Source organism: Lethenteron reissneri, chromosome 30 (assembly GCF_015708825.2).
Source record: "Lethenteron reissneri isolate LAM-NWPU_2019-01 chromosome 30, ASM1570882v1, whole genome shotgun sequence".
Taxonomy (NCBI): domain Eukaryota; kingdom Metazoa; phylum Chordata; class Hyperoartia; order Petromyzontiformes; family Petromyzontidae; genus Lethenteron; species Lethenteron reissneri.
This window is the reverse complement of record NC_083808.1, coordinates 2,349,884-2,463,400: the sequence shown is the minus strand read 5'-3', so window position 1 is coordinate 2,463,400 and position 113,517 is coordinate 2,349,884. Positions and strand designations below refer to the sequence as shown.

At 52.6% G+C, this 113,517-nt stretch overlaps 1 protein-coding gene across 1 annotated transcript; it reads right to left on the bottom strand.

Moving 5' to 3' along the window:
- Positions 1–3,445: 3,445 nt before the first annotated feature.
- On the bottom strand, positions 3,446–97,662 carry CHST11 (carbohydrate sulfotransferase 11). The gene is made up of 3 exons (XM_061562789.1): positions 97,398–97,662; positions 52,033–52,115; positions 3,446–12,800 (listed from the first exon to the last, which is right to left on the bottom strand). The coding sequence occupies exons 1-3, from the start codon at positions 97,480–97,482 to the stop codon at positions 11,886–11,888; spliced, it is 1,083 nt and encodes a 360-aa protein (XP_061418773.1). The 5' UTR covers positions 97,483–97,662; the 3' UTR covers positions 3,446–11,885.
- Between the last annotated feature and the right edge of the window lie 15,855 nt (positions 97,663–113,517).

The window sequence follows — 113,517 nt, the reverse complement described above, 5'->3', positions numbered from 1 at the left end:
CTGGTGGTGGTGGGAGTGGTGGTGGTGGGAGTGGTGATGGTGGTGGTGGGAGTGGTGATGGTGGTGGTGGGAGTGGTGGTGGTGGTGGTGGGAGTGGTGGTAGTGGGAGTGGTGGTGGTGGTGGGAGTGGTGGTGGTGGTGAGAGTGGTGATGTTGTACGCTCGCACTCCTGAGCTTTGACGGGCAGGGTTGGTGTCTCATGCAGAGATGGAGCCATCGAGTATGCGACACTGCCAACCCGAGTGGGCTTTCATGGGTTCCGTGGTTTCCTCCTATGAGCGATGATGGTCAAATATCCCAATTCATGACTCTGCTAAAAGCAGCCCTGAGACTCCGTGAGACATTTTTGGAAATAATCATAACGACTCTTTGTCAATCCACTGCTGGATGAAAAAAAATCCACGCAGCGTGGAGGTTCTGTGGGCATCCTTCACCGCGCTGGTCCCCAGTGCGTGTTGATGAAGGGAGGACTCACAACCAGTTCAGATGTCTCACGCCACTGGCGTCCGCTGCGACCTTGACTCGAACTCGGGTGAGCCGGGTCAACAGCCGCAGTGCGCTAAGCGCTGCGCCACCGTTCCCCCCCCCCCCCCTCCTTTCGGGGAGACATGAAAGAGTGATGTTATTCCCTTCGCTTTTCCCTTGCACATCTTAAAAAATTGCGCTCGCTCCCCGGGTCGCATTACAAAAGCGATTTGCGTGTCAATGCGCGGCCACTTAGCTAAATAAGTGTACAATTGTACACGTGTAATTGATGCATTTAGGTAATGAAAACCCGACGCCAAACACATTCACGTGGGACCGGTCAAACATCCCAAATGCAGGCGAGGAACCTTACAGGAAAATGTAATCCTGAGAAGCCGCGTGACACTTCTGGACAGATGAAGAGCATTGGTGTGATTGCTATGATCCGTGGACACGTGGAAGTTTGTAATATTTATGGCATTGTGTCAGTGGTGGTGCTGGCCCAATGGGGGGGGGGGGGGGGGGGGACTAAACAGAATATAAATGAATGACCCCCCCCCTTTCAGTTTACAGGATCCTAGGGAGATAACAGAAGAGATTTCGATGGGATGCACACATGGTGTGTAGTGAGATAGATACATGGTGTGTAGTGAGATAGACACATGGTGTGTAGTGAGATGGACGCATGGTGTGTAGTGAGATAGACACATGGTGTGGAGTGAGATAGACACGTGGTGTGTAGTGAGATACACACATGGTGTGTAGTGAGATAGACACATGTGTGTAGTGAGATGGACGCATGGTGTGTAGTGAGATAGACACATGGTGTGTAGTGAGATACACACATGGTGTGTAGTGAGATAGACACATGGTGTGTAGTGAGATAGACGCATGGTGTGTAGTGAGATAGACACATGGTGTGTAGTGAGATAGACACATGGTGTGTAGTGAGATAGACACATGGTGTGTAGTGAGATGGACGCATGGTGTGTAGTGAGATAGACACGTGGTGTGTAGTGAGATACACACATGGTGTGTAGTGAGATGGACGCATGGTGTGTAGTGAGATAGACGCATGGTGTGTAGTGAGATAGACACGTGGTGTGTAGTGAGATACACACATGGTGTGTAATGAGATAGGAGACACAAATAAAGTCGCGGTGAGATGAGGGAAAAGAGATGCAGGCAAGATCGAGTTGAGAATTGAATTTGTTGTTGAAATGTTAATCGGCTTGATACGTTTATTAGCGTTTGAATGTTGATCTGACAATTGATCTCAATGTAAAGTTTTTGACTCGGGAACATAGGTATGAGAAGCCGAGGAAGACGGTGCGTAAACGATTTGAACAAGCGGATGCAACCGGGCAGGAGTTTATAATCCAAGGAACATCACGGACAGAGATAAATGGGGGGGGGGGGGGGGGGGAAGGGCCATGCGTGGTTCGCCGACGTCTTTGAGAAAGGCCGTGGCTCGTAACGAGAGCATTGATGCGGGCCTTACTAAACAGTGGCGGACGTCTGGATTGGTGGCGGTGAACGCGGGCCAGACTCGAGTTGCTTGGGTGCCCTGAGCGGCTTCTTCTCGGTGTGCCCACACCTCACGGCGCCACCTGCACCGGTTAAACTAAACAATGTTCTTTTTTATTTTACCAGGTCAGGCCCCACTGAGCTATGCGACCTGCCTAGCACAAGTGATAGCTCAATGAAGTCGCTTATGTGCAAATGTATAGGAGCCAAATATTCTAAATGTAGAGGGGGGGGAACCGGGGGGAAACCGGGAGGACCCGGAGAAAATCCCACGTGACCACCTGGAGAGAGAGAGACACCGCAAACTCCAAATATACAATAGGCGTGAGGGTCGGGATGGAACCCACGAACGACCTCCTGCATACCAGGCGAGGTAGGTAACATCTAGCCACTATGATGATGATCGAGAGACACCGCAAACTCCAAATCTATAGCAGCAGGCGTCAGGGTCGGAATCTAACCCACGACCTCCTGCATACCAGGCGAGGTAGTTAACATCTCCTATCCACCGTGGCGCCCTTTGACATCGTACGTGGCCAACCGCACTGATCGGAGCTGCGGGGGGGGGGGGGGGACAACAAAGGAAACACAAAAAGGTCAGGACACTCCACCTGAAGCGGGATGATGGTGGTCCGGTGGTCGAGCTGACGACAGAGTGGCAGCTAAAGGAGGGAACGCGCCAGAGAGAAAGAGAGAGGACGTACACCGTGGAGACGGAGCGAAGGGATCGGCTTGGTCCAACGACTCCAAGAAGAAACGATTGCTCTCCATTGAATTTGACAAAGAAACTTGACCAGAAAACCGGCACGTGGTCCGGCATCGACCTGACACCAGACCGAGGCTGCAATACAAACGTGCCGACTTAACGTGACCCCCTGGCTGGAGGCAAGGCTGCGTTGGCGGGGTCGGGTAGCCCGCACGCCCAGCCACACAGCATGCCTAAACAGCTTTTGTTCGGCCAGAAAGAGGGGGCTAAACGAGCTAGAGAAGAGATGGAGTGATATGGTGCAGGAGGATGTGGAGCTGAGTGGACTTGCCGATGACTGGTACCAGCAGTGTCAAGATCGGCCCCTGTGGAGGAGGCTCGTGAAGGACGCTACTGGGCGGTTAGAGGCAGTCACCCTCCAGCAACAACGGAGCGACGCTCACAACAACGAGCAGAGCGCCAGGTGTCTAAAATACAGCAAGTTGGCACAGTAGCGGGCACAGGTGATGCATTGGCCAGTCATCCCAGTCGACCCATGACACCTTGGTCTGTCCCGTGACCTACTAGCGGGCGTTCGACACTTCACGTGGCCTTAACGTGCACATGGCCTGGCACAAGCGCCGCAGTGGCGAATGAGGGTTGTTGTTGTATACACAAAATGCACCACCCGTTAGGTGAGAAGCATCGACTTTGTTATTAATCGCTTGACAATTCTCAGGATGATTACGAATCCATAGCCACGCTTGTGTGTAATGCTTTCCCACACTCGAGAGAGAGAGAGAGTAAATTGCCCCAGAAGTAAACACGCCCGGCAATGTGTTTGTCGTTGCTGCTGCTGCTGGCGCTGCCCTGGCATGTAAAGCGGAATGATGCACGTGCTGGAGGCTTCACTAGATTGAAAATCAATGTTTAAAACAACAACATAATAATAGGTGTTTACTCTTTCTGGCAATAAACCAGGAGGTGTTAAGATGTTTAAACACCAAATAGAAACCTTTTATTGCAAGGAATCCAGTACTGTGGTGAACATGCAAACACAACACGCTCTGTGATTATAATCGATGGGCATTATCGATGCACCTGATTGGCCTACACCAGACACAGCAGCAGCCTTCTTCATGGCCTCGTCTCGCCAGTGTCAGACCAGAGAATGCCAAAATGTTCACCACAAGGACTGCGTGCGTAATGCAGTCACTTGATTAATTGCTGAAGGTTTCTATTTGGTGTTTGTACATCTACACACAACTCCTGTTCAATTGCCAGACAGGCTAAAACACTTAGTCTTAATTTTCACACATTCACACTGCCATAAACAAGGTCCCGTGGGATAACTACAAGAAAAGTCACACTCGGTCACACATGACAACTCAAGGCCTTTATTCTTTGACACGACGTGTAACTCACGGAGTTCAAGCGCTCCCGCACAGGCGAGCCCGGACACGCGCACCACTATCCCGTCTTAACGCGACTGTGCATGGCCCACGGCTGGCCGACATCCGCGCCCCCCACCATCAGACCCCCCCCCTCCTTTCCCATGGACATCCCTTGGCACCAAGAGGCCGTGGCGAGAGTTGGGGAGGGGGGGCAATGTCGGTGGTTTTTTTTCCGCGGCCATGTCATTTCGTGTTGCGACGTCCGACGTTTCGCTGCACGCGCCGGTCGACCTCTGTCAGGAACCAAATTCTGAAGGAGCAACCCCGGGGGGGTTACCTGGGGCGAAACGTCGGGCATCGTGCCGAACAAGAACAACAACAACAACAACAGGCGGCGATGACCCGAAACCCCGACACATCGGAGAGTCGACGCAGGGAGATGGTGCAGAGTGGCGGGTCTCTCTGCCTGCCACCTTTCTGTCTCTCTCTGCCAATGGAACAATCACAAATGAATTGAGGTCGGGGTGTGTTTGTGATCGAGTGGGAACTCAAGACAGCCGGATGATTCCCGTCGCAAGCCAGCGGAACCTGGGAGGTCATCACCGCGGTGAGATGGGCGAGAGCAATTCTCGTTTTAATGTGAATAAACTAGATTCTGGGGTTGTTGCTGTTCGGTAATTGCAGGGGCCGCCCGCTCTGCCGTGAATTAATTAAAACGTTTCTGCCGGAAATTTATCGTCGGTGAAAATCGACAAAGCCACGGATTGCGAACACACCCCCCGTGCCCGGCTCGTTAATCACCCAGATGTCGGCGGAATGATTCGCAAAAAAACTCTCTTTCACAATTGACGCGATGAGAAATGGCACGTCATTCATCGTTATTAAGGCAAGCTTGGCTGCTTAATGCAGCCGTATAAATTAAGCGTTTAATATTGACATATATACATCACTTAGGCTGTACAGCAGCAGCGGCGGTGGCGGCGGTAGCAGCAGCAGTGACAAGCCCAGCTCAAGGAGAGTGATGTTAAAAATAAAGGCAGAACGTGTAAACTTAATTTAGATGAATAATGTTAACACTGACTTGAACGCAAAACATTTATCTGAAACCGCGCTCAAAATGCAACACTTTTATATGTTGCGTTAATAAATTACGGGGGGGAGCGGGGGGGGGATTATAACCGCGCAATTTAAAAGGCAGGAGATGGACCATTTATTCATGAAGGAGGCTCATTAACAATCGTCGTTCTCTCGAAAACGGTGTGAGTAATTGAGTATTTGACGGACCGCTCCTCGCCTGCTTAAATTCACCATTTAAGCAAAATTAAACCGAGACAGACGAATTAAAAGCCGCAATAAAAACACGCGACTGCGCTCGGAAAACGATTCGACGATTCGCAATTGACGGCTGCCCCCCCCCGCGCCCGCCGTTTCCTTTTCACACGTGATACCACAATAAAGAAATGGCATCCAAAATAGCAGTTGTCTAATTGAACTCCTAGCAGATCGCAGTAACGCGCGCTGCCGGTAGTAACGCGAATTCAACGGACAACGGTCTCGCCTGGGCATCGCGCCGTGCGTGGGATTGGTGCGGGGCGGGGGGTTCGGGGCTGTACGGCAAGAGCCGGCCAGACCCCAACCACAGCAATAAACAGCACTACACCGTAGGCATAGCCAACCAGACCCTAACCAGGTACTTTACTCCAACTACCCGAGCCTATCAGATCCTAGCCACGGCAATGACCACAACCGCAGTCGCCAACTGCACAGTAACCCGAGCACTAATCTTTGACTTTACTAGCCAAGCGAACCGCAAAACCCGAACCATGCTATCACCATACCCTGGCGCTAACCTTAACCACGCTCCACAGTGAGGCAAACAGTTCATAGCTAGACCTTAATCTTGATCAGCTCAGCATACCAGACCCTGACCCTAACCCCGGCCGGAACGCCAACTCCCCGCTAGCCATCCAGAGTCTCGCCATAGCACCGTCCCTATCTCTAACCCTAAGCCCTGCTTGTGCACAACCCAGCCTTCGTTTGCTTCTCCCTGCTCCCTGGCCAGGTGGAAAGATGGATTTGTTCACTTTCGGGGTTCACAGTAAAACTCGTGACGCACCTGGAATTGAGCACCGCATCACAGAGGCGCACTCACGTTTCCTCGGCCGTACGTCCGTCAACGCCGAACAACTTCAGAGGGAAGAAAAGCAAATCGCCTTCTCGACCCGTTCGAAGGCCTTTCTGTTCATTAAATAATAACAATAACCACAAGAAGAGCAATAACCGTATGGCGCTGGCTCAACAAACATCCGCACCGATAACACTCGGCGGTTTGTGAGTCTCGGCGCATCGTAAACACTTCCAACCTTCCCACGTCGCGCCGATCTTTGGGCTCTGCGGGGTCGACGCGTGACCTGCGCCCGTGACCCCGCGTGGTGTGTAGGAGGGAGTGGGGGGGGGACCTTTGGCCTCCGAACCTCGGCGCGGTTTAACGAAGTGGCCGGGCCAGGCGGGCGCCGTGGCCGGCTCCGGCTGCGGCGTGCCGCGGCGCGGAGTCTAGTTGTACGGAAGCAGCTAGAGTGGGAACGTCCGTCAGCTTTGCTTCTCCGTCAGAGGTAACGAGGCCTGAACATCCCCTCGGTCAACTCGGCCTTAACATGAGTCCTTTGGCGGGGGGGGGGGGGGGTCACCAGATATGGAACGATTCACTCGCGAGGGTCACGATTTTATTCAAGAATCGATTCAAATAATTTCCTCTTGGTTTAGCTTCTTGGTGTTTTAAAAAAAAAACGTTATTTTGTCTTATTTCAAGAAGTGTGTTCAGAATCAGAATGGGAAAATGTATTTTTCCCCGGAGAAATCCGACGAGCCATGAAGCTCTTCATCAACAAATTTCCAGGTGTTTCGCAGACGCCCCTTAATTGATTCTTATTCCCCTCCTCTGCGGTCTCCTCTTCCGCAGCCGGCATCCCATCGTAATCGTGCCGAACGCATTTCAGTGTACGAGGGTGAAGGAGCAGCCCTGCAATTGCTTGCTCACGCTACGGCTGGCGGAAGGGGACTCCACCTAGAGAATCAAGAGGAGGCTAAGGCGCCCTTCAGGATTGAATCTCCCTAGGCCCTTGCGTCTAGTGTAGGCCCTGCTACCAGCAGTGCCACGAGGCATGGGATTTCCACGCTGCGCCTACACCTTGTAGTATTAATCATGAAACTAATCAACGTCGCTGTGCCAGGCTAATAAAATATTACGGCAGTGCTGCGTACAATTTATAAATATTAATTGGGGGGGGGGGGGGGGGAATAAAAATTGGTGGCAGGAACGATTTTAAATGCACGATTTTCTAATCGGCTTACTAAATTTAATTTGCCTCCAGTGCAGCGCAATGCGAGACCAGGGCTGCTTAATGTGGCCAGACAGCCGTATAAATAATTTGTACCCTTAACATTTTATTAATCACAAAAGCTCAGGGCATTACATTTCTGGGAAATTAAACGTAGACTAAAATTCAACTCTTTCACGAAATTACACTTTCTGTCCGTCTACATAATGGTTTTGGCTCCTTCACAATTATACAGACTGAACATGAACAGCGGCTGATTATTCCGTTGATAATTTCCCCGATCTTTAACAGTGATTGCACGCTCCTTTTAACGAGCCAAAGTATCCATTCGGATTTCTCGCACAGCGGCGCCGGCTTTTGTGTTTGAGGTCATCCCGTGGAAGTGGATGTCACAGAGCGACATCTGAGATCCATTCATTCGAGTGACCTCTGGTTCACACAGTAGAGGGCAGCACTTTTCCCCACCTGCTATGCCATCACGTGACAGTCAAACCAGTATTTGCGATTCCCAAAGCTAAATTGTAGACAATTTCAATGGCCATCAATATGTACCTCGGCGGCTTTTCGTTGCGTGCTAACCGGGACAAAACCATCCACTCACTCGTCCCAGGCGGCCAGCTAGATTCAAACGCCAGGATCTCTGCTCAACGAACCCGCTATCTCAATGGTGAGTGACAATCGGAAGAAAAAAACACACGCGAAATCGCCCCCATCCCAGGAGAGAAGAGGAGGGAGTCTATCTACACAACCGCCGCCACCGCACGCCGGCAGGGAGTTGGGCTGGTGGCACATGCTCGCACTGCGCCCCGTTTGCCCCGGGGAGAGCTCTTTCTCACCCAACGGTAGAAATCAGCGCCGACGCAGCAGATTAAACATTTACACAAAACGTGCGCACGCTTGGCCGGCCTCGGAGAAAAAAAAGACGACAACAACTGCGGCGTTGCTTTTCGCGGCCGAGGGCACGTACGGCCAAGTTCCCGAAATGCTCGCTGATGGAAATGTTTTTTTTTTGCAAGAGAGTCGCACTTAATTATTTCAGCGTCCCATTTTTATTAAATTTTTTTCCTTGCAGCGGTGCCCCGTTCCAAAAAAATAGTCTTCTGAAAGAAGTCTTTTATAGAGCGATGTTTTGTAATATAGTTCGCTCTCAAGAGTAATTACGTCTGGGCCGGGGCGTTGATGGATGTGACGGTGACGTTATCGCTGACAGGGTGAACGAGCGCCGAGGGAGTTTCATTTTATGCCACGAAGATTACCACGGCGCCGAGCGCTTATCACGAGGCATGCGATGAGATTCCATGCTCTGGCCGCCCACGTTTGCATCTTTCCAAACGAAAATAAAACCGAAACTGCGTACATTCCCTTTATTGCTCTGTGAAGTCCATCACAATAAAAACGTTTACAACCCTCTTTACACTTATCTGGAGCCGAGGAAAATGTAATGAGAAAACAAGCCCCCTTCATGAGTCACATGATCAGGGCTTCCTTTCTTGTTGGCGCCACGGTGGCTAGGAGATGCTAACGACCTCGCCTGGTATACAGGAGGTCGTGGGTTCGATCCCGACCCTGACGATGCCTGCTGTATACTTAGAGTTTGCATGTCCTCCCCGTGGTCACGTGGATTTTCCTTAGGGTCCTCCGGTTTTTCCCTTCACATTTAGAATCAACATCACGCGTTTGGGAGTATTTGGCTGTTATACATTTCCACGTGATGATAAGCCACTTCGTTGAGCTGTCATTTGTGACCAGGTCGCTTCTGAAAAAGAGCTACAGAGCTCAGTGGGCCGTACCTGGTAAAATAAAATGAAAAAAACCTGTTTAATGGATATATTATCTGGAGCTCAGCTCCAGACAGATCCTCCTACAGCTGAAATGAAGCCCTGGACTCGATGCTGTTTGTGGACCTAACTGAGCAATGAATAACCATCACCGCAGCACATCGTGAACATAAAAAAAAATATTGTAGGCCATCACCACCGAGTTTAAAACAATCATTTAAGAGGAGATAGAACACCATGATTGTTTAACAGCAAAAAAAAAAACATCCCCATAATGTAAAAAAATAAATCATACAAAAATAACAAAAAAATGGCTAATTTGTTATAAAAATATAACACAGTCTCGTGATCTTGTTTTTGTCATGGCCTCACTCCTATTGAAACATCCATTCTCTTCGCCGTTTGGTTCCACTCTACGTTCGCGAACACCAACGACGGAAACTAAAAATATCCGCTACCTCCACCCCCCAATCTCGGTAAGGTCTCCGAATGTTAAAACGCCTCCCACGAAGCTTTCGTCCCAGATAGCTGTCCGACTTGGCAGCGGGGACGTTTTCGCAGAGGCATGGCAGAGCCTGCCCCTGGCCACTGGTGCCCACCAGCGGCGGGCATCGGCGATCGATCCCCACCACCACCACGACACCGGGCGGTGGCGGAATCCGTAAATCGTTGAAATCGTCGCCGATTGAAAACTCACTTCTTGAGAACCGCTTCTTGCTGTTGCGTACCGTTTGTCGTCCTCTCTCCCGCGCCTCCGATTAGCGCGGTTTGCTACGTACGGTTGCGAAAGTAGTTCAACGTACATATGTAACACTGTTGGTAACACGGTGTAAACCTTCCACCGACACGAGCTGCTCGATAGCACGCCCGCGACAAATATAAAATGTTATGCCAACCGCTGCCCCGTTGTGCGACGTCTCCGCTTGGACTCTGAAATGTGCCGCGGGTGGCCGATTTCGGATGGGACATTTTTTATTGTGACGCTGCGCCGGCAGTGGCGTGCGAGCACAAATAACAAAACCCACCTGTCCATTAACCCATAGTCTGAAAGTAAAATATAAAAAGGGTGAAGTGTTGGGCAATGGCCCCGCTCTATCGCTTTAGAGGGCAGCGTGGTTGATATATGCGCTCGAGATTTTTGGTCATTTCTGGCGGACTTGCAATGCGGCAGTCAATTAGCACCATCAAATATTTAGCATCAACTTCAGCCGTGGTCTACCCACTGCTGGATGAAAACACCGGCTAATCTCCTTCCTGCGCATGATCCAATCTCATCGCTCCGTCTCCGCAGCGGCACGCTCTGTGTGTATTTCTCTTGCCCAGCGACCGGATTAGCAGCGTGTGAAATTGTCGCAATGCAATGAGCGGGTGATAGAATGAGATGCATTTTTTTTTCTGGTGGCCAGTTTAAAACGGGACAGTTCTGTCCAGAGTGGCGGGGTAATTAAAGGGAGCGTCAGTCACCATGAGGGCCGTGACAACGGATGGGCTAGTGCAAAGTGAACGTGATGCATGGCGGGTGCGTGCCGGGCGCGCTGTGGTCTGTGAGCGGTTGTACCGCCGCCTCGTTTATATTCCGTATGCGAGGTCAACCGCAATCGCACGGTGAGGAGGAGAAAAAAAAATAACTTGCCAGCCAAAAAAACATTCCGTGGGCTGCGCTGCTTTAGAAGGCCTCTCAAAGGCCGCTTCTGGAGTCTTTCACGAGTGCCCACGGGCCAAAGAGCAAAAGCCATCAGCAATTTAGGAATTCCAACTGCACCCCTCACCTCCTCTCTCTCTCTCTCTCTCTTGCTCCTAATCCACCTCCTCCGCTCCTCGTGCAGCTGCGTACCGGTCTTGAGACATCGCTTATAAGGCTGCGTCCAGGCGAGGTGTAGGAGATGCAGATTTATATCAAAAGGCCAGTTTTGGCTTCCAGCTGTCGTGTTCAAACCAAACTGTCCGCTCTGTAAACGGAGACCACGGCGGGCTGGAATGCCGCGCGGCTCACGGAGAGATAGAGAGAGCCGGGAATGCCTCCAGCAGCTGTCCCAACAACTTGTGCAATCACGGCGGACGGCGATAAACACCACGTGGCTTCTAGCACCAGGGTCCGAACGCCAGGCCGCTTGAGATGGCGGCGGCAGTGGCGGTGGCTAAAAGGTCCCCCTCCCCTGACTCAGAGGTGTAACGCGTTCGGCCCTGACCCGTGAAAAAGCGTCAGTAAGAAAAAATGAAATAACACTCGACTAATTACTCACGCAGACAAATAACTAAATCACTTTTCAACGCGCGGGAGGGAGGGAAAAAAAAGGGGGCTGAACCCGACAAGTCCAAACGTTTCACAACAGTGCAAATACTCCCCCTGTCAGAATTTCAGTTAACACTTTTGGAAAGAAAACAAAAATTAAAAGAGTCCTCTAAGCCGCGCGACCGATGGGCAATTACCGCGCTCGGGTCAGGCCGGGGATGGCGGCGTTGATTGCGCCCCGCTTGGTAAACGAGTGCCCCCAACCAGATGGCGCCGTCAATTACCACTCTGAATCGCACCGAGCTGCTAAACAGTCGGTGTCATGAGACGCCGCTTGCTTTGCTTCCTTTGTATCTTTGCACGGAACAAATAAATAACGGTTGCGCCCGCACCCCCTTCACTCCCCCCCCCTCCTCACCCCCCCGACTTCATCCCCCTTCTCGCGGCTCCGTGCCCGCATCCCGTTCACTGCGTCCTCAGGTAGCCGGGCACGGAGTAGTTGAAGAGGAGGAAGTCGAGGCGGTAGAGCTCGTAGAGCCGCACCTGGTCCTCGGCCGTGATGTTCTCGAAGAACTTGGCCGTCATCTCGTTGGTCGTCCTCGTCTGCTTGGGGAACGCCGGGAACCCCACGAGGCGGTCGGCGCCGGCGCTGCGCAGCACGAACGCCGCGTCCCTCTCCAGCGTCTCGTAGCGCCCGATGACGTCGTAGCGCACGCGGCACGGGCTGCACAGCGAGCTCGCCAGCTCCCAGTGCTCGTTGAACGGCTCGGTGCGCGGGTCGAGCAGGTAGCGCACGAACTCGCCGAAGCTCACGTCGTCGCCGCCCTCCAGCGCCTCGGCCGTGGCGTTGGCGCGGTACCGGCGCACGATGCGCGTGCCGTAGCGCCGGTGGAAGGCCGTGTTGTAGGCCTGCGTGAACTTGTTGCGGTAGGCGCTCACGAGGCGCTCGAAGGGCTCGCGCGAGAACATGAACTTGACGTAGGAGGCGAGGCGCCGGCGCGCCTCCCGCGGCGGGAACTCGGCGAGCGAGCGCAGCGTGCCCTGCACGTGCGCCCGCGCCGCGGGGATGCCCAGCGGGTCGCGCGTGCCGCCGCTCTGGCCCGTCAGCACGAGCAGCACGCGCTTCCAGTTGGTGCACGCCACCTTGGGCACGTAGCAGTAGAGCAGCCGGTGCTCGTCGTCCACGAGGAGGTGGCGCAGGCTCTCAGGGCTCAGCGGCGGCGTCTCCGCCGCGTCGGGGTCGCCGGGGTCGTCGGCGTCGTACGCGGCGACGCCCGGGGAGGAGGCGGAGGAGGAGGAGGAGCCGTCGGTGGCCTCGCAGGCGCGCTGGAGAGCCACGCGCCGTCGCTCGTGGATCGCGAGCATGCTCTCGAACTCCTCCTGAAACACGACGGCAGCGACAGCGTGAGCAACCACACCGCGAGCAACCACATCGTGACGAACCATACCGCGACCAAACACACTGCAACCAACAATAGCAACAGCAGCGGTGGCGGCAGCAAACGAGCGCAGTATGACCCGGAGAGAAAAATCCACGCGACCAAGGGAAAAGAGACACGCAAACTTCAAATTTACAGCAGCAGGCGTCAGGGTCAGGATCGAACCCACGACCTCCTGCATATCAGGCGAGAGAGTTAGCATCTCACCACAGAAACACATTCATTCTGTTGCGATCTATCGCAATCGCACTCCAATATGGCGCTCCCTTACGGCAAGCGGGGTACGTTTAGCAAACATCGGGCTCGTGCAGAACGCAAATCACTTCATTTGCATTGGGAGCGGGGAAGATTGGCGGACGTGGGAATGTGTGCCGCCGTGGGCGGTGAGGGCCGCACACGGCGGGGGGGACTTCGTGGCTCGCTGTGCTAAGTCGATGTGTGCGAGCGGCGGCTTAGAACGAGCAGGAGCCAATAATGAGCTTCAATCGGCAGGATTTCTTTTTTTTTTTCTAGGAGGTTGTGTTGCGTGGGGTTTTGATAATATGCATTCTATCTTTAAAGGGCAAACCTTAATTAAACAACGGTTATGCCAGAGTCCTGACTTTTGGCTCCCGGTTCCAACACATGCTCTGATTGCCCAGTGCCACGGGCGTGCTCTTTTCGCTTGATCGAAATTGCTCCCCAGTCGTTCGCCATACGGGGCCCCATCTCGCCGCTCTGCAAAACGCATTACATCTTAATTAGGCCACTTTTTTCTTCTTTTTCATCTTCGCCTTCTTTGCCGACCCTCGATTAACCTCGTCTTGCCGGTCCCGTCTGCGAGGCCGGCTAACGGCTGCCCCGAGACTTCCGAAGCAATGATCACATTGAAAACTAATTTTCTTCGCAACTTATTTTTTGTGTTTAGTTCGCTGCCCTCCCACCGCACCTCCGATTAGCGCGGTTGGCTACATACGGTGTGCGAAAGAAGTTCAGCGTACACTCGTACGCACGTACATATCGAGCGTGCGGGTGGTTGGATGCAATGCCCACTGGGAGCCGTGGTTTCCGGAGGCACTCAGACGCCGGCGCTGCGAAGAGGAGGGCAAAAAATGGGACAGGGATAGCTGGTCCCATTTCCATCCTCACGCCCGCGGGTCCTTGCCAACGATGCCACACTACCGGTCTCCCGCGCAGAGCTCCGAGCGCGCTTGCCGCTTATAGACCGCATTGCCGGCTTCCGACATTAAAATTGACGTTTGTTGATCTAAGCTTGGTCGCTGCGGGGGTTATCGTCGGCGCAAGACACCTGGACGATTCCGCCCCACTTAAGACTCATGGGAAGGGACGGTGGAGCAACCTCGCAACGATTCCCATGGCAAAAAAAAAATCACATTATTCTCCCCCCCGAGGAGATGACAAAGCCTCGTGGCGCGTGACCCCGCCGTGCTGAAGCGAGATGAAAAGCGAGTCACGTGACCCGTGTGGCCACGGGATCATCCGCCCGGGCGGAGTTTCCCGCCCGTGCCTTTGTCAATGAGTCGCGTGGCCACTGACGGATATCATGTGGGAGCAAGCGATGCTCAGAAGCCCAATTTCAAGCCGGTCCCTCCATGCAGAAACTAATATTTCGTGGACGAATAAAATAAAGAAGAGAAAATCCCAGCAGGGACCATTGTTCTGGCAGGCCGAAACCACCGCAGCGCCTACACCATCATTCTCGTGCCGCTAGAAAGTGGGCAGGCTTGGGAAAGTGCTCGGTTGTGTGGGGGTGGCACAGAGTGGCACATGGCTGCACGACATTGGTTGAGAGGTTCACATTCATAAGATGGCTTGGGATGGCACAGAGAGGCACCGGATGCCGTGGGATGGCACGGGATGGCATAGGATCAGGTGACATGGAGTGGCATAAGATGGCAAGAGGGTGGCATAGGTTAACACAGGACAGGACGGACATTCAAGTCATCGACGGTGTGAGCCTCGCGCACGGAGCTCGGGCATTGGAGCGAGTGGACGGCAGCGGCGGTCTCGCACAATCCAGCGTGGCCGACGGTTGTCGGCCCCAGGCGCAGACGCGCGCACGGAACTCTCAGAAATAAACGACGCTCTCTCAAATCGGTGTAAATTGCCGTGATTGCGCCAAAAGCCCTCGAGCAAAAACGCACTGGCCGGCAGCCACCCTGCGACGTGGTCGTGGAAGCACTCTCCCTGTGATTTAGGAAGTGGTCTCATTGTCGCCGGGGAGCTCAGGGGGCGTTTGCCGAGCTTCAGTGTCGGAGAACCGGGGGTTCCGTGTCCGTGGCTCGGCTGTTCGGAGCCCGGCAAAGTCGGCAAGGAGTGGATATAAACCCCGCTCCAAATCACCTCTCGGTACATTGCACGCATGTGTAGGAGGTGAAGTATGGTCAAACTACCCCCACGACCGACACGGTGTGGGGGAGGACTTCATCCAGGAGCGGATTGAAAGAGCGGCTGTAAATGATCATTAACTAATCTGGGGACGATAATTGGTTTTTTACCCTTTTTTCTGGCAACAAAACTGACACCTTTTTTTACAAGGAGTCATGTTTGCATAGACCACAATACCTGCAGTCATAATGCAAACAAAAAACATAACTCTGATAATGTATGCACTGTCCTTGAAGTTGATTGGTCCACTCCCGAGACAGCTTTCCTTAGAGCCTAGTCTCACATGGGTTGGACCAGATGACGCCAAAAGGCTCCAATGGTGTAATCTGGGGACACCAACACACTTTACCCGCACCGGCACTTCGGCCAAAAGGACGGTAACGCATCCGAGAGGGGCCACGTCCACAGTGGAGATGGAGCGGTGAAATCAGTTCCACGTCCAAGAGCGAGCGCTGGACCGTCAGCGCTGACCACGGCAAGTTTGGAGGCCCTCATCCAGCAGTGGGTAGACAATGGCTGACGATGAAGACGACGAAAACGACGATGATGATGACGATGCAGCGATTCGCATCCACTGAATGTTTACTGGGATTGGCGAGATGTCTTTTTTCCATTTGTGTTTCTTTTTCACTCGTTCAGAAGTTAAATTGTTGCCGGTTTAAGCCAGGCGAGTGCGCAAGCAGCGCCGGTGCAAATGGAAGTCGATTTGTCTCCATACTTCACCCCCATCCATTACGTGAGTCCCCCCCCCCCCACCCCGGTTTTTTCCGTCGCCGTGTATATAAATATATATATTTATATATCATCACTCCGCGAGCAGAAATACACGACAAAATATCAAGAGGGGGGGAATTCCGCCGCGATATATAACCAGGTGCCATTGAGACGACGATGAAACTGACAGAGCGCCGCCATAAACATCCGCATCACGCCGCGAGATTACAAACCGGCGTGCGTCCTTCACGTTTCACTCGCAATTAAAGTGACGGCTGGAGGGGGGGGGGGGGTGGGGGAGGGAGGGAGGCTCCGGCGCGTTTTGGCCGCAAACGTCGTTGGCGAATGGTCAGACGGTTGGTGCGTTGCCGCGACACCTCGGGCGTGAGTCGACGCTCGTGTGCCTGTTGGCACGCTTCGTCAACCGGTGATTTCCGACCACGATTGTGGGGACAGCGGGGGGGGGGACTCGCCCGAATACCGGTACACAATTTACACGGCCATAACCGTGCCTTGTTGGTCTGACGAACGAGGCCGTGCGGCGTCATACACCGCAGCATGGCGACGTCACGTGGCACGGTCCTTTGGATCACAATCGCAACCCCTGCTGTCTCGAGATCACGGTCCGTGTGGAACTCTGGGGGGCAGACGGCGGGGGAGTCGACCTTCAACGGCGCTCTGCGCGCGAATCAACGGCCGACGTCCCGGCCAACGCCGACATCTGAGACGCACTCCCGGTGTCTGAAGCCAACGCGCAGCGGTCGGGTTGATGGATGATGCGGCAGGCGACGGCTCCCTGTAGCCACTCGCTCCCCCTCACCGCTCGCTCTTCCCCCGCACCTCCGAGTAGCGTGGTTGGCTGCGTATGGCGTGAAGGAAGTTCAGCATACATACATTACGTGGCCTCGCTCAATTCAAGCAAATTCAAGAAACTGTTTATTTAACGTAGTTTTGACGTCTTCAACCGCGATGCTTTTTGCGTGTCACAAATCGCTTGCCATCTTCGGGCCTTTGGGGCCTGTGCCGTGATGATTTTAAAATGAAAAATATTTCATCAAGACTTGGAATTTCTTTCACCCCTCGCTACATGCGTTTGTCGCCGCGCATACGGAGCTTCTAGGCCATACAAGTCAAAAACCCTTGTCGCTTAAAATTCAGCCTGAATTGTCGCCCGCCCGTATTAGCTTCCAGCTCATAAGCGCCGAGCCATTACGCGAGGGTTTCGTTGTAATAAAACATAATGCAGGAGGGCTTTTAGTCGTAAGGAATTGCTGTCGCCTCCCCGGCCGCCCGGCGGCGTGCCGAATACATTACGGCAGATTGCGCGCACGTTGAATATGCGTGTGTGGGTATGTGTGTGTGTGTTTACAAGGAGGTGTGAATGAACGCGTGTGCTCAATATGTATGGATATCAGGCGGCGGAAGATTTGATTATTTCGGCCGATGGCGGTCATTCGGTTCAGCGAAGGCGTTAATGTTTGTGCTGCGCGTTAACTAGAGATTTAATTCCGTGTGCCCTGCAGGGCGGGGGGGGGAGGGGGCGGGGAGGAGGGGGGAAAAGGGGGAGGAGGCTGGAGAGGGGGAGAGGGGGATAAGCTCCCCACCCCAACCCACCCAACCCCAACCCACGCCCCCCTGTTAAACGTTCAGCCCCCCACTTCTACGTTTCACAAAATGTCAAAAAAAGTTGGGAACATATTGAACACCAATATTGAACACCAATATTGGACGCAGAACAATTTGCCGACTCGCCCATACTGGACTTCTGTCAAAAAGAGCTTCATAGCTAATCAAATACCTCCTGCAGCCCAGAGGTCGCAATCGGGTACCCGATACCCGTACCCTAACCGATACCCGGCTGATTCTGACTCGGCAGAGCGAGCGAGCGGCTCGCAATCGGAGAAGTGGCGAGTTCAAATCCTGGTTGGTAGTTGACGTAGCCCCATTATCCCTCCAGAGTCGATACAATCAGTAACACTTTGTGATGAAGTCAACAGCAGTTGCCCGATGGGTAGCTTTCTCCCACTGCCATAGGAATGTGGAATTTCCACTTCTGGCTCAGAGTAGTAAATGGGCGATGAGTACCGCCTTGCCTCAATATCTATTTGTCACATCACGATCTCTCTGCAGTGAGTTGGCGGAGTGGGCTGAGTGTACAAGGCAAATATAAAAATAATTAACTTACGTATCCAGTAAAGCCACACTGAGGGTTTTTCATTTTAAGATGTTGGAGGAAACCAGAGCACCCGAAACAACCGATGCATGCAAGGGGGTAACGCTTTATCCCCGTAACAGAGAGCGATTGGTCCGCTCGCTGTACTGCCTCTTCAACTAGGTGGCAGCCTCGAGGAAGCCCCCCACATCCCCCCCCCCACATCCCCCCTCCACCCCTGTGCTCGGTGCTCCTGTGGACGTCTCCAGTTCTCCTCTCCCCGGCCGAGTCTCCGCTCCCCGTGGAAGCGGATCCATAATTCACGAGCGTAATGAATAAACAAGCGGCCGCATAAATGTTGGAATGCGTGGGGTGAATGAATGAATCGAGGGGGCGCGGGGAAGTCCGTCGCGAGCCACGGGCGAGCGATGGGCGAGCGAGCGAGCGCCCGCGGCGCGTTCCCGGCACGGCCTCGTTGATCTAATTAACCCGTTCCCAGGTAGAGACGACTGCAGGTTGCAGGGGAGGGGGGGAGGGGGGAGGGGGGGTCCCATCCGACCGCTGAATCCCGGAACGCGCGAGCGGCTCAGCGTCGCTGTTTGTAAAGACGTTGTACTCACCGCAGAGAACCGTAGCGACACGACCGCACTCTGCGATAGCCGGTGCCAAACTGTGCCACGCTCCCCTCTCGCACGGCCTCTTACTTCCGGTTCCATTCTAATGACGTACGTGTACACACATGTATACACGTGTGTACACGTATACGCGTGTACACACGTGTACGTATGCGTGCATGCACGTACGTAATCGGAATGGGAAAGGGTTAACCTGCACGGGCCGTCAGCGACTCCGCCGTTAGCGTCTCTGCGGAGACTGCACGAAAAAAAGTGACTTGTTAAACATTTGGTGAAAACTTTCTGTGCTTTGGGAATCATCTTCCCCCGCACCTCCGATTAGCACGGTTGGCTACGTAGGGTGCGGAAGAAGTTCAACATACGTACGTACATCGAGTCATGGTCAATCCACCGCTGGATGATGGCTATCTCAAACAACAAACCACCTCTCACGAGCCTGCGATGTTTAATCATCCACCCAGCACCTGCACTCGAACGCGGATTCCATCGCTCACATCTCTTCGGTTGACGTCCTCTCTCAAGGGCGCGTCACCACTCCTCGGTTGGTCATAATAACCTGGCATAATTAACGAGTAATTGACTTGATAATTACAGGTGGTTATTGTGTCTTACAACAATCGTTGCTTCCCCCTGGAAGTCTCCGGCATGAAGCCGCGATGACGGAGACAGGTCGATGAACGATAGCAGGGGAAAGTTGACAAACGACCGTGAATTCAATTTAGCGGCTTTCAGCAAACTCTCGCCGCGTCCGCCGTTAACCGCTTCATCGCAATGGGAAGCCTGCATCCGCTGCAGGACCGACGTTTCGGGCACGGCCCTTGTTTGCGTACGAAAAAAAACCGTATCCATCTGAAAGGGCGATGCATTTTGACGTTTGTTTCAATAACTGAAGGAAGAATTGACCGCGGGCCAAAATCAGGAGCGCCTCGTGTGTACGTATATATATACACTATACGTCGTTATATTTGTAGAGGGAAGCTGCCGTGATATAAAGCTTAGCACGCAAGACTTGCAATCCACAGGTCGCCGGTTTGATCTCTCGGCGCGGCGGTCGAATTGATCCGAGCTTCTTCAATCCTCCCCCGCAGCTCGGCCCGCCCAGCGGCGTTTCAAAAGGGGAACACCGCAGCGAGCGAGATCGGCAGGTCGCGTGCGGTGGGGTAAAGTGTGGGTACTACCACCTCCTCTTCCAACACGGCTGGGCCGGCGTGGAAGAAGAGTGGACCAAACAAAAACCTTCTACAGGGGCTCTCCTATCGAGCTCCCTCCGGGCGGAGGTTCTGTCAGCTGTGCGGCGCGAGCGAGCGGTTTCAGGGCCGCGCCTTTAGCCCTTCTTGTACGTATTCTCGTAGAATAAATGAGGCGGCGGTGGCGGCGTGGTCTGAATTTAATAGAGAAGAAGGTCAAGGGTTATTTTGAGTCAGCGGGTTCCCTTGGCGCCACACACGATGACTCGCTTATATATGAATTTCCTTTACGTGCGATTCTGCACACAAACACAAAAGCGGGGGAAGAGTCGGCGTTAAATCAAAAAAGCGCGCCCATTTAATTAGGAGGCAGAATATAAATGGCTTATTGCCAGCCGGAGGTGTGGGTCCATAACTCACGGGAGTAACACCTGCGCCGGGGTTGTCTCGCCGGTGATTCACCGCTCGCGGATTACATTAGCGGCACCGTGTCCAAACCAGAGGCCCCCCCCCAACCTCTCCTCACTTCTCTTATCACCATCATCACCATCGTCATCATCACCATCGTCATCATCACTATCGTCATCATCACCATCGTCATCAGCACCATCGTCATCGTCATGACCAATGATCGTCAGTCGTGATCGATCCACCGCTGGATGAAGGGGTTGGGGGGATTGGAGGGCCCCAGAAAACATTCCGTGAGAGATGAAGCCCTGGGTGTACGTGTGCGGTCCCACAACAACTGACAACAGCAGAAACCCGGGACCTTTACAGGAGACGAAACAGACTTCTCCCGTCACAGCAGCAGCAGCAGCAGCTGCCGTCAAAACAAGAGGAATGATCCTGGGAAAACCAGGACAGGTGGCAACCCCCATAGCGCGACGACACCGCGTTTCGCGAGCAGAGGAGGCGTTTAGCGATGTTTGTACGGCGATGCATAATGGATGAATTCACGGTTTTAGACTTCTGAGCGTTCACGACGCACCTGACGACGAGACGAGGGGGGGTGGGCCTCGGTGGGAACGTCGCCGGGAAAATCCGCCGAATCGTTTCTCAAACCGCCCGCGCCGACGCAACTGGCAGGGCGATGCCCATCGCGCCGCCAGCTATCTGTGAACCGCGCTCTCTTTCTCGATCTCGCACCGTCGCCCCTCCGCCGCGCTGAGGAGCGGTGGCCGCTGGGGTCTAAAACGCTGCTCCGACTCTCAGGCAGGGAGCATTGCCGTGGCGTGTGTCACAACCCTCCCCCCCCCCCCCCCCACAAGCAGTTGGGGGGAAGTTTATTTTAGTTGCGTTTTTTCTTTTACTTTTCACGATAAACCCAGGTCCTGAGGCCCGTCAATTTCAAAGTGGCCGGAAAGTCAAACAAAAGTCCTTTCCGCCAGAGGCGACAACTGCTTCGGCGTAATTGGCGATGCCTCAAAGCCGCGCCCGCCTGCAGATCTATCCGGGGTCTAATTTCTCACTCGAGATGTTGTGGCCGGACTGGAGGAGGCGGCACACCACGAGCAGTGGCGGCAGCAGCCGCCGCAGCGAGAGGGTGAGTAACCTGCACGTGGCATGCCGGGCGCGGAAAGAGTTTTTGTCTGGCTCGTTGGAGATGAAGCTCTGGCAACAGCCCCCCACCCGCCCCCCCCGCCCCCCCCGCCCCCCCAGCCTTCGCAAACTGCGGCGGCAGTGTCAGAGTCGCTCATCCATCGTCAGCCGTCCGGAGACGCGCCGAACAAGAGAGGGCGAGAAGGAGACGCCTAAAAATAGAACCCGCGGGCATTTCCCCTTCGAGGCAGGAGAGTGAGGGGGCGCGTCCGCCGCTTGACGACGAGAAGGATGGGGGGGGGGGGGGTCCCATCGTTCCTCGCTCTTCACGCGCATCTCGTGGGGGGAGGGAAGGGGGGGGCAACAACGCTGCCAGGGCCACGGCGGTAGAGGGCGAGGATGCGGTATTTTAATGTTTTAGGGGGCTCCAGCTCTTTGTGCGAGAGTTTACGCTCGGGGTGGGGGGGGGGGGCAGAGGGCGAGAGAGAGTGAGAGGCTGTGACTCTGTCTGCCCTTGAAAACTGCGGCAAAAGACTTCTTAATATTGACGGCGAGCGCCGAAAGGCCCTCTTATCGCCACGACTGTCATTATCGTCAACGTTATTATTGTAATTATTGCAATCATATTTGTCATTTTGAACACAGCTGTCCGGTCACGTGACGTGGCTTCTGTTAGTCTGTGCCTCCTAAACACTGGCCGGCATCAGCCGCGCTCAGACAAACCGCGTCTCGGTCAAAATGTTGCGAAGCCGGTGAACCGAGCTCGACTCCCTGCCAACGGCTACCGCCAGCGGATCCGGCATTGCGCCTCGATCCACTTCACAAACTCGCCGCTGACCAGCGCGGCGAAGTACGGTCGACGCACTGTGGGAAAGCCTACGTCCAACAAATGGATTGATTGACAACGGGGCGGCGCGTTGAATAAAAAGCTCCCGTGTTTGCCGTGGGGTCCGACATTCATTCATTAATTTCTGGGCGTTTAAAAAAAAAAATCTTATTTCTACATTTTCACCGGCAGCTGTCAGTCACGCGCTCGACTCCCCGGCTCTCGCTCGCGAACACAATGCGACATTCTTACCTCGGGAGGGCCTGCCTCCGTGCCTCTAAATAAAGGGAAGAATTGATTTATCGATTGGGGGGAGGGGGGGGGGCTGGGGGTTTGGGATTCTGGAAACGTGCCCAATGCGGCATGGAGTCACCATTGTCTGAAATGTTACGCTAAGCGATGTTGGCTCTCATCCGCAGCGTAGCTCATTGTGCTGATGCGTGTTCGCAGCAGCCATTGGATTTTAATAACACCGAGTCCCCCTCCCCCCCTCCCCCCCTCCCCCCCTTGTAAACTGTCCTCTTCGAGCGTTGTCAAGCTCTTACCGAAATTAATTTGCGTATATTCCGACATTAATTTCGCCAGGCGAGCGATATTTCTCATTGCGGGGGCGTTTGTAATTGTATCAGGCTCGCGGATATTTATGGACATGAAACATACCTTTTTTTCCCCGAACTTCAGAATCAGAATATGTATTTATTCCAGCAGGAGAAATCCGATGAGCTATGAAGCTCGTTCTTCACAGATGTCCAGTAAGGGCACGGGGTAAGATCGTTACAACAAGGAGCAATAAAAACCACAATAGTAGTGCCAAGTACAAGAAATGTAAACAAAGCACGTTCGATCGTAACCCGAGGATTCCGCAGGAATGCAGCCGTCTAAACGTTAAAACGGCGGTGCCGCGATGCGATCGACTTGTCTCTGTGCATCGACTTGTCGTCGATTCTCACACTCCTGCCCGGAGATCTGTGAAGAAGAACTTCACAGCCCTCGTCAGATTTTCTTCAGTCTAAATAAATATTCTGATTGCCGATTCCGACACTCGCATGGAAGGATTGACTGCCTGTCGGTGCACGTCACGCGAAGATTGACGGGTGGCACTGGGGTGCCGTTGGTGTGCGAGCACAACGAACGAAATAACTCCGCGCATTCGCCGATGACTCCGTGGCGTTAAAAGGAATTAAAATGACGCAATGGGTGACGTTTCGGGCAACGTCCCTTCTTCACATTTTACGAGCTCTGCATATAGGGTCCTTGCCTGCAACGCCAGATAGCATTGTTGATGAACGCGTAGAGTTTAACGTTATATTTGCTGTCGGTCCACGTGACCGCAATGTGCAAAAAAAAAGTCAACTCTTGAACCTAATCGCAACTACATTTCGTTAGGAATTCATAGAACCGTGAGGTTGGTGGGTAGGTGGGTGGATGGATGGGTGGGGGGTGGATGCGTGAGAGGGGAGGGGAGGTGGAGGAGCTCATTACGGAGGCAGAAAAATTCATTACAGTTTGGGGTCCAATGGAAAAAAAAAATCACAAGTGTTTAACAATGACCTATTTGCTCGACGTTAATTAACTCCTGCGGCTGAGAGTATTGGAGGTGCGGTGGGAGCCGTACCGCGCGGGAGGTCGCGCCGTATCGCCAACTCACGCCGTGCCGAGATGAATCCACGTGTCGCTCTCGCGCCGCAAGCGACGGTCGGCCAGGGCCGCCGGCGAGCTCCGGCCTACGGGTCCTCGGGTTTCTCGTCGCTCCGACGCGCACGACGTCTGCTGTCGCTTTCGCGGTCGCGTCGGCGACATTTGGCCGTCGAATATCTATGCGGGAGTGATGTGTTCCTGGGCAGGCTGGAATTTATTTGAAAACGACGATCGCGGAAAGTGGTCAGTCGGTTTAGAAATAAAAACTATAAATTAAACAATTTTAATTATTCCCGGTGAGGCCCACTGAGCTTTGTAGCTTTTTTCAGAAGCGACCTGGCTACAAATGAAAGCTCAACAAAGTGGCTTTTCACGTGGAAATTTATAGCAGCCACATACTCTAAATGCTTCATACGTGTTTCTAAATGTGGAGGGAAAACCGGAGAACCCACGACCTCCTGTATATCAGGCAAGGTAGTAAACATCTCGAGGTCAGAGAGTTGATGCCGCTGAGATTCTGCGTGGGAATCTGAGCGGCCGCCCGTAACAACAAGTGGGCCCCTCGCGAGCAGCGAGCTGATGCCCGCAGCTGGGTAACCAACGATTGCACAAAAGAGCCACCCGGTGTTACATTTGGCACTGCGCTTAATTTGGACAAATTACAGTTCCTCGATATGTATAATATCGCCTTCGATCGCGCACGCAACAAACATTTATCTCCGCATTAGTGGCGGTGGGAAACCACCGCCCCCTCGGCCGTGGATGAGAGGCACCTTCAAAAGAAATTCAGAAACGGCTGTCGTGACCGCTCCCCCTCTGCGGATCGTTCACTCACGCCGAGGGAGGCACTTTTGCTCCCCGAGAGATCAGAACGGATCCTCCGTCACCCGACAAGACGGCAAGAAAATTGCGGAAGAGTACAACCATTCCCCTTGTTATTTTATTGCTCACTTTGCGACGATCACCTTCGCGAGGCGCCGGACCGACTCGCGCAGCGGGCGCGCGCGCGCGTGCAGCGCATTCGGAGCGAAACCTCCGCAGAATTGCAAATGCCCCTAATCGGGCGTGAAACAGGCCTCGAGCCGGGCTATTGACCGTGGGCGCGTGAGTGGCGGCGCACCGCCCGGCGCGGCGTGCCGTGACGGATGGGCGGATGCGCGCCGGCGAGGGGGGGGGGGGCGTCCATCCCTGACAGAGCGAGCGAACTTCGGCACTCGCTTCACGGCGCGCCTCTCCCACCCCCCACCTCCGACCGTGGCTTGTTTCGTAAGCGCGTCCCATGAGCGCCCTGTGCATTTCCACCGGCGGGGTGACCATCTGCGTCTGCGGGGTTGCGTCGAGAGTTGGCGCGGAGTCGCCGGGGACTCGGCTACCCCGTGCGCTGCGCAGCTCTCCGAAGAGAGTGCGGCGTCATTCACGCACGCACGCCAGCGCACGGGCGTAGAGAACCCGACACAGGTACATACAGCGACCCCGCTGTGGATAGGGGGATATTTCTGGTTCGCAACTTTGCCAGCTGAATGACAGCCGCTGTTACGCTTAACCAACTCCTTCCCCCCCCCCCCCGGCTTCAAACGCAGATTCCACAGGGCTGACATCCGAGTGGGCGACTCGCGGCTCGCAGATCAATGGGCTTTTTGATGCCCAGGGTAGCCCCGGTTTTCTTTTCCTTTTAAATCCAATCGGCTTCCCTTCGGCCACCGGGCTGAGCGAGCAGGGCAAGCGCGAGTGGCAGAGGAGCCGCGTGACTCCACCGCCCGCCACCAGCCCCACTGCCATCACACGGACAACGGCCCCAGCCTAACGCCACCACTCGCCCCTCCTCCCTCCCTGCAACTCGTTCTCCTTCCCCCGCGCCTCCGATGAGCACGGCTGGCGACGTTGCGGTTCGCAAGGAGTTCAACGTGCGGTACACACGTACACCCTCAACCCAGCCCGCCAGCAGACGCGCGATCGCTCCGATGACACCACCACGCGCTGCGAGAACACGACCCCGCCGCGCGAGCGGCCGCCCCCCACAACTGCGCCCATTGTGCCACGCGACTTGACGCGCACGCGGCCTGTACGGCACACTTCGTCTCGGGGGAAAGGGGGGGGGCAGTGGGGTGTGATCAGAGAGCGGGGGGAAAAATGTAGCGGTGGTGCCACCTTGGTGGTGTCCAAAGCTGCTTAAGGTTATCCCCCCCGCGCCCCCCCCGCCCCCCCCCCCCACGCCCCTCCCCACGCCCCCGCCCCCCCCCCCCCCCTTGAAACAAAAACACTGAAAATTCCATAAAAATAAATGTTTTATTTGGCTTATCCAGTCTGGGTTCCAAAAAGACAATTGTGCAAAGTTGTGCGCCGGGTAAATATAACAGTGGGTACAATCTATGCCTTGACAAAGTCCTTCCCCTTGGCAGCCATGACTGGGAATGGGAAGTGATTGGAGCACCCGGCCAGCATGATAATTACTGTTGTGTACCCAGGCCGCGCTTTTTCTCCCGAGGGACCTGCCTGTCGTTACCGACTGCATGTGCAGGCAGTGGCGTGGCGGGGCTATTGAGTGCACAGGCACTGCAACTGCGTTAGGGCCCCTTGGTGGTTGCTGAAGGGGCCTTGCTGACAGATTCCAAAGAGGGGGAAAATGAATAAGCCCCCCCATCAACCCCAGTTCCCCCCCCCACCCCCCATACGTATACATGGACAAAATGTTGTTAGCGGCACATTAGGGTGTGTGTGGCAGGCACCACGCCACAGCGCCTTTCTCTCCCCAATGGCTGATGTTGACACACCGCACCAGATGCTCGTTTAAGGCTGAGGATCAGTTCAGATATTCGTCACCAGTGTTGGCCGAGAGTAGGAATTGAACTCGGGTCGCTGGGTTCGTAGCGCAATGGGCTAACCACTCAACCTCCTCTCAAATGCTCAATGCAAGTCAAGTACACGTGTACACATAAAGACAAAGATCCCTCAATTAGCCTTAACAAGTGTTGTTAGCGAGCACCTATGACGGTTGGCACGGCACACGAGGAGGTGGGTGGCCAGCACCACGCCCGGCCGCCTTTGTCTCCCGAGTGGCGATGTTTACACACCGCACAAAGTACTCATTTGAGGCTGAGTCGACCTAGGGGAGGCCCAGGACCAGTTCAAATAATCGCCACTGATGCTGGCCGTGAGCGAGATTTTAACTTGGGTCGCCGGATTCGTAGCGCAGCGTGATAAGTGGAACACGACCGCTCCCCAGACGCGGACACACACGCACGCACATACACGGCAGACCCAAACACTCACTCGATTCGATCCGATTGAAATGAAACAAACGGTAATAGAAAACCCTCCTAAACAAACGTGCCGGAAATGTCGGCGCAAACATCAGTTCCGCGCCACGGCTACGGTCGGAAAATTGCCAGAGGAATTTCCGTCATCTCGGCGAAAAGACGGGGAGGGTTTGACCCCCATGACTTCGGAGACTCTGGCCCGGCGTCCGAAAGCGCCGAGCCCTTTGCCCTCTCGTGCGGCACCGACTTGCCACGAGTGCTAAACGGGCTTTATAAAGTGCTCTTGACTAACGGGAAGCAATAACAAGGCAGCCGTGTGTACCCCCAGGGCTACCCGGACTGTTTTTTTTAAATACTGTATGCGCTGCGGCTTGTGTTCCACGCCGAGCAGAAGCAGCTCGTGAAATCCCCGTGGTGCCGCGTGCCACCACCACCACCACCGCCGCCGCCGCCGCCGCCACCCAGCGCGACAGTTTTTGGCGCTGGCGGCAGGACCGCCGATGTTTATTTGCGTCGGTTACCCCGCGAACGGCGGCGGTGCCCTGCCAACGTGGCGCCCGCATGTAAAGATACTACGCGCGGGTGGGGGGAGAAGGTACGCAACCCGTCCACAGAAACAAGTTCATTAAGAGACGATGACACAGCGATGGTAAAAAGACAACGGAGGTAAGTTCGCTGAGATAATTGCAGTGCGTACAATTCCATGGCAGAGTTGCGAAGGGTGGCGATGGCCAGGGTGGCGGTGGCCAGGGAGAAAAGACACACTCGTAGAACACCCAGGTGCCAGATTTACTCCAATGGACTGCCTTTTTCGTCCGCGCTGGGATGGTGGTGTTCCTCGTTCTCATGTACGTTTCAACCCATTTGCCGATTCCATTATACGTATAAAAAATCCCTTAAAACTACATCTACCCCGTACTCAGGATGAGTCGGAATTTTTTCGATGATGGTCACCCAAATTGCGCAGCCGCCCAGGTCCCGACTCACGTGGTTATCGCACGCGTGGCGTGTGATAATTGCACGCGTGGCGTGTGCCAGCGGGCAGGCAACGCGCGAAGCGAGGGCGCTGGAGGGCCTGATGAGGTCCCCCCAATGGGCGCTGGAGGCCCATGGGGGGGGTGGGGGGGGGGGCGGAGCGCGCCAGGAACAGGATCGTCGCACAGCCGGGGGGCTTCCGGGATTTCTAGCCTCCACCCCCGGCTTTATAAAGCAACTACAGTACTATCAATGAAGCAACTACTATAAATAATTTAAAACTATTTAACAGGTAAGACCCACTGAGCTGTATAGCTATTTTTCAGAAGAGACCAGGCCACAAATGACAGCTCAACGAATTAGCTTATCGCGTGGAAATTTGTAGCAGCTTGAAATCCTAAACGCGTGATGTTGATTCTAGATGCAGAAGGGAACAAATCGGAGGACCCGGAGAAATATCCACGCGACCCCGTGGAGAGAGACACGCAAACTCAGAATATACAGCAGCAAGCGTCAGGGTGAGGATCGAAGCCACGACCGCCTGCACACCAGGCGAGGGAGTTTAACATCTCGCCGCCACGTCAGACGCATCACCCAGCCGTTGTTCCTTCTCCCTGAGTTCTCTGCCTCAGAGCAGGGGGCTTCACGTGGCACCAGTTGCCCCCCCCCCCCTCCCCCCGCTGCTACCTTCCCACAGCGGGACTCACCCGCTCACAAATATTGCCAGGCCGGGATCTTTTAGCCATCCGCAAGTGTAACAATGTCGGCTTTTCGTGAGCAAAAACGGTTGTCATTCACAATCGAATTTGCGTGGTGAGTGTGTGTGTGTCTCACGACACCTTGATTTATTTAATCCAAGTATTTATTTTTATTTGGCCGTGTCAGGTGACGGAGGCTGCACGAGACGTATTTGGGATTTTGCGCCACAATTATGTCCATATCTTGAACTTCTTTCGCACCGTACATAGCCAACCCGTGCTAATCGGAGGTGACTTTGTCTCATCCTTCCTTCTAGGGCTGCCTTCAACGAAGCCATCTCCGGAAAAAATTGTGCTCAATCCAGATGTTTTTCCTTCCCCTGAATTGTTCCAATTAAACTTCTCCCCACCTGAACCCGTCAAATCGTCACTGTAAGTTGAATAAAAGCAAGGGTGGGGATTACTCATGGAATGTTACAGCCATTTCCTCACAGAGGTTGTAGTCAAAAACATGTGGGGCATATAATGATCTCATTACTTACCTCGGTTTACGATCGCCAAACTTTTTAACGCGTGTCGCCAGAAGGGAGTGGCAGAAATCGCAATGAACAACACCGAGGGAGCGTCCAGCACGGAGATGGAGCGATGAAATCAGCTCGTGTGGCACGCTGTCGATGGTGTGTCGCAACGCAGCGTCGTGCGTGGTGACAACGACGATGGTGACGATGATCCCGGCAAATGTTGCGGAGAACACCTCAACATCATCTGCCGCTCACTCACACAGCCGCATGTCCGTGTCAAACAGCTTCTAGTGGGCCACGCATTGCTGCAGGTACACGTTGCTACAGGTACACGTTACTGCAGGTACACCTGCTGCAAGTACACGTGCTGCAGGTACACGTTACTGCAGGTACACATTGCTACAGGTACACGTGCTGCAAGTACACGTTGCTGCAAGTACACGTGCTGCAGGTACACATTGCTGCAAGTACACGTTGCTGCAAGTACACGTTGCTGCAGGTACACGTGCTGCAAGTACACGTGCTGCAGGTACACGTGCTGCAGGTACACGTGCTGCAAGTACACGTGCTGCAGGTACACGTGCTGCAAGTACACGTTGCTGCAGGTACACGTGCTGCAAGTACACGTGCTGCAAGTACACGTGCTGCAGGTACACGTGCTGCAGGCAGCGCGGGTCACGCGAGTTGCAGGTAACCATGGGCCAAGTAAACACAATTTGGACGGCACAAAACCAAGACTGCTCACCACGTGACTAGCAAACAGGAGGCGCACCGAGGTGAAAGCTGACCTCCTCCTGTGGGCCTGGGTTGGGGGGGGGGCAGCGAAACAGGAGGCACGCGGTGGGGGTGGTCCCTGGGTGGACGATCGCGCGATGGTTGCGCAGGCATCGGAGTGGAGCGCGTGTGCACGCGGAAGAACAAATGAATTTATCCTCGCGTGCGAGAATTCCCGCTTGGGGGGGGGGGGAGAAGAGACCGGAACGAACTCGCGAGCAGACCCAACGTTCCGTGATGGAGGAGAAGCGAGAGCGACGCTTCCCCCTCCGAGGGTGCCATCTGCTTCTCGTGGAGAATTGCGCGAAATCCAATATGCGGCGCGGGCCCTAGAGCCCCCCCCTCCAACACCCCCCCCCCCATACACCCACCCCCCCATCGCACGCCTCCACCAGCGCGAATGAAATCCCGTCGCCGCTCAATTTGCAAGTGCGCGTCATGGCGAGTCCTCTGCGGTCGCACCGCAAACGCCGGGAATTATTAAAAAAAGAAACGGCGTGGCGGACGTGCTCGGATCGGGGATCGAGCGACTCGCTCGGCCCCCGGCGGCGACCCCGAAGGTTCGAGCGCACTGAGCGGGCAGAGGCTCTATCGCCCAAGTAGCGCAAGGGGGTCCCGGACAAAACAATATAATACTTATTAGAATAATATTAATTGTAATGAGTCTATTGTCACATTATCTCGGGAAAGGAAGACGTGTTCCATTCTCATGCCCGGTGTCAATGAAATCATTGCTCAACGGGTCACACACGCACACAAAGACAAAGATCCCCCGTATAGCCTTAACAGACTGTTGGGGCAAGTGCTGTTAGCGAGCACCTATGAAAGCTGGCAGGACACACGAGGGGGTGGGTGGCCAACACCACGCCCGGCCGCCTTTGTCTCCCTCGTGGCGATGTTTTCCATATCGCACTAGGTACTCACTTGAAGGTGCGTCGACCACGTGCACAACAACAACCGCCATGCACACATACATGCACACATTACATGCACACACACAAACACATCGGTGCAAACGCCCACACGCATCTTGCTCATCCGCACAATTACAAGAATCCCCAATATGAGCCCTTACAGCAGACTGCTGAAGCAAGTACTGCCAACAGACACCTAATAAGGCACACGAGCACAGACACTCGTGTAAACATCCACACGTACGCACGCCCCACCTCGTGCACTGGTAATGATCCAAACTACAGTCTTCGAAAGACTGTTGGGGCAGGGTGCTGTTAGCGAGCACCTTTGAGGGCCGGTACGGCACACGAGGACGTGGGTAGCCAGCATCACATCAGGCCACATTTGTCTTCCAAAATTTTAGGCTGAGTCGACCTATGGGGGGGGGGGGGCAGAACCAGTTCGAATATTCGCCACTGTTGTTGGTCGTCAGCGGGAATCGAACTCGGTTCGCCGGGTTTCATCGCAGAGTGCGCTAACCACTGCGCCACCACTCCCCACCTACCACATAGACACACACACACAAACACGCACATTCGCCGCAGACAGCCAGGGAGTACATGATCAACATTCGGCGTTCGTCAGTGCCACACTCCCTTTGCGCCAACAAACTCACGCAACCCTCTTCTTGGTTCTTTCGGTAAAGTCACGTAGAAGGGAAGTAATAAAATAATAAAAATAAAACATAATAAAATAATTCTCACGACGTTTCGGCCACAACGCAAGCAGCCGTCCTCAGGTGAAAACCAGGTCCGTCGAGGCGACAGAGTCTGAATGATTCAGAGTCTGAATGATTCAGACTCTGTCGCCTCGACGGACTTGGTTTTCACCTGAGGACGGCTGCTTGCGTTGTGGCCGAAACGTCGTGAGAATTATTTTATTATGTTTTATTTTTATTATTTTATGACTTCCCTTCTACGTGACTTTACCGAAAGAACCAAGAAGATGAATCCCTGCAGTCACGAAAGCTTTAAATCGAAATTTAAACTCACGCAAATGAACAATAAAAGACAACAGAGTGACTCGACACAACAACGCCGAACCGTTTCTCTGCGCTCGGCCGCGCGATCCGGAGGATAAAAAAAAAAGTTAGCGCCCACGTGAGTAGACATCTGTGAAAAAAAGCTTCATAGCTCATCGGATTGCTCCGGCGTAAAGAAACATTCCAATTCGGATGTTGTTCACGTCGATCGGTTCAAGTTCATTTGTCTCCCCCCCCGAAACAATTTGCCCAGCGCGCATCGAGTCATTAGGCGCGCCGCGCGTGCGCGTGCAAACGTGAGCGAGCGTGCACACGCGGAGCAATCTGCTGCCACGAGAAGAACGGCCGCGCGGTTTCAACGTCGCCGCCGCTGCAGAGCCCGGGGGCTTCGCGGTCACCCCGGGCCAAACGCCCTGGACGCGGCCAACTGTGCCGCCGCTTCAGATAAAATTGCGTTTTCGTCAAAGGGCGGTCGGTCGCGTGATTGCGGGCCGCGCGTTCGTGGGGTTTCTGGCTTCGCCGCGGCGTGCCGAGACCCCGGGCGAGCGTAGATTCGATTTGTTTCCGCTGACAGAATCCACGCCCTGCGTGTGTTTTGTGCGCGTGGGATTTGATTGTTCTTCAAGCCAAGCAGGCTGGGGTGCCACCGAGCGTTTACCGCACGTTACACGCGTGCTGCCACGCGGCTTTGCCGCCCTCTTCTTGGTTCTTTCGGTAAAGTCACGTAGAAGGGAAATAATAAAATAATAAAAATTAAACATAATAAAATACAATTCTCACGACGTTTCGGCCACAACGCAAGCAGCCGTCCTCAGGTGAAGAACAGGTCTGTTCATTCAAACGCTAAATTTCGATTTAAAGCTTTCGTGACTGCAGGGATTCATCTTCTTGTTTCTTTCGGTAAAGTCACGTAGAAGGGAAGTAATAAAATAATAAAAATAAAACATAATAAAACAATTCTCACGACGTTTCGGCTACAACGCAAGCAGCCGTCTTCAGGTGAAGAATGAGACACTACCAAACTAGGAGCTTATATATAAGCTGCATTGGGGGTTGAAGAGCGCCTTAACAAAAAGAATGTGCATGTGAAGAGGGATTTAGCATATTCATGGAAAATGCGTAGGCGTTGGGCGGGGGGGTGTCAAAGTCATATTATGCCCATGCATTATGCAGGATCAGCAGCAACCAAGGGGGGTGCAGGGATTAGCAGTAACAAAGGAAAGGAATGTTAATGATATGTAGCTGCAGTTACTCAACAACCACGTAGAAAACTAAAGTATAAACTACATAAAAAACTAAAGTATAAACTGCATCGCACCATCAGTATACTTACTATACTCTATAATAAGCTGAGTTACTAACAGCAAGTAATACATTACAATTTTACCTCGTAAAAATTCTATAATATGCTTCCATCTAAACCTTATTCTCTTACATCACACGAGCATATACCGTACTATATACTGCCATAGATAAACCCAACATTAAATTATATACTGTATTGCTGTAAACCAACCTATATCTTATACATTTAATATCACACTATGTATTATTCTACACACCCTAATGTGTATCGAAATGGTTTATTACGTCCTTCCAATGATTGCTGAGCCAGAATCCATCTTCTCGGTTAAAGTTGTCTCTGTGTTTGTATATGTGGATCGCCTCATGAACGAATCTCTCATGATAGCCAGATGGCTTGCAGAGAACCTCTGTCTTGGAGAAGTCAATATCATGTGAGCCCACTGAGTTGTAACAGTGATCTGCCACGGCTGAGGTGTTAGTCCTACCGTGTTTCAGGTCAGCTTTATGTTCACGGATGCGGTCCGAGACATGTCGTTTGGTTTCCCCAATGTAACTGCTACCACAGAGGCAACTTAGTTTGTAGACGCCAGGGTACTGTATGTCTGGAACCACATCTTTTACAGACGGTACCAGATCACGGATTTTATGTACTGTGTTGAATCGGACCTGGATCTTGTGTTTAATCAGGATTTTGGAGATCTTTTTTGTGACCCCAGCAATGTAGGGTAAGGTGATGGTCTTGAAAGGCTCCTCAACAGGATCCTTCTTGATGGTTGGAGTGATGGCTTTGCGGATTGTATAGTCGGAGTAACCATTTGCCTTAAGAGCTTGGCGTACGTGTTTGAGTTCACTGGAAATGTGTTCATGGTCGGAGATGCATTGGGCTCTATGATATAGAGTCTTGATGAGGGAATTCTTCTGAGATGGATGGTGGTGGGAATCCGGTTTTAGATAAGCATCCGTGTGGGTGGCTTTCCTGTAGACAGAGTGGCTCATTGAACCATCAAGTCTCCTTTTGATTAGGACATCCAAAAAGGGTAGCTTGCCATCATTTTCGACTTCCATGGTGAATCTGATGGCTGGGTGTATGGAATTGATGTAGTCGAGAAATTGGTCTAGAGCAGGCCGGCCATGTGGCCAGATGACAAAAGTGTCGTCTACGTACCTCTTCCATAAGGTCGGGCGTAGAGTGGCAGTCTGGATGGCGTCCGTCTCAAATTTCTCCATGAAGATGTTGGCTACAACCGGAGATAGGGGGGAGTCCATTGGGGTGCCCTCAATTTGCTTGTAGAAGGTTCCATTCCAGGTGAAGTATGTATTGGTTAAGCAGTGTCTCACCACAGACCTGTTCTTCACCTGAGGACGGCTGCTTGCGTTGTGGCCGAAACGTCGTCAGAATTGTATTTTATTATGTTTTATTTTTATTATTTTATTATCTCCCTTCTACGTGACTTTACCAAAAGAACCAAGAAGATGAATCCCTGCAGTCACGAAAGAAGCTTTAAATCGAAATTTTGCTGCCCTCGTTCCGCCACCGTGCAGCTCCCCCCGATGGAATTTCGCACTGTGCCGCATAGCCGTTGTTCGGCGCGACGTCCGACGTTTCGCTCCACGTGGCTGGGGGGGGGGCTCCTTCAGGAATTTTTCAAGAAGCTCCAAGCGCGTGGAGCGAAAGGTCGGACCTCGTGCCGGACAAGACTCGTCCTGACCCCGTGCCTCGACTGACGTCTGTGAAAAAGAGCTCAAGAGCTCATCGGATTCCTCCAGTATAAATAAATATTCTAATTTTGATTCACTCATCGGGGAGCTGCTCACCCACACGATTCTGTTCCGCTACGAAGATCGAAGACCTCGGGCGAGCGAGGATTTTGTTTCCAAAATAAAATCCTCGCTTTGTGCGTTTGGGTTAATTAGATTCTTTGGGCCAGCAGACTGCGGGTTTACATAACGCCAGGGCACATTTCATACTGTCTACTGTGTACGTGGGAGATTCAGCGCCATAATGACAAGTGGCTTTTTACTGGGGCACACTCTGTCAACCAATCAGGACTGCGAATCAGATACAAACAAGGGCTGTAAAATGGAGGAGTGTGGGGGGAATAATTCATCGACCTTTCTTGACGAGCGAGAAATGCTCGTGAAATGCCGCGCGGTGTCGGACGCACTCAGACCAACCGGCGATTTGCATCCACGCTGTGACGGTGGCGTTGATGTGCCTTCGTTGACAGTTACTCATTCCATAAGTAAGCCATACGTTCAAAACCTATGATTACCCTCATAATTTAAATCTCACGTGTGTTACAATAATCGGACGGTTCTTTTTGTTTTTGTTTTTAATGTTGATTCGAAGGTTGCCTCATTCACCGAACTGCCCGCAATCAGAAACGTTGGGACACAAATACCGTCAATACCAGGCCTCACTTGTAAAAAGAACCTCGGAAGGGACATTCCACCTCGTTAGCCTCGCACCAGATGCATCTGGCTGGCCGAATATCATGTTTGACAGCATCGACGTTAAAAAGTTTTGTTTTTTATGGAAGAATAAAACTAAAAATCCGGAGCCGGATTTGACTCCAGCCTTGCGGTTCACCGCGCTCGTGCGTCTGGACTCCCCCTCTCTTGGCCAGCTCGCGTCTTCGTCACTCCGAGACAAAAGCACACGGAGTTGCCTTTTGCCCGCCCGCCGCGCGAGCCTTTGGACATAAAACGGCCGCGGCCGATCGAGGGCGTCCAGCAGGGGTGGATGAGGTCACGTTTGTGAGCGCCAGGCGGGGACGTTTCCCAAGCATGAAGCGGCTGTGTTATCCCTCTGTCGATAAATAGGGCGGGGGGGGTGAAGGAGTGGTGGGGGACACTCGACGATTTTGACCGAGCGAAGCGACGTTTCTCACCGCGCCGGATCGCCGCGTGCGACCGCGCGGCTGAGTGCGAGTTCCGGGGAATGCAGCGCGTGGCCGGCGATCAAAACCGCCACCCTTTGCCGTCGATGCACGGCTGCACGTGGGCTTGCGAGCGTCAGCATCCAAATCACGGTCACTCTACGGTGCCTTTCGGGGTCGATGCGGAAGCACGACGTCGCGCGTCACGACGTCGCGCGTCGCGCCGCTTGCGAGCTTTTTGCTGCCGAAGGCGGCGTCACGTTGCGCGCGCACAGGGCGATGTCACTTGTGTGGGCACGGAGGCGCGCTACACTGCGTAGCGTGAACGATGCCAACATCAACCCCAAGTAACTCTGAAGTAGTCTCTAAAAAGTTTGAAAATCCGAGGTGGTTTAGTCCGAAACTCACCCGATGCCGTATCTAAATATATACACGCATTTTGTGAGAGATGGCACAGAGAGTGATGGACGTGGAAGATGATGAGACTGGAACACAGGCAGGGACGAGGGAGTTCCACACCACGAGGACATCAAATGGGAACCGACATCCTGCAGAGTAAACACTGTCCAGGCGCTTCAACGTAACACTTTGGTTACTGCTGCAGTGAGAGAGAAGGAGAGATGAGAGGGGAGAGGTAGGAGAGTGCGTGGAGGGGAATAGAGATGAGAGGGGAGAGGTAGCAGAGCGTGTGTAGAGGTAGAAAAGTCCGTGGATGGGAGCAGAGTGACATGCATGGGGAGAGATGGGAGGGGGATAGTCCATGGAGGATTGAGAATGGACATCTGTAGAAAAAAACCCTTCATAGCTCATCGGATTCCTCCAGTATAAATACAGGCTCTGACCGTAGGTGAGATTGACGTGATTCTTGTACTGGATATGGAACCAGCTTAATGCAAACTTAATCACACGTGTGATGAGAGGTAATGTTTTTTGTTTTAGTCTGAGACAATGAGGAACGGTTGTTTTGTAAAGAAATGTGCCACAGAGACTTGAATAATGAGCACGTTGCTCTGCCGGCAACATAATTTTCACTGGAGCTGTTTGTTCCCATTTCGGAGTGAAGTGCCTCGCATGGAAATGCCACCGAGGGAAATGAATAAACAAATAAATAAATCCGCACATAAATAAAATATACAGCTCCACTCGCTGCGTTGCGGTGACGATGTGTTAAACTGGCGCAAAATGATTCATGAAAACGTTGACTTTTCATGACGGCCTAAAAAAAAATACAACGATACTGTTACGAGCTGAAGGAATGTGATATTTTTTTAATATACACATGAATCTATTTTAAAAGCAATTCAAGAGTCGTAGTGGAATTACAGCGGGGTTTGCTTACTGCGGCGAAATCACCCCCCGGGCAGGAATGGTTCGTTCCAGACCGGGTGGCCGCCAGACAGTTGCCGGCTCCAAAGACAAAGATCCCCCGTATAGCCTTAACAGACTGTTGGGGCAAGTGCTGTTAGCGAGCACCTATGAAGGCCGGCACGGCACACGAGCGGGTGGGTGGCCAGCACCACGCCCGGCAACCTTTGTCTCCCCAGTGGCGATGTTTACACACAGCATCAGGTACTCATTTGAGGCTGAGTCGACCTAGGGGAGGCCCAGGACCGGTTCAGATGATCGTCACTGGTGTTGGCCGTGAGCGGGAATCGAACCCGGGTGGCCAGGTTCGTAGCGCATCGTAGCGTTGACCGCTACACCACCGCTCCTGACACGTACACACACACACGTGTACACACACACGCGCGTGTACACACACACGCGCGTGTACACACACACACGAGCGTACACACACATACACACGCGTACACACGCGGGTTCACACACACACGTACACACACACACGCGTGCACACACACGTACACACACACGCGTGTACACACACACACGTACACACACACGTACACACGTACACACACACACGTACACACACACACACGTGTACACACACGCGCGTACACAACAACAACCGCCATTCGCCACTAAGTGGCGGTGACGTCACCACGATGCTTGTGCCAGGCCAAGTGCACCTTGAGGCCACGTGAAGTGTCGAACGCCCGCTGGCAGGAGGTCACGGGGCAGACCCAGGTGCCACGGGTCGACTGACCGAGATGACCGAGATGACTGGCTGATGCACCACCTGTGCCCCCTACTGTACCAACTTGCTGTGCTTTAGCCACCCGGCGCTCCGCTCGTTGTTGTGAGCGTCGCTCCTCCGCCCTCCGTTGTTGTTGGAGGGCGACTGCTTCCAACTGCCCAGTAGCGTCCTTCACGAGCCTCCTCCACTGAGGCCGATCTTGACACCGCTGGTACCAGTCATCGGCAAGTCCACTCAGCTCCACGTCCTCCTGTACCACATCACTCCATCTCTTCTCCAGCCCGTGCCGCGCCCGTCTAGCCCCCTCGATCCGGCCGAACAAAAGCTGTTTAGGCATGCGGTGGCTGGGCATGCGGGCTACATGACCCAGCCAACGCAGCCTTGCCTGCCGGAGGAGCTCACTGATGGGACTTTGTCCAGATCTTTCAAGGATTTGTGAGCTCCTCACACAATCCAGCCTGGTTAAACCCAGGATGGATCGTAGGCAGGCCAGCCTAAATGTTTCCAACCGGCGAAGATGCTCCACTAGGGGGGTCCACGTTTCGCAAGCATAGAGAAGGGAGGGAATGACCGTGGCCGAGAAGACCTGAAGCTTCGTGCGGAGCGACAGACCAGGTAGCTTCCACACAGCGATACGCAACCGATGAAAAGATATTGCCGCTCGACTGATTCGGAGTGAGACCTCTGCTGATAAACTGGAGCCGGTCATAAGCACACTGCCCAGGTATGGGAAACTCTCCACTCTCTCCACAACTGCCCCATCACTAATTGGGAGTTGTGGGGGTGGAGTGTCCGATGGTACAAAATACCCAGGCAGGTGCTTAGTTTTGGTGGGGCTGATGGTAAGGCCCCACCTCTTAGTGGCACGCTCCAGTCTCAGCAGCAGCGTCTCCAACTCCTCTTCTGAATGAGCAGCTATTACCAAATCATCGGCATACATAACGTGGTTGACCAATAGGGAGCCATCCCTTGATCGCACCCGGGCATCGATCAGCCTCCCATTATATCTGTACCAAATGGAAATTCCCCCGGTACAGCTATTGAAGGCTTCACGAACTACGCGGTCAAAATAGATGTTAAATAATGTGGGAGCCAGAGGACATCCCTGTCGCACCCCAAGGTGTACAGGGAAAGGCTCCGACTCCCGGCCACGTAGTTTTACCCGGGCCCGCTCACCATCATGAAGGTCCTTAATGATCGTGAGCAGAGGGTCAGGGACTCCGAAAGCACGAAGAACAACCCAGAGCCCAGTCCTACTGATGGTATCATAGGCCTTGACCAGGTCAATAAAGCAGAGATGTAGGTCTTTTTGGAATTCCCTACACCTCTGCTGTAGCAGACGGACAGAAAATATGGCATCTGTGCAGGACCGCCCTTTCCTGAAACCGCATTGGGGCTCCGCAAGCCCCTCCTCAGCGTGCCTAGCAAGGCGATGTTGGATAATCCTTGCCAGGACCTTACCCGGCACACTGAGGAGTGAGATGCCCCTGTAGTTGTTACAGTCGGTACGGTCTCCCTTCTTAAAGAGGGGGACCACCAGGGCATCCTTCCAGTCCTGCGGAACCCGTCCAGTGGTCCAGACTGTTGTTATGATGTCATATAGGGCAGTCTGTGCACAAACGCCACCCTCCCTCAGCATTTCGCTTGGGAGATCATCTCTGCCCGGTGCCTTCCCTGGTCTCAGACTCCGGATCGCCCTCAGTACTTCCTCAACAGCTGGCACCTCAGCCAGCCACTCACAGGGGGTGACCTCTTCCAATATTTGAGGCACCGCAGCCTCAGCAGGGTTATCACCACTTTGTGCCATGATGTTTTCCTGGCTGAGAGAATTTCCCTCCCCCAGGACCTCACAGAAATGCTCAGCAAATCTGCAAACCTGTTCCTGGGGGTCGGAGATTGGATCACCGTTTTTTCCTCTAATGATGGTAATAGGTGTGGCGCTGCAGGTTACTTTTTTGATGGAGTTAAATAGTGATTTGTGATCACGGGCCACTGAGGCAGACTCCATCTCCTCAGCAACCCGCGACCACCACCCATCCTTACAGCGCCTTACGGCTCTCCGAACTTCCGAGCGAAGGCTGCGGTAAACCTCCTCATTCTCTGACGTGGGATGCTGTAGGCGATGAGAGTGGGCCTGTCGCTTTTTCTCGATAAACCTGAACACCTCCTCTGTCAGCCAGGGTTTCTGGGGAGGTCTGGACTGCGTACCCAAAGCAGCCATTGCAGCTGCATGAGTCACAGTCTTAAACCTCGCCCATTTACCCTCGACATCAGGTGGAGTGGGGGACGATGCCAACCCCAGCTGCAAGCGATGATGAAATTCTCGCTTGCAACTTTCATCAGCTAACTGAGACCAGGCCACTTTTGGTTGGAATGGGATCCTGGGTGTACACCCACCACCGGAGTGGAAGAAAGGCAGGCGCATCTTACAGATGACTAGTCGATGGTCAGAGGGCAGATCAGCTCCACGGTAGGTCCTGGTGTCAAGGACATGGGCTCGCATTCGCGCGTACACACACACACGTACACACACACGTACACACACACACGCGTAAACACACACGTACACACACACACACACACGTACACACACACGTACACACACACGCGTGTACACAAACACACGTACACACACACGCGCGTACACACACACGCGTGTACACACACACACGTACACACACACACGCGTACACACACACGTACACACACACGCGTGTACACACACACATGTACACACACACGTACACACACACGTACACACACACACGCGTGTACACAAACACACGTACACACACGAGCGTACACACACACGCGCGTACACACAACAACAACAACAACCGCCATTCGCCACTAAGTGGCGGTGACGTCACCACGATGCTTGTGCCAGGCCAAGTGCACCTTGAGGCCACGTGAAGTGTCGAACGCCCGCTGGCAGGAGGTCACGGGGCAGACCCAGGTGCCACGGGTCGACTGACCGAGATGACCGAGATGACTGGCTGATGCACCACCTGTGCCCCCTACTGTACCAACTTGCTGTGCTTTAGCCACCCAGCGCTCCGCTCGTTGTTGTGAGCGTCGCTCCTCCGCCCTCCGTTGTTGTTGGAGGGCGACTGCCTCCAACTGCCCAGTAGCGTCCTTCACGAGCCTCCTCCACTGAGGCCGATCTTGACACCGCTGGTACCAGTCATCGGCAAGTCCACTCAGCTCCACGTCCTCCTGTACCACATCACTCCATCTCTTCTCCAGCCCGTGCCGCGCCCGTCTAGCCCCCTCGATCCGGCCGAACAAAAGCTGTTTAGGCATGCGGTGGCTGGGCATGCGGGCTACATGACCCAGCCAACGCAGCCTTGCCTGCCGGAGGAGCTCACTGATGGGACTTTGCCCAGATCTTACACACACACACGTACACACACACACGTGTACACACACACGTACACACACACGCACACACACACGCGTGTACACACACGTACACACACACGTACACACACACGCGCGCGGTGGCGACACTCCCTGCGGACCGACCCATTATTATCATTCGACGGGGAATAGCGGCGGCTCGAGTAACTCAACGTCGCTGCCGTAAAAAGGAAAAAAGAAACCCACAACGATCGTCGCTGTTAATCATCCAGGTGACAGCCAATTGGGACAACAACAAGTCGCTTTTGCGAATGAGACCAGGCGATGCCGAGTTTCACTGAGAATATCCACACACACACACAAAAAAAACCACAACCGTGGACGAATCCCACAACATGACTCAGCCCGAGCATCGGGCTCAGACGAATTTTTTGTTATTTTTCCAAGCCGTGCCAGAAGCCGGCAGCCTGTCTCGAAGTTCCCGGGGGAGCGGCAGTGAAGTAAGGCGCAGTGTCTGTTCATTAACGACGCTCGCCTGGATCCCGTCCCATCCACCGCCACGTTTCCTCTACCCCCCGCCCCCATCTCTCTCCCACTCCATCGCTTTCTCACCCAAACCATCTCTCTCCCACTCACCATCTCTCTCTCACACCATCTCCATCTCTCTCTCCCACTCACCATCTCTCTCTCCCACTCACCATCTCTCTCTCCCACTCACCATCTCTCTCTCTCACACCATCTCCATCTCTTCCGCTCTCTCCCACCCAATCTCTCCCCATCTCTCCCACAGCATCTCTCCCTCTATCTCCAACTTAATCTGTCCTTGTCTATCCGAACTCCTTCCCTCCCTCCCTCCCTTTCTCTTTCTGCGACCCCTCCTCTCCAGATCTCCTCCCTCTCTCTCTCTACCTCTCTCTCTGATTTTCTTCTCGCCTGCTACCCTCTCGCCATCTCTCTCCCCTCTGCCGCCCTCTCCCACACCATCTCTCCATCGTTCTCCCTCTCTTCCTTAAACGAGTGGCAAGCTGAGAAAGGCTTTCACCTCGGGTTGCCACCTGCCCTCTTCTCTTGTTCCCCCCCAGGATCAGTCTCTTGTGTAGAGGTAGCTGACATCCATCCCGAGACATCTTCTGCAAGTCTCATCGGGACATTAATATTGCCGGGTTTCGTCCGTTGGACAATAGCTCACCACTCAAAACGATGCGTTTGCAGGCAAGTTCTCCCCTCTTGCGGTATCGCGAGGTATTCTTGCTATTACCATATGACTTAAAAACAACGAAATGACATTGGCCTCTGGTATATTGGCAACTCAGAGGTGGCAACTCCCGACAAAAATGACGCCATTGTCCTCCCCCCCCCCCCGCGGTTTGCGCCGCCGGTCGCAGCTGCTCGGCAAAAGAAGAAAAAAAAAATTGGCCGCTCGAAAAATCTCCCCCTTGACTCCTGGAAGAGGAACAAGAGCTGCATTGAGAGCGGGCGGCGCGCAATCGCCGTGTTGGCACGGGGTCACGCTCGCTCGAAAGCCAACTTCGAAATGCGGCCCTGCAGGGTGTTGCCGCTGCTTAAGTGTGCGCCACGAGAAGCCGGGAACGTTTGGTCCAGAAGGCCACGAAGGCTGATGGGCGAAAGCGTTATTGTTTTTGTTTGTATTCCGTGACGAAATGGACCCCCCATCCCCCCTGTCTGGTTTTACATTAATGTCCCTACCCACGGTCCAACACGCAGGAGCGCGCCCTCATTTTGTACGGAATTCCTGTGGCGCACCGAATTCCGCCCTTGCCTCTTCACACCTGGCGAAGCAGCGGCGTTCGTTTAACCGGCCACGTTCTGCTGATGAGACTCGGACAAATCAAAACCACGCTGGCGTTTTCCTGCCCGAATGAACGCTGCGGAAAGAGAGTGGTTTATCAAAAGCCCAACGGGCCGATGAGACTTGAACCTCAATTTATAAAAAATTGCGGCGTCTATCTTTGCCGCATGGTAAGAGCGCGCAATACGGCTTGCAGTGGCGAGGTCGCGAGTTCAAATCCTGCCCAACACACCAAACAACTCAGATCTCCGTTTCTCACAGAGAACCGACGGACAACTCTGTTGGAGCGTTCCTTGGTTCGGCGCGCGAGTAGCGGCGCCGCCGCCACACCCGTCATGGCCGCCGTCGTCCACAGCTCGCGCTGCAGAACGTCGCCTCGGCCGAGCGTGAATCGCGCCCCTGCCGAGGGCGCGCGTGAGCCGTGCCGCTTACAGCTCCCCCGAGCTTGCGCTCGAGTCGGGGACGACCCTGCCCAACAATCCATGAAGGGGCTTCAATGCAGCCACCCATGATGATGGTCGTGACACATCGCCACCGTCGCCACCGTCGTCATCGTCGTCGTCAGCCACTGCTGGATGAAGGCGTCCCCCAAGTTGTCACCACGTCACGCAGACTCGCGATGCAACGGCTAGGGACCGCACACAAGCTGTCAAAGAAATGAGTTTTCAATCGAGATGATTTAAAAGCACATAGCTCCAGTGGCTTCCTAATATCAGAAGAAAGAGCATTCCAGACGGCCTCAGAAGCGCATCTGAAAGCGTGCGATGCAGTGGCCGTATGCCATAGTAGGTGCTGGTATTATTCGATAAATGCTCGATGCAGTCAACACGCAGCAAATCCCCTGGTACGTAAACGAAGTCCTTACTTTCTTTTCGCATCCGTACTTTACGCCCGAGCAGGAATTTAATGATCACTTATTCACATCCGAAGACGCACAAGTCGACGTTATTTTTTTGTTATGTGTTTGTCCGACCAGGCGGTTGTTTAAAATAACGCGGCGGTCGTGTTCATTTCATGTAATATATATATGTGAGAAATAAAAAAAAGATCGAATGCAGCCAGAGAGATATGAAGCCATTTTACGGTCGTAAGATTTACTGTGTTTATAAGAGACCAGTCACCGTGTGACATGGGAGAGAGACACGTTCGGATACAAAAAAAGTCAAAGCGGTTTCCTGCTCAAAAGAGCATTCGAAGGCGGTGGCGCATCTCCCGTTTGCAGCCCCAAGTCATCGGTGGAAATTCCTCGATCCTATGGTGGGGGGAGGTCCATCCATCGGAAAAAAAGTTTCTGTTGACTCCCGCACGAGCGTGATGCATGTAGCATTGGCGCTCGGTGAAAGGGAGTACCGTTTGAGATTCACGGCGTTTAAAAAGAGACCCGTCACGTGCATGTATGTACGTTGAACTTTTTTTCCACCGTACGTAGCCAACCACGCTAATCGGAGGTGCGGGGATGAAGGACAACAGCTTGTGATGAACCGCAGGCGAACGATACTCGTCTGGCCCTTCAAATGCAAACTCAACTCCCTCCCCCCCCCCCCCCCCCCCCCGCAATGACGACCGTCGATTTTTGTTGGCGAGGCGCAACTAGAAAGTGCAAGGCGCTCGCACCCGAGGTTGGGAACGCACCTGAAGCCACCTTCTCGCGCCCTGGAACCAGAGAATGCCCCCGAGGTCAAAAAGGTCACGTGTTAATCAAGGCTGACGGGCCGAACCCACTCCTATCTACACGAACCCTGCGCACAGAGCGAGTGTGTTGGCTTTTCGGAGGGAGCAATAATGATACAAATAATACGTCTCTCTCTCTCTCTCTCCGCTCTCCATCTCTCTCAAGTGATGTATCCGCCTGCTGCGTCAAAGTGTCGAGTTGCGTGAAACTTCTGCTGGCCCAGCTTTCCAGGCCATTATTACACTCCCTCCTCTGTCTGTTTGTTTTTATTCTCTTCTGCCATTCTCGTAAAGAAGATAAGAAGCCCCCTTCACCCTCCCCCTTCTCATTCTCACTGTGCGCCTGAAAGGGATCTGAGTTGGTTATTATTCTGCCATACTCAGCATTTCGGTTTCTCTCCGTGCCCATGCCATTCTCACGATGCTACTTCACGAGCCACGTTTGCTGCTGGGGCCCCCTGCCCCGGAAACGCACGTGGCCTTTTTCAGACCGCTCGTTTTGCGTCTGCCGGGACTCCCCTACTCCGGCCATCCCCGCCGTAGCTTCCCTGCTCCAAGTCCACAATCGAGACCGCGCTTTTGTGGCCCCTTGCGAACGACTCTCTTGCAATATAGTAGCGCTGTCTTCCGTGCGGTCACGGCTGAGTTGCTTCATAAATCCACGTTGTGCTGCATAGACTCGAGAGATACGCAGACTCACTTTGGGCCCCGTAGACTGACAAAGAGACCCACAGACTCGCAGGCAGGGAGACCCAAGCAGTCGCGTAGATTGCAATCTCTGTACATAATAATCGGCTGTCCTATTCAGGCAAAGGACAGCATCTTACTGTGCGACGGGGACACGCGCTTAGCTTAACGCGACAATTTGCCGGGATCCACTTTTTTTTTCTTTCGTTCCTACGTGCCTTAAACGTGCCGCCTTTACTTGACTCCCATCGATCTCCGTGCGCCCGGTAGGCTCGCCGGAGTAATTCAGGCCGATTCGTAGGCGCCGCGAAGCCGCTGGGTGTCTGGGCCAATGCCACGGAAACCACTTTGAAGCGACTACGCGCACGGCCCTGTGCGTGTGTCCACTGCTGAATAAGAGGGCCCCCTCCCCCTCGCCCCCCCTCGCCCCCTCGGCAATGAGGCTCGTGGCGGTTGTGCGAGCCACCACGCTGGTCAGTGCGGGCAACCGTAGAAGTACACAGGACAAGAATGTGCGTCCGTACACCGCGGAGAGAATGGCGAAATTATATCCAACGACAAAAGTCAGAGTGTTCTTTTTTTTTTGCTCAAATGAGCATTGAGGGAATCGGTGTTCATCTCCCATTTACAGCCCTGCCAGAGTCAGCGGTGGAAATTCCACATTGCTATGGCCGGGGGGTGGGAGGCGGGTCCATCCACAGGACGACCGCTGTTGACTCCCCCTGTAAAATTGGTGCTAATTTTATCGACACGTTGTCGTCAGCTAAATCTACGACCGCAAGGAAGATGATGGGCGATGCTGAGTGACTGAGCAGTGCATGGGAAGAGACGGTGGAGGAGTGCAGTGAATGCAACAGTCATTATTATATCGTGATTAGTATTCGTGTTGTCGAGTGAATAAGCAACTCGGCTCTTGTTTCACGTCGAGGGTGATTCATGCCACCAGACCCCGAGTTTAGGTTGGGGAAGGGGGTAAGGGTGGGGTGGAGGGGGGGGCAGTCAGGGGGGGGAGCGGTAGTGTAGTGGTTAGTGCACTGTGCTACGAACCTTGTGACCCAGAGTTCGATTCCCGCTCACGGCCAACACCGGTGACAAATATCCGATCCGGTCCTGGGCTTCTCCTCGGTCTGCTCAGTCTCGAATGAGTATTCTGCGGTCTGCTGTGCGGCGGTTTCATTTAATCGTAAAAAAAAAAAACTTTCGTCACGAAGGCTGGTAGCATAGTTTGATAGATTAAAAAAGAAAGTTAATAAAAAAATTGCGACGAAAATTCCATGTTTGCAAAAAAAAATCACGCACCCGTATGGATCTGTGTGTAACGATCCGCCAGCGTGAGTGTATGCGCGTGTTTAATGAACAGTACAGAATGGGCAGCCGATAGGGCTAAATGCGTATTGACAAAGGGCTCCAGTTTTTGTTCCGGTTTGTGTCCCCACGTTTTTGGGGCAGTGACCCTCCGACCGATGAGTCAGGCTGTCCTCCAGGAGCAGCGCAACCTTTAAGCCAAAGCTTCGTGCACGTTGAATCACCTCTACCGACAGCCATGCTGGCCCCCCATCTCCCCCCGACCCGGATGGCGAGACGGACCGACCCACCGAGGAGACGGAGGGACGCACGGGGCGATGCAAGGGCGCCTTCAACCCGAAGCTGCAAAGCGTCCAGAAGTGGTCGGCGTCGCTTTGGCAAAACGGTGGCAGAAGCGGAGGAGTCCAAGTGGGTGCGCGGTTTATTCGCGTAACGTCTCCAAGCCGATTTTATTGGAAATAAATCCGCAGCAGCAGCAGTAGCACGTCGCGTTCTGACGGAGGCGTGGGCACAGTCAGATTGATTTGTGATGTCTGAAGCCGAGGCCACAGCGAGGAGAGAACGTGGCGATTGCGGGGGGGGGGGGGGTGGCAGAGAGTGATGGGGTGGGCATAGAATATAGAGGGGGGAGAGGGGGGGGCAGAGGAGCGGTGAACGTGTGAGCGAGCGTGCGTGTTGGCAGCAGCTCGCGGCGCCGGGGTCGGTATTACCATGCACGCCAGCATGCCACCACGCCAGCAGGCTACCACGCCACCACACCACCACGCCAGCACGCCACCACGCTACCACACCACCACACCACCACGCCACCACGCCAGCAGGCTACCACGCCAGCACGCCACCACGCCACCACACCACCACGCCACCACGCCACCACGCTACCACACCACCACGGCCACCACACCACCACGCCAGCAGGCTACCACGCCAGCACGCCACCACGCCACCACACCACCACGCCACCACGCCAGCACGCCACCACGCCACCACGCCACCACACCACCACACCACCACGCCACCACGCCAACGTGCCTGTGTCCGTGCCCACAACGGCCCTGAGCGTCTGTCAGTTGTCTTGTTCGGCTGAGCTACGGAGTAAACAAACTGCGCCCAGTGGTCTCTGCACAGGCGATCTCTAATCCACACCAGGGGCTCCCCCCGTGCGTCGCCACATTGCCTGCCGCAGGAACGTTCGTCAAGCTCAGCTGCATGTCATGGGGGGAAGGGAGGAGTTTGGGCAGTCTTCGGTGATCGGGCTGAGACGGTCATCCCGCGCCACCGCAGAACCCGGGTGAATCGCGAGTAGGCTTGAATCTCAGATTTTGAACCAAGGTTCTCCGACGTTGCCGGCTCAGTGTCCCTGACCGCAGGGCCAACCGGTCACCTCGACATCACAACCTCAGGAGATGTCAATCCCAGAGATGGAAATGATGAAATCGGCTCGTGGATTGTTGCCTCGGGGAAAGAAAAAAAAACGTGAGACACGGCGACGGCTCAGGGATGGCAGCTTGCAGCAGTGAACTGATCAAGGCTGATGATGACGACGATGACGGCGTGTCTTTAGCGCACGCGCGGTGCGGAAAGTCGGCCGTCCCACTTCACGGGGTGACGCTTGCCAGGCCAAGATTTAAGGCAGCCGAACGCCACACACTCTCCGAATTCAAATCTGGCGCCGTGTCATGGAAATTTTCGGGTGGTGACGACGCTCGCATCTGGATCTCGTTTGCTGCCGGCCGGAGGACGGCCGTGGCGGACTCAGATACGCGAGGCGGCGGGGCCGGTAGACGGGCCAGGTTTCAACCGGGGCGGCCGAGTTTCTGCCATGCGGCCCTGCGGCTCCTTGCTCAACCGTCGAGAGCTCCCACGGCAGCCCCCACCATCAGCACCACCACATCCCCCCACCCCGACAATGCATTTAGCCGACATTGATTTCCGCGCTCGCGAAGTCTCCATGTTATCTCTTGCACGGCGGGGATGCAAGAGGAGGGGGACACCATTAGAGGGGTCTTCACAGGAAATTGATCGGGAGCACGTGGGGGGTGCGGGGGGGGGGTGTGGGGGGTGAGGGGAGGTTAGCAGCCCCCCCCCCGCTCGCGTCCCCGTGTGGCCGCACACGCCACCGCCACGATAATGCCACAGCCACGGTCACCGGCATGATCTATCCACTGCTGGACAAAGCCCCCCACCCCCCACCCCATGTGATCTCTTGCAATGGCACCGCATTACCGTCATGTATACACACGCCTGTGACCGAATCACCCGGACTGCGCCCACTCTCGTCAGATCCCGGCAGCCGAGCAGACCCGAGGCCGGATCGTGCTCGGCTGGGCGAGCACCACGCACGAAACTGGTTGCTACAGGCTGCCGCGGAGCTTCGCGTTGGGCAGCGCAGGGCAGTTCGTGGAAAAAAAATATCTATCTATATATATATTTCGTCATGCCGAACTCCCATGCTCCGGCACGGTCTACGTTCCCCGCCTTCACCAACGCGTGAAGTTCGCTCGAACGGCCACCGTGACCCGCACGGCGCACGGGAGGCCCTCATCCCGCGGCGGGGGGCCGTGCGTGACGCGCACGGCCACGCGCGGGTCGTCAAATCCTCCGGTGACACCGACCCCCCCCCCACACCCCCATGGCCTGGCCAAGGCTCTCCTCGCCGCTCTCACCGCCGCGCTGAGAGGGGACCGCCCCGTTGTCTCGCCAGCCCCGCCAGGCCGCCGCCGCCGTGATCAACGAGTGGCGGATCTCGGCTCGCGACTGCGTCGGCTGCGGGGCAGCGGGCGTGAAGAGAAGAGCAACCTCTGCGGAGACCTCCCGTTAATTGCGTTGGTTTAAGCTTTTCACCGGCGGTAAGAAAAAAATTACGGAAGCTACGGAGACGGGGGGTGGGGGCGGGGGGGGGGGGTCACCTGCAGAGGTTAATCACATTACGGCGCTCGCGTCGCGATTCGCGCTGCAAGCCGCCCGCATTGTCCCCCGCGGGCGTTTCCGAAAATACATCGCGAAAATTATTGCACAAGACTGTGCTCTAATCATCGTGCCGCACGGGCGTCCGTTAATTCAGCTCCGCTTCCAGGCGCGGAGACTTGCTCGGCTCTCGCTGCGTTTAAAGGGAAAAAAATGATTACTATTTTTTTTAATGTACATATATATGCGTGGCTTAGCAGCACCCTTTCCATGGCCTTCTAGAGCCACACGTCTCTCCGATTTGCACCCAGCCTCGGCCTTTCCGGCTCTGCTGTGGCAATTTGTAAACCACGATGCAGCAAAGGGGCTTGGAGAGCTCCGTAGATTCATGCCACTGTGCTAGGGTGCATGTGTCCGTTTTATTTTATTTTCGAGTCAAAGGTGTCAGCAGTGGTCCGCACACCGCACGGTGCTACGACCTTCCCCGACAAAGCTTCAACTCCTCGCCCATTCACAACGTTGCTCAGATTTGACCTTCGCCTGCAACATCCTCTCGGTCAACCTCGGCCGAAAATTACTCGACGGTAACTTTGGTGGGGGGGGGTCACTAGATGTGCAACGCTTCACCCGCTAAGATCACGATTTAATAAAAAAAAATGTTTACTAAGCTCGTGTGTTTGCGTCTTGTTATTTAATTATGTCTTGTTTCATTGTGTTTGTGTGTGTTCGCCCCATAAGTATGATTCAATCAGACATCACCATACCATGAATGATATATCGAGTAAATCGATTCTCACGTGTCAATTACAACACCCACGTCGCGTTCGTAAGAATCGATTTGAACCTTCGAAGCGATGCGTCGCCAAACGGGCACCACCCAGCGCTGTGAAGACCAAAGGCAGCCGGAGGCGGGCTCGGCAACATTTTTATCATCCCCCACACCCCCCCCCCCCCCAACGTGCCATTAGATTTGCTGGCCTTAATAGGCGCTCGCTAACAGCAGCAACAACAACAACTGTTCCAAAAGTGAAGGAAGTCTGCGGGAGTGCCGTGCGTGTTTCCACTTGTCTCCGCCCGCCGGCGAGCGGTCGGGTTAATCTCGGTGTGCCGCGGATCGCAGCCAGCCCCGGCCAAAAAAAAGAGAATAAAAACGCAGCCCGCAAAAAAAAAAGAAGTGAGGTTAAATTGGAAATTGAGCCAAACACCGTTGACATTTATTTAATGTCCTCTGTGTGGAACTTTCCCACCAGAAAATGTAATAAATCGCCGAGCAGCAATCTCGAGTAGAGTTGCTGCGCTCCTCCTGCAACAGCCGCAGCAAATCTGCTTTCATCCGTTTGAAGCCTGATCGCTCATCGGCTCGCACGCAATGAAATCAGCAATTGAATGGACCGTTGGGTCGCGAGTTTTTCAACTCAAATTCGCTCCTTCATCGGGGGTCCCTTTAACATTCCCATTGCCCCCCCCACCCCCGGCCACGTATAACAATAACAATATAACGACGATGATGATTATGATGATGATGATATCGCGAGCACTGTAACATCTGCGGACCATGCAGCACTTCGTTACGAGCCTCCGCGCGGCGTCTTGAGATGCGGCCACACAATTGGACGCCGCGTTTCACAAACGTGCACTGGGAGTAAGTAAGGGGGTGGGGGGGGAGAACAAAAACCTGGCTGATGGATTCAGGCGGGGGGGGGGGGTGGTATGAGATCCAGGAGAGCGAAGGGGTGAGACTCGCTAGAGGATGAGCACCATGGAGGAAATTGGGATCTTGCCCCATCGTCGCGAACGATGAGGCCGGGTCCCAGAGCGTTGTGAGTTGTCGGCCCCCACAGCCCCCACCGCCTCCCACTCCCCCCCGTTTAAAGTTGAGGCTGGTTGTGCCGTGAAGACCTCACTCACCTGGCTGAAGGAGTTTGCTCCCGAGCCCCGATGATCACCCTTCCGGCTCCAGTATTCCCCGATGCCGGGCCCCTTGTGCACCACTGCAGACGCACGGGGAGACAGGGAGGGAGGAGCTCGCGGTTAGCGCTGTAGACTGCTGGCGAGCACCTACTGGGGGTCAGAGTAGCGTTACGAGAAGACAAACACGGACGCACGCAACGACGCAGATCCATCCGTGCGCAGCCTGCACACGCTGCAAGTGCCGTTTGCGAGCTCCTGCTGCGGACAGCACGGCGCACGAGGGGGTGGGTGGCCAGCACTGACGCCGGGCCGCCTTTGTCTCCCCGACGCTGATGCTTCGTAAACAGCGCACCGGTCAGCGCACCGGACGCACGAGCCAGAGGTCGCCAGTTCGCTCTGACTTCCTGGAGTTGCAGTTGAAACAACGGGGCAAGTGGATTCAATCCCCCCCCCACTCTGCCGCCTCCGCTCGACCAGCAGTGTCAATGGGTTGCACCCAAGTTAGTCTCATGTACGAACGTTGAACTTCTTTCGCACCGTACGCAGCCAACCGTGATAAATCGGATGTGCGGGGGAAGAACAACAATCTAAACACAAAAATCAGTTCTCAAGAAATGAGTTTTCAATCGAGGTCATTATAAAGTGCACAGCTCCAGTTGCTTCCTAAGATCGGGAAGGAAGAGCGTTTCAGACGGCCGCAGAAGCGCACCTGAAAGGGCGCGATGCTGCAACCGTCTTCGTCGCGGCCTGGCTAGCGTAGAAGAGAGTTGGCCAAATACCCTCGAGAGGGGGAGGCTCTCACTGGATTTCGTCTGCCATGAGCAAGCAATTACAGGGCAGCACTTTTTTTTACCTTCTATGTTTTACGCGCAGCGCCATGAAAGGCGGCGTTGCGGGAGGGTTGTACGACTACCACTACTCTTTTTATTTGACCGGGTAAGGCCTACTGAGCGCTACGTAGCTTTTGTTTCAGAAGCGGCCTGGCCACAAATGATAGCTCAACAAAGTGGCTTATCGCGTGGAAATGTATAGCGGCCAAATACTCTAAGCACGTGTTGATTATAAATGTGGAGGGAAAAACTGGGGGACCCGGAGAAAAATCCACGCTACCATGTGGAGAGAGAGACACCGCAAACTACGAATATACAGCAGGTGTCATCAGGTTGGGGATTGAACCCACGACCTCCCGTATACCAGACGAGGGAGTTAACATCTCGGCATCTCGAGAAGGAGTGACGCCTCTTGGCAGCACGGGGATTGTTCTGGAGTGCCCATTCTCTGTTTCCTGTTTATTTTTCTTACGTGGCAGCCTCGCACACACACAGCCGCCCTGTCCGGCCGAGCCAGGCTCCGTCTGCAACGTGGCAGAGCTTCTAACGGTGAAGAGGCACAACTGCTGGCTCACGCCACTGCTGGCGGAACGACCTTCCGCAAGAGCGGCCCCCTAGAGAAAGCCGCTCTATAAAGGGTACGTTGGCCTACTCTTCCACGCTGGTCAGACGTCTTGCCAAGAGGTTGTACGTATGTACGTTGAACTTCTTTCACACCATACATAGCCAACCGTGCTAATCAGAGGTGCGGAGGAAGGACAACAAACTAAACACAAAAAACAGTTCTAAATAAATTAGTTTGTCAATCTAGATGAAAGTGCCCCAGTGGCTTCCGAGTATCGGAAGGAAGAGCATTCCAGACGGCCGCAAACCCCTTTCTAAAAGTTTACGATGCAGTGACCGTCTTTATTCCATGGCTAGCCAAAAGCTGCCGCGAGGATGACCGGAGTTCACGTGATGGTTGGCAGTACCCACACTTCACCCCACCACACACGTTTGTAGACAGTGCTGCTGGGTGGAAAGAGGCGGGGGGGGGAGGGGCAAGAGGGGCAGGGGGAAGGTGGGGAGGGGTGCTCAGAAACGCTCCATTTTTCAAATATTCAACAAAGTTTTCTCTCTTAAAAATCCCACAACTTTATCAACAACGTAAATGGTGCTGTGGTCTACGCGGGAATTGGGTCCGGGTTCGTTTTAAGAAACAGCTCGTTAGCAGCTGGTGGTTAATGTGTCTGTGACTTGGCACACAATGGATAGCTCCCATTGCAAGCGTGTCGGGCTCTGGGCGGGCAGTCCCAACCAGCTTCACATCACTGTCACCAGCCACGACCAATTCACTGCTGGATGAAGGCCTCCCCCAAGCCGTCACCAGCCTCGCGCTCCTGTGATGTAGGAATCCGTCTGGCACCGGCACACGGGCTCCAATCATTGCTTCATCTCCACTCACTCCGACTCTACAGGATAGGGGGGGAGCGTGCAAACTCCAGTCACTCTCAGCCTGAAGAGCAGGAGGAGGACGAATAGGCTCTGTGCAGAAAGGCACACGAGTCAGGAATCGAACCGAGATCCTTCTTGCCACGAAGCTCAAGTGTTACCCCCCTAGCGAACACCCTTCCGCCCTTTACCCAGTACAGTACAGTATTCCCTCGTGATTCACGGATTTTCTTTCCGTGATTGTGGCTATCCGCGAATCGCATCTGTGACTCCACACGCCCGTACCGAGAGAGAGAGAGAAAGTGATGAGATAATTTCAACGTATCTAAATCACTTATTTACGTATTCATTTCAGGTAATTCACGAAAAAAGATAGGTGTTCGCGGGCCAATATCATTAGCCGCGAAATGTACTATTAACGAGCATCTCCAGAATGTTTGCCTCGTCGCGAATAACGAGGGAATGCCGGGGACACGGCCGGCTTGGACGCCACTTGTGAATGACGCTGCCCTCTGTCAGCGCGAGGTGGGGCGGGAGGGCGGGCGGTTTTAACTTCTGACTAATTTCTCGGGACCGTTGTTGGCTCGCATTCAACGCATCTGTTGTGGCAGGCTGGGTCAGATCTTTCTAATTCAACACAATCCGACCTTCTCGAAATAAAATGCACTTCTCATTCATCTGGAAACGCTTAGTAAAAGTGCATTACAATGTATACCGTTTATTTGTGCCGTAAGTAAAGGCCGTTACTAATTTTGTACGAAATTGGATTTTACTTTAATGTGGTCGCAACGATTTTTTTTATTTAGCGTTTACTTTCTTGGCGCGATCCACGATAAACATCTGTTCGTTTTAAAAAGCGTATTACATACAACCTGTGTGCCGGTCATGGGGGTTGCTTGACCATACTTCACCACGCTGGTCAGTGCCGTTTGGTGATAGGGAGGGTGAGTGCTGAGGACCGGCCCTGGTATGGCTGAAAACTAAATTCAGGTCAATGGGTTCAAGGTGCGGTGGGCTTACCACCGCACCACCACTCCAACCCAAATAATAATAAAAATGTAATCTCGATTGGATAACTCATTTCTTTAGAACTGCTTTTTGTGTTTAGGTTGTTGTCCCCCCCCCCCACCCTGCATCTCAGATTAGCACAGTTGTCTTACAAAGAAGACCAACATACGGTACAAGCTTACAAAACGAATGCTAATTAACGACAATGCAATCAAGCACCGCTCGCTCGCTCCCCGCGTCACCACCCACTCTCGTGGTGGGGGGACGGGGGGGGCAGATAATGTCCGGTGAATGCATGACCCCAGCCCCCCTTTCACCGCTCACCCCCCCACCACCTCCCCTGCTCAACACGAGACAACCAATCACCTCTCTTCATCAGCCAGGGCCGGATTAACTCGGTGGAGTGGGGGGGGGGGGGCTTTAGGGGGGGCTGCAGCCCGGCGCCTCGAATGTTGGTGTGTGTGGGGGAGCTCGCCCCTGCATGTTATACAGACCGCTTTGTTAGTGGTTGCCATGCAATAGTTTTAGCGCCGCGATCAATCCTGGAGCGCCGCTGTTGCGTGCATCGCTGGCGGTTTATCGGCCGGCATCGAAGTACGCTCGCGTGTGCTCTTTGTTCGTTTGAACTTTTTTGATTTCGGCGTTACCATTTGCGCTTCACGGGTTAAAAATGGGAAGTGAAATGCAAACCGCGGTGACCATCCATGGCGTGTTCGTCACCATCGGGCACGGGCGGTGGTCGTGAACCAGTACGCGGTACAGGCGCAGTGCCGCAATTGCTCACCCGCGCTACTGCTGGCGGAAAGGGCCTCCCCGCTCGAGGGCAGCTTGGGCTACTCTTCCACGCTGGTGAGACGTCTTGTAAGAGGTGGGGAGAACCCACGCTTTACCCCACCACACGCGGCCTGCCGCTCAACGAACCGTGGTGCGCTCATTTATACACCCCGCGTGGACAAAGGCGTCTGCCGGGATTGCGAATAAAAGCTCCGTGCCCCCCACTCGAACTCAATTCACGCCATTAACGTAGCGTGGTTGGTGGTGGTGGTTTTGGTTGGTGGTGGTGGTGGTGGCATGCTGCGTTCCTATGGCAGCGCTGACACCATGGAGGATTCTCGGGGGATCAATCAACCCGAGTTTGATTTACCCACCCTCCCCCCTCCCGCGCCGTACAACATCTTTGAGTGTTTGACTCGCGGAGTAAACACGACTCGCGTCGTCGAGACATGAAGTATTTGCGAGGAATTGCCCCAGCTTTGCCGCTGCTTGTACAAAAAACGGAACGTATTGGTTGGGGTTGTCTTTTATTATTATTATTTCTAAAACGCTCCGAGCCAAAGTGTAAAAAAAAACCCACGACGCTAATGCTGGGCGAGCGAGCGGGGGCAGTCTGCGGTAACAGTGCGGGCTTCTATTCCCCCACGTGGAATATGCCGACTCTCTCACGGACGCGCGCGTGTGTGTGCGTGTCTCCACACACGCGCACGCGAGACGCGCACAACATGCGCACACAGGAACGCGTTCATGTCGGTATGTTTATTTATCCCCCCCTCCCTACCAACCAACGCTCCCGGTAGAGTAAACCGCTCAGCAATGCCGTGCCGGGCTGGACAGACGTCCGCGCTAATTGTAACCGCGCTGTTTCTAAGCAAGCGGTGACAGCCCTTTTCCTTTGGCTGCAGATTAAAATATGTTGTAAAGGCGCAGCCCTGCAATTGCCCGCCCCGCGCCACTGCCGGCGGTAGGACAACTCCACGGGCTCCAGGCAGCCCCACTAAGAGGGCGACTTTGGCCGACTCTTCCACACGCTGAACCAGGCGTCTTGGAAGGAAGTTTGCGGGAGGACCCACACACGCACAGTAAAATCACAAAAAATAAAAATTTTCTTGCGATTTAATCCGATTGCTGCCTGACGGACGTTACAAGCCGCACAGTTAAGTGTGCAAGTGACCCTTGAGAGTGACCCCTGGTGAGTGACCCCTGGGACGACCACGCCACGTGCTCACTCTCCGCTACGCACAGGCCCGGGCTCGCGAGCTTTCTCATCGTCAACGCCTTGGAAACAACCGCTGAGCCAATCACTCAAGCCAGAGCTCCCCCTTGACTCCCGGTGGCCAAAGCACTAAGGCCAAAGGTCAGATCCTGGCAGCCCCGTGGCATCAGAGAGGTGGTCGGGAATAAGCTCCCCCCCCCCACCGTCCCCCAATCCTGCTCAAGGTTCAGCTGCCTCCCCCCCCCCCCCCTTCTAAATTCCTGTGGCCAAGTCCGAAAAATGCCAGTATAATATTTAACGCGATCTCTCTGCAGAGGTTCGAGGAAGGGGGCTGGGCACGAAGACTAAATGTTGGGTGCAAATGCAAACGACGGCCGTGGCAGCCCCTTCCTCGTCATACGCAGCGTGGGGAGACGAGCCCAGCAGACGAAATTAGACCTCATCGTTCGCCGTCCCGTTCAGCCTTTCACATTTGTTTCGAGTTCCGCATTGGCCGTGTCGTGCCGTGCTCTGTCCCCCAGACGCCCTTTGAAGGAGGTCGTGCTACAGGGCTTGGCTAAAGGTCTGGCTCTAGAGCAGTGCTCTTCACTAGTGTTCAGAGAGAGGGGGGGGGGACACTTTCACCGATAAGACATCGTCAGTGTGTGAGGGCCGACACACTATTTGAAACCATTGGGAGTCTGACAGCAGCACGATGATGATGATGATGGGGGTGTTGTCACGTGTTGTGTATTGTCGGGGGGCCGCGCTAAAGGCCACCAGGAGCCACCAGTGGCCCCCGGGCCTTGCAGTGAAGAGCGCTGCACGAGAGGCAGAGCGGTGGTCATTTTATCGTTTCACTTTCATCTCACAGCGAGTCTCTGTGCAAGGCAACCTGGGATAGCGCCACAACGCCCCTAGCAACAACAATAACAACAACCGCCGTTCGCCACTAAGTGGCGGTGACGTCACCACGGCACTTGTGCCAGGCTAGGTGCACTTCGAGGCCACGTAAAGGTGCGTGGAGGGGCTCGCTGCTGGCAGGAGGTCACGGGACCGACCCAGGAGCCATGGGTCGACTGGCACGTGCATCACCTGTATTCCCTAACGAGCACCTATCCACCGCCCCTGGAGGATAACCTCACGATTTAAATTTACACCCCGCCCCCCTCCCTCGCAAACATTGGACTGTATCGGAGGGCCGCCCACTGATGAGATGGAGCGACGAAACCATCTCGTGTGGGGGCGTCAGATGGAACGTGACATCCCAGGAACTCGTAGGATGGTGCGGGCCTGGGAAGACCTTCGACCTGCTGTTTGTGTGTGCGCGTGCAATTCTCTGGAGCTTATTTCGCACCGTGCACCTCGCCAACCGTGCTAATCGTAGGTGCGACATCCATCAGCGGATAGATCCTGGCTCATGATGCTGCTGCCGATTCGACGGGGGCCCTCGCTCGTGCAGAGCTGCTACGAACCCCTCTCTGCCGACCGCTGGCGCGACACCAACAACAACAAAAAACGACGCAACCACGAAAACCCAACAAGTGCCGCCCACTGGCAATCTGCTATCGGGGCCGATCTCGTACCGGCCGCTCTCTCACGAGCAACTTGCACTTGCAGCAGCGGTCGCGGGAAGTCTGGCATGCGTCCCCGCATTGGATGATGGATCGTGGCCCATGATGATGATGACGACGACGAGGATGGTGATGATGATGTGAACCTGCAGTGGCTGACTCGCGACGTCAGGGGATGTAGCCACCACGCAGGGGTCCGACAAAGCGAACCCCTCCGATTACAAATCGACTGTTTAATATTCAAGACGGACGCGGTCGCCCCCGCACCCGCGCCACCACCGTCACCGCTAAGTGTATGCTAACGAATTCATCGCTGCGTACCAAGGACCCTTATTCCTCGCGTCTTATCAACGCTCGCCACCACTGAGTCTGCCGCTCATGACGGGAAATTAAATGTTCCGTCCGAATTAGCCGGCGGTGACGCCACTCTCCCAGAGTCCGTGGCGGACGCAGCGTCGCGGAATGCGCCACCGTCCTCGAGAATCCGCGCGGTCATTTATTCATTCGTTCATCGCGTCTCCTTGTGCAGAGTAGGATTACAGTGCAAAGGTTTTATTATTCCGGCGGGCTGGTTGTGTACGGAGCGGCTATTTGTAAAGTAAACCGCCTGCCGCGAACTAAAATGTAAACACTCGTACATCAGACGGCGGGGGGGGGGGGGATGTGCCCGTGGAGGGCGACTGGCGCGGAGATGGAGCGGGACGGGGAGGTGGAGCGATGGGGAGATGGAGCGATGGGGAGATGGAGCGATGGGGAGGTGGAGCGATGGGGAGATGGGGAGATGGAGCGGGACGGGGAGATGGAGCAATGGGGAGAAGGAGCAATGGGGAGATGGAGCGATGGGGAGGTGGAGCGATGGGGAGATGGAGCGATGGGGAGGTGGAGCGATGGGGAGATGGAGCGATGGGGAGATGGAGCGATGGGGAGATGGAGCGATGGGATCAACTGCGTGCGGAGGAGCGAGGTGGATCGCGGGAGCTGCAGGGATGGCGACAGCGTGCGCAGGCCTTCATCCAGCAGTGGGTAGATCATGGCTCACTAGGATAACAATCACAACGTTGACGATGATTAATTGCAGTGGTTCAGCTGCTGCATTGGGTGGGGGGGGGTGTACAGGCACCACCGCTGTCATTATTTAACGAGTGACACCTCATAAATAAAATATATATAATAAGCTACGACTTTAAGACGTCTGATCTCTTTATCTGACCGCTCTGGAGAAAACGCTTTCGCCCCGGCACATTATGGGTTATCGCATTCACCTTATCGCGCACGTTCTACGGCATTGCCTGTTGGCAGCGCTTCGGCGATTATGACGATGATGGAGATGCCGAGCGTTTTCCCCCATGCAGAATACAAACGCTCCGATAATTATTTTGACAAATACAACATCACTCGCTGATTGCAGGAAACGCAAGTCCCACATCGACGGTTTTCCAGGGTGTGGGTGCCCCCCGCCCCCCCCCCCCCCTTTCAAATTCCCGGGGATAAACAGAGCGCACTTTTTGTGTATCCTGTAACAAAGGAAGCCCTTCCCCCTCCCGCAGTGGGTTTAAACGTAAGCACCTCCAGTAAACATTTCCGAGTAATTAACTAAACAACGCTGTACCGAGGGATGTGTCTCTCTCTTCTCTCTCTCTCTCCTTTTCCTCTCATCTCCCTCCTCTCTCTTCACGGATATGGAAGCCATTCGTGGCGATATTTATAAAGGAAACGAAATGTCTGAGACCTCCCAACGATCGTTGGATTAACCGAGCCCCCCCCCCCCGCATCCTCCCGTAGGCGGCGGACGGCACAGAAGATCGACCGGACATTGGGGTCACAACAAAGACAAAGATCCCCTATATAGCCCTAACAGATTGTTGGGGCAAGTGCTGTTTGCGAGTAGCACCTATGAAGGCCGACACGGCACACTAGGGGGATGGCTGGCCAGCACCACGCCCGACCGCCTTTGTCTCCACAGTGGGGATGCTTACACACCGCACTCGGCACTTATTTGAGGCCGAGTCGACCTAGGGGGAGGCCCAGGACCGGTTCGGATAATCGTCACCGGCGTTAATGGTCCTGAGCGAGAATGGAACTCGGGTCGCCGGGTTCGTGGCGCGGCGCGGCGCTAACCGCTGCACTACAACGCGCACTTGTCCAACATTCAGGCAGCCGCCGCCGCCACGACTGGGTCAACTGCACTGATGGGATCATTTGCCGCCTTCGCTGCGTTATTTACTTTAACGATCTGTCCATCTGTCTCGAACGCCACTTTTTCCTCTTTTTTTGTCGAAAAGCGCGAGGCTAACTCACGATGATTGAGACTCAGAAGATCAGGCGGGACGGGCCGTGTGCGAGCGAGCGTGCGTGTTTTGTGCCGACGCTGCTCACGTTTAACCTTCGAGATCTGTGTTAGCAGCTGCATAATGCAACCGCCTTTCATCTTCAGACTCTCGGATGTCTTTTCGATGTATGTACCGCTTCGCGGTGGTGAGATGTTAACTACCTCGCCTGGTATGCAGGAGGTCGTCGGTCCGATCCCGACCCTTGACGCCTGCTGCTGCATATTTGGAGTTTGCGTGTCTCTCTCCCACGTGGCCGCGTAGATTTTTCTCCGGGTCCTCCAGTTTTTCCCCTCCACATTTAGAAACACGCGTTTAGAGTATTTGGCTGCTATACATTTCCACACGTGACACGCCACTTCGTTGAGCTATCATTTGTGGGCAGGTCACTTCTGAAAAAAAGAACTACACGGCTCAGTGGGCCTTCTCTGGTAAAATAAAAGTAGTTTAGTTAAAATAGTCGAGAGCCCGCAGCTGCTGCATTGTGCCTCCTCACCACCGCACAATAACAGCACTCATTTTATCAACCCTGACAGGATGATGAGCCAAGTCAACCACCGACCAGGATTTGAACTCAATATTCCAACGGAGAGCCGGGCGCGCTGTCTCCACGCCACTTGGCCTGGATGATGATGATGATGAATTATAGTATGATTATTATTACTGTCATGTCTCCCTCCCTTGCCCCTCTGTGTCCCCGCACACCTCAAATTTCCATTTCTGCCAGCCAACAAAAGTCTGCAGTGCATCATTACCTAATTTACATTTAAATGGAGCCTATTGGAATAGAGGGAAAGGTGGACCAGGGTGGTGGTGGATGGTGGTGGGGGATTGGGTGATTGGAGTGGTGGGGATGGGGAGGGGGTATGAAGGAGAAGCACAAGAATGGAATTCGAGAAGAGCTGTTGATGTGAGAGGCCTGGGGGAAATTTTGGGGGGTTGGAGAGGATGTTTGGGGGGGGGGGGGGCAAATGTCACAAGCCACCTGCTGCGTTTTAATCAGTAATCCCGGAATTATCTGGGGCTGATAGGGCTAATTGGGTAATTTTACTTTTTTTTATTGATTTTCTCCTGCAGTGATTCACGCGCAGATTCCAGACCCGCACCTGCAGTCGGGAATTTTTATGAAAAATGCCACGGCAGATGGCACGAGCAACTGGTACAAGTGCTTTGGCAGATCTCGTGTTTATAATCAAAATAGTAATAATAACGTTGCGATGAACTAGGCCCCGTATTATGTAATGTAAGGGGTTGTAGTGCCAATAACATCTGGCGTTTGTTTAACAAGCCTGCATCTGCTGATGAGGACTGGGCGAGTCAAAACCGGTCCAGAGGTTACTGGCTGAAACAAATGTTGCCCAAATGCAGGGTGTTGCAAAAAATGTAAAACACTTATATGGGACTAGTGTTTTTAATGGAAAAGAACGGATAATACACTGTGACATCTTCTTGGTTCTTTCGGTAAAGTCACGTAGAATGGAAATAATAAAATAATAAAACATTAAACATAATAAAATAATTCTCACGACGTTTCGGCCACAACGCAAGCAGCCGTCCTCAGGTGGAGAGAATTATTTTATTATGTTAAATTTTATTATTATTTTATTATTTCCATTCTACGTGACTTTACCAAAATAACCAAGAAGATGAATCCCTGCAGTCACGAAAGCTTTAAATCGAGACACTGTAACATGATAACAAATGTATCTTAATGGCTTCAAAAAGTCTCCACTTGTTCGCCATCATTGTCAACGCGTGCCTGGAATCTTCTCCCGGTGGTCTCCAGAGCCTGGAGGCGCATTTCTTGTGGTCTTGTTGCAAATTCTCGGAAGTGTTCACATTTTTTTGAAGCACCCTGCATATCGGCTGACGGACTAAAATTATATATTTTTCGATTTAAAGCTTTCGTGATTGCAGGGATTCATCTTCTTGGTTCTTTCGGTAAAGTCACGTAGAAGGGAAGTAATAAAATAATAAATAATAAAATATAATAAAATAATTCTCACGACGTTTCGGCCACAACGCAAGCAGCCGTCCTCAGATGAAGAACAGGTCTGTCGGAAAGACAGCGTTTCAGACGCTGTCTTTCCGCGTTTCAGACGCTGTCTTTCCGACAGACTTGTTCTTCACCGGAGGACGGCTGCTTGCGGTGTGGCCAAAACGTCGTGAGAATTATTTTATTTAGTTTTATTTTTATTATTTTATTACTTCCCTCTTACGTGACTTTACCGAAAGAACCAAAAAGATTATATATTTTACTTATACTCCGTGTGAAGATGCAAAAGGGAGGGGCTTCTATTTACTTTCACTGATGATAATCATTAATAATGATGATGTCCTTTAGCCAGGGCTATGGAAATGCCACGGGTGCAGGGCAGAAGAAAGCAGCAGAGGGAGACGGGAGGGGCTGGTGGGAGGATGTGGTGGCGTCAGATACCAGCACGGTGGATGTGATGCGAGAAGACGAGCCGAAAAAGGAGCTCGCGGAAGGGGAGAGCAAACGCGAGCGGCCCTCCCCCTCCCCACGCAACGACGAGACTTTTCGACGTGAAGAAGACGCGGCAGGGCCCCCCACTAAGCCTCACGACGCATTATTAAAGACCCTACATCGGAGCGTTCCTTCGTGGCACGGTGCATCGCGGAGGATTGTAGAATCACTGGGAGAAACCTCGCCACGCACACCACCATCACCAGGCCACCCCACACCGCAGGCTCGCGAAAGGCTGGCATTCCCAGGCGGACTCCGATCCAGTTACGAACCCCTCTTCGCTCCTGATGTCTGGCAAGATCTTGGGGGGGATGCGGGGGGGGGGAGACTCGGCCCTGGGAGTTTATTTTATTAATGTACGGCCTTCCGCCACACGTGCGCCGCAGGACTACCGGCACAGCCAGACGGATGTTGTGGTCAGAAAGGAACCCTTGTATTGCTTTGAGAGAAAGACAGAGACAGAGAATAATAGAAGGCATTAAAAAGTAAAATAACCATGCCCTCCGCCAAATCCTGCAGCTGCTGCACAGTAGACACGCACGGACCTCCAGGATCTGCTTTGACAGTCCCATCCCACCACCATCTGGCCTTTGATGTTGACCCCTTGGGATCCGGACTCGTGGAGGTCAATCGGGCCTCGTCCATCCGACTCACGTTGGGGGTTGTCTACGAAATACACCACAAGAGGAGGACGCGTGGCTGCCTGGAGATCCCAGGGGACACCAAGGCGGCGCTGGACAGACACTAGGGAATGGACGGATGTGTGTATGTTGGACTTACCTGTATTGTGTGGTAATTGAATTGAAGGTAGAGAGGTTACCAGCCCCTCGCGCCCATCCAGAGTCCCCATTTGGCCGCTGTGGTGGCTATAAGCCCCATGAGGGGAAGGGCCAATTTTGAATTTGGCCTCCCCCCCGTGGCATAGCTCACGTCCACCAGTGTTACCATCAGCGGTTGTTGTTGTCAAACTTATTTCGCACCGCACGCAACCAACCATGCTAATCGGAGGTGCTGGGGAATGACAACAAACTAAACACAAAAATCAGTTCTCAAGAAAGGAGTTTTCAGCGTATGCAGACCAGCAGCTGTGCAAGGCTGACGACGACGATGATGATGGTGGTGATTAATAGCAGTGCCTTTTTCAGAATCGTCGCGACGAGTCTGAGCACCTTTTGATGAGCGTCTTTGATAACGATGTTTGACTAGTTCCTCAATTAAAATCTTAATGCACGAGGAGAGAAGACAAAATACCCGCAAGGGCACCATCTGCGAGTGACGGGTATAAACAACCCCAATATAGTTAAAACATTTATTGCATCAGCTTGAGAGTGTGCTGCTGGTATTGCTGCGACGCTGTCATCGCGGCTGCGAGATGTTTACGTGTAAAAAGAAGAATGAACGAGCCGTTTAGCGACCTCTCACGAACGTCGCTCAAGAACCTGCAGCTTCGTACTTTCCAGGCCACGACGAATCTCGGCAGCCTGGTGCCCAATTCCAACCTTCGCCCCATTTCCATTTTGGTTCTACCGCGGTTCCGATTCTCAGAGCTCAGCGCACCGCGTCGGTGGGGTAGGCCAAACGAGAAACGTTGTCATCACCTCGCTCAACGTGGGAATCCGCACCCCGGGTCACAGACGGGGCCTCACCTCGCTCGCCGCCGCCGCGGCTGACGGCGGCGAGCGTGTTCGTCGCGGTGTCAAGAGTGCAGGACATTGTGAGCAACCGCCGAGCTCATTCCGGAGACGTTATGAAATCAGATTCTTTCGAAATCCCTTCCCTCCCCCCACCCCCCCAATTGAATCCCTCCTACCCTCCCTGCAAATAAAAACTAAATTCGAAATTGTCCTTGAAAATCCAATCCAACAAAACTGTTTTTTTAAATCTTCAAATCACAATTTTTACATCTGAAACTCATCCCTAATACCACATCTCTCATCCGCACACACACACGTCACGTCATTAGCGACTCCGTTTTGCATTCGAGGGAGCATCCAGTTGGTGACGTTGCGACGCCGGGAACGGAGTCGCGATGCTAAATAACAAAATTGTGCCGTGTCGTGCGTTTTAAAGGTCGCCAATGATGCATTTTGGCCGCGGTGAATTACCGTTGCTTAAGATTGATAACGCTTGCAGTCGTTTTCGTCGGAAGATATTATCAATAACGGCGCTCAAAAGCTCCGCGGATTTGTGCCAGTCTGGTGTGCAGATGCCGGGGGTGGATTGTTGCAATCGCAGGGCAGTGAGAGAGACGGTGATGCCCCTAGGAGCCCTTCGTCCAGCAGTGGATTGATCACGGCTGATGGGGACGATGCTAATGTGGTAGTATTGCGCCCACCCCGCTGCAGATCCACCCCGCACACTGGCCACGGAGTGTCTCTATGGGACCCTTTAAAAATGATGATAATGAAGAAAGAAGAATCAGCTTTACCCTTGCCGGCAACAACACAGGAGGTGTTTAAGAGGTTCAAACACCAAATCGACACCCCCATTGTAAGGCACCAAGGATGCCTTCGCCGCGCATGATCCCCCCCTCTCTCCCCTCTCTCTCTACGGAGGCCAGCCATTGTGTGCCAATGCCACAACAGACAACAGGCAAAATCAACCACCGGCTGCACGGACGTGTTTCCGAAAACAACCCAAGGACCCATCCTGCAGCGGCGTGCACGTGACGCATGAAGTAAGAAAATTCAATTCCCGTGTGAAAGCGTACAAATCACGGCTGATGACGATGACGATATAACGATGACGATTACTCGCACTGTGACTGAGTTGGAACGCACGGTCACCCGCAGCCTGCCCCCCCCCGGGCCGCTCGACGGAGAGCCCCCAGACCATCAGCTGACAGCCGGCGCCGACGAACGGCTAAAGAACCCAGACGCCAATTTAGAACGTTTGTTGCTGTTCCAAAATCAGTTGCCCACTTCAGCAACACGATGTGAATGAAGGATGATGAGACTCTGTGTGAGTCTCTGTGTGAGTCTATGGGTCTCTGTGTGAGTCTATGGGTCTCTGTGTGAGTCTCTGTGTGAGTCTGTGGGTCTCTGTGTGAGTCTATAGGTCTCTGTGTGAGTCTATGGGTCTCTGTGTGAGTTTATGGGTCTCTGTGTGAGTCTATGGGTCTCTGTGTGAGTCTATTGGTCTCTGTGTGAGTCTATGGGTCTATGTGTAAGTCTATGGGTCTCTGTGTGAGTCTATTGGTCTCTGTGTGAGTCTGTGGGTCTATGTGTGAGTCTATGGGTCTATGTGTAAGTCTATGGGTCTCTGTGTGAGTCTCTGTGTGAGTCTGTGGGTCTCTGTGTGAGTCTATGGGTCTCTGTGTGAGTCTATGGGTCTCTGTGTGAGTTTATGGGTCTCTGTGTGAGTCTATGGGTCTCTGTGTGAGTCTGTGGGTCTCTGTGTGAGTCTATTGGTCTCTGTGTGAGTCTATGGGTCTCTGTGTGAGTCTATGGGTCTCTGTGTGAGTCTATTGGTCTCTGTGTGAGTCTATGGGTCTCTGTGTGAGTCTGTGGGTCTGTGTGAGTCTATTGGTCTCTGTGTGAGTCTATGGGTCTCTGTGTGAGTCTGTGGGTCTCTGTGTGAGTCTATTGGTCTCTGTGTGAGTCTGTGGGTCTCTGTGTGAGTCTATATTATGCTCAATGGTTGCACCATAGCTCCTCATTGGCTTAAAATCAGATGCCATCAAATGATGGCTCTAGAGATAAATATGAATTCATATAAATGTTGCTACTGTACCAAAACTGACTTGCTTATTCCTGCAACGCGCCGTGCAAGCAAAGAAGAAGAGGAATTGTGTGCAAATAAACACACACAGCCAAGTAACTCAAACCACGTTTCCACATTAAATACTGCACTTGATGGAGCACGGCGAGACGAGGCTGAGTCATCACGCACAACAGGACCAGACATCACAGCGGTGGTGCTTTGGGAGCTGGGAAGAGAAGCACGTCGGGACAGGAGAGCTGTCACGAGCACACGGCCGCACGGCTGATGAACCGTCACCGCAGAGTGACTGGGTGTGTATGTGCATGCGTCAGCGTGCGCGTGCGCGGAGTGTGTGCAGAGCGCGCTGCGAAACGAACCCGGTGACCAGAGTTCGATACCCGCTCACGGTCACCAACACCTTCCCCCTAGGTCGACTCAGCCTCAAATGATAATCTGGTGCGGTGTGTAAACATCGCCAATGGGGAGACAAAGGCGGCCGGGCGTGGTGCTGTCCACATCACGTTACCGTGTGCCGTGGCGGCCTTCACAGGTGCTCGCTAACAACACTTGCCCCAGCAATCTGTTGATGCTATATGGTGAATACTTATCTTGCGACATTGAGAACACAGTCACGGTCGTCGCGGTTATCAGAGAAAGTAGCGCACGCGTCACCCCGCCCCCCCCTCCCGTGAGCGGATATTCGTTGCGGTGGCGTGGCTGGCTGGCATGGGGCCCTGGTGCGAGGGACGAAATGGGCCCCCACCGATCTCAAATCTGCCTCTCTTCCCCCCACCTCTTCGCAGCCCGGATCCTGTGCCCCCCCCCCCCCCCCACCTTGGTGCAGTTGCATGGCCTCTCTCTTTGCGGCGGAGTCTACATCCACGGAATCTTAAAGGAGAACTTAATTTTTTTAAGTCAAGCCCACTTTCCGCACTTAGGTGCTTTCAGCATATTTTGAATGTTCATGCTGGGTCACTGCGTCCTGACCAATTTAACCTTTAACCCCCTAGCCCCTTTACCCAGAGGTACAAATAAGTCAGGGGAGAGGGGCCGGGGGGGGGGGTGGATATTCACTGGTGCAAACCAATATTCATTCCCCAGTAGGAACAAATAAATCGCCGGCTTCGTCTTTTCTGTTCGAATCAATAACCTGGGGAACCGGTGTTCATCCGCGCCGGGGTTTCCGACCTCGCGCGTGGTTTCATTTTGTCTTTACCTTCACCGATGCGCAAGCCACGAGGGGGGTCCTCGTGGTTAATTTCACCGCCGTCACGGCCGTGACGGCTCCACCGATGATGCCAGGCCACAACGTCGGTGCGATGTTCATGCAAAGATCGCTCCCCGAGTATTCAACGGTAGAACTGTGTACGCCGAGCTCATTCGCACCTCCGAATAGCACGGTTGGCTGCGTACGGTGTGAAAGAAGTTCAACACGCACCCGTACGTTCATACTTTGGTGCATGCATTGTCCTTGTGCTGCTCGCCTGTGGGAAGCTTTTGGTCTCCAGCGCTGCTGGTGAGACGGAGCCGTGATAGAGGCGGTCTCTGGTGCAGGCCAATTCGTTTCAAGGACGTTACATACATTATCGAAACATTTCTTTGCATTTTTAATCAAAAGTATATGTGTGGTTGATGCAGACCTGATGCCTTGTCATCGGTGTCAATTTGGTGTTTGAGCACCTAAAGTCCTGTATTCAAGCCAGAATTGATCAATCCTTCTTTTTTTATTCACTATTTTGATCCTGGCAAAAGGGTCCCACAGATGCGTCTAAATATTCTCTCAATAACCATCTTTGCCATTCTCATTCACTCGCAAGAATGCTGACGAATTAGTATCTAACGAGAAATAATCATCACGGAATCCTTTTTTTTTACATTTACAGATGGGTGGTGGTGGCGGGTGGTGGTGGGGTGGTGGGGGGGTGGTGGGGGGGGGGGGGGTCTGCGTATCATTCTTATTTCCTGACGGACCGTGAACATAGAAGCTCGGGGAGACGTCACCGTCGCGTCTCGCCCACACCCTCCTCCACCGCCACCGCCCGTCCCCCGTCACCGGTGCGGGCTCGTGGAAATGTTGCCGAGCGAGCGGGGGCGGCAAGGCGAGCCGCCCGCGTCCTAACAGCGCATCGCTGTGCAATGTGACTCCGCGCTCGTGGTTTTTTTTTACATCGCGACGAAAAAGTGTCGGCGACGCATCCGCACCAAATCACCAAATACACACGACGCCGCTCGCCATGCAGCGGCGTGGTCATCGAGCGTGCGCTGGGTGTGTAACCTCGCCGGGCCACCACGGGGGTTAGAGCAGACCCAGGTGGCGCGCTACCGCAGAAGGGGAGACGTTTGGTGAGGCGGGTGCGGGGGTGGGGGCCCATTGAATTCCTTGCACCATGGCCCACGCCAACACCAAGCTGCACCACCGTCATCATTATTGTCGTCACACTGAAAAAACAACAACCCTGGGGTCGTGAGCATCGGGCTGCGTTTTGGCACGGTGGCTGAGGGGGGGGGTCAGGACGCCCAGTTGGCACTGGCGATGCCCTGTCTTCGAGTCCGGCTTAGCGAGCAACCGTGATTAAACCCGGCATCTCGAGTGCAGAGAGTTCAGGGCCTTTAGCACAACTGGAATATAATTGGGAGAGAAAGAATGCGACGAGTTTTTTTTTTTAAGACGCTGAACTATCGACACGCCGAGCGCTTGGCTACCCAGCCACCTAATTATGTATTTATGGTTGAGCTCGGGGGGGGAGGGGGGGTGGGAGAGATGGGGGTGTTAGGGTTAAGCACGCGGACACAAGCTAACCGGCTGGAGCGTGGAAACTCGCCGCAAGAATTGCTCGGGCAACACATCCATTCAGCCCTCTTCGTTCACATTATTCGGTGCAGTTGTGCGGAAACGACGAGATGCGGGTTTTTTTTTCTGCCCCCCCTCTTTGCGGCACGAATATTCTCTGGGGAAGAAAGAAAAAACGAGAGAGGCGTTCCGCGCCTCCGAATCGACAAAACCGCTGCTCAGCGTGAGCGATATTAATCTGCCAAATTTGACAGTCATTTTGTCCGGGAGACCAGACATCTGTTTTAAAATCGGAATGAAGCGCTGCGCGATGAATCCGAGGCCTGCCAGAAGAGATACTGTGCTCTGTAATCTGCTGTCGCAACGGAGGAATGGCTCGCGCCAATTTTTTTGGGGCGACAGATACACTAATGCACAAGCGAGCGTGACAGCACACACACGTAAAGATGCCCCGTATAGCCTTAACAGACTGTTGGGGCAAGTGCTGTTAGCGAGCACCTATGAAGGCCGGCGCAGCGCACGAAAAGTGGGTAGCCAGCACCACGCCCGGCCGCCTTTGTCTCCCCAGTGGCGGTGATTTTGCACACCATACCAGGTACCCATTTGAGGCTGAGTCGACCTAGGGGAGGCCCAGGACCGGTTCAGATAATCGTCATTGGTGTCGGCCGTGAGCAGGAATCGAACTCGGGACGCCGGGTTTCGTAGCGCAGCACAGCACAGCGCTAACCACTACACTACCGCTCCCCACACACAAAGACAAAGATCCCCAGTGTAGCCTTAACAGACTGTTGGGACAAGTGCTGTTAGAAAGCACCTATGAAGGCCGGCACGGCACATGAGGGGGTGGGTGGCCAACACCCACCCACACTGCCGCTCCCCACACACACGCACAAAGATCCCCCGTATAGCCTTAACAGACTGTAGGGGCAAGTGCTGTTAGCGAGCACCTACGACGGCCGGCGCAGCGCACGAAAAAGTGGGTGGCCAGCACCACGCCCGGCCGCCTTTGTCTCCCCAGTGGCGATGTTTTTACACCGTACCGGGTACTCATTTCAGGTTGAGTCGACCTAGGGGAGGCCCAGGACCGGTTCAGATAATCGTCACTGGTGCTGGCCGTGAGCGGAATTCGAACCCGAGTCGCTAGGTTCATATCGCAGCGCGCTAATCGCGACACTACCGCTCCCCACACACACGCACACACACACGCACACACACACACGCATACACACACACGCACACACACACACGCATACACACACACGCATACACACACACGCACACACACACGCACATACGTACACACATTATGCAGCCTTTCGCGACGCCGGGCAAATTCTCTTTATGCAAAAACTCGCTCCAAGGGCAAAAGATTGTCGCACATTCCCACTGGCAGCAGTCACTTTCCATACTAAGGGGACCTGCCCCCCACCCACCCACCCACCTCGCCCTCCCCTCTCTCCCTTTTTTATTTAAAGAGGAGAAAAAATATGAAAGCAGCAGCTTTACATTTCTGGCGGCGGGGATGATCCCACTTCTGAGAGCCATCGTGGATGAGAGCGGCGCGGAGAGAGGAGTCACAGATACGGCACAAAGAGGCTTCAAAAATCGGCGCTATTACCGCGCCCGTGATTGGCAGTGCTATTACAGCCGACAACGCGGACGGCCAGGGGCTCACTCTCTCCACGCACAGACTGGGAATGTCGCGAGTGGACTGGGACTGGGACTGATAACACCGCTGTGGCAAGCCAATCGGAGCCTACGGGTAAAAATAAAATAACTCAACGTTTGTTAACGCTGAACGGCGTTCTGCCCGTAACATGCCAATCATCCATTGTGTTTCGCAACATCGCACGATGAGTTTGTACGCAATTATTTTAGTTTTGCTTGAGTTGAGCCGGGCCCCGTAGCCTGTATGATGGAGTGCTCTGGTAACCCAGCCCCGATTCTGTGGATGCGGGGCCGACTCGGTCAAAACCGGTGCCCAGAGTTCGCGTGCTCGCTGAAACAAACTCCACTGGCTCGCCAACGTTGGTGTGGACAAGCGAATTGGACGGCGGATTGTGGAGACGCAGAAACCCAGTTGTCACTGTACAGCAAGAGCCAGACTCAGCCGTCAATCACGCGGCCCTGAAGGAGAAACGTGCATAATGATACCAAAGTTTATAATAATTTGCACGCATTGCACGCCTTCCGTCACGATGTCTCAAGACGGAGTGGACGAAGATGACAGATGACTTAAAGCAGGAACTGGTTGGCAAAAATACAGGCCAGAGAGGAACAAAGCTGCCGATCAGAGAAAGATGTGGTGTGGTTTTAGTCTGCACTAAATTATATCAGCACTGTCCTAGAGCCTTGGCCTCCACAGGTAGGGAGCTCCATAACCACAGGGGGAGGGGGTGGGATCAAAGTAATAATGTGCACACGAAATGTAAACTAAACTAAACTTTTACTTCACCAGGTAAACGACGGCTGAGCTATATTGCCTTTGTGGCAGAAGCGAACTGGCGATCCCAAATGACAGCCCAACGAAGTGGCGTATCGCCACATGGACACTTATCGTCGCAGGCACTGTCCTCGCTGCACCGAATCTTGTCCCATGCCCCATCAGCCTCCCCCTCGACTCCCTCCCGTAGCCCTTCTCACTGTGTCTTCACGGACTCTTCTCATATTAAAACTATTAAACTATTTATTATTTTGCCAGGTAAGACTCAATGAGCTATATAGGTATTTTTCAGAAGCGACCTGGACACAAATGCTAACCCCATTCAGTGGTTTATCACGTGGAAATTTATAGCAGTCAAATACTTAAAACGCATGTTTCTAAATGTGGAGGGAAAAAAACGGAGGACCCTGGAAAAAAATCCACGCGACCACGGGGAGAGAGACACATACATTCTAAAAATGCAGGTGTCAGGGTTGGAATCGAGCCCACGACCTCCTGTATGCCAGGCGAGGTAATTAACATCTCGACATCATGCATCGTATGCAACTGATTGTCTGGAAAAGGAAATCCAATGGATGCGTGCAGCAGTAAGTCTATAGCTGGCGAGCAAGAGTCTCTCTGGAGCAGCGTGAACAAGAGGACAGTGCCAAGGATGCCTGGTCGCGTCTTGCGGAGCAGCAGCCTCATCTCGAAATCACAAAACTCCGTTCGGTCGAGCGACCCAAAAGAATAAGATTGAGAGGAAGATACAAGAAGACTTGGTACGCAAAACGTCGACTGGAGCAACGCTACGGGTAGAGCTGCTACTGCAGCAGAAGGAGAAGTCCCAAGGCCCCCACGTTGTTGGAGGGTGCCGATGGCCGAGACATCCTGAAGAGCGGCAACCCCAAAGGTCGAACCGAGCACAGGAGCCGGAGTCTTGGTGGTGGTGGTGCCCAGAACGCCATCGGTGCCGCCGCGTTCTGGACGAGCGTGTTCAGTCTTCGTTGTTGTTGTTTGTTGTTCTTTGTTGGGGCTCGTGCACCGCTGCCAACGCCGCAGCGGCGGTGTCACAGCAACGTCCGGCCCACGTGCCAGTTCACCGTTCACGACGCGCGCGGCTCTGGCACCAAACGAAAGGGGCGTCGCGTTTGACGGGGCAGGAAGACGGCAACTTCAAAAACAAAAACAAAAAAAACACTCTGGCTACGGTTGGCGCAGGAGATGAGTAGCGTGCGTGCAAACCGCTCGCAACACCAAATAGATTTGGGAAATTTAGGCATGGCATGATCTGGTGCTTATTAACGACGACCCAGGGGAACGGGGTGGGGGGGGGGGCACAGCCAGCTCCGAATGGCTCATCAGCGGCCCTAATCGGGGGGACACTCACAACCGACTCCTCACCCCCATTAATGAGGTGATTGCAGCCACTTACTCGCTACCTGCAGCACCGCTAAACACAGCGGCGCGCTCTGTGTGTGCGCTCGCGCTCGCCGTGTCACGCCTGTGTCTCGATACGGCGGTGCACGTGCGACGATGGCAAATTGCATAATTAAGGCTCACATATACATACAAAGACAAAGATCCCCCGTATAGCCTTAACAGACTGTAGGGGCAAGTGCTGTTAGCGAGCACCTATGAAGGCCGGAACCGTACACGAGGGGGTGGGTGGCCAGAACCACGCCCGACCGCCTTTGTCTCCCTAGTGGCGATGTTTACACACCGCACCAGGTACTCATTTGAGGCTGAGTTGACCTAGGGGAGGCCCAGGACCGGTTCAGATACGCGTCACTGGTGTTGACCGGGAGCGGGAATTGAACTTTGGTCGCCCGGTTCGTAGCGCGGCGTAGCGCTAACCGCTACACTACCGCTCCCCATAAATAAACATACATACACACACGCATGTACGGAACACACAGACACAAGGTACAAATATCTCCCCATATAGCCGTAACAGACTGTTGGGGCAAGTGCTGTTAGCGAGTAGCGCCAATAAAGGCCGGCACGACACACGAGGGGGTGGGTGGCCAGCACTACGCCCGGCCGCCTTTGTCTCCCCATAAACACACACACACAAACGAGGATGACGAATGGTTAAATTAATAATTGGGAAGCAGCAGCCGCAGCTTTAATGAGCCCTCTTCCAGCCTCTGACAGCGGCTCCTGCAGCTCCTGCGGCAGCGCGTTCACCGCCCCGGGCAGGGTGTCACCGTGCGGATCCAGCGGCCGCCCCCGATCAATCCCGCGGTGTGGGTCGTCTTCACTCGACGCTACAGATCCCGCTGAATGTCGTTCTGCAAGAGCAGGCCCATTGTGTGCCGGTGCCGTGGCCCCAACCTTGATAAAGATTCACGCGGTCACGGAACAGAACCGGTCTGGCAACAGCTGAGCTGCCCAGCGCTGGTGGATTGTTACACCTGTGTGTGTCTGTGTCCCCTCCTCCTAGTCCCGCATTCCTAATTATAAACTTGACACGCGTGTGAGGAGGCACGGGGGTGTTGAAGCAGAGACGAGGACCCACGGTGCGCACGGAAGCGTGGAGAGAGGTGCGCGCTTCGCAACTGCGGCGAGGGGCAGAGAGGAGGAAAAACAACAACAACAACAACAACAACACCGATTCGAGAACTGATGCAAGTCCATGGAATGAAATGAAACGACTCTGAGAGGTGGGCCTGGGCCAGAAGGGATGATGGCCACTGGTCAAGAGTGGAAGAGACGGAATAGCGTGGCAGCCCGAGAGCAGGAGGAGGAGGAGCACCACCCCTGGGGGAGACGGAGCGACGGAATCGGCTCGTGCTCAAGGTTCTGGGGTGGACCTGAGGAGAAGGTGGCGGCGGCGGCTTGGGGAGGCCTCCATCCAGCAGCAGATTGACCATGGCTGCTGACGATGACGACGCTTGTTCAGATTGTTTGTGTACGCTCCAATTTCGGGGTTGCCGGCCTCGGTGAGATCCAACGCCGCCGTTCCCCCACAAAATCTTCGGGCACCGATCGGGAGCAGCCGCATTTGTTCGGTGGAGCGCGGCGGGAGGGGGGGGGGGCATCGATCGGCACGCGCTGTGCCAACGACCGCGCATTACCGGCACGTTTCAATTAACATTACGTTCAATTACCCACTCGATACGCGCAACGTCTGCAGGTGACCGAGGTGGCACGGCTCCCTGGCCTTCTCGCTCTCTCTCCGCCAACACAGAGAGAGAGAGGCCGCTTGACTTAATACCGCCGCACCCCCTCCCCCACTACCTACCTACCTGCCCCACATGAGGATTGTGGTTTTGGTATCCATTGTCACGATGGGTCACGATGGGTCACGGCGTGCAAGCAAGCTGCGCTCATTGAAACCGGCAGAGAGAGAGAGAGAGAGAGCGATGCAACCCAAGAAGAAAGAAAGACAAAATGAAGGGGGAGACGGCGGCGGAGTGCGGGGGGAACACGAGCGAGCGAAGAGAGAAGCTTACGGCATGGATTAGGCGCTTGAGGTTGCCGCGAGTCACGCCAGCGCGGCGTTTTGGCCGTGGCACCGCACCCGGCCACGGTCAACATGCGGCTCGGAGACGGACGACGACGCCGCCGCCGCACACGGCTTGGGTGAACAATTCCGGTGGTAGATTGAACCAACCGACTCGCCACGGCCGTCGCCTGTCTAGCCACACCGCCAACGCGGTTCGGGATAATCAGCCGGTCGTTTGTATATTTTTTTATTTTATTTATTTGTTATTATTATTATTATTCGCGAATGGAATCCGCGGTGGCTCAGCTGGAATCGCTCGCCACGTGTTGAAATGTCAAGGGGCAATTCCGCAACGAAGCCGCCGGCAGCGATGGAGACTCGGAGCGCAGCGCCCTTTGGGACGTGGCTGGCACCGTTGCTCGCGACTGCTCCGTGTGTGCTTGGGTCTCTACCGAGCCATAACGAGAGGGGTGCTCTGACTAGCGTAGAACGCCGCTAAGAAAGAACGAACGAACGACCGCGTAGGTTAGGGGGCAATCGGCCACGCGATGGATTGCCCACCTTCACCGTCCCGTCGTATTTGTTCCGCGAGCCCACAGGTGACACTTGCATGCGGTTATTTCTAAATAATTTAATCCGTTCCGACACGAACAATACCAATGCCCACGTCACGACCGTGGGGCATCGATATTGTTCGACGAGTAGATTCACCTGTGACAAACCTGCCGACCCGACCTTTCAAGGCACAAATTGCGCCCAACTTAGTTTCTCACATTAACGACGAAGCCGTTGGATCAGCGTAAAATGATCAGGAACTTACGCGGTGAAAGGATGAAAAAATTACGGCACCCCGGCGCTTACATTGATAGCACAAATATCAACAACTCCGCACATTCGTCACTAATATCCTTAAGATTAAAAAATATATAACAGGTGACGTTTCGGGCAATGACCCTTCCTCAAAGCACGTGATGGGCTTCTTAATTTTTGTTCTCTGAAGAAGGGCATTGCACCAAACGTCGCCTATTACATATATTTGTTTATTTTTGGGCCACACGGTGTTATTGCTGAGCGTGTGGAGTTATTGTTATTTGTGCTGGTGCACCACCGCCAAAGCAGCAGCAGCATCACCATATAATGTTTCAATCGGTAGGGTTGGCAAAGTATGCGATTGCAATGTGTCCTACCCTACAGTAACCATTCTTGTTATTGACAAGCACTTCGATATGCTTCCATTCAAGATAAAAAAAAAAATCAAACGTTACATTTTGATTTAAAACGTTCGTGACTGCAAGAATAAATATTATTTGATTCTTTCGTTAAAGTCACGTAGATAGGAAATAATAAAATTACAAAACATATAAATAATAAAATAAAATAAATTAATAAAAATAAAAAACTAACGACGTTTCGATCATAACACAAGCGGTCGTCATCAGCCACACACACACACGTGTGTGTGCGTGGCTGATGATGTGTGTGCGTGTGTGTGTGCATGCGGACCGGTTGTGCTACAAACCCAGCAACTTGAGCGCGATGCCTGCTCACGACTACCAATACCAGTGAGGATTATCCGAAACGGTTGTGGGCCTCCCCTAGTTCGACTAGGCCTCAATGAGTACCTGATGTGATGTGTGAACATCGCCACGAGAAAGACAAAGAAGCGTGGTGCTGGCCACCCACCCCCTCGTGTGCCGTGCCGGCCTTCATAGGTGCCACTCACTAACAGCACTTGCCCAAAGAAGTTTGTTACGGCTATACGGGGGATCTTTGTCTTGTGTGTGCGCGCGTCTGCACGTTGGGTGGCTCAGTGATCGAGTCCGCCGACATCTCAACCGTAACACTGACCCAGCACCGCTGAGAAGCTGGGTTCCAATCCAAGCAGCCGGCTGTAATTACAGGGAGATTTTCCCAGAGGGTAGCGAGTTTGCAAGTCTCGGCACGATCAAGAGCGAAGGGCACAAATACAACCGCGGGTATCGGTCTCGTTTTGAAGTCGCCGCTGTCAAACCCATCCATAAAGGTTTATTAACCAGAAGATGGTTGGAAAATTCAGTCACCTCCGTGGCCAAAGTTTCTTCACGCTCAATAATTGGCTTAAAACATTTACATATGTAGAGGACTCCAGAACTTGGGAAATTGTTGGCACTGGCTCACCGCCTGGCCGCTGGCTTCCATCTCGTCTCTGCGGTTCCTCAGTGATTGTGTGAAGCAATGTTCACGAGCCGCGACGAACGAGATATGAAACTAAGCATCGTCACCGTTGTTAAGATAGATAATTGAAGGGTGCTGGTGTAATGCGTATAACGGTCATTCTGGCACGCGAATTAAAAGTCTGCAGTTGCATGGAGATCTAAAAGTTAGTGCTTTGATCTGTACCGAGATGAGAAGTCCCTTTGAACAATCAGGCAAAGGTAAAAATAAATCCGTGGATCGAGCACATTCACAGGGGTGGCAACTGGATGAAGGGAGCTTTGAAAATGGGTTTGGGAAGTTGGGAAAGAGGCCAGGAAGCAGAAAAAACATCAATTCTGGCCGACGACGACTCCAAAGCAAGTGGCCCTTGTGGCGAAGCGAAGACGACAATTGAAGATCACAGGTGACGGACGCAGCTCGAGCCAAAGACACTGGCACGGGGCAGGTGACCCAAGAAGTTGAGAAGATGCCCAGAGTATGACTTGGCGAATGCTTTTCATGCAATTTCGAACACAAAGCCTTTGACAAATTATCTCCAACGACTGCTGTCCCTTTTCAGGTCTGTCGATGCGAATCGAAATCCGCGAATCAAAATCCACATTCATGGCTCGAACCACCCGAGTGAAAGTGAAAACTCAAAAAAGCGATTCGCCATTTACAGCCCTGAGCCAGCGGTGGAAATGTCACGTTCCTATGGCAGGGGCCAAGTCGCTTCATAGGGCAACCACTGTTGACTTCCCCACAGAGTGGCGCTCACGTTTTCGACTCCAGGAGGGACGACGCTTGGATGAGTCAACCTCCCCAACCAGGATTTGAACTCATAACGTCGCTCGACTGCTGAGGCACCCGGCTGTAGTAGCCCAACTCAAGGTGGCGTTTGCACAACACTCTGGCTGGCGGTGGCTCGGTACGGTTGGGGGGGGGGGGCGAGTGAGCCGGATTTCCCAGCGGTGGGACATTGTAGTTATTTGCATGGACAGGGGAACACTGCTGAGCGCTGAAGATGTAAAGTCCACTGCAGATGTTAAGTCCATTGATTTCCCGTTTAAGGAGTTCTTAAAAATGGCCTAATCCAAAGCTGCTGCTGTTTGTGCAAAGTACTTGGCACCCGCGAGACTTGGAGGCTGTGATGAATTAATAAGGGCAGTGATAAGAGATAAGAATAATAATATGCCAAGAAAGCCTCTGAGTTTCAAGGCTCAATTTCAGGGGCGGGTGCCGCACGTAAATGATTAGCTATTGCCCAAGGAGTATTGTAAAAGTCCTTCGTTTATTCGAATAAATAGAAAAACTCGTGGAATCTCAAGACTCTGTTGTAGGGACGGTTCTTAAAATGAGTTTGTGGATGGGTTACAATCCTTTCTTAGCCGTGATGGCAGCCCCAATTTTTGAGTTTTTTATATGCACCTTCTTGAGATTTAGCTTTCTTTGATGATGATGACGATGCTTTGTACTGCAATGGACTTCAAATAATGGATTTATTTTGTAAGTAACGTTTTTTTTTCAATCATCCAATGACATCAACATTCTATGCGGTGAGGATTTCAAGAAACTGTTTAAGGACTCTTTATAAATTTGAATTATTATTATCATTCAGACCTTCCAAATGACTGTGCGTGGCCGAGCCCAAAGACAAATACGGATCAGTGTTGCCAACCAAAACAAAGAATTCAACTCAAGGGTTTAGCTTTCTTATTTTACTGCTGCTGTGAATACTGCGCCCAAAATGACTCAAGCTTTTGGCGGATGGACATGGCCCCGCCGTTGTGACGGAGCGTCCTCGCCAATAACAAATCCGGCGATCCCAGCCGCATTTCGTCTAAACGCCGATGAGCAAACGGAAAATCGAAACCGGACCGGAACTATTTTCCCTACTCAAACGAATGCTGTTTGATATATTCTTTTTAAAGTATATATTTGGTCTGGGGAAAAGTGTATTGGCAAGAATGGATTGAAACGCAGCCGTATTTACGTATGGAGAGAGCGAATTGTAGGTCCACTTATATTGTACAGTGTCTGGTGGTGTTTGCGGACCCAGTCCCCTTTGAAGTCCCGGCAGCTGCTGCCGCTCGCCAGGGCCATCCGCCGGGCATCCAGCAAGAGGAGAAACAAAAGTGGAGATGACAAGGGGGGGAGAGGCGTGGGAGGTGATGGGTGGGGGAGATTAAAAAACCCCACGAGCCAAGGGAAAAAACCTCGATGCTGCGTAAAGTACGCTTTGTTATAACGGTTGCTGAGCGCGGGTTCCACAGGCCCCGGAAAAGCGGTGTTATTGGTGTGAAGAAGGGTCACATACGGTGTTATTGGCGAATGCGTGTCATTAGGTAAAAGGGTTAACGCTTTTCTTGAATTGAGCAGGTTCTAGAAAGTATATACCGTTTGGGGGAGCAGGAGTTGTTGGAAGTGAATTCTGAGTGGTGGGGGAAGAGCGGTGACAGCAGCAGCGCGGGAGGGGCTTGTGATGTGCCGCGTGGTGGAGCAACACAGTGTCGACGAGACGAATCAGCCACGCCGTTAGACCTAGTGCTTAACTAGCGCTGAACTAGCGCTGAACTAGTGTAGGAACCGCTGAGTGAAGGCCGTTGGAACAGTTTCCATCAAAGCTTGAGGTAGGGGTTTTTTGGCGCAAGGCACTACCACGAGAGTACAAGATAAACGCCTTTCCATAATGATCCAATATTATTGGAAACTATTTTCCACTGAAACTCCACAAAAACATGCCACAAAACAATAAGAGATCAATGTGACGTGCCAACGTTTTTTTTCTCAGAAACAGCGTTCCGAATCGACTGAAATTTTTATCCACCGCTAGTAGCGCTATACGAGTGACGAGTAGACGACTGACCAGGGCGAGCAAGGTCACTGGAGGAGCGAATCCCTCTGAGTCAGGAAGAGCGACCGAGTGGGGCCGGAGTGAGAAGAGGTTTCCCCCTTTTTTTGGCAACAAAACAGGTTTTTAAGATGTTAAAACACCAAACTGAAACCTTTTGCAAGGAATCTTGTCTGCATTAACCACAATACTTGTGGTCAGAATGCAAACAAAAACGTAAGACCAGAGGACGCCAAAAGGTCTAACACCGTTTTGAGACGAGGCTCAAAAGAAAGCTGTCTCTGGTGTGGACCAATTAGTTTCAAAGACAATGCATATATTATCAGAGTACGTTTTTTCTTTGCATTCTGACCACAAGTATTGTGGTTAATGCAGACAAGATTCCTTGTAAAAGGTTTCAGTTTGGTGTTAACATCTAAAAAACCTGTTTTATTGCCAGAAAAAAATGAAATATTTAAAAATACTTTTTTTAAACACGCTTTAATGAAATGTACTGTCCGAGCTGCCCCTCCCCCTGCCCCCTTCCTCCATCGCCCCCCCCCCTCCTTCCACATCCCAGTCGATACGACATTGGGAGTACGGTTGAAATTGAGTTACAAGATTTTTGGATACGACAACACATACAGTAAGTTAAATAAAAAGCGTGTAAAAAGTTTTAAAATATGTTTTGGATTTTTTTACGCTAGAATATCGTGTTGTCATCAGTATGACATACCTATACGAAGTTTGCAATCGATAGCACATTGGGAAGTGTGTAAACATTGAGTTACAATATTTCTTTGTTGAGGATACAACAGACGAAGTGAGTTCAATAAAAGCGAGTAATAAAAAGGTGAAAACTAATTCTCATATTTTGGTACTGGCAAAGGAGGCCGCGTGATGGGGCCGTAGTGGCACAGTGTGTGGCCCATTTCTCGCCATACAAAGCCACGTCTCCACTTTTATCTCCTCTCTCTCTCTCCTTCTCCCGCACGCAACACAAAAGGCGTGGGCAACAAACGCCACCGCCAGTGTTGCTGCTGCTGCTGCGACCGCAGCTCCTTCTGCTCCTGCATACATTTCACGCCGAATAAGCCCCAGTAATCCTGGATGTGACTTCAAAAGCAAATGGGAATATTTTTCAGAAGAAAAAAAACTCCCACCACAGCGCCAACAGAGAAGCAGCAGCAGCAGCAGCTGTTGATTTTGAAACGGTTCCACGAAGACGCTATTCTGCGACGATACGTACGGATTATTTATCGTTTCTCGTGCCGTGCTCTCGTTGTTTTTTTGCTTTGTGTTTGTAACTCTCGAGAGAGAGCGAGGGAGAAAAGAGAAAAGGGAACACGGGCGGTTGGGCTGCGAGGGGAAGCGAGGGTGGCTTGTTCAAAGGGACCTTCAATTAAAAGAGGCTTTTGTTTCAAATGCAAATGTTCGCGTTGTTTCTCTGGCCGTCTCCTGCAATTTATGAGCGAGTTAGGGTAGCAGAGGAGGCCGCCAGCAATCCAGCCGTTGGCGGCCGTGGCGTCGTGCGTTTCACAGAGATCGCGCTCTAAACGTGGATTTCTGGGGAAGTTTGCCGAGTGGTCCCACGGGGTCAGAGCACCGAGCCAGCAACGCTCAGACGCCGGTTGTTTAAAACCCAGGCGGCGGCCACAATTGGTGAACGCGAGTTCCCAAGCGCAGCGACCGAGTGGTCTCAGCCCAATAACCGGCAACCGACCGCGCCAAAACAATATTATGACGATGTCAAATGTGCTGCGGGTTTTGCAGTCGTGCCGCTGTACAGACCCCCCCTCCCCCCCCGATGTGCGTGCGGCATTCGTAGCGCGCGTCGCTCGGCGTCTCCTCTCGTGCCCCGAAAAAGCTAGGGGCATATTCTTAGGTTTGTTTCGGTAAAGTGACGTAGGTAAAAAATTAATAAAAGTAAAATAAAAATTAAATAAAAAATCACGACGTTTCGGAGGCAACACAAGCTTCCGTCTTCAGGTGGAACCGTCACAGCACGATAGCTGAAGAGGGAAGCTTGTGTTGCCTCCGAAACGTCGTGATTTTTTATTTTTATTTTTATTTTACTTTTATTAACTTTTATTTTTTACCTACGTGACTTTACCGAAAAAACCTAAGAATATGAATCCTTGCAGTCACGAAAGCTTCAAATCTAGAAGCTAGGGGGCCCTGAAGAAGCTCCCACCCCGCAGAGCGAAACGTCAGACGTCGTGCCGTATGACGCGCGGCGCAACCCACAAAAAACGCATCGCGAGAGAGGTACATTCATATGTGTCTAATATACATATCAATGTATCCAATATACATATTAATACACTGTATATTAACAATGGGTTTTGTACGCCATCGGCATGAATTCATCCCAAGCTTTGAACATACAAAGTCATCCGTTTTAACACGGAGGCTTTCGCGACGAATGTTATCAATAATAGAGTGGGTTCTTTTTTTTTTACAGCTGTTGCAGGTTTACTCTCAAACACACCGGTGTGCTGAACTAGTAATGAATTGGCACAATTTGTTCCCGTAATAAAACCTGACTAATCAGCTGTGTCGGGACGGTTTAACGACACATTTGTAGTTCCGCGAACTAAACCCAAAAACATCTATTGCGGACCATCCGTCTTTTGACGGTCAGTGTGGCAGTCTCGCGGCAGAGTGTGGAGGAAAGTGTGGCGTCTACATAATAAAGGGTTTGTTTACAGGGGGCGGGTTAGTGTGGTGTCTCCTTCGTGAAGGATGCGGACGGCAGAAGGCTTGGGTCTGGGAGAAGCCCTCTGCACAATGCCCTCTCCAGCTGGTGCCTTCTAATGCACTGCACCCTGCCCTGCGAGATGTCCTCATTGATCTTCGTATCGTAATTGATTGCTGATGGCATGAACAGAATAAATTGACAAGGGGGGATGGGGGGGGGGGAACCAAAGGAAAACATTTTAAACGTGGATTGCCGGCATCACAAATCAGCCACGGATCCCCTAATTTGTATGCGGTTGTGGGCGCCCCAACGGAGAGGCCTTTGCCAAGGCCCGGCTGTGTAACATCAGAAACATTTATTCTAAAAAAGCGCCCCCTACCTCATTAAACCGCGACGTCAACGACAATTTAGGAGGAGACATTTATCGTGTTGGGCTTGCTGCTGCTCTTATGGTTGTTGTCTTATGGACATCTGTGGAAAAGAGCTTTATAGCTCATCGGATTCCTGTAGTATAAATAAATATTCTGATTCTGTTGTTGTTGCTCTTGGAACGGGCGCACATTTGACGCGTCCTCCGTAAACGCGGCTGCACGTGCTCTCCGGTCGCACTGCGTCTTGTCCATTCCTCAATAAGTGCGTGGAGCAAAACGTCGGACGTGGTGCCACAACGTCGGAGAGAGCGAGCTAACCTTTGTAAATTATTTAAACCGATGCACAAAAAAAAAGAGACATCCCACTTGTTTTTTGGGGTTTTGTTCGTTGGAATAAATTGTCAGAATTTGCCGGCCGAATTCAAGGTTGGGAACGATCGAATGTTAGGGGCAGCAGAGGTTATCATTGGCAACGGGCGAGTGCGCAGGCGGCGTGATGCATCTGCCAGTAAAACCCTCGCCGAATCTTACGGGCGAGTAGTGTTTGATTGATGTCATTTTTGTGATTATTTTTATTTCTCTCCCCTTCCAATTCTCTCCGTGGCCATTCTGAACTTTTCGCAGAGCAGTGCCAACTCTATTGCCACGCCCGGATACAGAGCCGGCGACCTCTGGCCCGAAAGTACAATGTGCTAACTATGACACCGTGGCAGCCTCGTTAATAAAAGAGTTTATAAATACAAACACGTGGTTCGCCGGCGCCGCCAACGTCATTTCTGCAGCGTCGCCGTAAAAAGCCCGAGCGAGGTTCAGCCACCGATAATAAAATAGAATCCGCTCCGGTTATGGATGAGCAATTCACGAGAGGCAGGAGCGGGCGCGACGCTGTGCAGAAGATGATGATGACGACGACGATAATGATGGTCGTGGCAGAGTGGTTCGGTGGCTGAGATAATGAGGCGAGCGCTTCGGCTGCGATTTGGCACGACCACCTCCCCACTTCCCACTTCAACACCGCGCATTCGAAGGCGAAGGCACTGCCGTGCGTACCGCGGAAGCAAAGTGCTTCCTCCGCGAGCGGTCGTGATGGCAAAAAAATAAACGGTTCGCGAAATTGCCGGTTTCAGAAACTGCAATGTGAAGGAGTGGTGGAGGGGGGCTTCAGTAGGGGGGGGGGAGATGCAGCCACCGTGGCTGTCGTGGGGGTCCAGACACCACCTCGAACGTTTTTATATTTGGTTGAGAGACAACCACAACATTTTTGGGCGAACATCCAGTTATTTTTTTATCCCTTTGGCGAGGTGACAAGAGACGCCCGTCATGCTGACGACGCTACCTTGAAGTGATCGGGAGCAGTCGGCTCGGCACCGAGTCAGTAGCGGCCGGCGGTGGCGGAGATTCAGCATCATTAGAGTGCAGTGGAGCTCCCCTTATCCGCGCTGAAGTAGTGAGGAGCGAATACCGCGGGCCCCGTCTGTAATGGAACCAATCGCCTCCGGGGAGCCACGCACGCGGAGTAACGCACCCCCCCCCCCCCGTCTTCTGTGCACTGTGCGGCTGTGCCGCCGCAGGAATGTAGCAGCCGAGCAAGGCTGCCAACAACAGGGGGGCGGCAGGGCTCGTGACAGCTGCGCCGCTGCCCGGTCCGTGCGGATTCATGAGCGTTGCTCCCCCGCACATCGCGGGTTTTCTCCGGATACACCGACTGCCTCTTTCGCAGATCGGAACGCGCAAACATTGCAGTGCAAGAGCCTCCGAGAGGAGGAATCTTGAGACTCGGCGAGGCGTTCCTGGATAAAGAGGACATTGCTAGTATTACTGCTATGTTATCAGAAAGAGAATCGAAATGTGTATCTACACTGGAGGAATCCGATGAGCTATGAAAGCTCTTTTTCATAGATGTCCAGTAGGGACAAGCACAAAAACGTTATAACAACAATCAATACAAGAAAAAAACACAATTGGAGTGCAAACAAATCACTTACAAAATATCTACGCATCTCGCCGGGTAAAGCCCACCGAGCTATAATCATCACAAGAACACGGTCACTGCCGTCTCTTCGTGGGGAGGGAGGGGGTCGAGGCGGATCGATGGCCAGGCCAGGGTAAAGCACCGAGGGGGGCGGTTCGCGTGGCGAGCGGCACAGGCAAAGTGGCCACGGGTCTTGTGGCCGTCGGGGCTCCGCTCGCCCCGGTAGAATTCGCCGCGCGGCAAGTCCGGCTCGAGCGACGGTGCGGGCGTCGTAGGGCCCTGAGGGCACTCCGCAGGGAGGGCCCTCAGGGCACTTGGGCCACCTGGCACTCACTCGAATCTCCGGTCGACTTCCATCACCCCCACCCCTGCCCCCCCTGCCCCCCCCCCCGCCCCCCACAAAGCAGCCGGCATCTCTCAAAATACTTCGATGGGACACATCTCCAAGCACAAAAGTAGGACGTGTTTTTTACAATATATATTTATATGTTTAAGTGACTAATTTGCGAATTTGCTTTAAAAGGTCAAATTATGTCTCTAAAAGCAGCGTGACATCTTCGGGCTATTAACTCCTTCAATGGGAAATGTTTTTTTTCTCCAAATTCCACTCAACGTCATGTAATGAGACAAAAGACACTCGCGTTAAAAGCCTTCAGTGCTATCAGTGTGTTATTATTAGTGCACTCACTACCTTGTGTTATTATGAGAGTACACTGCTTTACGTTATTCTAACAGTGAACTACCTTGTGTTATTATGACAGTGCACTCACTACCTTGTGTTATTATGACAGTGAACTACCTTGTGTTATTATGACAGTGCACTCACTACCTTGTGTTATCATGACAGTGAACTACCTTGTGTTATTATGACAGTGCACTCACTACCTTGTGTTATTATGACAGTGAACTACCTTGTGTTATTATGACAGTGAACTACCTTGTGTTATTATGACAGTGCACTCACTACCTTGTGTTATTATGACAGTGAACTACCTTGTGTTATTATGACAGTGCACTCACTACCTTGTGTTATTATGACAGTGAACTACCTTGTGTTATTATGACAGTGAACTACCTTGTGTTATTATGACAGTGAACTACCTTGTGTTATTATGACAGTGCACTCACTACCTTGTGTTATTATGACAGTGAACTACCTTGTGTTATTATGACAGTGAACTACCTTGTGTTATTATGACAGTGCACTCACTACCTTGTGTTATTATGACAGTGCACTCACTACCTTGTGTTATTATGACAGTGAACTACCTTGTGTTATTATGACAGTGCACTCACTACCTTGTGTTATTATGACAGTGAACTACCTTGTGTTATTATGACAGTGCACTCACTACCTTGTGTTATCATGACAGTGAACTACCTTGTGTTATTATGACAGTGCACTCACTACCTTGTGTTATTATGACAGTGAACTACATTGTGTTATTATGACAGTGCACTCACTACCTTGTGTTATTATGACAGTGAACTACCTTGTGTTATTATGACAGTGCACTCACTACCTTGTGTTATTATGACAGTGAACTACCTTGTGTTATTATGACAGTGCACTCACTACCTTGTGTTATCATGACAGTGAACTACCTTGTGTTATTATGACAGTGCACTCACTACCTTGTGTTATTATGACAGTGAACTACCTTGTGTTATTATGACAGTGAACTACCTTGTGTTATTATGACAGCCGGAAGGGCAGGAAGCTAAGCCACGGAAATGGTGGTTGAATTCTCACTTCAAGGAGGCATCTCGATTCACCGACGCCAAGGGGCGAGACCTTTCGTGGTCCGCTGGGTCATTCCTGTCAATCTTCGTTTCCGTGACACCAACTCCACGATGTGATGCAGCGCGATCACGTGATGCACGTCACGGGTTGACAACGAACCCCCTGTGACGTCACTCTCACGTGTATCCGCCGTTGTCGACAGCAGCCTCGGAGCCCGAAGTGTTGGATTGCTCGTTAATAAACTGTGGTGGAGCTATTGCGCTTTGCTCGGTTCTGCCTCGGCGCGATATCGTAATGCAACAGCCAACCTGATGTTGAAATGAAAAGTCAGCGACGCGAATGCGTTACGAGCCGTGCCGATGGCCCCGACACGAGACTTTGTCTGGCTGGTCGTCGCGAGACGCGCACTGAACGACAACCTCTGCTCGAAATCCATTTAAAATCCGATCTTTCTCTATTAACGATGTTCCTCTCCCTGCGCCCGTGACTCGTGAGTTTAACCACGCGGCATTGTCGCGCTACTCATGCAACTCGGAGGTTTAATCGCCGCTATACACGTGGTGCGGGTGTACATGGCACTGTACAATCAATGATCCAATTCCCCCCCCGATTGTGATTGTATCGCAATTAAGCGCAGAGAGGAAGTGGGGGTGCGTGGGGGTGCGTGGGGGGACTGTGGCGGTGGGGGCATGGAGCGGTGGTGCTGCGGTTAGCGCTACGTTTTGCTCCGAACCCGGCGGCCCGAGTTTCGATTCCTGCTCACGGCCAACACCGGTCACGAATATATGAATCGGTCATGGGCCTCCCCTAGGTCGACTCAGTCTCAAATGAGTATCTGGTGCTGTGGTGTGTAAACATCGCCACGAGGCAGACAAAAGCAGTGGTGCGTGGTGCTGGCCACATCGCCTCCTCGTGTGTCGTGACGACCTTCACAGGTGCTTGCTAACAGAAATTTCCCCAACAATCTGTTGAGGCTATACGGGGGATCTTTGTCTTTGTGGAGGGGGGCAGGGAGCCACGGAGAGCAAGGCAGCCACACAACAAAGCAGAACATCCCGTGCCACAGCCACCCTCCGAGAAGATAATTAAATGTTAGTGGGTTCATATCATCATCGTCATCATCAATCATCTGTCACTCCATCGGCTCATTAACGGTGATGAGGCAGAACCCATATCTGCCATGGTTCTCTCTTTCTCTCGACCAGCATCGCTGCTTTGTTTAGTCTAAACCCTCCATCTTTCTCGATCTCCACCCGGTTTTCTGTCCTGCCCCTAACCACCATTTCCCCACTCTTTCTTTGGCCAAACGTACCAATGTAGGACCACTCCTGGGGGACCAAAAAAGGGAAGAAAAAAAAACACACGAAAAAGTATCGAGATCGATTGGAGGATTTCGGTTTTTCCTGGATAAGCGACATTACGACCGGCCACTGATGCGGTAGAAGCAGCAGCAGCCGCGCGGAGAGAGGAATAACAGAGACGCGGAGCAGAAATCGTGCTCCCGGGAAGATTCCATCGCTCCCATCGCCTCCTGTTTAAATTTGTTTTACTTCTCTACGCTCTCGCCCCCCCCCCCCCCATCCTCGCCCCCCCCCCCCGCCACCTCGCTATCCATTCCCTTGTCTGGCCCATTTTAAAATTCTCGGGGCAATCGCGGCGCGCCTCCACCGATGGCAATCTCATGCCTCAAGTGGCCCCCACGGCCCGAGAGAAGCGCCGGGAACGTCAAAACACAGAGAGGGGCGGGGGGGGGGGCAACAACTAGGAGAGTGATCGGAGCAACATTCAATTTGGCGGAAGCAGAGAGCACATTAGCCAAATCAGCGCCAGCACTGCACCAGCAGCTACACTTCTGATGGAACATTTTGCCAGAAACCCAGCCGGGGGTGGCGTGCTGGTGGTATTTTCCGGAGCTCAGCCCTGGCCATCAGCTGCAGATGAATGTAAACCCCTTGGTTATCATTTCATTGAAAACTAGCTAACTATGTGACCATACACTAGTACACGAGTACGAGCCCTCCCACTGATGAACCCAATCTTACCGGCTAGCTACGCAGCCACGCGTTCTAACCCTTGCGACTGACTCAAACCTTCAAGCAGCCAACCAGCTAATCAGAGTGGAAGATGGAAGAAATCTTGACCAATGCCAATCGTCGATTAACGATCTCTCCCGGCCTGCACAGCAACAGCAGCTCAACCAACTCATAAACCAGCCACTGGTTGTAGCCATTAAAACCCCAGAGAAATTATAACGATGAGCTCAGTTAACCACCTACTGGGATCTTATCTTGAGTGTGTGTGCCAACGCACTGCCTCGTGCCCCTTTCAGCAGGGAGGGCATTGCCATGGCAGGGCCGGGGGTGGTTGTTTCCTGGCAACAGGGGCACAAATCACTTTCTATCGATCGGTGAATTACGGACGAGATGGGTAAACGTGTGTGTGTGTGCGCGGGCAATGCCACCACGAATTATTCCCGGCAGAATGCGTCTAACACCCAATTTGTAGGATCCTCCTGGCAAGGAAGCTTGAGGCCCAGTGAGGCTTCACTGGCTAAAAAATGGACGGATATATGTTGTCTCATTATTATTTGTCCACTGAGTGCGCACGTGTGTAAATGATCGGAGAGGGGGGGGGGGGTCGTTCGGTGGCCCGATGTTTTAAAGAACACATGACATCAGAGGTGGCAATGGTGTATCTGAACCTGGTCTGGGATTCCTCTGGGTCCACTCAGCCTAAAACGAGCGTGGTCAACATCAGCGGTGCGAACGTAGGGGCGCTGCGGCTTAACGTGCTTCTGACCACGACCAGCTCCTTCGCGCGCTACGCCAGCGTTAGCAGGCGTAGCTCGCTGACAGCGCCCGCGCTAGCAGTATATAGTGCGGATTTATTACTCTGCAGCTGATCGTTGACCCTCAACTCACGGCACAGACAACAGTGAGCTCGTTCTTATCACCGCAGCCCAAGAGGTAAAGTTCCCGGAGAACGCGCCAATCGAGTGCGCGTCTGTGCCCTGGGTTTGGCTTGAATTGCTGTCAACAACGGCGGCACACCGCAGATCATCCAACAGAAGTTGGTTTCACAAGGCTCCTGCGATTTCGTTTTTTGGTAAACACGTGTTTTAGGGAGGAGTGGTCACCGCTGCGGCTCTAGCGTGTTGCGCTACGAATACAGCGAGACCAGTCCTACCACACAGCCCTTCCTTGTGTATCTGGGGCTCTAACTGCGTGGAAGTCACATGAAAAAGCATTCTCTGAATACATACTAACCAGAATAGCGAAGTACGGTGAAAAAAACCCCATGACTGACACTGTGTATGTCTGTATGTTTAACTTCTTTTGCACCGTACGTAGCTAACCGTGCTAATTTAAAGGCCTTCATCCGAAATGGCTGCACATTATCATAATTATTATTATTGCACATGGAATACACAGATGATAGACACGCATGTTTTACTTAAGACTCCTATAACGGAAACCTTGTACGAGTGCCAAAGTGGTGGAAATTCCACATTCCCATGACGGTGGCCAGCCAGTTTATTTGACAACAGTGACGGGTGCATACAGGTTAACGTGGTTCACCATTTGGCCAAGTGACAATGCCACTGCAATCCCTTTCACAGGGGGGCACAGCGACAGCTATTTACGAAAACGAGTTCAGCCACCGGGCGCTATTTGTGACGTGACACCGATCTGGGCGAGACCGAGCGGCTCGCGTGAACGACGTGACTCACTCTTTAACATTCAGCAGTTTGCGACAGACCGACAGGTCGCGTATGCCCCTTGTGCAAGTGCACACAGTCCAAGCCGGCCCGCTATGGCGTGTGTTTACGCGCGGCAATTCGTTCAGAACAAATGTCCCCTCTTAAGAACGCCGTAAATAAAATGTTTTTTGGGATTTGTATTTTATATCCAACAAAAAATATTCGCCAACAACACTGGAATCGTGTGATAGTGACGTTGATCGGAATGTCACCTATTATATATATATTTATTTCAAGGCAGTGTTGTTGATTAATGTGTTGTTGTTTTGTGCTTGTGCATCACTGCCAATGAGTGTATAATCGAACAATTTGTTTAACTTAAAAAAATGGGAATGTTTCACGAAGTTTATCTCAACCGTTGCCGTCAGAGTCGCATCACGAGACAAAGTGTTAATTTGGAACTCTCGCACGGAGGTGGACATTACAGAGCTACCTCCGAGATCCCGGAGCTCCGGTCCCACACAGCAGCGGGCAGCACTCTCCCAGAGAGTAATGGCCGTCACATCACGGTCGGGACAGATACTTAACATTCTCAGCATAGCTGGAATTTGGCCGAATTAAGTTCGAAAACTATAATTATTGTCACGTGTGTGTGTGTGTTTTTGTGAGGCCACCGGTGACTGGCATGAGACCATCACCGCACAGGCAGCTGCCTGGCTTCAAACCCAGAATCTTTTATATGCTTATAACGTGGAAGCACGGTGAACATGTACTAGGGCTGATCAAAAAAAAACTCGAGGCCAGAACGTGAGTGGAGGAGAGGAACAGAAACGGGGGGGAGTGGTGGGGTCGCGTGAACTGGAACAGATGACCGCTTCAGCTCGCACGAGAACCTGATGCGAACCGACGGCCGAACTTAAACGCCGCTAATGCATCCGCGAGCATGGCTGGCCGTGCGCAAACTTACGAGCGGAGGTCTAAGAAGAAGTCCTGTGCCTCGACGCCTGCAACAGCCACGGCAATCATCGGCGTGGGGACAGAGGGCCAAGCAGGGCAACTACTCGCCCATAACTTTTATGGTTCCACGGCTCACATCCTTCATAGCCCCGCCACCCCCACCGACCCAATACCCACTACTTGACTTAAGCCCCCCCCCGCCACGATGGCTACTTGACCCCGTGTCTCCACCCCTTCTCAGCTTCAAGATTTGTTCCAACGTGCATGTTGACGAGACCGGACGCATTCCGAGTGACTGGATGGACAGGGCACACACACACACACTGTACGCACACACTGTACGCACACACACGTGTCGCTCCCCATGTCGATCCATCATTTGTGTTTGCGTGGTTCGCCCACGTTTTGGTCATTTTATGCCAACATTTGGGCCATTAGGGGCCGTCCATAAATGACATCACGCGGTTTTGGACGATTTTTGACCCCCTCGTCACACGGCGTCACAAAAAGTCAGACCCCCCCTCAATTATGACGTCACAAAGCTCTGCCCCCCCCCCCCAAATAAAACATGCTTCAAATCGCTTTAAACTATTGCCATTGTAGTGCGTATTTAATGTGCCGCTGCACTCTGATGTTGTAGGAGAAAACATTTATTAAAAAGTCTATTTAATTAAGTAGAACGTGTTGTCTATATTCATTTAAAGTTGCGCATTTTGATGTGACGTCACATTTCTCAACCCGCCCCCCCCCCCGTAGGTGCGTTACGTCATTTATGGACGGCCCCTTAGGGCTTTGTGATTGTTGCACAGGGTCAGCTGCTCGGATTTGCTCCTTCCACGAGCTTCTCTCTTCAGGGCCTCGTCTAGAGTTTCTTTAAAAAAAGTACTTTATTTTTGCAGGTAAGGGCCACTTAGCTGTACATCTCGATTTGAGAAGCGACCTGGCTAATCACAAACGATGGCCCGACGAAGTGGCTAATGGTCATGTGGTCATTTAGTGTCACATCCACCACTGTCCTCGTATCTCGCTGCACCGAATCTTGTCCCGTGCCCCATCAGCCTCCCCCCCCCCTCGACTCCCTCCCGTGGCATCTCCACGGCTGGCACCACCACCACAGCCCTTCTCAATGTGTCTTCACTTCCTCTTCTCACAAAGCAAACAAGGCAAAGATCCCCCATATAGCCTTAACAGACTGTAGGGGCAAGTGCTGTCATCGAGCACCAATAAAGGCCGGAACTGTACACGAGGGGGTGGGTGGCCAGAGCCACGCCCGACCGCCTTTGTCTCCCCAGTGGCGATGTTTACACACCGCACCAGGTACTCATTTGAGGCTGAGTCGACCTAGGGGAGGCTCAGGACCGGTTCATAATCGTCACTGGTGTTGGCCGTGAGCGGGAATCGAACCCGTGTCGCCGGGTTCATAGCGCAGCGCGCTAACCGCTACACCACCGCTCCCCTCTTCTCACATACACACACACACACATCCTACCTATAGTGCCAGTACGGACAAACAATAACTTGTATACAATAGCCAAGGGATCGTACACACGTAAACACTCGTACAATAGTAAATTGTCCCACCGGGATTTACAAAGCTACACAAAGTTTACATGTGTACACATAGACGCACAATAGATCTGCGGTCACACATTCGTATTCATGCACACACACAGAGACACAGAGACAAAGACCCCCGTATAGCTTCACATAGACTGTTGGGGCAAGTGCCGTTAGCAAGCCGCTATTAAGGCAGCACGGGGTGGCCAGCACAACGCCCGACCGCCTTTGTCTCCCCAATGATGACATTGATATTTACACACCGCGCAATGGTACGCGTTTAACGCGGTCAACGCGTTCACCCTGAAGGAGGCCTCCCCATTACCAGTGCAGATAATCGCCACTGATGTTAGCCGTGCCATGGGTTTTGAACTCGGGAGGCCGGATTCGTAGCGTGCCGTGCATCCAAGCGCTGCACTACCACTCCCCAATAATTCGTCTCCAACGACAAAAGACGAAGATCCACCGTACAGCCGAAACAGATTGATGGGGCAAGTGCTGTTAGCGAGGAGCACCTATGAAGGCCGACGCGGCACACGAGGTGGTGGGTGGCCAGCACCACGCCCGGCCGCCTTTGTCTCCCCGGTGGCGATGTTTACCACACACCGCACCAGGTACTCATTTGAAGGTCGAATCGTTTACGGTACAATGAGAGAAAAAAACCACATTCAAATAGTTGATGGTCCATGCACTTTCTGCGTGTGTGTTTATCCGTTACGTGTCATTATTTACAGGGAGCAAACGGTGTACAGGGAATACTCTACTTACGAGCAAATCGACTTAGGAACAAATCCACTTACGAGCAGACCCCTGTACAGGTGTCGCGGCCACGCACGTGCGTGCTTGATCACAACCCAGCGATCATCATCACCATCACATCGATCACGCGATATGTGTATGTGCTGCATGTGACCACACGGAACACACACACACAGCGACTACTGAACCACAGCCTATGAGTGTGTTATATTAGAGAGATCTAAAGATAACAAACTACTCGCTCAACACATTCGACAATAACCACTGCGCGGCTTTCCACGCCACAGAGACATTCCAGAGGGGTTAGACGACAACTACCAAAATATGAGAATAGGTTTTCCCCTTTTTTTGGCAACTAAACAGGTTTTGAGATGTTAAAACACCAAACTGAAACTTTTTACAAGGAATCATGTCTGCATTAACCACAATACCTTGTGGTCAGAATGCAAACAAAAAACAACACTCTGATAATATATGCATTGTCCTTGAAACTGATTGGTCCGCACCATAGACGACTTTCTATTTTATTGCCAAAAAAAGGAGAAAACCTATTCTCACATCTTGGCACTGGCAAAGGAGGTCCCATGATGAAACAACTATCAACTCTCTGCGTCGCTGACCTCTTTCGCTCTCTGTGCTGATAAACGTCGCCTGGCATGTACCAATACCTTGTTTTCATTCTAAGGTCACCCGTTGGGTGTCTCCTGTCGTCATTTGCGCGCTTGTGCGCAGCCCTGCCAGCCCAGCCCGAGCAGCGCGCGCGCCTCCGTCCGCGTGGAGCCGTAGACAAGCACGCGCTCCCACGTGTGCGTGTGTAGGAGTTGTGTGATTATACCAGCAGCAAGAGCCCACTTATCGCACACACGCTGACAACAGGCGTTATAAAGACCCCCCCCCCCCGCCATGATCAACTATGTAAAGACAAAGATCCCCCCCCCCCCCCACCCCTGTATAACCTTAACTCACTTTGGGAGCAAGTGCCGTTAGCGAGCACCTACAGCACTATGTAATATACACACACACGCACGCATGTAATTACCACATAAAAAGATAAACACAAAGATCCCCCGTATAGCCTTCAACAGACTGTAGGGGCAAGTGCTGTTAGCGAGCATCTACGAAGGCCGGCACGGCACACGAGGGGGTGGGTGGCCAGCACCCCTGCGGCGATGTTTACACACCGCATCAGGTACTCATTTGAGGCCGAGTCGACCTAGGAGAGGCCCTGGACCGGTTCAGATAATCGCCACACACCGCAACCCGGTACTCGTATTCACATACGTTGAGATCACAGTATACCCAGAACACACGTGATCCCACCGTACCCGATACGTACACACAGCAACCACACGGTACACACACCAACCATTAACACTTCACGTCCATTACACTCAAGGTGACCACTCTAAATACATATTTATTCATGTACACCCTTCCATATCAATGCACGCTCGCTTAACCATCGAGACGTAACGCAGCAGCAGCCAGAGGACTTGCACCAAGCCGTGTATACAATTTAAACACACACACACACCAATTATAATCACGCCATATGATACAAAAGACAAAGATCTCCCTATAGCCTTAACAGACTGTTGGGGCAAGTGCTCTCAGCGATCCACGCTATTGACCACACACACACACGATGACTACACGAATGATTGCTGTCCGCGGCGATATATCACAGTCACACGCGCGCACACGATGACCACACACACATTGATCACACCAAAAGACACATTGACACACCAAAGACAATGATGACACCACCACACACGCTCACATCACACCATGCACACAGTCTACCCAACACAACGCACACACACACACAGAGACGACGCCGCAACACGCTACACACATAACTACAAATACCAACATCCTATAACCGGTATATCCTCGACTATTGGGGCAAGTGCTGTTCGCGAGCGTCTATGAAAGGTGGCACGGCACACGAGTGCGTGTGATGTGCCTAGAAGCACGCCGGCTGCCTTTGTCTCCCCAGCGACGATGTTTACACACCGCACCAGGTACTGGTTTGAGGCCGAGTCGACCTAGGGGAGGGTCTGGTTCAGATCATTGTCACTGGTTTGTTGGTGGCCGTGAGCGGGAATCGAACTTGGGTCGTCGTGTTCATCGCGCGGTGCTCGCACCGCAACACGACCGCTCCCCACGTCATGACAAAGATAAATGTACCCCGTATAGCCTCAACAGACTGGTGGGTCAAGTGCTGTTAGCGAGCACCTACAGAGGCCGGAACGGTACACGAGGTAGTGGGTGGCCAACACCACGTAATTACACTCACACACACGATGATCACACACACCCCACACACATAGCCTCCTCCACACACACGCACACCACACACAAAGTCACCTCCACACACACCACACACATAGTCGCCTTCCCGCACACACACTCACTCATGGTCTCCCGCCACACACGAACACAAAGTCCCCGTGCACACCACACACACCACACTCACACAGCACCCCCACACCCACAACACCCCCACCCCCACACCACCGCGCTCACACACCACACACCACCACACTCACACAGCACCCCCACCCCCACACCACCGCGCTCACACACCACACACATACTTTGGAAGTAGAAGATGACGAGCAGACAGGATCCCACGCTGGTCACAAAGATCACTCTTCCCACGCTCCTGCGTCTCGCGTCCATGGTCTCGGCTCCTCTCAGCTCTGCTCAGCTGTTCAGGGGTCCCAACTCGTTCCGAACCCCCCCGAACCCCACCCCCGATTCAGCACAGCCCGAGTTGAAGCCACTGCCTGTGCACGGAGCGAGCGTGCGAGTCTGTGCACCCCGACCGCCCTACCACGCAGAGTCTCCGTGGCGTGCCGGGGATGCGCACAGACGCGCAACATCACGCCCGTGGGTCGCCTTAAGTAGGTAGCGCCGGGGAGGCGGAGGCACGGGCTCTGGGAAGGAATGTACCATGACCGCAAGAGGGAGGAGGAGGGCGGGGAAACGTGGTGATGGTGCTTAACCCTTGCGTCTGTGGTGGGTGTGGTAGAAGCCAGCAGCAGCACCCTTTGTCAAGCCGCTGCTGGGTAAGAATGATAATACGAATAATTATTTAGTTATTTATCCAGGAAATCCGCACTCGAGTCGTCGTCAGGGTTATTTTTACGCAAGGTCCTGCTGCCACTGCTGCTGCTGCTTTGGGTTTTATATAATTTTTACAAAAATGTTTCAGCCAATTGATGATGAGTTTTTGATGTTAAACAAGTGGAAAGAAACCCGAGCACCCGGGAAAACTCCACGCGTTGAGCGGAGGGGGGGGGGGGCAATAACACTCTCCGCGTAACAGATGGCGATGAGTCCACTTGCTGTACTACCTTCCGACGAGCCAGGGCACGGCACCTCCACGCCGCCCATTGTAAGGGAGTCTCACAGCCCATCTGTGCCGTAATCCACCAACCATAGCTGCTGCCCCCACAGTTTCTGCATTACAAAAACAGCCGTCGCCGCCACCACCACCACCGCCCGGATGCATGGCTGGGTCCCCACGGTGTGTTCGTCAGTCCGTGGGGGTTGTTTGACCATACTTCACCATACGGGTGCCATTCCGGGTCGGTGAAGTGGCGGTGGTGGTAAGACGGGTGCAGGAATCTCTTGCCACTGATAACTCATGTTAGCAGTGGCCGGGGAATGGAACTCTTACTCTCGTTTCCGGCTTTGCATGTATGTATGTTGAACTTATTTCGCACCGTCCTGCAGGTGTAGCTGCCATTGGGACAAATCGTGAGGATCGTGGGTAGGCTGCGTATGGGGCAGTGTGTCCGCGTGGTGCAGGGGAGTCACCAAGTGTGAGTGAGCATCGCCCTCTGATGACTTCTCTGGCCGTGCCACGTGGAGTGGAGCATGTTTTACTTTACTGTTCCGCCTGTGTTCCAGGGAAGCCTGACTCACGAGAACCTCTTGACTACCGTTTCAGGAAAGTCCTGCCACGTTTTCTTTTTCGCTATGGGCCGATGATTGATACGTGGATTCCAAATGAGTAATTATGCGATGGAGTATAGACATTTTTTCAAATTCATACAAATTTGGACCGTGACGCCCAGCGCACAATGGCCCTCCACTTGCGTTTGGCGTCACGGGAACTTTAACGTCCCCTGTGAGTGAAACAGACGGCGCATAAGTTCATGCTTAATACACCCACGATGTCCGACGTTTCACACCACGTCCTGGGGAGCCTCTTCAGGAACTGAACGAAGCATCTCGTGTTTATAAATACTGTACGAAGCGTGAAATGCCAAATTAATTTCCTGAAGGCTGTAGCTAAACCGTCGGACAACGTGCCGAAAAACTCGCGGTGAAACCGGGACACCAAACCGGAACGAGTTACACAGCACGACCACGAAATCCCACGACAGTAAAACCCCCCTATAACAAACAACAAATACCCCACGTGTTCACAACGCTGACAAACGCGAATGGTTATGGCTGGACGCGTTACTAATGCTACTGTGAAGTGTGTAAATCTTACCATTGAAGTGCAGACGGATGAACTCTATACAGACCTGGCAGCGGTGCTGCATCTCGTTTTGCCTTGCAAGCGCATGCGAGCTTCTCGCGGTGTGAGCGCCACGGTGGCGAGGAGATGTTAACTACCTCGCCTGGTATACAGGGGGTCGTGGGTTCGATCCCGACGCTGACGTCTGCTGTATATTTGGAGTTTTCATCTCTCATCATCATCACAGTGGCTAGGAGATGTTAACCGCCTCGCCTGGTATACAGGGGGTCGTGGGTTCGATCCCGACGTTGACGCCTGCTGTATATTTTGAGTTTTCATCTCTCATCATCATCATCACGATGGATAGGAGATGTTAACTACCTCGCCTAGTATACAGGGGGTTGTGGGTTCGATCCCGACGCTGACGCCTGCGTCTCTTTCCCCGTGGTGGTGTGGATTTTTCTCCGGGTCCTCCGGTTTTCCCTCCACATTTAGAAACACGTATTGAGCATTTAAAGTATTTGGCTGCTATACATTTCCACGTGATATTCCACTTCGTTGAGCCATCATTTGTGGCCAGGTCGCTTCTGAAAAAGAACTATACAGTATGGCTCAGTGGGTTTTACCTGGTTAAATAAAAACATTGTTAATAGTTTTAAATACTGTAGTTTAATATTTTGCCGTAGGAGATATTAAACAGCGCATATATATTATCATCATGCTCTTCGCTAATGCACGAGCTGTGCTTCCCACTGTGCCAGGCTAGGTGCAGGAGGTCACGGAACAAACCCAAATGCCATGGGTTGACTGACTGAGATGCCTGGCAGATGCACCAACTGCGCTCCCCACTGCGCCAACTTGCTGCGGTTTAACCGCCTTGCGTTCCGCGCTCGTTGTTGTGAGCGTCGCTCCTCCGCCCTCCGTTAAAGCTGAAGGGCGACTGCCTCCAATTACCCAGTAGCATCCTTCACGAACCTCCTCTGCAGAGGGCGATGTTGACACCGCTGGTACCAGTCATCGGCAAGTCCACTCAGCTCCACATCCTCCTGGACTGCATCAGTCCATCTCTTCTCCAGCCCGTGCCGTGCCCGTGTAGCCACATCTCTCCGGCACTAACGGGTTGCCATCGACGGCTGCGGGGCTACGTAGTGGGCAATAGACGGCAACGCAGCACATTCCATTGTTGTGCTGTGCTTCTACGCTCTCGCGTCTCTGCTTCCCGCCATCGCCAACCCGCACTGACCAGAGTGGTGAAGTATGGTCAAACAATTATGACGATCGACAGAGCGTGGGGAGGCGCTCATCCAGCAGAGCATTAACGTGGAGCCCGGGTCTGTATTGACTGTCGCGACAAATATCTACAATGGTTGGGTCACGTGCCGGGAAATTACCCAATGACCCTTTAATCGAACAGAGGAAGGGGTCAGAGACATTGATTTTATTCTAATGTTGTGTTCGACAGGGCTTCCAACTCTCACTCAATATTGTGTTCCATATCGCTGGTAAGACTGCAGTGCAGGCGCGTGGTTAGCAGCCGTAGCGAGGCGGGTCTACTGGATGTAGTGTACCGGGTATACTGGATGTAGTGTACCGGGTGCGGGAATAACTTCTCGGTCGGTGACTCCGACAGAACCGGTTGAAAATAATCCCTGGCTGGCTGGCAACTTCTGCCAACAAAGTGCCTTCATTTATTTAACACTTTACAGCTGAAAAAACACACATTTATTTCGCTCCGTTCATCTGTCTGTGGGGGGAGGGAGAAGATGGGAGGGATAAGGGGAGGGAGGGAGGTGGGGGAGGGGGAGCGGTGAGGGGGGAGAAGTACAACAGCCCTTGTAAATAAAGATGATCCAAGTTCAGCATAAATATAATAATTCGCGTCGCTGTAGGGAATGTACAGGTACATGGGTTGATTCTGCAGGGTTAGTACTCTGTGTGTTTAAACTCGGGACCTTGGCCAATGTTCAGGCCAAAGCGATCGTACGTTTGTGTGCAATTGTGAGTACGAAGCAGAGGTCAATTTGCAAAAAGGAGAGAACATTTGCGTGTCGCTTTTTGTGTTGCTCCGGCAGGCAAACCCCGCACGTTGCACTGCTGTGCGTGACCCCCCGCGTTTACCGTGATCCGTTATTTATCCACGAGTGTTGTTGTTGTCTCGAGAAGAGGCCGGCCGGACGAATTTGCTCTCCAGCGCACGAGCAGCCGTGGCAGCAGCGGCGTCTCCCTGCGTCAGAGGCGAGGAAGAACAGCAGAAACTTTGGAGCGACGTGACAGGCGACTCAGACTGTCACTCGCTCGCTCGCTCGATGGGACCCGCTCAAGAGACGCGCGCGCGTCCGTGCGTGGCTCCACATCTCACCAACATCTCCCACGCGTGTGCGTGCGTGTATGCGTGCGTGTGTACGTGCGTGCGTGTATATGGGGAGCGGTAGTGTAGCGGTTAGCACGCTGCGCTGTGAACCTGGCGACCCGGGTTCGATTCCCGCTCACGGCTAACATCAGTGACGATTATCTGAACCGGTCCTGGGCCTCCCCTAGGTCGACTCAGCCTTAAATGAGTACCTGGTGTGGTGTGTAAACATCGCCACTGGGGAGACAAAGGCGGTCGGGCGTGGTGCTGGCCACCCACCCCCTCGTGTACCGTTCCGGCCTTCATAGGTGCACTTGCCCCTACAGTCTGTTAAGGCTATACGGGGGATCTTTATCTTTGTGTGTGTGTGCTCTCAGGAGATTAGCCAATCGGAGCCGATGCTTTCCCCTCCCGCGAAGTGCGTGGGACGTTGTCGGAACGTCGTCGTGGTTCGTGTCATTGCCGTTATCACCTTCGGTCGTTTGCCGCTTCGCCGCTGCATATAATGAAGGCATCCCGACGCCGTGGCTTCACCACGCCGCTCAGTGCGGCTTGGTGAAGAGGAGCGGGGGTCGTGAGGTGCCGAGGGTGGTGTCAGCACCGGGAATAGGTATCACCTGCCGTTGATGTTAGCCGGGGTCGACAATCGAACTCAGGTTCGCTGCATTCCCACCACAGTGCGCGACCCCGAGCCGAAACACTCGGGAGAGGACACGGCGTGCGTAGGAGGCCGCCATCCAGCAGTGGATTGACAGAGGTGCCGTGACGTGCTCATCGCCGCAATGCAGAGCCACGGCCGGCAGAAGCACCTAGCCTGGCACGAGCACGGAGACCCGGCACCGAATATCGCGCAGTGGAGAGCAAGGGTTGCGCAATTACATTTCTATTACGTGTTAGGGGCGCACGTGGTCATGATTAAATCCCATACATCAGCACGCGTGCTTTTATTTGGCTTTAATGCGCCGTGTGGCTCACACGGGGTCCCAGTGTGTTTTTTTCGCAATCATCCGGCAGCAGCAGCATTGCTATAATCTTCACGTTCAAATGAAAGGGGGCCCCCCGTTCTGTCAACGCCACCGCTGCTTTGGCTTCGCGAGAGAGGCCGCATGGGTTTGGTGAAGTCACGTTTATTCAGTTTAACCTGCAGCTCGGAAGGACACCAGAGACCCAGGACGAGGCTCGTTTGTGCCACAGAGCGAAGACCCGCGTCATCAAAAAAAACAAGAAAAAAAAGGAAATAAGTGAGATGGATTCCAGGCTCCTTTCAGTTACCACTCGCCGCTGATGTTAATCGAACCCAGGCTACTGGGTACCAGCGGTCTTCACTGCGGGGAGGGAGAGAGGGAGGATGCGTTATCCCAGGATGGCTGAAAATCACCGCGCTAAGCCTGAAAACACGGCCCGATTATCTTATTTTTAATCTCTTTCTTTCGTGCAAGATTCTCGCCGGGGCAGTAGAGACGACTGAAACCGGACACTGCGCTCGGGACGGGAGACACAGTTGGTCTCGGTTTACTGAGACCATCTGTGCAGGCGGAGGAGGACACTCCACGGTAGCTGCTTAATGAATGCGGCGTAGCGCAGTGAAAACTTGTGCGCGGTGGGGGCTCTGTCGGAGGCGTCACGAACGCCAAATCCCGCGTAATCTCGCCGATGATGACTATGCTCGAACGTCTAGCATCAACATCATCATGATCCGGCGCCACCCATGCATCGCTGGGCACCTCCACCAAACCCCACTGACCAGCGTGGTGCAGCAAGGCCGTAGCCATGGGGTCAACATCGGGAGGGACCAAATCTTCCAGGGTGTCTGGGGGTCCCAACTCAGAAAAATATCTAAATTTGAAAACGAATTTCCTGCCTAAAATATAAAAAAATCACTAACACATGGGATGGACTTTTTATTTATTTCTTACAATGTCTCATAGTGTATTGTATAACATTGCTCTGTTTTTAGTTTTTACCATTTCTTGTTCATTGTATGTAATGGCAGAGATTATGGATGAATAAACTACAACCATAACCACAATCATATAAACAGAAATCTATGCATTGATTTATATGAAGACAAGTCCAGATATTGTGGCCAATGTTTAGCAAATTGTTGTTTTATTTACATAGCATAGCAATTTTTATATCAATATATTGGGGGGGCATTTTGAGCATATTTGAATATTGGGGGGTGCCCCCCCCCCCAATTTATATTATAATTACGGCCTTGTCATGCAATATGGTCAAATAATCCCCCCCCCCCCCCCACTCTGCATCTCTCTCACAAAACCGCACGCTCCTGCAGAGGATCCCATCCCCCTCCCTGCGCCCGGCGGTGTGGGTTGACGTTGACTCGTGGCGAGCCGTGCGCTGCAGGTTGCGTGTCGCGAGACCACGCGGAGTGGCCACCCCAACAGGCGCAGTCTCTGTTCGCCTTTGCGCGCACCCGAGCGTGGAATTTTGGGGCTGCATAGGAGGATGCTTGGGATTCTTGCAGGTTGTTTTTTTCAGAGGGTTCGCCTCTCACGCAGAAGCACCGAGTCCACCACGTGGTGGGGTCACCAATCGCGTCTCCTCCTTGTCGCTCTTCCGTCGCTACTGACATTATTATTACCCGCTCCCGAGAAGAGCGCCCGTGTATTCCTCCCATCGTATTGAGGAGTCGGTCGACCACACAAACTCGTTTGTCCAACAGTCTTCACCCACCACATTGCAACTCACAAAACCACACTCACTCCCCCACTCACCACACACTAGCTCACAACTCACCCACTCACACCCCCACTCACCACACCGCGGCTCACAACAACCCACTCACCTACTCACTCCCCCACTCACCACACCGCAGAGAAAACTCGTCTCTCCTGGCATCTTCCCTCGCACTGCTCCACTTTAAAATTCCTTCTCATCGTCTATTTCCTCCCAAGTTCTCGAAATAACTTCGCCCAATATCAAGATAATATAACTCTTATCTCGAACAACATTAGCAGTGCTGTTTGTTGCTGGTCGTTTAGCGTGTTGGACCTTTGGACCCGATGTTTAGCAATCTTGATGATTAATAATAGTTAAAAAATTAACCACAACTCCACTCCAACCGTGGCTTCAGAGGCGGGTCATCTCGGGGTCACGCTGAAAGTCCTTCTCATCTGTCACCAAGAATGTTGATGGCATCAGCGATAGAAGTTTGCAGACAGTGGCTGCTTCTTCTTCACTCTCTCTCATCTTCAAAACCACAGCCGCTTCTGATTGCTGATCTCGTGGATTCCCCCCCCCCCCCCGTGTCTCTCGCTGCGACAACAGGGAAGCGGTGTCGCTGTGGCCATGGCGCTGTGCTGTGAACCCGGGCCACGTGAGGTGAGTCCCCCAGACCCCCCCCCCCCCCAGAGCCCCACAGGGGAAGCCGTGGATTTCAAATAGAGATCTGCGTCTCGGTCTCTCTACAAAAATAAAAACGTCCCGCCGTTTCAACGCAGCGTCATGAGTTTGCTGGCGCATTTCCGACGCAATATAAATCCACGTTTGTGTTTTACAGACCTGGACAGCGCACCATAGACTCGCACATGGATACCACGAGCCGACTGCCTCTGCACATATATTTAAGTTTGCTTTGAAACCACATCTCTTTAAAGTGGCATTCGCACATTCGTTTGGTCGGTTGCCCTGGTTCTGTTTTTGTTTCCTGCGTTCCATGCATTACCCATTGGGATACTAGGATGGAATGCACATTATACATTTTCATTATTATTATTAAAATAAAATAGCCCACTGTTTGTGTATAGCGTAATCTTGTTGAGGTGCCGTCACATTTAAACTAAAACTATTTAAACAAACTTTATTTTACCAGGTAAAGCCCACTGAGCTATATAGCTCGTTTTCAGAAGCGGCTTGACCACAAATGAAAGCTCAGCGAAGTGGCTTATCACGTGGACATTGATATCAGTCAAACACTCTAAACGCACGTTTCTAAATGTGGACGAAAAACCAGAGGACCCGGAGAAAAATCCACGCAACCACGCGGAGAACATACAAACTCCAAATACACAGTGCCAGGGTCGAACCCACGACCTCTTGTATATCAGGCGATGTAGTTAACGTCTCGCCACCGTGGCACCCTTCTCATTTATATGGCGCGTGAAGCCACATTGTGTCGGACGCCTGTCCCGCAATACGCAGATCTCCACCACACCGAAGGGATTCTACAATCAACAACAACAACAACCGCCATTCGCCACTAAGTGGCGGTGACGTCACCACGACGCTTGTGCCAGGCCATATGCAATTTGAGGCCACGTGAAGTGTCGAACGCCCGCTGGCAGGAGGTCACGGGGCAGACCCAGCAGGTGCCACGGGTCGACTGACTGAGATGACCGAGATGACTGGCTGATGCACCACCTGTACCCCCTACTGTGCCAACTTGCTGTGCTTTAGCCACCCGGCGCTCCGCTCGTTATTCTACAATCACACATTGTGACAGCCACAACCACACGTGACATCAAGGGGAAAATTACTCTTTGGTGCAACCGGCTCCCGTACCCACTCCCATAAGTGCGATGTATTATTTGCCTTGAGCCCACCGTGAATGCCAGCATTCATTGAAGTGACATTCCACAATCTGGCAGTGCTGCCTGCAAGCAGAATGAGACGCAGCAGTTACATCTATGGGACCTTTTACTGTATATTTACGGGACCCATATCATCAGAGCATGTTTGTATGTTTTGCTACAAAGTACATGCCGTTGGTGCAGACTTAATGCCTTGCAAATGGGTGTCTATTTGGTGTTCGAGCATCGTAGCACCTGTTTTATTGCCAGAAAGGGTAACGTTGTTATTTTTCTCATCAGGATGAGGTAGCTTCCACGCGGCTTGCAGTGCTGCTGATTGGCCTGTTGGGGTGGGTGGGTGGAGGGGGGCTTTAACAGAAAATAATTTGCCCGCCCCCTCTACCCCAGAATTATGTTTCAACTCCAAAGTCGGATGAGAGAAGAGATCTCGACACGAAGAAATAGATATGCAGTGAGGTGAGGGGAGAGAGAGGCAGATGAGACAAATGTGTAATTACTCAAAAAAGTGTGGTTTATTTTACCCAGGAAATCCTCACCAACACCGGTCACATGCTGTGTGTGTATGTGTAGTGTGTGTGGTATGTATGTGTGTGTGGTGTGTGTGGTGTGTATGTGTGTGTGGTGTGTGTGGTGTGTATGTGTGTGTGGTGTGTATGTGTGTGTGGTGTGTGTGGTGTGTGTGTGGTGTGTGTGGTGTGTATGTGTGTATGGTGTGTGTGTGGTGTGTGTGGTGTGTGTGTGGTGTGTGGCTTTTTAGCTATGACAGGAAACCGGAGAACCCCGAGGACACCCATTAGGGAAAAGGAGGAGAACATACAAACAAGCATACATACAAACATACAAACATATACACTCCACATAGAAAGGGGCCCGAGTCCAGAATCGAATCCAGGTTCGTTTGGCTGTCGTGAGTTGAGAGATGTAAACAAGAGACAAACATTGGGTTCGATGAAAGATAAATAAATACAGATTGTCTAAGACATGCATGAAAGAGAGAGATTAAGTAGCTTTTTTTTATTAATTCGATTTTAAATGTTTATCGGGGGTTTAATTCGAGCTGATATTTGATGCACCACAATACTTGTTTCAAGAGTCCGAGACCCCTTAGGCTCTAAGCGTCATCTTGGGTTGTTCATATGCCCGGCGTCACCACTGAGCGGAGCGGAATCTCCGCGGCGTGCTCTGTGCAGGACGCACCACGTGTTGTCCGGCACGACGGAACTGAAAGAGCTTCCAGCACGAGGCGCAAAACGTCGGACATCGTGGCCGTAAAGCAAGCGGAAACAACCCCCGAAACCACGAAAACCTACGCGGAAGGACGTAGCACGGAATTTTAGACCGGGTTCAGTTTTTTTATGGCCGTGGGCATGGGATTCACATCCACACGAGAGGCAAAGTTACAGCAACGACCCACTCACCGCTTTCGGTTTTACAACACCCACAGCACTCGCCACAGCCCACGGCGATTCGCCGAGCTGCGTGATGCAATGTCGCCACCGCATGCTCAGAGAGGCAATGTCAAGCTGCTCAACCAAGGGAAGGGATGTCACTGCGGAGCGCGTCGTCTTCGTCAGCCGCGATCTATCCGCTGCGGGACGAAGGCTGCCCCCACCCCATTCCCAGGCAGAGCCATCTCGCGATGTCAACAAATGCGTTTTAGGTCCCTGCAAGCGAGCTGATGTTTCGTCGCTGATTTCAAATTGGTTCTCAAGTGTGGCGGAGTCGATGAGCTTAGAACGGTTAACCATTGTACCGCGAACAAATCCAGCGTGCAAATTATGGTTTTCACTTAATTTGGGTAAAATTCCATCTCTGACCACCAAAAAGAAAGGCACTTTAGTGTGACTCCTATACAACGAGCACCTCTCTGGCATAGAGGCAATTGAAAGGAGCCTCGGAAGTAGTTCAATGTTGTCACCTTCCGCAGGCCGTTCTTGCTCTGACACGGGGTGACGTTACGCCGCCTTGTGCTGGCGTTCCGCGCGAATATTCTTAGGTTTTTTCCAGTAAAGTCACGTAGGTAAAAAAAATAAAATTAATCAAAGTAAATTTTTTTTTTACTTTTATTAATTTAAATTTAAATTTTTTACCTACGTGACTTTACCGAAAAAACCTAAGAATATGAATCCTTGCAGTCACGAAAGCTTCAAATCTAGAATTCCGCGCGAATGTTTGTTCGGCGAATGACATCGCACGGACAGGCTACGCACGGGACACAATTGGTGCAAGAGAGGAAACATTTGTTGTTAAAATAAAAATCTTTATACAAATCCCGTGGAAGCGGCGAGCTGTCTCGCCTTTATCGCACGCCGGAAAACACACCTCGAGTCGCGGGCGCGTTTTAAACGCGAGATAAATCGAAATTGCTCTGCGCCTCTCAAACTGCGAGATTTGTCATTCTAACGGCCGCGCCGAGTGGCGTGTTAGTCGCAGTTTATGTAATTCCAGAAAAAATAATGCAGAGTGAGTGATAGAGGGTGTGGGGGGGGAGCGCCTCTTTGTGGCAAAAAGGTGCTCACTCATGCAGATGTCAGATTACGTCGCGTGGCCCTGTCAGATTAACCCAGCGACGGTAAACGTCGAGCAAGGTGACGGAGTCTCCATCGCAGGCCGTGCGCTCGCTTCGTCGCCGTTGATTTCACCGGGCGAGGGCCCTTGCCGAGGATTTATCTCCACGTCGCGGTCTTCCGCAGCGCACGTGCGCTTGTGGCGTTTGGTGTGCGACGCAATGCGGTGTTCTTAATTTGACCCCGCAGGGGAAAAATAGCTCAACCGAAGTACGAATCTATTCGGTGTCCCCGTCTGTCACCTGGTCAGTCATGCTGCTTGCCCACGGTGCGGCCGATGCTTCCGCTCAAGGGTTGGGCTCGCATCCCACCAGCGTGCAGGATGATGCTGCTGCTGCTGTAAATCTCTGTTCTCCGCAGTCATCATCGTTCGCGATGGACAGCCGAAGAAAGAATAAGTCATAATAAATAGGCATCCGCCTGTTCCACCACCAAATACAACATAAATAAATACAACTCCTTAATCCATCAGCTTTCTGGACGAATAGTTTCCAAGCGGAAAAAATCGTGGCCTGGATTCGTCTGTACTCTTAGGTTTTTTTCGGTAAAGTCACGTAGGTAAAAATAAATCATAAAAATAAATAATAAAAATAATAACAGAAATTAAATAATAAATCACGACGTTTCGGAGGCAACACAAGTCTCCGTCATCAGATGGGACCGTCACAGCTGAATTTACTGTATCTTAAAACTGTATCTTAATACAGTAAATTCAGCTGTGATGGTCCCTACCTGATGACGGAGACTTGTGTTGCCTCCGAAACGTCGTGATTTATTATTTTATTTCTATTATTATTTCTATTATTTTTTATTTATATTATTTATTTTTACCTACGTGACATTACCGAAAAAACCTAAGAGTATGAATCATTGCAGTCACGAAAGCTTCAAATCTAGAATGGATTCGTCTGTTCGGGTCTCAGCATCAGCAGCAGCAGGCTGCGACCATTTATGTACGAATTGTATTTTTTGCGGGCAATGCATTGGTTTCACAGGGTCAGTTCGCTCACAAACTCTTGCTGTTGGGATCAGTGGCGCAGCGTGCCCAGCATGGGCCCCGTTGCAAGGGATGTGGGGGGGGGGGGGTCTGTCCAATTTTCGGGCACCCCTCCTCATAGGCCGGCCTCTTGGCCTCCCGGCCTCCCGAGCCTATATGGACGATGCAGTTTCACAGGGCGCCACGGTGGCTATGAGATGTTAACTACCTCGCCTGGTATGCAGGAGGTCCGTGGGGTCGATCCCGACCCTGACGCCTGCTGTATATTTGGAGTTTGCATGTCTCTCTCCACGTGGTCGCGTGGATTTGTCTCGGGGTCCTCCGGTTTTTCCCCTTCCACATTTATAAACGTGCGTTTAGAGTATGTGGCTGCGATAAATGTCCACGTGCCGAAGCCACTTCGTTGAGCTGTAACTTGTGATGGCCAGCTCGCTCCTGAAAACGAGCTACACAGCTAAGTGGGCGTTGCCTGGTTAAATAAATAAATACAAGTTTATAGTTTAACAGCAGACACACTCCTCGATCGCTACTCCCCTGCTTTTAGGGCTCCAGTCCTAGACATCCTGTCCCGTGATCGTCACCATCTCACTCGCGTGCAGTGTAAAGGATGTTGTAGTAGTGGCAGCGTTTAATTTTACAGAACATGTGCTGTGTGGCAGCGTTTCATTTCACCCGTCCGGGCTGTTATTCGTGGCTGTCAATATAACACGTTGGGTTTAAAAAGACCCCACAGCGTGTCCATATTGTTTCATCCTTTATTGAAGAATTGTAATTATACAGCTGTTTGAACTGCTGATATGTTGATAACGTATTGCTCATATGCTTCGGTTTTTATTATTTTATTTAAACCAAAGACCTTGATTATTCTTCACCACCTGTACGCTCCATAGCTCTGACCACCGAACGTGATAACATATTTTAAAAGATGAATCACACATTTGGGGTGGCTGGCGGTCAGAGCAGTGAGGCAGGACAGATGGGATCTCGGGTTCTGACTCTGGGTTTCAGGCCGCTCGTGATTGCACAGGCTTCTCAAGCGGAGCCAGTTGATGGCATGAGCCTGGTCACCAGTAACTGCACACACACACACACAACTATGAAGACAAAGATACACCCCACCCCCACATACCCTCGACAGATTGTTGGAGCAAGTGCTGGGGCAAGAGCACGTATGAAGACCGGCACGGCACACGAGGGGGTGGGTGGACAGCACCTCCCCCGGCCGCCTTTGTCTCCCAAGTGGCGATGTTTACACCGCGCCAAGTACTCATATGAAGCTGAGTCGACCTGGGGAGGCATCTGGTGTTGGTCTTGACCAGAAATTGAACTCGAGTCGCCGGGTCAATAGCGCAGTGCGCTAACCGCTACACTACCGCTCCCCACACATACACACAAACATCAAATGACATGTATAGCTTCACTTAAATTTGCCTTACATTCCAAACTGTGGCAATTCAGAATCTTGCCATGCAATAACCTGCTGAATGAGGCCCTCCATCCCGTGCCGTGCAGGTCGTGGGAGGTTAACTGACCATACTTCACCACGCTGGTGAGCGCGGGTTGACGAAGGCGGGGGATCTGTTTGTGCAGTACAACAATGGATGTCGCTTGCACTTCCCCGTACTACCCAACCCAGCCTATGGGCTCATTACCCCCCCCCCCCTACTCACACGTGCTGGAAACACAACCGAGGACAAATCCCAGGCTCAACGCCCGCTTAGCTTCCGAAGATCGATCGCAGTCTGGCACCTGCTAATCGCTCACGTTACAGCCTTCAATGCCTAACCGCTGTGCATGGAGGGATTCTTGTAGACGGCAGGTGATGTGCAAAGTACACCTGGGCTGCCGTGACGTGGCATCGCATCGCCACACGCTTCACGACGGCACGCGCTCGTAAACGCAGCCGCGCGGTCACGCCGTGTGTGTCAAGGCACGCGTCCGTCCGCCTGCTGCTGCTGATGATGGTGATAATAGTAATGGTGCTGCTGCTGCTGATGGTGATGATAGTGATGGTGATGCTTTTGATGATGATGGTGCTGATAATGGCGGTGGTGATTATGATGATATCTTCTATTTATAGAGCGCTTTTAGCCAAGGCGCTTTGCAAGGGTTTATGAGTGGTACAATTATGGTGACTAAAAGCGATACGGTGAATAGTGATGGGGTATAGGGAGGGCGGTTTAGTGAGTACCGGAATGACGGTGGGTGCCGAGGGATGGAGGGAAGAGGATGGACCAGGGAGAAGAGGCGGGGGTCCCGAGGGAGGAGCGGAAACTCTACAGGGAGGGTGCTCGCTGCTTCATGTGCGGGGGAAGCTTGCTCCAGTGATGATGATGATGATGATTCTGATGATGATCGTGCTACTGTTGGTTATGATGATTGGTGATGATTTTGATGATGATGATGATGATGGCGGTGATGATGATGGCGATGATGCTAATGATGGTGCTGCTGCTTGATGATTCAGATGTACAAAATAAACATAATTTTTTTCTAAAATATATAGTGTTTCAAAAAATAATGCTGTTTATGGTGGTGATGTTTATGATGCTGCTGATGAAGGTGATGCTCATGGTTTTGTGATGATGATGATTGTAGTGATTACGACTGGCTGTAACCCTCATAACGACGTGTCCTTCATTTTCTGAACAGGCAATATTAAATTTCGATTTAAAGCTTTCGTGACTACAGGTATTCATATTCTTGGTTCTTTCGGTAAAGTCACGTAGAAGGGAAATAATACAATAATAAAAATAAAACAATAGAATTCTCACAACGTTTCGATTGCAACACAAGCAATCATCATCAGGTGTGAAAACCACGGCAAGAAATTTAAAAAAAAACGCCACTTTTTTCTTTTCTTGCTGTGGTTTTCACACCTTATTATTGCTTGTGTTGCAATCGAAACGTCGTGAGAATTTAATTGTTTTATTTTTATTATTTTTATTATTTCCCTTCTACGTGACTTTACCGTAAGAACCAAGAATAGGCAATATTATGTTAGAGTATTCTTTGGCTCTTTCGCTAATGTCACGTAGATAGAAACATAATAATAGTAATCAAAATTTGAATTAAAAAATATAATGAAAATAAGAAAAAACATTAGTGCTTTTCGTTTTTCATTAATTTTATTTTTATGATTTTTTATTTCACTTTGTTTTTCTTTTTATATCTACGTGAAATTACTGGAAGAACCAAAGAATATGAATTCCTGCAGTCACGAAGGTTTTGAGTCAAAATTATGTTAGAGTATTTTGAGAACGCCGAATTCGATAAAGGTGTCTCCACCACCCAGCATCACATTTCCACGAGCACATTCTGGAACAGACTAATGAATATTAAATTCCATTAATCTTCGTTGACTATGAAAACATGTATTCGACTCGGTGGAAATGCCAATGACACTGTGTGTGGCCATAAAATAAAAAAAACACACATAGGTGACGTTTCGGACAAAGGCCCTCTTTCATGACAGATGCAGCCATCCAACAGCTCACAAAGCAACACTTGAGCAGAACGTGCCTATAAAATGAATCTAGATCTCACAAGAGCGGAAGAGCTCCACCGACACCGTGGCATTTTAAGGGCACAAGAATTGCTGCAGTCATCTGTTGTCGGTAATGAGTAATTGCGCGTTTAATGGGTCACTAAACGAGTTGGGGGGAAGACTGGGAAATCGACTTGCAAATCATTTCTCGATCATCTTTATCGGCATACGAAACACGAAATGAGGCGCATCACATTTCATCCTTTGTTCACATGGGGAGGGCGGG

Excerpts from the sequence above, each read along its gene's own strand:
- CHST11 (XM_061562789.1), bottom strand. The coding sequence starts at position 97,482 with ATGGACGCGAGACGCAGGAGCGTGGGAAGAGTGATCTTTGTGACCAGC. Across the intron at positions 52,116-97,397 it reads CGTCATCTTCTACTTCCAAA|TGGTGCACAAGGGGCCCGGC; the intron begins GTATGTGTGTGG and ends GTGCGTCTGCAG. Across the intron at positions 12,801-52,032 it reads GAGCAAACTCCTTCAGCCAG|GAGGAGTTCGAGAGCATGCT; the intron begins GTGAGTGAGGTC and ends GTCGTGTTTCAG.